At 49.7% G+C, this 144,179-nt stretch overlaps 1 protein-coding gene across 2 annotated transcripts; it reads left to right on the top strand.

Moving 5' to 3' along the window:
• Nucleotides 1-60,087: 60,087 nt before the first annotated feature.
• Nucleotides 60,088-139,577, top strand: LOC133350814 (protein CBFA2T1-like). Of its 2 annotated transcripts, XM_061565569.1 has the most exons (11): nucleotides 60,088-61,118; nucleotides 111,696-111,861; nucleotides 112,065-112,306; nucleotides 118,861-118,950; nucleotides 121,734-121,915; nucleotides 123,150-123,685; nucleotides 124,023-124,108; nucleotides 125,522-125,657; nucleotides 126,967-127,035; nucleotides 127,586-127,776; nucleotides 128,618-139,577. In XM_061565569.1, exons 2-11 carry the CDS (start codon nucleotides 111,723-111,725, stop codon nucleotides 129,113-129,115), a joined length of 2,169 nt encoding a protein of 722 aa, XP_061421553.1. In that variant the 5' UTR covers nucleotides 60,088-61,118; nucleotides 111,696-111,722; the 3' UTR covers nucleotides 129,116-139,577. The 2 variants fall into 2 exon arrangements, with proteins under 2 accessions (XP_061421553.1, XP_061421554.1); XM_061565570.1 differs by lacking the exon at nucleotides 126,967-127,035.
• Nucleotides 139,578-144,179: the final 4,602 nt, after the last annotated feature.

The following is a 144,179-nucleotide window of genomic DNA, read 5'->3' as shown; positions in this document are numbered from 1 at the left end:
TAATAAGGTTGGCTACAGATTTGCCGAGTCGCTGCGCCTTTAAGCGCGAGGCCTGCGGGTCGGTGACCCCCCCCGCCCCGCGCGTGACCCCGCCGGTGACCCGCCGCGTCATCGCTGCCAATTATAAAATAATGGGGACGCTCGCACGTCGTGGGGATGATGGGCCTCGGCCGAAGAGGCGCGGGCAGCAACAAAACAACCCCGGCGTGTTCCAGCGCCGCCCACCAAGAAAGGAAACCCACGGAAAATTAAATTTAGCGGTACAGCCCTTCTGGGAATTGAACACGGGGGTAGAAAAGAGGGGGGGGGGGAGGCGGGGATAGGCATGGTTGGTTGGGGGTGAGTGGGTCGGTGTGGCTAGGAGGGTTTGGATGAGTTCGGGGGTGGGGGTGTTCAGAGAGAGATGGGCTAAGACTGGGGGGGGGGGGGGGGGGGGGGGCATTTTGGGTGGTATGTGCTTAACAGATTGAAGGTCTGTTGGCACATCTGCGTCGGCCCTATGCACAATTCATCCCATATGTATACATGTAAGAGAAAGACTTATCAGCTTATCTTCAACGGAGCATTATATACTTGTTTTTATTGTCTTATGCACAATTGTACGAAATGTCATGAGTTGTCTCACGTGAACTCCCTTCCCATTGTGAACCACCTACCTTGCGTCTCAGTGGCTGTGCCACAATTTGTGCACGACCACCATTCCGACTAAATTAAATTCATCTATGTATGTATGTTCAACTGCTTTCGCGCCGTGCGGGAGAAGGACAACGAACACGATGTACAGAGTGAAAGTGTCTCTCTGCTCAACATTCGTATGGCAAGAGTCATTCTCTCCACGGGACAGCCACTTGATATTTCTTTGCACGAAATAAAATCGTCTCGGGACGACCCACATTTGAAATTTCAACCCTAAATATGCGGTGAAATATTTCAACATAAAAAAGTCAATTGGCAGCAGTGCACAAGGATGCACAATTAATCAGACAACCACCATCAACAACGCCGCTTTAAAATAGAACGGTGTTCATTCGGCTGATGCATTGGCCCATCTGAGTTCGATCCCTGGCCGAGGAAAACATCACTGGCCCTGGACCCTCCCCCCCACTTCACAACCTGCACTGACCACTCTGTGTGTGATCAAGAATGGTCGAACAACCTCTCCCCCCCCCCACCCCCCATGACCACCAATACGTGACGGCGAGACCATTTCATCCAGCAGTGGATTGCCAAAGGAGCTGTGCAGCGATGTGGGCAATGGTCCCCCCCCTCCCCCCCCCCGGAGCAGAGAGCACCCGACGCAGATTGACGCGTTCTGCCGAAAGCTCCGGACAATGCGGCGCTTTGAAAACAATGGGGCGACTCTGCAAGAGAGGCCGTTGACACGAGCAGTTGTTCAAGGCTCCACGTTGTTGAAGAGGGGGGGGATCTACAGCGGCAAGCCGGGCAGTCTGCCCTGCCTCGGTACTTTGCTCTCCAACATTTGCCGATGCAGTGTTACATTTTGCTGTTGTTCGGCATTGGAAGTTGACAACAGTGGTTGAGATTTTTGTTGTTGTTGTTGTTGTCGCTCCTGCCAAGAGATTTCATGTCTCGCATTGCCGTCGCAGTGGTCTGACAGCCGCATGGGGGTGGAGCATTGCGGGAAAATGCATCTCAAGAAACACCACGAGCCCTTGTGTCGTGTGGCTACACAGCGCGGCTGCTTTCCAACTATCCAACGTGAGTTTATTGACGATACAGCAACGCAAACACGCGTTCAAAGTGATGTTCGGACCCAAAGCCGTCGTAGCACTCGTGTCGTTACTGCGGTGCGCTGCTTCCGCGATACGACGTCTCTGCAGCGATATCACCGGCGCCCCCCCCCCCCCCCCCGTTTGCGTCCGCGTCTGCCCCTGCGAAGTCTTCACGGCGCGGCTGCGCGCCCGCGTTAACGCGATAAGAGCGCTGCGCCCCATTCTCGGATTGTGTCTCCACCTCCTCCAAGCAACGGCACCGCCGCCTGTCGAGATGTCGAACCCCAACCCCCAGACGCCATGTGCCCTGTGACAACAGGCAGCAGCAGTCAGTGTGCGCGTGTGTGTGCGGGGAGGGATGTGGGGAGGGAGAGGACAGAGGGAGCGGAGATGGAGAGAGGAGTGGTGTGGGTTGGGTGGTGGGGGAGGGGGGGAGGGAGCGAGAGAGGTAGGATAGCAGTGGGTCTTTGCTCCCAATTTTTGCAGCAATTATCCTCGCCTCGTCTGCTACGCCAGACACGTGTCAGCGAGACGAGACGCGCGCTCACGCGATCTGTTCGCGGGGGCGGGGGGGCGCCTGCTGCTTTTATTTATTTATTTCCGGAGGAAACCCCGGCGCGCAGCGCGAGCGACGCCGCTCCTCCTGCAACGTGGACGGAGTTCGCTGACGGGTCGAGTGGCTCTGCTGGGGGGGGGGGGGGGCGTAATGACCGTGTCTGAGGACATGCTCGTTACAGCGCCGTGGCGGAAGACCTGCGGCCAATTCTCCGCTCGTGGCAAAAGCGACGAGCGGGGCCCCTGCTGAAATCTTGGGTTCAAATCCGAGTTTTAGCCGCCGGTTCTTAATCGGGTTCTCGTGCGCGTCGAGTGGATGATCTCAGCTCGGTCGCCGAAGATTGAACAGACAATCGTTCTAAATTTTGTGTTTCACTTATATCAGGATTTGAAGGGTGCACTATTTCTGTTTTACATCTCCACGTGTGATGGACAGTCTTTTCGAGGGCATGGAAATAAAAATAAATAAATGCGTGCCCCGGCTGGCACAAATAAGAGGCCGCGTTCAGGTGAGTTCGTGAATAGTTCGGTGGCTTCTCCTTCCGGGGGCTGTCTTCTTGACGTGAGGTTCCACACTGCCCACCGTGAGAGATGTACGCAGAAATGCACTCTGTCTCGTGACGTGACCCCACATCGGAAGAACGACAGACAACCAAAGGTCAGAGGGTCTCCCTGCTCGTTTGTCACACGATCACGGAGCAGCACTCATCCCTATTGGCAGCCTTGATCGCGTGGAAATTCCACATTCTCGCGGCAAGGGCCATATTTTCCCTTTGGGCAGTTCATGTCACGTTAGCTTCCCACAGTGACGATCATTTTTTGTCCAACCCAGAAAAATAATGGGCCGAGTCAAGGCATGATAACCAGATGCAATGCTGTGTGGTTGACTCGGCCCCATCATGCCTACAGGGTCAATAAATTCGTAATAACGTTGTAGAAGCTCACGAGTGGTTGATCTATCTATATCCTTTGGGCCGGGCCACATAGTACAGTCAAGTTTTGTGCCAAAAAAAATGGCGGATCATCGAATTGGCAAAAAAACCCACATTTTAAAATATTTCGTGGTTATTTATTTACCGGTCCCCACCACGGGAATGTGGAGTGTTCACCCATGGCCCAGGGCTACCGACGGGGCTGAGCGAAGCCCCAGTGAATTCTGCGAGCAGGTTGGCACTGTGGATCATGTCTTTTTTTGCCGTACGAGTACGGTACTGTCCTTTGAATGCGCTTCTTTGAGTCCCTCTTTCATTCACGGTGTGGCCACGCATTGCTGCTGGATACGGGTCGATTACGTTGCGTTAACCAAGCGACGTAGGCGGCTTCTTAGAATAACACGGCGCAGGCATTGCCGACCGACCTGAGACCAAAGCCACTGGACTTGAGAACCTGGTTCAGTCTTTGGTTGGCCGTCACAATGATTAATTATTCTTTGACGAAACTTTGTTTCGATAAAATTAGTATTTCCATTCGTCCGCGATTTTTTGCTACTGCTGCCATGTCAAGTGATCACCCCCCCCCCCCCCCCCCCCCCATAAAAACACACACACACACTCTTCTGTACTTTCTACAGCTAACAGATCAGCCCGCGATGTCAGGGAACCTTCCTGGACATTGTCACCACCACAGAATCCGACAGACGTCAATGCAGCGGGATTCCCTTCGGCAGGTTCCTCTTCCTCAACGCCATTCCCCAACACCACGTCATATGGCCCACGCATCCCAAACCGTCGGCCACGTAGCTGAACCACTTCAGTGCGTTCAACTTCCTTCCCGCCGGACGTAGCCAACCGCGGCTAACCGGAGGAGGAATATCGCAGAGCCGCACGATCTCGGCACCCCCCCCCCCTCCCGGAGGCAACAACGGCGGCTCGTGGCGGGTGCTGGCGAAGCGTCTTCCCGAACGCCGTCGCCGTCTGTCCGTCCCTCCAGCGATCTTCTCCCGCCGCTCGTGGTGGCCGCGCGGACCCCGTGCGAGGCCCTCACTGCTGGCGGCTTCATTCAAAGCGGCAGCTTGCGGCGGCTTCATTCTAATTTCGGGTGAACGGGGGGGGGGGGGAATGCGTCGGTTTAAGCTTTCACGACCAAATATTCCGATTTAAAGCTTTCGTGACTGCAGGGATTCATCTTCTTGGTTCTTTCGGTAAAGTCACGTAGAAGGGAAATAATAAAATAATAAAATAATAATAATAAAATAATTATCTTTTATTATGTTTTTTATATTATTATTTATTATGTTTTATTTTTATTATTTTATTATTTCCCTTCTACGTGACTTCACCGAAAGAACCAAGAAGATGGACCAAATATTAATTATGACAAAAAAAAATTGTATTCTCTCTCTATCTGCCACGGTGCCCGCGGAAAATATCGAGGGAAATTAAAAGTGTTTGTGTGGATTTTTCGACGGCGGCGCAGACGTCCCTTCTTGACGCGCCGTTTCACGTCGCCCGCGGACGGGGCGACGTGAAACGCACGCAGGCGCCAAGGGCCTCTTGGGCCACGCGTTCGCTTCTGCGGAGACATTCGAGCAAAGCGATCGTCACGGGGTTGCCTCGCCGCACCTGGGCGGGCTCGACGGCGGTCACTGCCTGACGTTTACATAACCGGACCGCCGACTGTGCCGCTTGAAAGTGCACGCGCGATTGATCCCTCTGCTTTGCAAGGCTTTAAGTTGTTATTGTTGCGGTAAAGTCACGTAGGTATAAAATGAAATAAATCACGAAGTTTCGGGCGCAACACAAGCGTCCGTCATCGGGTGGGAAAGCTTGAAACGTCGTGATTTATTTTATTTTATACCCACGTGACTTAACCGAAAGAACCAAAGAGTATGGATTCCTGCAGTCACGAAAACTTCGAATCTAGATTGTTATTGTTGCTGTGTGTGTTTACGTGATGCGTTCGCGGAGCCTTGCAGGATTCTTAGTGCTCGTTGTACCACCTCGGTGCACGACCTTGCCACGAGAAGCGTCATCGTGTACGCGGTTGTTCTTGGATCGTTTTGTTCCTGTTTTTTTTGGGGTGCGCGGTTTTACCTCCGCGAAAATAAACCTAAACCTGTACGTGCGTGACGCACGCATTGGGGCCGAGCGTGAGACGGGCGTATTTTTGGGGTTAGAACGGAATGCGAGGACGTTGCTACTGGACATCTGTGTCAAACAAATAATAAAGATAACTTCACACCTCATTGGATTTCTCCAGGATAAATAAAGGCTTTGATTCTGATCGACATTCCGAGGACGGTGAGCTCGACCAGAGAAGAGTCTCAGAGTCGATGCATGTGGAGAAAGCAAATCCGAGTAGCCTCCGCGAGGTCAACTCGGCTCTAGTCGAGCACAGTCTGTTCCCCTAGAACGCCGCGCGTTGTTTTCGTGAAGCCAATTGGATACAACGCGGTCGAGTGAACGGAACTGCGTCGCGCGACTAGGAATCAGCGGTCGTACGGCCGCCTCGGCGTAGCATCATCGCACGAGGCGGCGGCAGCGGCGGGATGCTGCTGGATGCTTCAAGACGCTCGCCACGCGCCTCGGGACTTTGTTCGGCCTGCGTACGCATCTCACGCGTCATCGTGGACTGCGCTTTACCCTATGCTCTATGTTATTCATCATGACGGGGTGTTCCTCAGGAACGCAGCTACCGCGTTCTAGGAGAACACGGCTGTACCGGGTGCGGTGCGGGAGCATCAGCATGGGGGAGAAAACAGGCGACCGGACGTGATGTTGGCCACGCACCCCATCATGTGGCTGCGATGGCCTTCGTTGGTGCCCGCGAACAGCATTTTTCCCGGCAGTCTGTTGAATGCCGTACAGGGGATCTTTGTGGTTGTCTTGTGTGTTACCGCAAGGGGTGGGTGGCACGGTTGTAGCGGAATGCACTGCGATGCCAGCCATCGGGGTTAGATTCCCAGCCGTGCACATCAGTGGCGATATTCAGATCGCAATCTCTCTTGTCAATAGGAGCTAACGTTTTGTTGTCCTTTGTGCAGGAATTTGTTGAATTTAATGCGATGGCATTTCTGTCCACAGCCACCATCGTCGATTGTTCTTTCGCGGCATGGTTTTGTTAATTATCGTTTTGGTGTCCACCTCACACCGTGCCTTCACGTTCCAACCTGTGCCATCAGCATTCCATGACAAGATGAAGAAATGCCCATTCAGAATTGGACCATTGAGCGGTGTCGGCGCAGCTCAGTAATGAGGTTCCCTGGACGTTCTGAAGTATCTTCAATCGCCGCTTTGTCGGCACTAGGGGCGCACGTTGTCTGCGCACTGCACGGTGCGGGCTTTGTTGCCTTGCCACAAGGCAATCCCGACTGAGATTTGTGTTCGAGCTCATTGCTGAGATGCGCTGCATTTACGTAACCATGCGTGGCGTATCCATTGTAGCTGTGCAGTCATTGGTGAGTGGGCTGAGACCGCCACTTTCGCCACGCCTGGGAACGCGTGTGTCCGTACGTACGTTAAACTTCCTTCGCACCGTACGTAGCCAACCGTGCTCATCGAATGTACGGGGGAAGGACAACAAGCTAAACAAAAAACGGTTCTAAAGAAATGAGTGTTCATTCTAGATGTGAAAGTTCATAGCTCCGGTGGCTTCCTAATAGAGGAGCGTTCCAGACGGCCGCAGAAGCGCATCCGAAAGTGCGAGATGCGGCGACAACCATCCTTGTTCGATGGTTAGCAAAAATCCGCTGCTGCGAGGATTACCGGAGTTCACTTGATGGGTTAATGCTCCTTATCGAGATCAGCAAAGTATCGTGGTTCATTGCGGCAAGCACTTTGTGTGTGTGATGAGTGCGACCCTATAATGTATTTATTCGGCAACTGGAAGCCAATGCGAGCCCTGGATGGACAGTGAGTTTAACACGTAGGCTTTCGCGACCAATATCATCCATAATATAGTTTTTTTTGGGTTAGATCGCGAAAATATAATTTAGTGGTTAAACCCGCCACCACTCGACGCAGCCAATTAGTAAGGGTTGTCACGTAAACAGAACATGCCAATTTGTTACTAGTACAGTACACCGGTGTGTTGGAGAGCAAATGTAAATAGTGGATTTGGCATGTTCTGTTTACGTGACAACCCTTACTAATTGGCTGTGTCGGGTGGTGTTGGCGGGTTTAACGACACATTTATATTTACGTGATCTAACCCCCCCAAACCCCCCTCCTTTATGGACGGATGGACAGTGTCTTGCAGTTCTAGATTTGAAGCTTTCGTGACTGCAAGAATTCATACTCTTAAGTTTTTTCGGTAAAGTCACGTAGGTAAAAAATAAGTAATAAAAAATATATAAAAATAATAATAAATAGAACAAAATAATAGAAATAAAATAATAAATCACGACGTTTCGGAGGCAACACAAGCTTCTGTCTTCAGGTGGAACCGTCACAGCACAATTGCTGAATCACTATTTATTTATTATTTACCTACGTGACTTTACCGAAAAAACCTAAGAATACAGTGTCTTGCAGTACCCGTCACGACACTTGCCAAAAAAACAACAACGACGACGTTTTAACGGTGAGCGATTCGCCTGGATTTGCATCACGATGTCCCAGCGCAGTTGCTCTCTCACGGCAGACCTCGACTCGGTCGTCTCGCGATGACCCGACACCGCACCGAGGCGGAATGCGCTCACTTGATGGACCGGATTGGGCGGCTTGTAAACGGTGGAGTTTGATGTGGATCCGGAGTGAAAGCTTTTCAGGCGGGGATCCTCCGTGAGCTTGCTTGGAAAATGTCAGCTCACTCAAGAGGGCACATCCAACATCCTCGTGTCTCATTGCTACATTTCAAGGATGGGCCCTTTTTTTTGCCTCTCTCTCTCCATCTCGCAGCGAAGTCAATCGACAGAAGAAATTCAATTTTAGAAAGCGGCCGGAGACTGCGTGTGCCCTCTTTTAGTTGTTGTGCATTATTATTGTGACAGAAATTGTGCAAGAATAAACTAAACAAAGTTTATATATACGCGACGTCGCCTTTCTAATCGTGTGGTATCAATGACATCTGTGTCTCATTACAGATGGCTCGCAATACTTGCCGGGGTCCCGTCTCTATGCGTGTGCCGCATGAGATTTCGCAGATTTAAAATTCTAAATTACCATCCCATTTGTTTACTCTACACGGAGGTGCGCCGTTGACCTTTGTGTACTTTTCACTACCATCGTGTTTGTTTGTACTGTTCGTTGTTGTCACGTTCTTACGACGTTTGTGAAAAAAAGCTTCACAGCTAATCGGATGAGTCCAGTATAAATACATATTCTGATTCTGTATGAAGTATAAATGCATACTGTATTCTGATTCTGTATGAAAGACTTATTGCTCACATTTTAAACAAATCACGTACGCAATCGTTATCGGTAACGATATAATGCGTATCATCATCATCATCATCGTTGCTGTTGGGATTATTCATGTTAGTGTAGAAGATGTTTTATGACAGTATCTGGCGACTGCTTTAATAACGAATGCATTCCTCACTCGGGGGAGCGGTGGTGGCAGTAGTTCGCGCACTGCGTCATGAACCCGGTAACCTGAATTCAACTCTTAGACCAGGCTAACATCAGCGGCATGATGTGATATCTAAACCAGTGGATCACGCCTCCCTAACAAACCGGTACTACTACAGAATCAACAATCACGCTTGTTTCTGAATGTACATCGGCCCAAAAACACGTGCTGAAATGTGTTACATATATTCAGAACCACCGGATTGCATTCCGTTACCGCTAAACGTCGCACTTAATCAGCAAAGGGAGGCCAAAGACTTCGTGAAAGTCACCCTCCCTCCACGGTGACCATGGCACACCAACCCCCCAGTGCACTCTCCGGACCTTAATAGGCACTCTCTAACAACTTTTGTCCCAACTGTCTACCTAGGCTAAAAGTGGGGTCAGCCTGCACGCGCGTGCGCGCACACACACACACGCGCGTATGTGCGGCGTATTTATATATTTATTATTTTTAAATAAATTCCCCACATGCCTTGCTTTAATTACCACAAGCACAGCTGTTGTTCTGGGCAATCCCCAGGTGACATGTCTTCATTATAGCCTTACAATTGACTAAAAAGGGACACGCTAGGTTGGCATGGACCCTCGAGCAACGAAGGAGCGACCCCACTCGTCGCGAGCCCGCCCGGCCGCCCGCCCGCCCGCCGAGTCACATTGCGGCCCCCGCCTTGGGAATGTGGAATTCCCACCGGTGGATGCTTGGGGGGGCCACCAGCGGTGGTGAGCACGGCGGCAGGGCCGAACGTTCGAACGTTCGGCCGACGAGGGTCTCCGCAGAAGTGGCAGCGCATCCACGCACCCCGCCGTCCAGCTGGACGTCCATGACAAAGAAGGAGATTTTTTTTGAGACCTCATCGGATTTCTCCTCCAGTATAAAGACGTATCCTGATTCTGACTGGTTCATATCCAGTGTTGATGGTATGCTCTCATCTGTTCGTATTTGTGGGTTTTCTGACGTCCCGGTGTTCACCCACGTGCCCAAAAATGCCCCACAGCAAAATTTGGGGAAATCACCCCGAACGCGGGAGTCCATTGTGGAAGAGCCTTGAGATTCGGTGAAGTTTTTTTTTGGATTCATGAAGTGGAGGATGTCGTTATTAGCCGGGTAGCCAGCATGGGCACATGACTGGGGGGTGGGGGGGGGGGGGTTGATGCGGCAAGAGCCATGCCCGGCCACCTTTGTCTCTTCAGTGTTGACACACCGCACCGGCCGCCTCGTTATGGCTGAGTTGACTTAGGGGATGCCCGCGATTAGCAAGCTGCTCCGATTAGCACGGTTGACCACGTACGGTGCGAAAAAAGCTTCAACATACATAGATACGTTTGGCTCGGATATCCCTTGCTATATTCTTGGTTTGTTCGGTAAAGTCACGTAGAAGGGAAATAATAAAATAATAAAAATAAAACAATAAAATTCTCTCGACGTATCGATTCCAACACAAGCAATTGAAACGTGAGAATGTTTTTGTTTTATTTTTATTATTTTATTATCTCTCTTCTACGTGACTTTACCAAAAGAACCGAGAATGTGAATCCCTGCAGTCACAAAAGCTTTAAATCGAAATATCCCTTGCTAGTAATGGGGTGCATGGCCAGACGTCCATACGCACACACAAATATCATGTATCTACGTCATATGTTAAACATATTTTGCATCGTACGTGGCCAAACGTGCAAATCGGAGGTATTGACGTGAACACGAAAAAATTAACCCGTAAAAACAAAGTTTTTCACTATAAATCCTTTATATGCGTGGCATCGGTTTTATTTTATTATTCATTTCTGTTTTTCTTGAGTAAGAGTTTAATTTAATCACATTGGTATTTTAAATTAAATATGAAATTTTATTTTCCTAAAAAGTGTAAAATTTTGGAAAATTTTTTTCACGAAAATAAATTGTCACGCACAACGAGTCTGTGTGCAAAATGTCAGCTCGATTGGATCACGGGAAGTGGGTTAAAAACGACCGAAAGATTTGCATGGTCGTAAGTGCGCAAGCAAGAAAGCAAGTGAACTTAATATAAAGGATTTAAAAAGAGAAAGATCCCCTGAGCAGCCTTATAAACTATAGAGACAAGTGTTGTTAGCGAGTACATATTTAGGCCAACTTAGCACACGAGGAGGTAGTATAGGCCAGCATGCTTATGTCTCCCCAATTATAATGCTCACACTGTGCACCAGGTACTCATTTTATGGCTGAGTTGACCTAGGAGAGGCCCAGAACCGGTTAGGATGCCACATTTCCATTGATGGTCATCCACAAACAGCAACAGAATTGTGGTTTCTGGGTTCATAGCGCAGTTTGCTCGCCGCCGGATATCAGAACAAGACAAAGATGCCCTGTACATCCTCAAATAGATTGTTGGGACAAGTTATGTAAGTGATTCATCATTGATTTTTGGGTTAGGCCACGTAACGATCTGACCAATCACGTGGCCTCACCCTGAAGTCAATCGTGAATGTTGATTGGTTGCGACAACCTAAGTGAGTGTTATGTGAGTGACTACCTATTGAGACCAGGGTTGTTATTGTGTCCAGATCGACATTTTAGGCTGAGCTCACCTAGAGGAGGCCCATCACCAATTCAGATATCACTGCGAATCCAACTCATGCCACCGGGTCTGTAGCACCAAACCCGAGCCACTGCGTCACGGCTCTTCAATACGCCACAACAACAGTCGCCATTCGCCACTAAGTGGCGGTGACGTCACCACGGCGCCTGTACCAGACTAGGTGCACGTTGAGGCAACGTGAAGTGTCGAACGCCCGCCCGCCGGCAGGAGGTCACGGGGCAGACACATCATTTGGTGATACACCACACACACAAACACACACCACAAACACACATATGCACACTTACTTGCAGTACACTATCAAGACCAAGATCCCCCGTGTAGCCTTAACAGACTGTTGGGGCAAGTGCTGTTAGCGAGCACCTCTGAAGGCCGGCACGGCGCACTAAGGGGAGGGGTGGCCAGCACCACGCCCGACCGCCTTTGTCTCCCGGGTGGCGAGGTTTGCACACCCCACCGACTACTAATTTGAGGCTGAGTAGAACTAGGGGAGGCCAAGGACCGGTTCAGATCTTAGTCACTGGTGTTGGCCGTGAGCAGGAATTGAACTCGGGTCGCCAGATTCGTAGCTGACCGCTACACTCCCCACAGAACAGTATATACACACACACACACACACGAATTAATATAATCAATTAATCAATTTAAACAGTATATATTCAGCCTCACTAGTCAATTACCTTTATTTAACCAGGTGAGCACCCATTTGGGATTCCAGTCACTTGTTCGAGATTAAGTCAACAAGTGACGAGAAAACCTACAGCAGAGCAGGAGCGTCGAAGATTCAAACCGTCACGTGGCCCACAGATGCCTTCCGTAGTCATCAAGCGTGGTCGCGACAGGCACCCTGTTTCTCTAGTCCGCTCGCTCTCTCTCTCTCCCTCTCTGCGTTTCGAGCCCAATTCCCTTTTTCGGAAGACAGACACCAATTTGGGATTTGAGTCAAGGCTTCCTGAAGCACGTATCGGAAGGTCCCCATTATCCAGTACGGTCCGCTGGCAGGTGCCGTCATTCATAGGTGGAGATTGCGATCTGCAGGGCAGCCATCTGCCTATCGCTTTCCCATAATCGCCCTCCAACAGTCAGAGCAATTCCATGCCATTCACACACACATATAGCCACTGCTCAGTCATTTCAGATGGGTTTTTTAGTTGTTAAATGTAGGTACATTAATTTAATTTAGTTCATTTTTTAATTCGGCTAATTTGTGAACAGTGTATATACAAAGTAAATTGTCGCGCCATTGTGGCGAGATGTTAACTACCTCGCCTGGTGAGCAGGAGGTCGTGGGTTCGATCCCCGACCCTGACGCCTGCTGTATATTTGGAGTTCGCGTGTACTCTCCATACTCGCATGGATTTTTCTCCGGGTCCTCCGGTTTTCCCCTCCACATTTAGAAACCGGCGTTTAGAAGATATTTCCACGCGATAAGCCACTTCGTTGAGCTATCATTTGTGGCCAGGTCGCTTCTGAAAAAGAGGCGTATAGCTCAAGTAGGCCTTACCTGGTAAACAAAAAAAAACAGTTTCATACTTTTCAATTGGCCGTGAATTCGATGTCTTGTTTCACTTTAGCACGTGACCCACGTCCCCATCTCGCTGTCTCTCCCCGTGCGTTCCTTTGCCCGACGACGTTGGCTCCCGGGAGCAGCAAGGGGGCAGGATTCGGGGAGATCAGCTCAGGAATATTCATCCCATTTGTCTGTAGCTCCTTCACAACCAATTATATAGTTTCATAAGCCTCAATTCATTTCCACCGTCTTTGCCAATCAGAATCTCCCTAATGCCCCCCTCCCCCCCCCCCACGATTCAATGTATAATCATTGGTGTTCAGGCTGAGACCATCAAATATAAAACGCTGGGAATCAAACGCAGGGTCTCGGTGGGGCTGGTTCATTGCTCTGGCATAGTCATTATTCAGCATTACACACCCCCCCCCCCCCCCACCACGCTCACAACTAGTCCTTAACAAGCTCGCTCCTTTGTTCCTCTTTCTCTGCTCTTTGGCTCTGAGTCAAGCCTCTGGATTGTGCTGACACAGCACCTGACACATTTTATTAGCTCGCAGTGAATGATTTTCTTCTTAATTTCAAATAAAGAATGCCGTCGTTGCAGCCACGACACTGAACCAGAACTTTTACTTCGGCTGTGTCGTGCACTTTGAGACGTTATACAGTGCAGACAAAAAAGAACGATTTCTACTTCAATGTGCTGACATTATAAATAATATAATAAAAGAATGAAATCTATTTGAAACGGAATTCCTGTTTGCTCGCTGGTCATTAACGAGCTGTTGCCAGAGAGTTTGACTCGCGAGCGGAAGGTGGCAAAAGTTGGGATCCTGATTCGGGATCGACTCGCACCCAATATCTCACCCAGGGGCGCCTAAAATTGTGGACCACCTTGTGGGAAGTTGGACGTGGGGGTTTGCCTCTTGAGCCATTCTCCTTAAAGGGCCACAAGCGCTGGCAAATAAGGGGCCATCTATTTAGTACGTGCGCATGGAGGGGGGAGGGGGGTTAACCCAAATGCGCAGCTTGTGTATGGGCGGGGGGGGGGGTTACTGACAATGCACGCATAGGAAACGGGGGGGGGGTGAAGCCTCGATAATAATGTGTCCACATTGGCCTTCAAATGAGTTAAATAGTCCGGCGGTGGACTATCTGTTTGATTAAACACGTTAATATTATTAATCCTTTATCGTTTCTGCGTGGATTAAATATCGACCGTTCTATAGGATTCGAGGGGGGGTGCGTCAGGTGTACGTACGCAGGTGGAGGGGGGGGTGTAAAAAGTCCGCGTGCGTACAGGGAGGGGGGGAGGGGTCAAGTTTTGACAGATTTTTGTGTACCCACTCAATGGATGGCCCCCTATGTCTTCAGAGCGTGGAGCCACGTGTAATTTGTACCACGTATTCAATCAAGTTTCGCGTTTAAGTTGGTAATTTCCGTCAAAGTATCATCACATGACGCAGACAACAACATTTATAAGCTTAGTATATTTATATTTTTTCAAGCTCAATATTTTATTTAGGCGAGCCTCACCGATTCCCAAGACTTTTGCTAGGAGGCGGCTCCCCGCTTTGTGCGACGTTTGACCAATTCCTGTTGAGTGTTTCTGCGTGCAGGGGTGCGGGGGGCCCACAGGGGTGTGGGGGGCCCACGAGGGTCTGGAGAAAACTCCCCGCACGCGCACGGGGGGAGGGAGGGGGCACAACACTCAACACGACGCCGTCGCAACACCGATTGCGTCCAATCTAAGGAAGCCACTGGAGCTCGTCATTTATTTGGAGCTTTTGTGTGTGTTTATCCTCTTTGGTTCTATCGAGGACGACAGCTTGTGTTGCGATCGAAACGTCGTGATATATAATTTTCTTTATTTTATTTTATTTTTCTACCTACGTGACTTTACCGAAATAACCAAAGAGTATGGATTCCTGCAGTCACGAAAGCTTCAATTAAAAATTGTGTGTGTTTAGTTTGTTGTCCTTCCCTCGCACCACCGATTAGCACGGTTGGCTGCGTATGGTGTGAAAGAAGTTCAACATGCATACATATTAACCCCGATCGTAAGTCTTCCCATCGTTTTAACTTGTCCCATGTTTTTCCTGTGCCCATTTTACCCGTGCAATTTTTAGCCACCCGAACAAAGACGGTCACTGCACCGCACACTTTCAAATGCGCTTCTGCAGCCGTCTGGAACATTCTCCCTTCCGATATTAGGACGCCACTGGGACCTATGCACTTTGAATAATCTAGCTTGAACACTCATTTATTTATTACTTATTTTCGTGTGTTTAGTTTGCTGTCCTTCCCCCGCACCCCCATCCCCACGGTCGTCTAACGTGCGGTGCGAAAGTAGCTCACCGTACATCCATCAATAAAAACCACCAACTTGCTATCTTCCTACACGCACCAGCAGCTTGTTACCCCTGCACACAGACAGACCGATCTATCTTAGGGCTGCTACCATCGCACTATGATCAACCAACCCTGACTCCCAAGCAGGGCCGGATCGAGGCACGGGGCTTCAAGGGGCTGCAGCCCAGGAGCCTCTGCCAGCTGGATGGCCTCCAGAGATGAAGTGAAAAGTTACTTCACTTGTGAATGCTGAATTTTATTTGTTGTTAGCCTTGTAAAAATACATTTTTATTTTTCTTGAACTTCGTTTTCCTTTGGAAAATATTACTGTGGGGCGGGAGGGCGGGGGGCTCACAGTACCTGTAGCCCAGGGGCCTACAAAATCTCAATCCGGCCCTGCTCCCAAGTCGCTGCCGTTACAGGTGCCAGCAGCACCAATGCGACACGCGCGCACGCACGCGGAGTGCTGCACCTGCTGGCCCTTGCCGAGGCGGGGCACGTGCGGTGCAATGCAGCAGCCACACGCTGAATTATACAACACTCACTCTCGGGCACTGCTTATTAATGGGCAAGAACAGAGCTCAGGGCTTGACACGGCATTGTAAAGTAGGGGGAGAGAGGCCCTTGACTGAAGCACAGACACGTGTGTGGAAATGCATGCGCGCGCGCGTTTGTGTGTGCGTGGGTGTGTGTGTGTGTGCGTGGGTGTGTGTGTGGAAATGCATGCGCGCGCGCGTTTGTGTGTGTGTGTGGGTGTGTGTGTGTGGGTGTGTGTGCGTGTGTGTGTGTGTGCGTGGGTGTGTGTGTGTGGGTGTGTGTGTGTGGGTGTGTGTGTGTGCGTGGGTGTGTGTGTGTGCGTGGGTGTGTGTGTGGAAATGCATGTGCGCGCGCGTTTGTGTGTGTAGGTGCGTGGGTGTGTGTAGAGTGGGGGGGGGGGGGAGTGGTGGCGCGGCGGTTAGGGCACTGCGCTACGAATCCTGCGACCCAAGTTCGATTCCCGCTTCTCTCCTAGATCGACTCAGCCTCAAATGAGCACCTGGTGTGGTGTGTAAATATCGCCACTTGGGAAACAAAGGCGGTCGGGCGTGGTGCTGGCCACCCACCCCCTCGTCTACCATGCCTTCATAGGTGCTCGCTAACAGCACTTGCCCCAACAGTCTGGTAAGGCTATACGGGAGATCTTTGTCTTTGTGTGTAAAGTGGGGTTTGGAGGAGCGGTGGCGTAGTGGTTAGCGCGCTGCGCTATAAACGCGACGACCCGAGTCCGATTCACGCTTACGGACAAGATCAGTGACTAACTATCTGAACCTGTTCTGAGGCCTCTCCTAGGTCAGTTCAGCCTCAAATGAGTCCCTGGTGCAGTGTGCAAACACCAGCAGCACTGGCGAGACAAAGGTGGACCGCGGTGATATAGGCCACGTAATCCCTCGTGAAATCTGCTGGCCTTGATTGGCGCTCGTTGACAACAACTGGCCCATGGGTCTGTCCGCTTAAATTGTGCATCTTTGTGTTTGTGTACGCGCAGTGTATACAGGACATCGCAACTGCAGCGGTGTTATAGTGCTGTCACAGTGTCAACGGTGTTTGTCCTTCACAAAACAGGGCATGGCCCCTGCCATAGGAATGTGGAATTGCAACGACTGTCCCAGGGCCGCCAATGGGATATGAACATCGACCCAATTAAAACCCCACAGCGAGCGTGGAGGGAGACATTGATGGCCGGATCGTTCATGATGAAGATTGGATGGGAATCTTCATCAATTGATGATGGTGTGTTTGCGTTTCATCTCCGCTCACATTAACGCACACAGCTGTATTAGCCAGGGGGGATGCGTTTGGTGAAGATTAAAAATTCGACACAAATACATCTCATGCATGTTATTCCCTCTCGATCTCTTCCCCCCCCCCCCCCCATCAGTACTCTTCACGTCCTCCCTCCATCCCTGTCTGTCTCTCGCTCTCTCCCTCGCCGTGTCTCCCTCTCCCCCTGCACAATGTTCACTCCCTGACCCACACTGCGTGCATACAAATGGCCTCGCACACCCGCGCGAACGTAAAAAAACACTAAAGGAAAACCACGTTGGCATTCGCGCAGGCAGGCAGACAGACGTGCAGACACGCGGCACGGACGGACAGACGTACAGGCAAATCGGCAGGTGGATAGATGGACACTCAAGCACACAGATGGATGAGAGACACTCACTCCAAAAGACAGATATACAAACAGTGGAATGAGTAGAGATGAACAGAAACAAATTGATAAGACAAAGACACACACAGACAAAGATGTGGTGGCGAAATGTGTACCGGTTATGCCGTGGCAGATACATTTTATATAGATTCGGCATAGAGATATCTTTCTAGAGGCATGCCATTGCACAGGTACTAAATAATCACTGTCATAACACATTCAATATATGTATGTTGAACTTCTTTCGCACCGTACGTAGCCAACCGTGCTAATAGGTGGTGCGGGAAAAGGATAACAAACTAAACACAAAAAAGCAGTTCAAAAGAATGCGTTTTCAATTCAGCTTTAAAGGTGCATATCTGCAGTATATCGGAAGGAAGATAATTCCAGACGGCCGCAAAATGGCGTCGAATGAGAATAATAACGACTCACGGTTCCTTGTCACTCCACTGCTGGATGAAGGCCTCTGCCCCGTGCACTGTTGGCCATGTTGGTTTATTGGGCTATACTTCACCATGCTGGTCAGTGCGGGTCGGTGTCAGACGTCGATACGATCCACTGCTGATGGTCACTGTGACCGGGAATCAATATCAACTCGCCGGTTTCGTGAGGGCAGTGCACAAACCACTGCACCACCACTCCTCCCCCACCAACAACAATAATTACAACAACAACAACAACCATGGTGATGATGATGATTTTACTTGCATCCAAACATTTCTAGAGCATTTGTTTGGAGGAATAACGATTGAAACGATGGACGAGAGAGAGAGAGTGAGTGAGATGGTGTGTCCGGGATTCATTTAATTGATTTCCCATCGCAGATGATAATGTAAAGTTATAAATATACAACAACACACACCAGAGGAATGACACTTCACATGTGGAAAATGGGAGTGTACGTACAATGAGATGTAGGATAGAAATGTACAGAGCGAGAGGGCGGCATAGGAGGAAAGATAAGTATTTGGAGACAGATGAGACAGAATGACAGATGCCAGCATATTTGGAGTTTGCGGTGTCTCTCTCTCTCTCCCAGTGGTCGCGTGGATTTGTCTCCAGGTCCTCCGCTTTTTCCCTCCACGTTTAGAATCAACATCACGCGTTTAGAGTATGTTGCTGCTATAAATGTCCACGCGATAAGCAACTTCGTTGAGCTATAATGTGTGGCCAGGTCGCTTCTGAAAAATAGATAATAACTCAGCGGGCCTTACCTGGAACACTTTTAGTAAGTCGAAATAGACACAAAATATGTATTTATACCGGAAGAATCCGATGAACTGTAACGCTCTTTTGCACAGATTTCGCATATGTCCAGTAACGGACGAGGGCAGAGGCACGTGACGAGAAGCGTTGATGCTCGACGGTCAAGAGCAGCAACGGAGTCGCAGCCAAGGGATGGAATGAGTGGGAGGGCACGCAGATCGTGGAGAGATGGAGCCACAGCATGAGTTGGCGTGCGGGTGCCAGGTGGATGTTTACGTCACGAGATCGTGAGACGTGTCACTAGCCTGGAGAGGCCTTCATCCAGCAGTGGATCGATCATGGCTAACGACAATGATGATGGTATTGCACATCGCGATCATGTTATTTAAGTGTTTATTCTTCTTAATTGTGTATTTGTTTGAATTTGTATCGTGCGTTCTGAAAGATATGCATTTGTTGGTGTTACAGCGACAAGTCAATAAACGTGTAAGGGTGTGCTCTGTGGTCGGCTCGTGTGACTGTATCCTGGCCCAGCGTGGCTCACGAACTCAACATACAAACAATAAACACAAACCAGGAGTCGAACTCAACGGTCAGGCTCGTCAGGGCAGCGCCCACCCCCAACGCGACACCACTCCCGACAATAATTGAGTACAAAGATCACCCGTGTAGCCTCAATAGGCTTTTGGGGCAAGTGCTGTTAGCGAGCACCTCTAAAGGCCAGAACGGTACACGAGGGGGTTGGTGGCCAGCACCACGCGCGACCGCCTTTGTTTCCCCAGTGGCGATGTTTACACACCGCACCGTGTACTCATTTGAGTCCGTGTCGAACTAGGGGAAGCCTGGTACCGAATCAGATGATCGTCACTGGTGTTAGTGGCCGTGAGCGGGAATCGAACTCAGGAATCCTGGTTCGTAGCGCAGCGCGCTACCCACAACAATACCGCTCCCCGCTTATATATAAATGTACACACATAGTGCATACATTTACACTCATACACCTATGCAATGCAGGTCATGCCGTAATGAATACGCTGCAGATTGTGATCATCGTCGCTGGTGTTGGTGGCCGTGAGCGGGAATCGAACTCGGGTGGCCGGGTTCGTAGCTTAGCGCGCTAATCCAGCGCAACACCGCACGGAATTGCATAGAGAGGCACAGACAGACAGACACACAGACACACGGACAGACACACAGACAGACACACGGACACACAGACAGACACACGGACACACAGACAGACACTTGCTCCCAAGCGGGCACACAAAGCGCCCCCTCCGCCTTTGTCTGGGAGCCTCAAATCCCGTAACCGCTCCGCTCGGCGCATCGAGAGGCAGAGGCACTTCACTGCGCAGGTACCGCCGCCGCCTTAACGCGGCGCGCTCAGACGAGAGCCTCCTTCGTCCCTTTGTCGAGCACATCGCCGCCTACGTGACCCGCTTCTCAATGCCTCCCCACGCGCGCGCGTGCCTCCCCACGCGCGCGCACAATGGCGCGCGCGTGCGCGTGTACGCACCCCCCGCGGTGCGCGCGCGCGCGCCCGTGCGTGTGTGTGTGCGCGCGTGTGCGTGCTCTTGACACGGGCTATATCAGGATTATGTCTAACGGATGTAAATCAATCAATTGCATCCGAGCAGGTGAGACAGACAGAGAGAGAGAGAGCATCGTCGACGTTGCACGCGCGTCGTCTTGACAGGGAGACGCGGGATAATGCACTTGATTGGTTGTATGCGTACGGAGACAAGTTGAAATGTCAGTGACTCTCGTCTCAATTCAGCATCAGGGGTGGGGATAGGGGAGGGAGGGAGAGGGGGATGTGAGCACTTATTTATATTAGTAAACCTGAGCCAGTGGTGGAAATGGCACATTCTTATGGCGGGAGCTCGTCTAGGTATGTAATGACCACAGTTGATTACTCACTAAGCGGTATTCACATGCCGCATTCTTAATGAGCCCACTTTTCACGCACACAAATGACCTCGTTTGAATGAATTTAAACTCTGATTGAAAGCGTCAATCTACAAGCTTTATATGTCGGTGTTTCCGTCCGTCTCTACGTCTGACACGGCGTCCCAATAACGCTCACAAATTTGATCGAATATTTAATGAAATCATCGCTTGAAGTTGTGTCGCTCTAATGGACCTCACGCTTTACAACATCACACAAACCCATCCAAGTGCTGCCCAAAATTTGTAGCGACACTAACGAGCGCTCCACTGACTCCTGCACTATAAATATACCGAACGCCTATTGCCCTGACAGGTAGACACGGGCTTCCGTGCCGCTGATAAAGGCCACGCGAATGTTGAAGAGCATGTTACACTTCGTACAAATATCTCCCATTGAGTCCGCTGGGCCACACTTCATACAAATATCTCCTATTGAGTCCGCTGGACCACGTGGGTCGTTCACTGACGTTCCAACACCGCGCCAGGTATTCACTTAAGGCTGGGTTAACCTAGAGGAGGCACGCGCCACGTGCAGATACAGCTGGCGACGAATGTCGTGCGCGGAGGAGTGGGGCAGAGGTCGCTGTGATTGAGCGCAGTGCGCTAACCACTGCACCACGACTCTCTCCAGTATGCACACGCACATCGTCACTCAAAGCCCATCTTTTATAGATATATACACATAGAATATATATACATAGAATATATATATACCCCGCACACTGTGTGTGTGTGTGTGGTGTAGCGGTTTGCGCTACGCTGCGCTAGGAAGCTGGCGACCCGGGTTCGATTCCCGCTCACGGCCAAGACCGGTGACGATTATCTGAACCGGTCCCGGGCCTCGCCTAGGTCGACTCGGCCTCGAAATTAGTATCTGGTGCGATGTGTAAACATCGCCACTGGGGAGACAAAGGCGGCCGGGCGTGGTGTTGGCCACCCACCCTCTTCGTGTGCCGTGCCGGGCTTCATAGGTGCTCGCTAAGGGCACTTGCCCCCACAGTCCGTTTAAGCTATACGGGAGGATCTTTGTATTTGTTCTCTAAAAAAAGAGCAATTATTATAATACTAACGGGGCTAGACGCATTTGCGTGGTTGAGTCAGCCGGACGCTACGACTCGGGCCGCCACCGATGCGCCGGCGGTCCGGGCCACGCGGACACGGCGCAGTCGCGACACGCAGGTGGGGAGGGAGGGCGGCCTTCGCGGGGTGCCTGCCGTGGCACTGATGTGCGCATGTGTGCGTTGCGGTGTGTATGGTGTGAGTCGTGTGCGTGTTGTAGTGTGCATCATGTGTATGGTGCGTATGAGTGAAGGTGTGTGCGCGTGTGTACGTGCTGCACTGTGTACGGCGTTAGTGACTATGCGTGTGTGTATAGCGCCCAAATGGAGGAGCGGTAGTGCAGCGGTTAGCGCACCGCGCTACGAACTCGGCTACCGGAGTTTGATGTCCGCTCACTGCCACCATCGATGGCGACGAACATCGGAGCCAGTCCCTGGGGCTTGCCAAGCGTCGGGTCGGCCTTAAGTGAGTGGCGTGGCTGGTGCGGTGTTTAAACGTCAGCATTGGGGAGACAACGGTGGCCACCGCACCCCACCCCACCTCGCGTGCCGTGCCCGCCTTCATTGCCGCTCGCGAACAAACACTTTCCTCAACGGTCCGCTTCGGAATTCGATTAAATGCATCGGCACGTACAAAATAGCGTCTGCGTAAATGTGTCAATCTCGTGAAAAATAAGAATCGGTGTCGCCCTGTCTGGCAACAAAACAGGTGTTAGGATGCGCAAACACCAAATAGATAGCTTTTTGCAAGTCATCATGTCTGCATTAACCGCACATACTCGTGGTAAACCATGCAAACAAAGTGCTCTGATAATAACAACAAATGCATCGTCTTTGACACCGATTGGCCTACACGTGGCAATTTCGTCGGGTGCTGGACGGTTACGGACGACAATTTTTGCCGGCATAAATATTAAACATTAGCACGTGGCCCTCCGTGCCGATCGGAGGTGCCAAATCGGTGCTCGCTCGCAGCGCTGGCGCCCGACGGCCTCGTCTGGCCCGAGCAGCGCGGGGCGATCCGTTGTCATTGTGCGCGCGCGCGCGTGCGTTTGAGAGAAGAGAGAGAGAGCAGAGAAAGCACAGGGAGAGGGAGAGAGAGAAGCAGAGGAATGCAAAGCGGCGGTTATTGTAGTCGGGGGAGCAGAGAGGGCAGTGGCAGAGCGCGCTGCCGCTGAAAGCTCTCACGTCGGGGCCCCATTGTGTCGGCGAAATCGCGCACAATCGGATTTTCGGTGAGGATTTAATAACGACACGCGCGCGTGTTGGCGCGCAGGAGGCCTTGGCAGGTCCGCGTGTAACAATAGCGGCAATGGTGTGGTTATTTATTTATTTCGTGGCTTTTTGTTTTGTTTGGGCCGAATGCTTTCTCATATAGCGACGCCGAGCAGCAGCCATTGCTAGGAATGCGCGAGCGCTTTGCAATATCCGCACACTGGCATCGTTAAAAAGCCCCGCACCGACATGCTACATTTTCCCACGGCTCCATTTTTTTGCAGGTGTGCTGTTAGCGAGCGCCTATTCAGCAGCAATAGGGAAGGGAGGGGATTGTGGCCCATATTTGTCTCCCCAGTGCTAATAGTGACATCACGGTGACAGGTGATGGCCATCGTGGCCCCAGTGAATTCTAGGGGTTGGGCCCAGAACGAGATTCGGCTCTCAATCTCTCGTGGTCGGCACAACCAGGGGTCAGAATCAGAATATTTATTCATGCTGGAGGAATCCGATGAGCTATAAAGCTTTTTTGTTCAGATATTCGGTAGTTTCACAGATCAAACTCAGCTTGGCAATACAGTGCACTATACTGATCATGCAGTCAAATTCCAGCAATGCAACAGATGGCCCCACGACTGGGCAAAGCAACTTGGAAGTTCACAAGATAATGAAAAAGCAGAGTTGAGGATGAGGAGGTCGTGATGGGTGGGACACTTGTGCCGGCAGGAGGAGGCCACCGAGAGGGCCACTGGCGTGGCACCAAGGGGTGGGTGACCAAAGGGAGGCTATACGCCAGATGGTGGCGGTGGTGGTGGCGGTCGGGAGTGGTGCTGGCCACAGACCCCCTCGTGTGCCGTGCCGGCCTTCGTAGGTGCTGCTCACTAACAGCACTTGCCCTAACAGTATGTGGTGATGGTGAAGAGACTGTAAGGTTGGATGTCAACTTTGTAACTTGTGGGCAGAGCTGCCCATAGGGCAGGAGTCGGTAACCAAAACAACAAGAAGAGCCATTTTCTTTTTCCAATTCTGAAAAATAAAACTCCTCAATATTTCAAGAGCCACAATGGACTCCGGGGTGAATACGAGATGGTGGTCGTCCTGAAGAAATAATGTCACGAAAGCAGTCCTTCATGAGCCTGAGCCGGAGGTTGCCGACCCCTGCCTATGGTGAACTGGACTTCCATGGTAAAATGGATTTCCATGGTGAACTGGACTTCCATGGTAAAATGGACTTCCATGGTGAACTGGACTCTCATGGTGAACTGGACTTCCATGATGAACTGGACTTCCATGGTGAACTGTACTTCCATGGTAAAATGGACTTCCATAGTGAACTGGACTTCCATGGTAAAATGGACCTCCATGGTGAACTGGACTTCCATGGTGAACTGGACGTCCATGGTGAACTGGACTTCCATGGTAAACTGGACTTCCATGGTGAACTGGACTCTCATGGTGAACTGGACTTCCATGATGAACTGGACTTCCATGGTGAACTGTACTTCCATGGTAAAATGGACTTCCATAGTGAACTGGACTTCCATGGTAAAATGGACCTCCATGGTGAACTGGACTTCCATGGTGAACTGTACTTCCATGGTAAACTGGACTTCCATGGTGAACTGGACTCTCATGGTGAACTGGACTTCCATGGTGAACTGTACTTCCATGGTGAACTGGACTCTCATGGTGAACTGGACTCTCATGGTGAACTGGACTTCCATGGTGAACTGGACTTCCATGGTGAACTGGACTTCCATGGTGAACTGGACTTCCATGGTGAACTGGACTTCCATGGTGAACTGGACTCTCATGGTGAACTGGACTTCCATGGTGAACTGGACTTCCATGGTGAACTGGACTTCCATGGTGAACTGGACTTCCATGGTGAACTGGACTCTCATGGTGAACTGGACTTCCATGGTAAACTGGACTTCCATGGTAAACTGGACTTCCATGGTGAACTGGACTCTCATGGTGAACTGGACTTCCATGGTGAACTGGACTTCCATGGTGAACTGGACTCTCATGGTGAACTGGACTTCCATGGTGAACTGGACTTCCATGGTAAACTGGACTTCCATGGTGAACTGGACTTCCATGGTGAACTGGACTTCCATGGTAAAATGGACCTCCATGGTGAACTGGACGTCCATGGTGAACTGGACGTCCATGGTGAACTGGACTCTCATGGTGAACTGGACTTCCATGGTGAACTGGACTTCCATGGTAAAATGGACTTCCATGGTGAACTGGACGTCCATGGTGAACTGGACTTCCATGATGAACTGGACTTACATGGTGAACTGGACTTCCATGGTGAACTGGACTTCCATGGTGAACTGGACTTCCATGGTGAACTGGACTCTCATGGTGAACTGGACTTCCATGGTGAACTGGACTTCCATGGTGAACTGGACTTCCATGGTGAACTGGACTTCCATGGTGAACTGGACTTCCATGGTGAACTGGACTTCCATGGTGAACTGGACTCTCATGGTGAACTGGACTTCCATGGTGAACTGGACTTCCATGATGAACTGGACTTCCATGGTGAACTGGACTTCCATGGTGAACTGGACTTCCATGGTGAACTGGACTTCCATGATGAACTGGACTTCCATGGTGAACTGGACTTCCATGGTGAACTGGACTTCCATGGTGAACTGGACTTCCATGGTGAACTGGACTTCCATGGTGAACTGGACTCTCATGGTGAACTGGACTTCCATGGTGAACTGGACTTCCATGGTGAACTGGACTCTCATGGTGAACTGGACTTCCATGGTGAACTGGACTTCCATGGTGAACTGGACTTCCATGGTGAACTGGACTTCCATGGTGAACTGGACTTCCATGGTGAACTGGACTCTCATGGTGAACTGGACTTCCATGGTGAACTGGACTTCCATGATGAACTGGACTTCCATGGTGAACTGGACTTCCATGGTGAACTGGACTTCCATGGTGAACTGGACTTCCATGGTAAACTGGACTTCCATGGTGAACTGGACTTCCATGGTGAACTGGACTCTCATGGTGAACTGGACTTCCATGATGAACTGGACTTCCATGGTGAACTGGACTCTCATGGTGAACTGGACGTCCATGGTGAACTGGACTTCCATGATGAACTGGACTTCCATGGTGAACTGGACTCTCATGGTAAACTGGACTTCCATGGTGAACTGGTCCCTAATGAGCCAGCACACGCGGCTCTGGGGCTGCAGGTTGTCGATCCCTGCCACAGGGGATCGAGGGGGGGGGGAGAGTGACCCGTAAACTCGATATTAGCGCATATAGTTACCTGGCTTCCTAATACGTTTCATGAGGAATGCCAATTGGTTTGTAAGTAGGCAGGGGCGGTACAAATGTACGCATTTAAGGGCAGGCAGGGGATACCGTAAGAAAGGTACATTGTAAGGAACGTAAGCTGATATTTAAACCTGCGAGGGCCCATGTCGGCCATGGGTACAACGGAGACCCGGGGAGGAGCAGTAACAATAATAATAATAATCGCGATGTGATTATTTAAAACGTGACCCAATTTATTAAAACGTCCCATTAACAACACGGCGTACATACAATCCTCCCTCCCTCCCTCGCCTGCTGTCACAAACTCCCCCTGACCCCCCCCCCGCCCCCCTCCATTTAGAACCCCTTTGAGCACCCCTCCCTACCTCCTTTTTTACGATCAGAAGAAGCAGAAAGATGCTCGGGTTTTCGGCACTTTGCTTCGTTCATCATCGTCGTTGTTTTTTGGTTTGCTTTTGTGCCCCTTTTTTAATCAAAGATATCACGCGGTTTTCCGTGTAACATGAATCCCATTGTGTGTTAATGTGTTTATAGACACCACCAAGAAAATGTCACCCTCACAAACCCATTACCAGATCCTCTGCATTCGTCACATTACACAAAGCACCCTCGGTAGTCCATCGCGTCAAGAAATATGCGACACCCACCGTCAACTGAGCGTACCGAAATTCCAGCCAAATTCTGGCAAAAACCAGGGCCTTGACGATGCGACAGTGGCTGGATAAGCCGCTTCCTTCAATTGCGCATTTCTGGCCCAATAAAAAGCCAGTTTGGCATTGTTCATGCTGAAGTTTGTCAACCCCTTCATATCTTTGGTACCCTCGTTCCCCCTATATAAAAAAATAAGAATCTTAGGGGAGAAATGAAGATTGAATTTCAGTAGAATGTTTCGTAGCTGCTTATAGAGTGAGTCTAGGCTTTTGCAGTGTACGTATTGATGCGCCACTGTTTCGAGCTCACCACAGAATACGCATTCTGGATTTGTCTCTGTGAAAAGTGCCAGAAATGTATTCGTGGTCACATCCCATGGGCAATGCTCCAGCTTGTACGATGGATTGGAGTCAAACAGCTCCCAATGAGGCCTCACACGATCACTGCAGGGCATAATCTCCTTCCAAGCGGAGCCTTTGCGTGACGTTATTATTTGTTGATGGTGGAATTTGACCATTTGGGCATACAGCTTCTTCCGGTCTACATCTGAGAAGCACCCCTCCTGGTCATCCCCTGAGGTGTGCCCCCAGTGCTGCTGTGAAGAAGAGAGTTGAGTGTGCTTCCTTGCTAGGACGACATTCAGTTTTGGTGGCACTGGGCCACCGCTAGCTGACTCCTCACCATCGCTCACAGCAGGCGCGTCCCCACTGCTGTTGAAAAAGACCTTCGCACTTCATTCACAAGCTTTGCAGCGAGTCTAACCGAGTGCATTCCGGCCATTGCAGCTATCTCGGTAGGGAGAAGCCACTGCCCCTTCGTGCCCGGTTTCACCAAATCGCCCACCCTCGTGAGACATGCGTCTACCATGCGTTTCTCCATGGCAGGGCCCACAAGAGAGGCTAGTGTTATCTTGGGGTTCCATAACAGCGGCTCGTGAGCTAATTCTGATGCTGACCGGGGTTTATTCAGCCAGGCGGTGACAGGGAAACCCCAAGTATGTAGGATACTCCTGTAGAAGTGGGGAATCTGCGTGAGTGGAATACCCGCAATGTCCATAAAGAAGAGCTGTTTGCTGCACTGAAGGCCCCCCGAGGTTATTTAGAAAAAAAGATCCTGTGGAACACCACATGGGTGATGGGGCTGTGTAGAGAAACCTCTGTATGGCTTGTAGGCGCAAGGTAGAAAGTTGGCTCCATAGCCACACCAGACCTTGCCCGTCCTCCCGCAGTGGCAAGGCCAACATGCCAGCAGCCACACGGTGCTTCCTATGTGACCAGAAGAAGGCAGCTATCATTCTCTGAAGTTTGGCTATCAGGTATGCGGGTGGAGTGAGGGAAAAGAAGCGGTGCCACAAGGTGGATGCAATCAACTGGTTTACTACCAGGGTTTGTCCTCTGAATGTCAGAGATTTGCACAGGCGCCCCCAAGGCTACAGTCATTTCCTCACCTTCTCTTCCAAGAAATCCCAATTTTCCTGCAGTGGATTTTCTCCAGGTCCCAGAAGCACGCCGAAATGGTGAAGACACTCTTTGTTCCACGTTATTGTTTTGATCAACTCGGGGAACTGGGCTTCGTCCCACTTCCCAACAAGCAGCCCACTGCTCTTCTCCCAGTTCATCCTGGAGGAGGACGCACGGGAGTAAACTTCTTGGCACTCGTGCAGCCGTTCGATGTCGTCAAAGGTTAGTAAAAAGAGGGGAATGTCATCGGCATATGTTGTGAGAGTCACTCTCATACTGGGCTCTTTTAGAGTTCATCCGGTGAGTCGGCATCGAAGTAGATGCCGAAAAGGCTCCACGACGAGGGTGTACAGCTGTCCTGACGTAGGACAGCCTTGCCTGATACCTCTCCTGAAATCGATAGGAGCAATTAGTCCACCATAAACTTTAACTAGGCACTGGGACATGTTGCACAGCAACCTAATTAATCCTGTGAAACGAGTCCCAAAACCAAAAGCTTTGAGAGTGCCAAGTAGATGTTGGTGATCAACCCTGTCACAGGCTTCCTCTTGATCAAGGGAGAGAAAGGTAAGTGGAAAGAGCAATTGCCCCAACCGACTGATCAAATCTCTGACTAGGAAAATCCCATCATGGATGGTCCTCCCTGGAACAACGTATGCCTAGTCATTGACAATAACCGTAGCCAACACCCTCTTAAGATTTGCAGACGCAGCTTTCGCGAGAATCGTATAGTCTGTGGTCAGCACTGAGACTGGACGCCAATTTCTCAGGTGTCTGAGGTCACCCTTTTTTGGAATCAGTGTGAGCACGGCTCTCCTCCAGGACTGAAGCATCACGTTGATCTCCACTGCTTCATCTAGAACAGCTTTGTAATCCTTGCATATGGAGTGCCAAAACATGGTGATCAAACTCCCCCGTTAGCCCATCAATCCCTGGGGATTTGTGCCTGGCCAGGGCACTCACTGACATGTCCAGGTCGCTTTGTTTGACCTCTTCTTCTAGAAGGTCCCTGTCTTCTTCACTTAAAGTAGGCAGGTTCTTCCAGATTTCATTCTGGGCCACTATGGATATATGCTCTGGAAAAAAGAGATTTCTATAGTACTGTGCTACTGTTGTAGCTATTTTATTATTGTTTGAAACAAGGACCCTCTTGTCAAATAAATTCTCCATGGCATTGCGTCGACCATTCTGCTTCCCTAATGAGAAGAAACGTGTCGAGCTAGAGTTCATATCAAGGGTATCTTTAAAACGAGAGTGTATAAATGCCCCTTTTGCCTTTTCTTTCTGCAACCATTTTAGATATTCTAGGGTCTCCACATATTCCCGTAGGAGGCCTGGATCGTCCCCAGTCTTCCGCCTTTGCTCTAAATTATGGACCCTGTTCTCGAGCTCACAAATGTCTTGGTCAATGTTTTTTGTGTTTCCCCAGGCATACAACTGACACAGTTTTTTAATGTGTATTTTCCCTATGTCCCACCATTATGCTAGGGTATTAAACCGATCTTTCTTTCCCTGCCAATCTACCCAGAAGACCCCAAAAAGATCATTGAAGGTGGTTTCTTGCAAAATGGCATTAGTGAAATGCCAGTTTGCCAATCCCCTTGGGACTCTCCGTATTTTCAGGTGATGATCATTCAGTGGTGCCGCCTGAATACTGGATGACATTGCACTATTTTCAAGGTCTTTTGAGATGTAAAAACGGTCCATCCTTGACTGCGACAGTGTCCTGTTAGCTCGGGTTCTTGTAAAGGTGAAACCTTTCTGCTTTGAATGTTGCGTCCGTCACACATCTACGAGAACACATGCCGCAAGGTGTTCAGGACACCGCTTTGGCACTGCTCGGTACCAGTGTGGTCGAGGACATCCAGCTTACTGTTGAAATCTCCTCCCAAAATCAGACACTCGTCATTTGGGATGTTTTTAAGATAGTTCTGTAATGCATTGAAAAAATGTTGTTTTTCTGCATTATTGATGGGTGTATAGATGTTAATGAGGTGGGCATAAATGTCATAAAGTTTGATTGTTGCGTTGAGGGCTCTTCCAAGTACTACCTCAACTTGCTTAACTATGGTGGGTGTAAACCCCGGTGCAAATAGCATTGCCACCCCTGAAGAATAATGAGAAAGGTGACTGAAAAACAAATTCCCTTTCCATTCTGTTTCCCATTCATTTGCCTGGCTGGCTGTAAGATGTGTCTCCTGCACAAAGAGCCCCGAGGCTTTGTGTTTTTTTTGCGAGAGACAGCACAAAGTGTTTCTTGAGTGCACCTCTACACCCATTTATATGAAGTGCGGCTCTCTGCAGCATTACGTGTCAGTGGAGTTGTTGCCAGGTGTGTTTTCTTTCCATGTAGTTATTTGGCTCAGGAAGTACCTGCTCCTTTTCCTTTCCTTTCCAGATGATGACTTTCCTTGTCTCTTGAAGCCCTGCTCAATATGGAGTAGGGAGGCTATAATTGCCACATTCTGCCACTTTGATGACAGAGTTGCAGTCACTCTTTCTTCCGAGCGATGCACTTCATATAAAAAGTTCCATAGCTCAGACCGTGAGAATATTGGTGCCCCTTCTGTCAGCTCAGCAGATGTCGGACTCACCCCACTTCCTGTGCTGAGGGTTTCCTCCACCTCCTCTTCTTGGCTTCCCTCCTCAGCCACGATACTTTGAGGATTCTCAGTCATTGTGGTATCCTCGGTTGGTGCTTTATTGGGTGATGCCGCTTGCCCCTCCATAGACGTCCTTCCATTGTCCTCCTCTTGGTCACCCACCGCAGTTTGGTCAGTTGGGTCCTGTTGGGGCTCCTCTGTGCTCTCGGCTGCTCGCATTTTGTCAAGGTCTGAAGTGCGAACCTCTTCACTTGTTTTCGTTGCCACTTCATAGATTGCGTTTTCCTCCGCTGCTATTTCAAGCTCCAGATTTTCTGCAGGTGTCCTGCGCTTGGTCTTTGTTCCTGCACGGGGTTTCTTCCCTGTGGGCATCTGGGATGGTGAAGACCCAGTCTTTGCCACCAGTGCTCTAAGTATCTCCCCCAGGCGTGGGTGCGATGTCCGACTCCAACTCTGGGAGATCTTTAAAAGGACTGACCTCATCCCCACTTGACTCTGGAAATAATGAAACTGAATCCTCCATAAATGTCCTCTTCAGAGGTCCGGCTATCAATGATGGCTGGGTGGTTGGCTGACCCTCAGTCTCCATGGCAGTGGCTGGAGTTGGGTCTACTGCCATCTCGCGTGAGCTCCGAGGTGAGGGGCTCCCTTCTGAGTCATTCGTTGGGTGTATTTCTATATCACCCTTTCCCACAGTCCCCTCGCTGTTGGATTGGGCATTTGCCGTCCTCGGGCAGTGTTTTTTAATATGCTGCTCTGCTTTGCATAGGTTTAATTTTAGTATGTCCCTGCAGTAAAACAGCCTATGGGCCCTTCTTCCGTTAATGACCGTAAAGGAGCCCTCCTCAAGCTGCCCAATGGGCACCAGCATGTAGACCTGCCTTTTAAAAGACAAGACATGCCTCAAGGCGGGATTTTTGCCCAACTTAGCCAGGTTGTCTTGGGTGTCTTTATCAGGAATGTAGGGGGGGGGGGGGACGTTGGATACGATTACGCGAACCAATGGTGAAGACAGTGGCTCCAAGGTGAGGTGCCAATCGTTAACAGTCAGCCCCTTCTCCATGGCGGCGTTTGCCATATTTTCTGACAATGAAGAAAATCACCTTTCTGCTCATCTTGGAGGTGTACTTTATTGAGCCTTCAGGCACGATGGCGCCCAGCGCTTCCACGTAGACTTCGATCGGTGGAAGCCGGACAGCGGATTCCAGCCTCGCGTGGAGGTGCCAGCTGCCGCTGCTTTGGGTGCCTTGCAAGCTCCAGAGACAGGCCTTGCGCAGGCGCGGTAGCTTTTGCATACGTTGTTATGGGTCGGGTGGACATTTGTCACGTGTGTGGGATATGTCACACACACGGCTACTAAAGCAAGCCTCTATTTTTCAGGAGCTAGGAAAAAAAGTAACCAAAAAATAAGCAAAAATAATGATATATAGATAATCTATCCTTTGTTATTGACCACCTTCGCTTAATACTATTACTGATATTCACGCAAAGCTCACCTGGAGAGAAGGTAAAACACGTTATAGTCCTCAGCATTTTACAAGAGAAGAAAACAGAAAAATGTCGAAAAAGAGGCAGACCAACAAAATGATAATAACGTGAACACGCTCACAGCACAAAAAAGGGTCTAAAGGGGATGCACTGTACTCACACCAACTCGTGTGTTGCAGTGCTAACACGGGTGTGTTCACGTGGACCAGACAAAGGGACGAAAAAAAATATCACAAAAAATATCACAAAACTCAAAAATAGTTTGAGGAACAAAATAACTCATGATCGAAATGAAAATAGAGAAAAGCGTAATTATGAAATCAACTATCAAATTCAAGTGGTGGATGTGCGGAGAACAAAGCCACAAATACACTGCAGAAAGCGCAGCCGCACCCTGAACAGTGAAAGCAGAAAAATAAAAATAAGGTTTAAATAAACAAACAACTGATCACAAATGTGTATAAAGCAAGACACTTACTGTTGGTGAAAAGAAATCGCAAGAAAAAGGTGAAGAAAATAAAGTTGTAGAGGTAAGGCCAGGAGCTCTGCTTGAACACAGCTCCCTCCCTCCGCGCACATGCAGGCACCACGCTGTTCGGACATGTGCTGTCCTAACGAGCATCACGTCCTCTCATCACCGAGTGCAGCAACAACAACACAATCTCTTGTTAGTGAATAATGTGGCGAGTTGATAATTGTAGAAGCCTGACCGTAAAGCGCCGTTCTGTGCCACGGCTGTTGCCTCTCTCTCGCTGTGTGCCCCGTGGCTTCTTTGCTCACGCACTCCAGTGACCACTGCACTCGGAGGATCCTCCAGCTGGATGCCGATGTGGTCAGGGCGTTGGAAGGTTGCGAGTTCAAATTCTAGTTGCGGATCAACTCGGCTTATCATCATCATCATCATCATCTTCTTCACTCTAAGGCCAATAACATGAGCAGCATGTTGTGGGACGTTGACGGTGGACGTCTTGTGAACGGAGACTAAATAAAAAAACGTGTCTCAATGTTACAACGAAAATACGTCGTCTTGAAAAAGTGCTGGAAATTCCACAGTCGTATGGCATACGTCAGGGACCAGTCTCTCGATAAGGCAGCCGCCGTTCACTTCCCAAAGAGTGGGAGCTTATTTGGCAAAGCAGCCGACTGCATAAGCTCGTGCAGTCTATCTTCCCTGCGGAAATGACAAATATATTGTCATGCTGTACGGAATAGGTCACAGAGTATTATGCCGACAAATGTAGCGATTTGAACGTGGAATTTCCACAAACGGTCTCGAGTGCGAGCCGACAAGAGCTGAGCGCAGGGGGAGACCTCCTCTGACCCTTTTTGGTTTTTGTTGCAGTAGTTGGCTATGGATGACCGATTTAAACTTCGAAGGGTCAAGAGGTCATCATGGCCAATGTCGTCGAAGCTCTGCCACACCTCGCATCTCTTCCTCTTCTCTGCCAAATGCCACAGCTGTTGCAAAGTCGACACCTGACCCACGAGGGTGTTCCCTCTCACAGTGTCTGTCCCCCGCCATCTGGTCACGAGTTACGAGCTTCAAAACAGAACAGAACGCTCTCTCTCTCTGTCCCTCCGTAGCAAAAAAAAAACGACCGTGGTGATTTCCGAGAAAGTGGTTTCCTTGTCATCGGCATTTTCCGATCGCGAGTCTCATCATCATCATCCTCCAACAACAATAACAACAATAACAGTGCCACTCCGCCAGTGCTTACACTGGACTGAGTTTTTTTTCTTGGTTCTTTCGGTAAAGCCACGTAGAATGGAAATTAAAAAAAACATAATGAAATAATTCTCACGACGTTTCGGCCACAACGCAAGCAGCCGTCCTGCTTGCGTTGTGGCCGAAACGTCGTGAGAATTATTTTATTATGTTTTATTGTTATTATTTTATTGTTTCCATTCTACGTGACTTTACCGAAAGAACCAAGAAGATTAATCCCTGCAGTCACGAAAGCTTTAAATCGAAAATTGAGTTTTTTTTTTAAAGCCACGCTGCTGTGTGGGTAAACGGTGATCACTCTCCACAGAGCTCACAGGTTCGAGTGAAAACACGTCTCGTTGCGACAGCCGACAACGCTAGCGCAAGTTGTTGGGTGCAGCCAGAGTTGAGTCGGCGAGCAGATCGTGCGTGGTGGGGTCAAGTGTGGGTGCTCCCACCCTTTGGGACGCCACGTGGCTAGAAGATGTTGACTACCTCGCCTGGTATACAGGAGGACGTGGGTTTGACCCCGACCCTGACCATGCCTGTGTATTTGGAGTTTCCGTGTCTCTCTCTTCCCGTGGTCGCGTGGATTTTTCTCCGCGTCCTCCAGTTTTTCCCTCCACATTTAGAAACACGCGTTTAGAGTATTCGGCTGCTCTACATTTGCGCACGATAAGCTGCTTGATTGAGCTACCATTTGTGGCCAGGTCGTTTCTGAAAATGAGCTACATAGCTCAGTGGTCCTCGCCTGGTAAAGTACAAAGAGTTTAGCACTAAAAAATACTTTAAACTCCCGCCTCTTCCAAGATGTATCATTAATCTTGAACTTCTTTCGCACCGTACATAGCCAACCGTGCTAATCGGAGGCGTTTGAGCATTGTGGAAGAGTAGGTGAACAACCCTCTAAGATGTGTGTGTGTTTTAGATTTCCCTGCGGAGGAGCCCATTTGGCCATCAGTGGCGTGATGGGAAAGGCATTTGCAGGGCTGCGCCTTCACCCATTCACTGTATACGCAACGCATTCCAAACGGCTGCCAATTGACGGGGAGAATTCCACGCGCACACTTGAAGCGGTGCCACATCACTCGCACGCCCTCCAGCCACAGATAGCGCACCCGGATCAAACATCCCATCATCAAGCACTCCTACCTCCTGCCCCCCCCTCCCTTCTCCCGCTCTCGGCTGGCTTAAGTTCTGTTCTTTTTTTTTCGCGTGACAGTGCAGCACCCTTCTGGCCATCAGAGCATTGATCCGGGATGCGCTACTGAACCTGCAGATACTTGGTGGGAATTCATTGCCGGACATGACAACGATGATGACCTATGCCACCTGCCCGATGCCTCCGCCCTCCGTCGATGCAAGAAAAAACACATCAATAGTCAATTGTGTGTAGACTGCAGCGCCGCGATTATTATTATTACTGCTGCTGCCGCCTTCTGCCGCATCGCCCGGAATGTGACGCAGATGCAGTCAGATCTCTCAGGCTCGGCTGGGGGTGAGGCCGGATTGTGCTTCGGTGGGTGACCATCACCAGCACCACCACCACCGCCGCCATGCACAGGCAGGTTGCTACAGGTTGCTGCAGGTTGCTGCAGGTTGCTACAGGTTGCTGCGGACCTCCGTGAGGGCGGCAGAGGTCAGTCAGCATGCGGCAAAGTCCATCGTTGTACGACTGAAACTTCAACGAACGTAACCCGGTAAAATAAAAATAAAGTAATTTTTTTTTATTCATTTTACCAGGTTAAGGGCCACTGAGATGAATAGTAGCTCTTTTTTCAGAAGCGATCTGGCTAGCACAAACGATGGCTCGGCAAAGTGGCTTATCGCGTGGACAATTTACAGCAGCCAAATGCTCTAAACGCGTGGGTGATGTTGATTCTAAATGTGGAGGGGGAAAAAACCGGAGGACTCGGAGAAAAATCCACGCGGCCACGGGGAGAGAGAGACCGCAAACTCCAAATATACAGCAGCAGGCGTCAGGGTCGGGGATGGAACCCACGACGACATCCTGCATACCAGGGGAGTTAGTTAAGATCTGGTCACCATAGCGCCCACAGTACAATATACTGTGCAAGGATTCCACGTCTATGCTTGTCACCCTCACCAGCCCGCACCAACCAGTGTGCAAGTATGAGAACATCACCGCTCCCCCACGAACCACACGATGTGGGAAGCTCATCATCGTCCAGCAGTGGAGTAAAGAGAGGGGCTGTACATGTGCATGCGGTCGTTCTATTGGCATCTGGCTGGGTGGCGCTGCGGCTAGAGCATCCAACTCACAGTCGGTAGGACGGCAATTCCAATTCCAGTCGGGTAATTCGACTCATGCTGGAGTTCTTCCAGGGGCGATAACCAATATGGGAATGTGGAATTTCCACCACTGGCCCAGGACAGGCAGTGGAGATGACGCTGCCCGATGTACGTACGCTGAACTTCAGAGGTGCTGGGATGCTCGTTTCGTTGAGGAGGGAGACCCTTTGACTTTGCTCCGAGCGAGACGCCCTCTCTCCTCCGGAGATTGAAACGTCAGCTCGAACAGAAAGCCACGTGGTATTTGGGCCGTGGGGACGCGTTGTGGCCAGGGGGGTACGATGGCCTAGAGGTGAAGAACGGTGACGGGGCGCGGCCAAAGGATGAAACGCGTCCACGTGATGACGACGATGCTCATGATAAGCCACTTCGTTGAGCTATCATTTGTGGCCAGGTCGCTTCTGAAAAAGAGATATACAGCTCGGTGGGCTTTTACCTGGTAAAATAAAAAACATTGTTTACTTTCTTCTGGATATATATTTGTCGTGATTTGTTTACCTTTCCCATACTTCGCACTCCGGCCGTGTGTTTCTACCGTTTGTTGTTGTAACGTTCTGAACCCGCCCCTACTGGACATCTGTGAAGACAAAAAAAGAGCTTCATAGCTCATCCGATTCCTCCAATATGAATAAATATTCTGATTGTGATGAGTCCGCAGAGGAGGAGCGGCTACGGGATGGGCTCGTGCTGAGGCGCTGGGTGGATTGTTACATCGTGAGATAACGGGGGAGGTGATGGCTTCAGGAAGCCTTCAGCCAGAAGTGGATTGACCAAGGCTGTTGCTGCTGCTGCTGCTGATGATGGCAATGATGAGGAAGGAGCTCGTTAGTGGAGACAATACGGTAAGCTGCCAGTGAGAGAAGTGAATGTCACACAGGCATCGGTCCAATGGCAACGCCGAAGCCAGCGGTGAGGAATTCCACGTTCCAATGATGGGGGACGCTTTACCCATGCTATGGCCACCACTGACTTCTCCAAAAGTGGGGCTCATTTTATTGACGTCTTATTGAAGTGATGATGGGCAGGGTCGATAAAACAAGTACCACTTTGTGGGAAGTCAACAATGGCTGCTGTGTGCAAAGATTGGTTCCTGGGTAAGAAAGTGAGGTTTGCACCCCCCTCAGGACCATAAACATTCGTTTGCCAATGCAGACACTCTCACTCCTTCATTTAAACAAAAAATGTTTGCGCTGTAGGCTACCCCAGCCTCACTTCCGAACAAATGTATCTGTTTGCACCTCCGATTAGCACGGTTGGCTACGTACGGCGCGAAAGAAGTTCTACATGAATACGTATCCTGGCAATAAGTTATTCCCATGTTTTAGGAATTATATGTCTATAAAACCTATATAAACATCTCTATATATAGACATCTTTACATTTTTGCATCCATCCATTGTGCCATGCATCTATCGTTACAGTGTATCTCGATAGTCATCCATCTAGACAACTATTTACCCCATCGTTTATCTTCTCATTGCTCGATCTTTTCATCGATCCTTCTATCCACTTGCACATCCTATTATCTATAAATACATATATCTCTATATATCCATCTATCTATTCATGTATCTTTAGATCCATCATTACATTCATCCATCAATCCACCCTTCAATCCATGTATCAGCCAATCCTTCTATCTTCATAATAAAGGTTTTTGGGTTAGATCACGTAAGTATAAATGCGTCGCAACCCTCCACCACCCGACACGGCCAATCAGTAAAAAAAAGTGTCACGTTAACAAAACGCCAATTAGTGAAGCCATCCACCTACTTCTGGTCTTAAATAGCACAGGATGACGTCATCATTGTTGAACCCCATCTGGTTTCGAGATCAGAGGCGGAGGTGGGGGGGTATTGCAATTATATAGTAGATCAGTAATCAGCTAGTTAGCATGTGACTCTTCTATAAGGAATTGTAATATGTATTGTGTATTACTTAATAATACGCTTCCAGGCTGCGCTCAGCCTGTAGCTATCAGAGCGGTAGCAATTGTTTGTATTTTTCTTAATTTCGATGGATTTTGTAATTAGTCTTGGCCAGTAATAATTAGTTTTGCATAACACTTCAACGTTATCAAAATCAATTGAGTGTCCTTGTTGGCAAGCATGTTCTGCCACTGCCGACAGATGTGTTTGAGATAATTTAATGTTCCTTTGGTGTTATTTTAGTCTTACGCTAATGTTACGTCCCGTCTGTCCAATATAGCATTTACCGCATAAGCAATTGATCTGATATACACCTTTGTTGATAACGTTTATTATGAATAATAATAGCCCAGAAATGTGTGTAACGCGCGTGACGTCACTCCACATGCCACACCCCCCGTTATTAATAATAAAATAATCATGCGCGGGTGGATTTGTACACTCACGCGGAAGAGGGTCGAGTGTAAAGATTTATTTTTCGCAAAGTCGCTTCAAATATGACGACGTTTATTTACAGAAAGTGACGGTCAAAAATAAATCTACGCAGCACAGTGCGACATCCGTACGTGACGTCACTGCAAAACAGCCCCCTCCCCCTCATTGATAATCATGAGCGGGTGGATTTTTACACTCCCCTAGGTCGAGCGGAGAAACATTTTTTTACGCAAATTCGCTTAAAATTTGACGTTTCTTTATTGAAAGTTAATCAAAGAAATAATTATACGCAGCAACAAAGTGTATTTGGTGTCTTTATTCATTTATTCAGCACTTGAAACAAAAGGTAAGTCAAATTTGTATTCTCCATTATTATAAAATATACACATTTCTCCGTGATTTTCCAGACATTGTATCGAATTCAAATTTATTACAACCCCAACGAGCGAAAGCAGAAGAAAATAAAGTATCAGAGCAGTGATTTCGAACTGACTAAAGGTGAGTTAAATATAGTGCTACAGTGAAATGCAGTGTAGTGTTTGATGACATTCTTTTGTGCAAGATTCACTGCCATTAAATTTACACATGATACAATTATACTCCGCAATTTTTTTTCGTAAATATTACAGCTTCCATCCTAGGACGGGCAAAAGGCTAGTTTTGAATAATACTGGTCGCGAAAGCCTACGTGTTAAATCCTTCTATCTCCCTGTCAATCCATATATTAATCCATATAGCTGTTCATCCATGCATCAATCCACCTTATCTTTCCATTCGTCCATCCAAGTATCGAATGGACCCTTACTTCCTGCGTTGCCGATGCCAGCCAGTCTGTTTCATTATGTACTTTGCCTCGATCTGCTGCCTGTCCACTCGCATAACCACGGACGCTTTAGCTGTGATTGATTTTTTTTTCTACCCAACAGCGAGTTCTGGCCCCTTCCAAGTGTCACAATCGCTTTGGACGGCCAGAGCCGTGGGACTCCGCAATGCGCAGTGACATTGTCGAGGCTACAATTAGGGGCTCGACGATTTGTTTACGTTTCAAAACAGCCCAAATTTGTCTTCGAGCAGCCGCGCGTAGCGAAGACCAAAATCCCGTGTGGCCACCGCCGTCGCTGCGGCATATCAGAGGAGCGCGCATGAATGCAACTCGAGGCATCGGTCACCTGCTGCTCACCGTCATCTCCCTTCCCTTCTGCCACATCCCGCGGACATCGGCGCAGTCGTCACCGAACCTTCAGCTTCGTCCGTGCAGACTCGCCGACCCCCACCCGGCTTCAAGTGTTTACCGTGGCCGCTGGCTTCTTTGTGCCGCTCGGATGCCGCGGACTCGGTAACATTCCCCCCCTTACCACCACCACCACCACTCCATCCTGCACACGTGTGACAACCTTCCAGGTCAAGTCTACAATACGTTCCTGCCACATCCACACGTTCAGAACCCCCACCGTGCGTACCTTATTGTGCCAAATAAACCCGTAGGGTCCTCCACATGCACCGATGCCGACGGTCGAACGGCGAATCTTCTGGCCTCTTGTTGAAGGCTTAGCTCCGTGGCGTTTATCGCACACCCGGGCGTCGCTCTTGGACGGTAAGCTGAAAGGCACGCGGCGTGGGACAATGGCTGTTCTACAGAGTGGAGAGGGAGGGGAGGCAGAGGAGGACTGTGAGTTACACGGCGAATCTCGTTTACTCGTAAACGATGTTCCGCTAAATTGTCCCGTGCGCTGCAAAATCCATTGTAAACCTAATTTGTTCATTAATACGTAGTTATTGTAAAGATACATTCAAAATACAGCCGTATGAATTAAATAAGGATAACTTAAATTTCAATGCCACATACTTTATGTATTTTAAACAATGCTTGCCGAGTGGTATCATAGGAATGTGGAATTTCCGCCAATGGTTGTGGCTGCTGATGTTGGATTTGTATGTGTGTTGAACTTCTTTCGCACCATACGTAGCAATTCGTGCTAATCGAAGGCGCGAGAGAAGGACAGCACAAGTCTCGCATGCAAATGTACATCCAGATTTAGGGGAATGTATTTTTCTGTAGCAGACCCGTTGCTCCTCTATCTTGTTCGAGTCTCGCAGGCTGCAGCCGCGACTGGTTAAGTTGCACATTGGAGAGCAATACATGTGTAGTAAGTATATATGGAGGCTTGACGACAGGATCGGAGGCACACTTATTTATTACACCAACACAGTTATTACAGGTCACTTGGCTACAGGGATTTCTCGACAGCTAACCCCTCTAACCTATACCAACTCCTCCACTACGGGACTAGGGGAGGCTATCTGTCCCAGCTTGGTTAAGCTGGGATCCCGGCTCCCTGAGTCACCAGACCAGCTTCGTCTGGGCTCTCGGGGCCACGCCACCGGCTTGCCCTGGTCGGCCCTTAGAAGGACAGCGAGCCAGGGGAGCTCCGGGGCCTATACTAGCAGGTCTTCGTTTTTCTCTGGTTAAAGCTGAGTCCCGACTCCCGAGCCTTTCGGCTCATCACCTTTTATAGGACTTGCCCCCAAGGGGGGGCCCGTGGGGGATACACATGCGGACGTCGGTGCGAGCGCCACCCTTGTGTACGGCCGTAACCCCGCCCCTTGTGTTTGTTGGCCATCCGTGGCCATGCATAATCACACCTCAACATTCGTAGACATGCGCAATTACACCTCTACATCACCCCCCCCTGTACAGCTCGCAGCCGTCCCCGGCTGCAAAAAAAAAAAGCAGAATAAAGGTGCATCCCTCACAAAAACCCCGTGTGTGTGCCTCGCGTAATTTTTAACAAGAACAAGAAAACTTCAACAAGAACAACGAGAGGAAGAGAGAGAGAGAGAAAAAAAAATAACCCGACGCACCCTCCCCGGATAACACCCCAAAACCAACATATATATACACTCCGGACGCCACCTTTCCCATTGTCCGCAAGGCCCCCCAACGGCCGACCTCACAACACCCCTCCCCTTTTGTCTGCAAGGCCCCCCAACGGCCGACCTCACAAAAGTCTGCGCGTTTTGGCGCGCGTTCTCGCGGCGGGTCCGTCACAAGGGCCCGTCCCGGCACGCTCAGTGACGGTTGTTGACGGTCTGGGTGCAAGAGGGTCAGGCTTCGCTGCCGAGTGACCCCCGACCCCTCCGGGAGGGGTTGGTGGGCGTGGGCCCGTCACTCCTGTTTCACCTGGGGACGGAACAGTTGGCGTCAGGTTAGGCGAGTGCAGCGACGACGGGGAGTCGGCGACACCCTCACACGTTTGGCCATGCGTGTGTGTGTGTGAACCCCGGGGCGGCGTGACGAATGGTTTTAACCTTGAGGGGTGCACATACCACCGGCGCCTCCCCCATTTGACGCGAACACATTGCGGCCGCAAAACCTGCACGACCTCCACTGGCCCCCGCCACGGCCGTACCAATTTCGACGAGGTTGCCAGCGGCACCTGAGGACAGTGCAACCACGCCCTGTCCCCTGGTTCCCATTTGACCACCTGCACCCGCCCCAACCGAAGCCTCTCGTTCGCCTTCTGGCGGAGTTCAGAATTTTGCACGGCCGCTTCCCGCGCCTCAGACAATTGAGCGATGTTAAATTTAACGTGTTCGGACAAATTAGACTTCGCCTGGAGCGCCGAGAGCTTCAGCTGGGTCGCCACAGGGGGGTTAACTTCGCGCCCATACATTAAAAAGAAAGGGGAAAATCCGGTGGCCGCATGGGGAGCCATTCTGTAGGCCTGCAACACACCGGCTATGCGGAGGTCCCAATCCGTCTGGGATACCGACACCTGCTGGGACAGCATGGACGTGATGGTCCGATGCAGCCGTTCCACCATCCCGTCAGTTTGTGGGTGATACGGAGAGGTTCGAACCTTCTCCGTACCCAAGAGGTCGCACACCTCACGTAGGAGTTTACCAGAAAAATTCCTACCCTGGTCAGTAAGCAGCCGTTCCGGAGCACCCTTGTCGAGGACATAGCCCTGGACAAAGGCCTCCGCGATGGCTGCTGCCGACTGGTTCGCCAGGGGCCAGGCCATAGGCCATCTCGTGAAGTATTCAACCCCCGTTAGTAAATACCTATTGCCCCTGGGTGTAGCGGGAAATGGGCCAAGTATGTCCAGAGCGACGAGCTCGTTAACCCGGGAAACTTTTATGGACTGCAGTGGAGGGTTGGACCCCCTAGCAGGTGGCTTCCTCTGCGCGCATTGCGTGCATGACCCCAAGAGATCCCCCACGTCCTTTTCCATGCCCGGCCAGAAGAAATCTAGCTGGAGCGTGGCAAAGGTCTTATGAACCCCCAAGTGCAGAAGCCGCTCATGAACAGCCCATACCACCTTACCCCTTAAAGCAGCAGGCACCACGAGCCGCTGGCGCCGGGTTTTACCATCCCAGTGCATTAAAAGTCCCTGGAACAACCCCCACGAGTCAACGTTTTCCACCCCCTGGCCAACCCCCCCGGCGCGACGGCGCAGAGCGAGGAGGGAGGTGTCCTCCATTTGGAGGCGACCCCATTCCGCGACCGACAACCCCAGCAACGAATCCCTCCCTTCTTGCTCGATAGGACCCGAAACCGAAGGCGCATCGGCAGCGGCCACGAGGACCGAATCGGTGGTGACGTTCGGAGACCTACAACGCCCCGAACCCAAGAGGCACGCGCACTCCGAAGTGGGTGGCAATCGCGACAGGGCGTCAGCGTTCGTGTGGCGGAGACCCTTACGATATGTGGTGACAAAGTCATAGTCTTGGAGAATCTCCAACCATCGAGACAACTGGCCCGATGGTTGTTGAACCCGCAGGGCGTATTGTAGGGCCGCATGATCTGTACGGACGGTGAACCGCCGACCGTACAGATACGGGCGGTACTGCTGAATGAAATAAACAATCGCCAATAATTCCCGACGGGTAACGCAGTACCGCTGTTCGGCTGGAGACAGTACCCGACTACCGTAAGCCACCACATGCTCTACGCCCCCAATGAGCTGGGACAGCACGCCCCCGATGCCCGTGTTACTTGCATCTGTATCGAGCAAGAAGGGTTGTGAAAAATCCGGGTAATTCAACGGCGGAGCCCCCACCAAAGCATTCCGGAGGGCGCGAAAAGAAGCCTCCTCCTCCGGCCCCCAATGAAACCTGACTCCCTTGGACGTCAAGGCATGCAATGGTTTCGCAATCGTAGCGAAGTCAGCCACAAATCGCCGATAATACGACGCGAACCCAATGAAACTCCTGACCTCTCCCACAGAGGTGGGAGTCGGCCAGGAGCTGACGCATTCCGTTTTGGCGGGATCAGTGGATATCCCCGAGCGCCCAACAATGTGACCCAAATATCGCACCGATTCGCGGAGTAAATGGCACTTCTGTGGTTTAAATTTCAAATTGGCAGCCCGCATTTTGAGAAAAACAGCACGCAACCTCTGGAGGTGTTCCTCGAAGGATTTGCTAAAGACGATGACATCGTCTAAGTAAATCAAACACGAATCCCATTGCAAACCTGCCAAGACCAATTCCATTAACCGCTGAAAAGTTGCCGGCGCAGAATGTAAACCCATCGGCAAGCGGTTAAATTGGAAGAGACCTTGCGGTGTACGAAAAGCAGTCTTAGGTTTCGATTCGTCATCCAGAGGAAGCTGCCAGAATCCTGATAGCAAATCGAGGGTGGAAAAGAATCGCGCACCGGCCAAGGCGTCGAGCGACTCATCCATCCGAGGAAGCGGGTACGCATCTGCCACAGAGATTTTGTTGAGACGCCGAAAGTCGACACAAAATCTCAGTGAGCCGTCATGTTTTTTCACCAAAACGATCGGCGCGCCCCACGGGCTGTTGGAAGGGGAAATGATATCGGCGGCTAGCATGTCATCAACAGCCGATTTGACATGATCCTTTTCGGCGGGACTCAACCGAAAGGGATTTTGGCGGATTGGCGCGCTGTCACCGGTGTCAATATGGTGTCGCAGCAATTTAGTACAACCAATATCAAATTTGTGTTGACTAAAAACGTCAGCAAATTCGCTCAGGAGAACTCGCAGCTGCGCGCGCTGCGAGTCGGACAGGTCCACCGAACCCGCGCAAAGCGCATCCAGCCATCCGTCATCACAGTCCGAATGTGGTCGCGACGGAGGATCGGTGGATACCTGACCCACGAGTGGTTCCTCATAGGGCACCGGCGTTGCGTGTGCAAGCACGGTCCCTTGAGGAACCACGGCCGTTCGCGATCCCACATTAAGGACTGCAATGAAGGGGTCCCCATCCCCTCTCACCATGGTCTGAGCCGCGAGCAAATCGGGTCCATTGACCCCGGCCCGAGATGGACCCAACAAGACCCCCCGATCCGCAACCCCTTCATCAAACGGCCGACGCAACCTAAGAGGGACGAGCATCTGAGCCCCCGGAGGCACGCGCACCGTTTTAGTGACGAGCGCCTGCACGGTGGCAAACGCCCGACGCTCCGTGGTGGGGGAAAACAAAAATGTAACGCGTCGGCCCGATGGGAGCTCAATGCACCCCTGGTCAATAAGGATACGGATGGGCATTTTGGCCAGAAAATCCGTCCCCAACAGGCACGGGACCGCGAGTGAGGAGGAAACCAAAACAGGCCCGGATAATTTAACGTCCCCAATGCAGATAGTGGCGCGGATTTGGCCAATAATGCCCAGCGAGCCCCCGTTAGCGGCATAGCACGGCACGTCAACAGGGAGCAAGGGACGACTTTGAACGGGAAGGATGTTATAAATTAAATCAGATATAATGGTCGCCGATGCCCCTGTGTCAATTAAAATCCGCACCTCTACCCCATCAATGTGACCGACCACGACCGATGATCCCGCCGACGCAGCAACGACACGATGGGCGAGCTCCGACCACTGACCCGGTTGGAGCGCTCGCTGCATTACCGAACAATCGCGCGCGACGGATGGGGAATTTGGAGCCCTGTTTAGTTGAGCGCGTGAGTGTGTGTCGGATGTGTGCGTGGGCCAAACGTGTGAGGTGCCGCGACTCGCCGTATTTCTCTGCTGGAGCTTGGGAGGAGACGGCGTGGCGTCCTGACGAGGTGTCGCCCCGCGCTGACGGGGAGCCCGGCATCCTGACGCAACGTGGCCTTGCAGGCCACAGTTGTAGCAGCGTGTGAGCGCCCCCGATGTCCTGGGCTGCTCCTGGCGGCTCGGTCCATTCCGAGCCTGTGGTGCCGCCGCTCTCCATTCCGCTCGCCGCTCCACCCCGCAGACCTCCTCCGATGGGAGGGCGGTAGCCGCCATGGCATGGCTGGCCGCCCCCTTTGCCGCCTTTCGACGAAGGGACCGCAAGCCCCCGTGGATGTGGCGCACGACCAGCAGGGACGACATCTCTGCGTCGTCTTGAGCCAGGACGTTGATGTCCAGCTCATCAGCGAGTAGCAGCAGCTTCTCAGCCACCATGGCATCCACTCCTTCCTCGTCCATCCGTGGAAAAGCAGCCTTCGCCAGGGCCAGGAGAGCCGTCCGGAAGGCCAGGGGCGATTCGTTGGCGCCCCAATGCCGATCGTGGAACAGCTGCCTGCAGTCCGAAGGCGGCCCATAGACGGCTGACAGCAGCTGCAATGCCAGGTGTAGAGTGGCGCGCTTTTCCCTCGGCGCCGAGGTGAGGGTAGCCAGGGCGTCGTTGTCCAGCATCGCTGGCAGCGCGCGTAGAGCCTCGGCGTCCGACCAGTTCGCCATCTCTTGATGAGCGATGAACCGCCTCTTGAAGCCGCCCCAGTCTCCGTCAGCGCCGACGAATTCTTTAAGAGGCGGCAGACGCTGCTGTAAGGCGGCGTCCGTGGCTGCAGAACGCTCTCCGTCGCTCCCCGCCAATGATACAGTGTGGGCGGGCCGTGAGCATGGCATCGCCGGTCGCTCCGATGTTGACGCGCCAGCCGGCGTTGATGATGTCACGGCTTGTGCTTGGCGCTCAGCAGACACGTGACGCGGGCCGGCCCCGCCCACCGCTCGTACTGTAGAGATGGCGGGAAATTTGACCGCGAGCCGCGTCGGGGTGGCGGGAACCGTCGCCCCGCGCCGGCTGCCGTCGTCGACCTGCGCTGCTCCTCCAGCCCCCAGCCGCGTGATCTCCTCCAACGCGGCGGCCGCGGCGTAGAGCAGGTCCGCCAGGCGGGAGTGGGCCAGCCGGAGTCCTTCGGCCGACGCATCCCCCTCCTCCTGTCGTAGCGGCGCGGGCGTACTCGGCCCTGGCTGCTCCGATTCGACCCCGGCCATCTCTGGTGGTGATTCGGCCCCGGCGTCTTCCATCTCCGACTCCCTGGTACGTGTCGTCCCTCGTGTGTCCATCGTTGGACGTTTTACTTCTGACACCAGATGTAGTAAGTATATATGGAGGCTTGACGACAGGATCGGAGGCACACTTATTTATTACACCAACACAGTTATTACAGGTCACTTGGCTACAGGGATTTCTCGACAGCTAACCCCTCTAACCTATACCAACTCCTCCACTACGGGACTAGGGGAGGCTATCTGTCCCAGCTTGGTTAAGCTGGGATCCCGGCTCCCTGAGTCACCAGACCAGCTTCGTCTGGGCTCTCGGGGCCACGCCACCGGCTTGCCCTGGTCGGCCCTTAGAAGGACAGCGAGCCAGGGGAGCTCCGGGGCCTATACTAGCAGGTCTTCGTTCTTCTCTGGTTAAAGCTGAGTCCCGACTCCCGAGCCTTTCGGCTCATCACCTTTTATAGGACGTGCCCCCAAGGGGGGGCCCGTGGGGGATACACATGCGGACGTCGGTGCGAGCGCCACCCTTGTGTACGGCCGTAACCCCGCCCCTTGTGTTTGTTGGCCATCCGTGGCCATGCATAATCACACCTCAACATTCGTAGACATGCGCAATTACACCTCTACACATGGAGATGAGCACCAACCCATGATAAATCACTGCTTAACAAAAACATACGTTTGTCCCTGGGTAGTAAGTGTTATTTCCTAATTGCTTATGCCTCAAAAGTACAGAAAATTGCTATTATTCCCCACAAACTTTGTTTTTGTGACCAGGACAGTGATATTTTGAAATTTACCTATTTAATGTTCAATGAGAAAACGTGGTGAGCATTTGTGTCATTCCTTCACGTGAAGTCCTGGTCACAAAAGCAGAGTTTGTGGAGAATAATAGCCATTTTCCATACTTTTTAGGCATAAGCAATTAAAAAATAACACTTACTACCCAGGGACATAAAACGTGTTCCATAGTGTATAACCAGTTTATCTGGCTGGGTGGCACTTTGTGAATATACTTGACTCGCATTGGGGCGATGCTAAGTATCTAATCCCGGTCCACTTTGTGCTTCAATTACCTTGTCTCATGGAAACATTGCTTCCTGCAATAGGAATGTGGAATTTCCATCACAAAGAGATGTGTGCACTGTTCAATGTCTGTTTTGAGTGCTAGGACACACTTTGACATTGACTTGGCAGAAGACAAACCCACCAGTGTTCTGATTTCCAGATACAAATTCCACGCACGATCTTCGAGCGTCTGGTATAATAATAGAAGGCCCCATCTCCTGCAGAAAAGCTCGCCTTATCTTGACGTGTGTACTGGAGTAAGTCCCACTGAAACAGCCTGACTTTTTCACACCACAAAAGGACAAGGATGTTGAAAATAATTTTAACCTAGATAATGTCTGCACGATTTTCTTTTTTTACAATTGAACAATGATTTTTTTTAGAATGTTACTTTTTCAAAACGCTGTTTTTTTTTCTTCACAATCCTGCCGGGTGCTGTTGCCGGTAGAGTTCGTTACCTACAATCGCATTTATCCCGGTAATGCTTTGTGGAAAGTCAACAACATTGCTTGTCATGTGGTATAACGGACCCCTTCCCATGGGAATATGGAATTACCACCAATGCTCAATTGCTTATTGGGGCAGAGGGGTACTTGGCATTTGCTAGTTTTCATGAGCTGATCCTTCAGCTTATTATTTAGAAGAAAAAAAAAACGCGTTGATAATTCTGCCAGAATTAGTTTCTACTATTATTGAAATGATTATATTATTATTTGGATATTGTTTCACCTTTAACATACGAACGATTGGTGCCACTAATTAAGACTGAAAATAAATTGGTGTTTATGGTGGCAACATTTGAATATTTCTTAATTGACAGCAGTAGCTTGGGGACAGAGACAGGGCCCGAGACGGAGGTTTTAACTGAGACAGGAACATGGATAATTCCACAATTATTGCAATTCAAATCAAGATTAATTATTACAATTATTACACATTCCAACTACTGATGCCATCGAATGGATTACCACACTCAACATACGCCGGTAATATTGACAGTTGCGCTTTAGAGAGAATACAAATAACAAACTATTGCAAAATTGCCACAATTATATGCTCGGACTCAGAGGCGCAGACTGCAGTGGGAACAGAGAAAGGGGCAGAGAAATGAGACACGTGGCTGGGACAGTGAGAGAATACAAAAAGGGAAACGAAGAGACGTGTGAGACAGAGACGCAGAAGCAAAGGTGGCCACGCACGTGATACACAAGAGACAAAGATCCCCCGTATAGCCTCAACATACTGTTGGGGCAAGTGCCGTTAGCGAGCACCTATGAAGGCCGGAACGGCACAAAAGGCGGTGAGTGGCCAAGACAACGCCGAGCCGCCTTTGTCTCCACAGTGGCGATGTTTACATACCGAACCAGGTGCTCATTTGAGGCTGAGTCGACCTCGATGTTGGCCGTGAGCGTGAATCGGACCGCTGCGCCAGCACTCCCCTCCGAGTGACGCCCACGCGCACAGACACGCACGCCCGTCTGTGCATTAACTTTTCTCAGCTGCTCACCCATTGACTCAGCTGGACGTTAAGTGGGCTTTGAATGCTCTCTGCGGCAGTGCGTGGGCCAGCTGATGGGCCGAGTGTGTTTGCACAGCTTGTGCATAGGTAGTGGCAGAAGGGGTCAGGGTTGAGAGCGGGAGTCCATAAATATGAGCGTTACCCTGGAAATATAATGCCTCCTATATTTTCTGTTTAGTATTAAATGCTTGTCTGTGTGTGTGTGGTGTGGACAGAAACGTGTTGCCTATTGGAATGTTTAAAACTGTGCCGGTTCAGAAACCAGTAAATTGTCTCTATTTTTTAAAATGAGCATTGGGCTTTGCTCATCTCCATTGGTGGTTCTGAACTCATGGTGAGAATTCAACATTCATATGGCAGGGGCTAGAGTCTCCATAGGCGATCCACTACCCACCTTTCATGCAGTGGTACTTATTTCACCAGGCTATGCATGTGTGTATATTGAACTTCTTTCGCACCGTGCATAGTCAACCGTGCTCATCGGAGACTGGAGCGATGATGGGCCACGTTCGCTCCTGACTGGGACGAGGAATATTTGTTACATTCGTGCTATCGATTGCAATGGACGTGGTGGGGGGCACTGTAATTTTGTAAAGGTTCTGACCTTAGCACTGGACAGATGGGCAGTGGGAGGTAGGAGTCAGCTGGCCACAGTGAACGTGAGAGTTTTTCAGTTGGAGAGAGAGAAAAAAAGTTGTCTCTCTGTTGCAGTGTCTGTGCTAGTCGGGCATTTAAGCCACCCAGCCCTCCGAACCCCCCCCCCCCCCCCATCTCTTCCTTTCTTCTGCAGATGCACAGCTGACCCCTTGACCTTTGTCTTTGCACCCCTCCCCCACCCACCCACCCCCCTCCTCCTCCTCCGGTCTCTGTTCTCCCTCCACCCTTTCACCATCCGACGCACAGCGTCCCCGCCACCTCCCCATCCTCGCAAGCTCGCTCGCTCCCCACCCGCTAATCCAGCCACATGTTCAGTGACTGCACAGATGGTGCATTTCCCTATCCTGTCCACTACAGTGCCACCCGCGAACCCTACCCCCCACGCGCACACGCGCACACATCCAGCTTGCAACTTCAGTGTCTGGGTTCAATTACCTCGTTGCCATTACAGTGTATATGTTTAGTGTAGTCAGTAGTCAAAGTGTATCTATGCTCCAATTAGCTATGGGTCGGTAGGCGGCCTCACCTCTGTCGGTGGTTCCAAGTCGGTGGTGGAAACACCACATTCCTATGGCAGGGGCCGATCTCTCCGTAGGACGAGCGTCGTCGTCGATGTCACGCAGAGTGGCACGCGCATTATTTTCTTGTATCAACAATTTAAGAACGAAAGTCTGAGTCAACGCCCGACTGGGATGTCAATCTGCGTCCTTCCGTTTGTTAGTCGGGGCGCACGAACCGCAGCGCCTCCTGGTAAGATGATAATCCAACTCGGAGTCAGGAGGGCGCCGCTATGCGACTATGGGTGTTGTTCAATAGACAGGAATATCGCTGTGCGAACTGCTTGCCAGACCGGAGTAACATAGGTTGTTTGTCATTGTCTTCAATGTCCCTCCCTCCCCCCACCCTCCGTGCATTGGCAACGTATTTGCATCACGAGAGAACGTTCGTCGTTTGGGTTCTTCTGGCATGCGGATCAAGGAAGGGGCCACAATTCGTATTCTGACAAGGGGGCATTGTTTCAGCGTGGCACCCACAACAGAGCCCACAACAGGACCTCGTGCAATGTGACCTCTTCGTGCCCATTGGGCACACAAACAGACAACAAGGAAGCCCGCGCACACTTGGAGTGGTTTGTTTTTGCTCCTGGCGTTACCGGGACCCCGGGATGTGACAGTTGGGCAATAATCAACGGATTCCAGACGCCGATTTGGAGCCGAGAGCTTGGCACCTGGCCCGAACGTGGAGCTCTAATCTCTCATGTTTACACGCGGGCAACAACAGCGGGCAGGAGGGGGTCTAAAAGTTCTGCGGTATGAAATAAACAGTTACTCTCGAACATACCTTGAATGTTCAGTGACTGGTTTGTCTTTTGAAAGAAACAAGCATTGACAACATTTCACGGCAAAATATATCTATATAAAATGTTGAAATAGATAGTAAGTGTCATGCTCAAATGAGCATTGAGATGGTGCTCATGTTCTGCTGTAAGGCCAAATTCCACATTCATATGGCAAGGCAGGTCTATCCATGCGGACAAGCACTGTTGTCTTCTCCACGAAGTGCTACTCGTTTTATCGACCTCGGAAGAATTATGGGCTTGAGATAATCTTCAATTTTGTTTTATACTGCAGAAAATGTATATGAAAAATACAATGAAATCTGCAGGAACAGCTCAGAACATGTAGAGAAATACTGGCGAAAACCAACAGCTACCAAACTTGGCTCCCAAAGTGTACCGCAAACTCCATTAGCACGGTTGGCTACGTACGGTGTGTACTAACTTTAACTCACACATACATACAAGTTCAAGCGTCGCTTGTATGGAAACCAGTTTGCTAGTCGCAATGCAGTGCCTTGTGTTGTCAGGCAGAGTGTTTGCGGTGCAAGACAAAGAGTTTTTGTTTCCAGGCAGGAATTAATAGCCTAATGGGACGACGATGATGAACTAAGTGCAGAGCATTGCATGAGAAGTATGTGGAACAGAACAAATCCAACAGTTTCACACCTGAGACTGTCGTTGCTTTGTGCACGAGGCCCTCCGTCCTATTGATCCACATGGCAAGGGGCAGAGCTGGGATGGTGACTGTTGAACCACATTCAGCCTTTGTTTAGAACATAACGTAATCCCATATTCGGTCAAAGGAATGTAATACGTTTACCTGGTTACTTTGATGATTACTTTCTAGATTTGAAGTTTTCGTGACTGCAAGGATCCATACTCTTGGTTCTTTCGGTAAAGTCACGTAGGTAAAGAAAATGATAAATAATAAATAAAAATAAAATATATTTTATTTTTATTTATTATTTTCTTTATCTACATTACCTTATGATTACTGTCACGAACCTGTCACATATTGTACTTGTACTATGAGTTTAGGTTTTGCTATTAGCTCAATCGACGGTCAAACGTAATTTCACTCGTCGACATTTTTTTCAAATTTATTTTTGAAAGGAAAGTAATTGGCGAGTGCACACTAAGTAACTATTCTGATTACACACGCTGTCAACGGAGTAAACATACTGAATTACAGGCACCTGCCTTTGGTGATCGGATTCCCCCAGTACACTAATTGTAACACATTGATTCCCAGCGCTGCTGATCTTATTTCAAATGTCATTTCCCAAATGTTTGTTCTGTTGGGCGTGGTTTCCGCCATAATATATTTCCCGAGACAAGTTGGCCCAATAACCTTGCTCTTGTAACGCATTTGCTGTCGGTGAAGTAAACATCCATCCATTATTGTTTCCCTTGATCGTTAAAGAACACTGTCAAAAGCATTGCCAACACACAGATGTCAAATTCCCAGATAGCCTTCGAGGGTTCTGCACATGTTACTTCCGATCTGAGTCAATGTCTGGCCACCTTCTCAAGCTCTGAACTGACGTCAACATATTTATACGGTATATTTGCACAAAAAAAAGAAAATTGATTGGAAGGCGTATGTAGGACATGTGCAATCGAATGGTCGCGGTGTTGGCTAAAAAGGACTCCTACCGTCTTCTTGGTTCTTTCGGTAAAGTCACGTAGAAGGGAAGTAATAAAATAATAAAAATAAAACATAATAAAACAATTCTCACGACGTTTCGGCCACAACGCAAGCAGCCGTCCTCAGGTGAAAACCAGGTCCGTCGAGGCGACAGAGTCTGAATGAAACAGCACACGAGCTTGGAGCATATATATAAGCTGGGCGCATTGACAAAGGAATTTGCATATCAAAAGGAATTTAGCATATTTATGGGAAATGCAGGAATGTGATTCGTACTGCATATGCATGTGCATTATGCAGGATTAACAGCATCAAAGGGAGCTGCAGTTACTGCTGCTGCTGCAGGACTCCTACCGTGGACTGAGCGTAGGATAGTACAACAATACGAGTTCTCTATTTGACCCCTTTATAAGTAGCTTCTCAAAAAGCAAATACTATTAATTGCCCAGACGTTTCCCAGCAGATTCCTCTTTGAAGACAGTCTTGAGACTTCATTTCCGAGCCAGTGGTGGAGATTGTGTCACCAGTTCACGATTGGCAGGTTTTAAATTTCAAATCCTGATCCATGAATCGATGGAGCATATCGATCATCCAGGGTTGATAAAAATAAGTACAACTTTGGGGGGATGTCATCAGTGGTTGTCTAATTTTTATTATTTTTAAACTCATTTTTATTTTACCAGGTAAGGCCCATTGAGCTATGTAGCTCTGTTTGAGAAGCGACCTGGCTGAAAATTATATCTCAACGGAGTGGCTTATCATGTGGAAATGTATAGCAGTGAAATACTCTAATCCAGGGGTCGGGAACCTTTTTGACTGGGAGAGCCATAAAAGCCAAATATTTCTAAATATATTTCATTGAGAGCCATATAGTATTTTTAACGTATAATAAATTAAATATGTCTTACTTTTAATGCGACTTCTGGTCACGGGATCCGTGACCCGAGAAATTTTATCTTTAAAACTAATTTCTGTTTACTTTAAAATGACACAGTATTATTAAGCAATATCACAAGTATTTTAAAATCAGTTCCAAACTGATTTATTATTATTATTTTTTTCAACTCAAAATTGTCTGGGAGCCATATGCCGTCACCGGAAGAGCCATATATGGCTCGCGAGCCATAGGTTCCCGACCGCTGCTCTAAGCGCATGTTTCTAAATGTGAAGGGAAAAACCAGAGGACCCAGAGAAAAATCCACGCTCCAACGGAGAGAGAGAACATGCAAACTCCATATATAGAGGCGTTAGGCTCGGGATGGAATCCACGACCTCCTGCATACCAGGCGAGCAAGTTAACATCCCCCCACCATGGCACCCCTAAAGCAACGGCTGGCACCTGCGAAGAGAACGTGACATTTTCAAACGATGGAGATGAGTGCTGCTCCATCGCTCGTGTCTGCCGGGAGACGCTGCGACGTTTCACATTGTATTTGAGATAATTTTGACTGAAATTATGCTGAGCCTAAAGTGTGTAATTTTTATTCTAAGAAACACTATTGTTTTTTAAATGGACAGCGTTATAATGCATACGTAATTGGTGCAATTAAAGTGTATGAATATGTAACGACAATTTTAAATTATCAAATGGAAAAAAAAAAATCAACATTCATTGTGTGTGTGTGTGCAAATGTTTCAGCATGCGCTTATAAACAGATCCACTTGCTTGTGTGCAATTTCATTAATTTAGCTCCAGCTGAAGACCCATCATATCCATAATAAGGGTGCACGCATCTCAATGGAGGAACATTGACAGTATGCTATCATGTCAAGTGCATTCTCCTGCAAGTGGGTTCGGAGTGATTGCGTAGCCCATGTGGCGCACCACAGGGCTGGCCCGACTTCGCTGAGCCCTGAGAGGCACGAACCCAACATACGTACACACAAGACGCTGAGTCGGTTACTTGCGGTGGTCATGCAGCCGATGGGCTGTGGAGTTTTGAATTAATGTTCGACTGGAGCACCCCGCAAGTGCTTCTGTCCGGCTCTTCTGCCAAGAACGAAGTCCCCTGGGCCCCCGTGCACTTCGGCAGATATTCTCTTCTTCAGTTTAATTTTTAAAAGTTATACATGAGCTGCGTCTCCATCTCGCCGCACCAGAAGTGAGAGCAGCGGGTTGGACATCCCTGACACATGGGGCTAGATGTGAACTACCTCGCCTGGTATGAAGGATGTCGTGGGTTCGAACCCCACCGTTACATCTGTATATTTGGTGTTTCGTGTCTTTCTCCCTGTGGTCGCGTGGATTTTTCTCCGGATCCTCATTTTTTCCCCTCCACATTTAGAAACATGCGTTTAGAGTATTTAGCTGCTGTAAATTCCACACAATAAGCCACTTCGTTGAGCTATCATTTGTGGTCAGATCGCTTTTGAAAAAGAGCTGTGTAGCTCAGTGGGCCTTGCCTGGTAAAATAAAAATAGTTTAGTTTCGTCATTTTAGTTTATAGATCACAATGATGATGATGGTGGCTTGGGTCCGCACACACACACACAGTCTCTCCATTTTTCAGAAGTATAGTCAGTATATCATAACCATCAGCCATGGTCAATCCACTGCTGGATGGGGGCCTTTTAAGGCACCACCACCTCCCATTATCACGTGATGTCATAATCCTCCTAGCGCTTGCACACAAACTGATTTACCCCTGGCATATACTAAACTCTAATTAAAGCTCTGCTTTTCCTCCTAGCCTGTGTCTGTGTGGCTGTCAAGGCGGCGAAGGGTATAGGAAGGTCTAGAGATGGGGGGGAGGGGGTGGTTGGACGCACTGCGTTTGCTTAGGGGCCAGACACCGACGGCCTTCGCGCGGGGGCCCTGTTCCGTGTCACTCGTTGGTGCCTCCGCACACGCGCCTCGTCCAACGCAACAGCTGTCGCCGAAACGCCAGCGGATCTTACAAAGGAAGAAGACGAGGGCGGCCGCACTCGCGAATAAATAACCGCGGCCTCTGTTTTACCAGGTGGCGAGCCACTGGGATTCATTCGTTATCCCAAGTCTCCACTGTAAGAGACTCGTCTCAATGGGCTTCCACCTGGCTATGAATATGGGCCTCTCATTGATGGAAGCGCAATGGTAGTGGGTTCCCAACTGCCAACACAAACAGGCAGTCCGCTCTTTGCCATGATACATGACCCATCCCACTATAGGCGCACCTGTGCATCGTAGCGGTTAGCTCCGTGCCTAAGAGCAGGTAACACATGTTGAGCATTGCCGGTGTGATGCATCACCTTTTTTCTTCTTTAAATCGCTAGGGTGCTTTAGGTTTGAGACTTAAAGTTTTTTACATCCACAAATCATTCATTGAACCTCCTCCTCTTTTATATAAATACCGCACACACGTACACGTGCTTTTTATTGCACGATTCAGTGTCGTTATTTATTGCAAATATTGTGCCGAGCAAATAAATTAAACCTCCTTCCCGTGTCTATTCACCAGTGCCCCATCCTTAACCTCCTTCAGTCCCTCTCTTAAAACCTCACCACCTCTTATCCATCCTCTCCCCTCGTCCCTCCATCCCTTCTCGTCCCTCTCCTGTAGCCCTTGCGTGATCCCTCAGCACCCCCCTATCACTGCTGTCACTTATTCCTCAATCCTTGAAGCACGCCCCTGCCATCTAAATGAGTCTAGTGTCACCGTTGCGTAAGCTATGTCAAGCGCCTTGAGTGAAGGCGCTCTATACATATAAATGAGTTTATGCATGTTCAACTTCTTTTGCTCCGTACGGAGCCAAACGTGCTAATCGGAGATGGCATGTACACACAGAGATCTGTAGTGTTGAGATGGACGGTGTTCGCGAGCACCTACCAAGGCCAGCGAATTATAATTAAACCGAAGTTGACCTCGGCGAGGCCCAAGCCAGGTTGCACACGACCGGGAATTGAACTGGTGGCGCTCTGCGCGGTGCATGAACTGCGACGCTGCTGTGCTTCATACGTAAGAACCCAGTGAGCATAGAACGTTGGTCCAACGGTTACAACCACAGGCACACGTGGACACACAACAAAGACAAATGTCTCCCGTGTAGCCTACGCACGCTGTTGGAAGCAAGTGCTGTTAGCGAACACCGATTAAGGCCAACTCGACATACGAGGATCTTGCGCGGTCAGCATCACGCGCCGGCCGCCTTTGTCTCCCCAGTGCCGATGTTTACACCCCGTACCAGGTACTCACACACACACACAGCACGCGTGCTGGCTGTGCGTGGCGCTGTCCTTTGGTGGCGCTTCTCAATTCTCCAGCCGACAGCACCTGACGCAGCCACTGGGGTGGACATTCCACAGTGCTCTGTAGGGGAATCAAGTACATCTATAGGACGACAACCGCAGACTTCCCACGATGTGGTATCCACTTTATCGACCCTGGCAAGATGATGGGATGAGTCGACCCCACTGTCTGGATTAGTACATTATACATATGTACAGCATGTGAGTATCTGTATCCGTATTTATACTGTATCATTATACATTCATTATTTGGTGACTGCATTGGCAGTAGTGCAAAAGCACAGTTAAGAAAATCTACACATTCATCAATGACACTGCCTTAAAATATGTAACAGGCGACGTTTTTGGCAATAGCACATAAATGGTCCATCTATGTGTTGAGTATATATGAGAGTATTTATATTTTGTTGACCGAGTTCGATTCCCGCTCACGGTCAACAGCGGTGACGAATGTCTGAACCGGTCCTGGGCCTCCCTTGCGTCGACTCAGCCTCAAATGACGACTTGGTGCGGTGTGTAGATAACATCGCCACTGGGGAGACAAAGGCGGCCGGGCGTGGTGCTGGCCACCCACCCTCTCGTGTGCTCGGCTGGCCTTCATAGATGCTCACGAACAGCACTTGCCCCAAAGAGTATGTTAAGGCTATACAGGGGATCTTTGTCCTTCATGAATATATAGGATGATTAATTTATAGGCAACATTATTATAAAAAAATGTATACTTAATTTCAAAGCCTTACAATGCTGGACACCGATTGAATCGTTGACTCTCTCCTCTGTAACATACGGAGCCATTGCTTTCACAACATTCTGTTGAGAAGCGAGTCACTGGGGGTAGCTCTAAACGAATCGCCGTGAATGTCCATTTCAGTAAACAATTGCAAGTGTACCGTGAGCAAATCAGAATCCGAATATTTATTTATAGTGGAGGAATCCGATGAGCTAAAACGCGCTTGTTCACGGATGTCCAGCCGGGCCCCGGGTCAGAAATAAACAAGTAAACCCGTAAAAACAAAGTTTTTCACTCTAAATCCTTTATATGCGTGGCGGCTAGAGTTCTCTCGTCCTCTGGCTTGAGATGGCTGCAATCTATGGGTCAGATGATTGTCTGCCAGTATTAAGCAATTGGTAATTAAATATTTAATTAGTTTTCCCTAAACAGTGTAAAATTTTGGAAAAAAAAATTAACGAAAATTAATTGTCTGGCACAACGAGTCTGTGTGGAAAATGTCAGCTCGATTGGATCACGGGAAGTGGGTTAAAAAACGACCGAAAGATTTGCACGGTCCTAAGCAAGCAAGCAAGCACGCGAACTTAATATAAAGGATTTAAAAACGAGAGGAATGCAAATAATTAAACTATTTTTGTTTTTTAACCGAGTAAAGGCCACTGAGCTTTCTTACCTTATTTTTCAGAAGCAACCTGGCAATCACAGATGATAGCTCAACTGACTGGCTTATCACGTAGACATTTCTAGAAGCCAAATCATTCTAAATGATGCTACTGCTGTGTACGTTTGTAACAGTACGTTGGCCCGACAATGATCGCTGTACACGTGCGTGTGAGTGTGTGGTACAAATGCCCTCTTTGGGGCTGGGGCACAGACCGTGACACTTCACGTGCATGTTTCTATTCTAGAATTGTCCTTTTCTCCAGATTATAAGACGCAATGTTGCACCACCACCCCTCCACCCCCCCCCCCCCCTTGTTCACATAATTTAAAAAACAAGCTAGCGGGGGGGGGGGGTCTTGTAATTGCGGTGGGTGAATGCGTGTAAACATATTTGCATAACTTTGCATAGACCAACGTTTGTGCAACCAACCTAACTAAACTAGATATTACATTTTTCTTTTTACCAGGTATAAGGCTCACTGAGCTCTGCGACTCTTTTATGAGAAGCAACGCTGTCCAACCACATGGCCCAACGTTGGCTTAAAGTTGCCACGGCCCAAGCGTTAGCACTTGTTGTGTGTGTATGTGTGTGTATGTGTGTGTGTATGTATGTGTGTGTATGTGTGTGTGTATGTGTGTGTGTATGTGTGTATGTGTGTGTGTATGTGTGTATGTGTGTGTATGTGTGTGTATGTGTGTATGTGTGTGTGTATGTGTGTATGTGTGTGTATGTATGTGTGTATGTGTGTATGTGTGTGTGTATGCGTGTTCCACTTTACTGGGAGGGGAACTTTTTTGGGTGGCGTCTTACTTTCGGGAGCGTCTTTCAATCGGGAGAATACGGTGACAGCGCGTGCACGAGAGAGAAGTGGAGAGAGAGATGATGGGTGGCTTAGGGGTTGTGGAAGAGAACGAATTGATGAACGAAGCAAAGTGCCGACTACACCGAGCATCTTTTTGTTAGCTCTGATCGTAAAAAAAAGAGAGCGAGAGAGAGAGAGAGATGGGTGGCTTGGGGCTGTGGAAGAGAGCGAGAGAGAGCGAGAGGAGCGGTGTGGGAGGGCTCGGGGTAGAGAGCGAGAGACACACACAGAGAGAGAGAGGAGTGACACACACAGAGAGAGAGAGGAGTGGGAGGAGAGTTCCTATGCTAATGAGGGCTAGTGTGACGTGCCGTAGAGTGGTGGTGGTGGTGTTGGGGGGGAGGGTGCTGGTGGTGGTGTTGGGGGGGAGGGTGCTGGTGATGCTGTGAGCGCACACGCAGCAAAGCCGCTCCAGTCTGGTCCGCTCGCTCACACTCGGCCGAGCCTCTCTCCTCTCCCCTCCTCCTCTTCCTCCTCTTCCCTTCTCCCTGCCGCCAACTCCACCTCGGCACCGCGGACGTAGACGCGGCCACGCCGCAAGCGGCACCACACGCACCGCACACGCAGACGTCGTCGGTCGCTCTGGACCTCTCGCTCTCTCTCGCTCGCTCGCCACCTTATGCACCACCGTAGGACACACACACACAATTTACGCACAACTTACACACACACAACGTACACACACAACGTACACACACAACGCACACACACAACGTACACACACATGCACACAACTTGCGCACACAACTTACGCACACACACAACTTACGCACACACACAACTTACGCACACGAACGCAGCGCTGGCTAAGGGAGAGAGATAGACTTTGCGGGCAAGTGTTCAACACACGCACATAGGCGCGCAGCGTTCCGCCGGGCAAGGCACACAACCACCAACACCACCACCAACAACAACAACCACAACCACCACCGCCGATGGGAAATTCGCCAGCCGTGAAGCAATGGGCACGGAAGACGAAGCCGTGATTGCGGAAGAGGAGTAGAGAGAGCTGTTCCCCAGCTTGCCAATTCAGATCGCACTATTATTGTACGTTGTACACGTTACACACATATATACACATATACACACACATATACACACACACACTCGGCATCACCACCGTCTGGGCGCGCGTGTTGAGCTGAACCCGCGGCCACCACGACACGGGGTCGTGGTGCCAGTGAAGCAGTGGCAGCAGGCGGAGGCACCGGTGGCTTTGTGTCGCTCCCTCTGTGTAGGGGGGCTAGGGGCCAGCTACCCACCACCGGCTTGTGTGCACGTCAAGTGTGTGCGTGTGTGCCCGTAAGTGCCATCCTCTGAACTCATTTCTCTGGAATATATCAAGCCAAGAAGACACCACCATCATCATCATCACCAGCAGCAGCAGTAAGATCGTCTGCCTGCCCTGCACCCTGCAAGGCGGGGATACAGGTACATTGTGTGCCGGGGTATGTCGCCAATCTGTCGGCCGTGTGGTGTGTGTGGTGTGTGTGGTTTGTGTGTGTGGTGTGTGTGTGTGGTGTGTGTGTGTGGCGTGTGTGTGTGGTGTGTGTGGTGTGTGTGTGGTGTGTGTGTGTGTGTCGTGTGTGTGTGTGGTGTGTGTGTGTGGTGTGTGGTTTGTGTGTGTGGTGTGTGGTTTGTGTGTGTGTGTGTGGTGTGTGTGGTGTATGTGTGTGTGTGGTGTGTGTGTGGTGTGTGTGTGTGGTGTGTGTGGTGTGAGAGAAGTGAGCAGCAGGGCTGTTGGAAGGCAGCAACCACTTCAATTTAAAATTAGATTTGTTGTTCGACATCAATAAGCGGCCATACGAAGAGGGACTTAACAGTGTGCAGACACAAGACACGGCATTGCTGAAGGGCTCTTGTGTGATGGTGATTCCTAGTTGCACTTTGAAAATGATGTGTGGATGATGCACGAATTTTTAGACTATAACTACATTCACTCATCTGAATTGTATGCGCTTGCTGATTGTCTATTTTTAAATCTGTATATATATTTATCAATGAATGTATATGCCGAGGAGTAGTTGATAAGTCAAAGTGTGCGCAACTGAGCGAATACAAACACTCGATTCGACTTACGGCATTGCCGTGTTATTTGCGCCAATGCGTGCCGAATCGCATCGTCTCGCGTGTTCCACGTTGGGTCGCACCTGGCGAGGTGAGATCGTGTGCGTCTCTCACCTGCACGCTGGTTGTCTTGCTCTGTTGCGTGATGAAGCGTACACACAGCGTGCACTCTGATGTACTCATTGACAACATAGTTGCGTGTGTGTGTGTGTTGTGAGATACGCACTTGATGTAAAGACGCACTGTGGTGTAGTGGGTAAGGTTTATGCAATGTGTGTGTGTGTGTGCCAACTGATATATTGTACACGGCACACAGTGTATAGTAGTAGCACTATACATTGAATATGTCCGTAGCTAATATGCATACTTTTTAACGTTAATCGGGTGCACGGTTAAGGTACTGTGTATTCCAGTGTATATAACATTACTGTGTTAATTTATTTCACACATTGTAGTACATAGTACTGCAATGTGTGTAAGTATTGATTCCTTCTTGCATAGGCCTACATGGCAATATAGTCCTGCTGTCCATGCAGTATGCAGCACAATACACAATCGGCTATATGTACAATCTGTTGAGAATGTTTCATATCTTTGACGTCTAAATTACGGTATATATATACCAAATGTGATAACGACAACCACATGTACATATGTTGATCACTCTCTTCTTTGTGCATGTTATCACATGCACTAACAATGGGTACATTGATAACGTGGGCTTCTACTGATGTATAACAGCCAAGTCATGCACGCATTTACCAATGTTAGTGCCTCTAAAATACTTTAATATCCGTAGTGTATGCATGTATGTGTGCGTGTGTGTATATGTATGTGTGTATATATGCGTGTGTATATGTGTGTATATGTGTGCGTGTGTATATGTGTGCGCGTACAACATTATTGTCTACATGCAATGTTGTGCACTGTATTTCCACCACATGTCTTGTGCACACTTAAACAATAGCCGCTGCCTTCTCTATTACTAAGCGTATCGGTGGTGTCTTTGCCCAGTATCAACGTTTACGTTAATACACGAGCCAGCAGAGCACGACTTGTGAGATTTGACAATGCCTTGCAATCTGACAGCTATACTAGCCACGTCTGTTATACACAATGTCCAGTAATATTGTTGTTAATACGAGAAGAATACATAACACCGGTCACCATCATGACAGTAGCCTTACAATCCCATACTGACTATCAACGTCCAACGAGACCCTATCAATGTATTAGTCCTCCATGTGTATTTGATAACGTTACACTTACGCAGTATTTGTCTGTGTTTATTCTGTACGTGCTGCATGTATCTTACAAGGCTTACCATGAAAGCATTAGCCATGTCTGTCTTATGTGTTGTGCAAGCACACACACACATATACGTATTGTGCAGACCGGAGTATCACGATGCAATGTGTATTACATAGAGGAACAAGCACACACAATGTACACAATGCCCTCATGTTGTATACACGCCTGCTATTGTACATGCAGCACACGGACATTTAAAAATGCACCACATGCTGGAATGGTTCGAGAAATACAACTCGATTTGCACTGCATAACACAGTTATGATGTGTACACTATATACCGTTCACACACACACACTATATATTCATACAGATACTATTCATACAACACAAACTGCAGAATCATACAATCACACAATACAGTACAGAGCTGTGATGCGTTGTAAGGTCAGGGACCTTAATCGTCTAATGTGTGTAATACATTATGATTTCCCCCCCTCTGTGTGTTAACATGAACGTGTTTAATGTATCAGAATCGGCAACGATTCTTGTTGAAACACGGATGCTCGAGTAGGCGCACCGTGCCACATGGAGACCCCCATTGCATTATTATTGAAGACGCACTTCCACGCTCACGAGTCTCTGTCTTCTAAAGAGATTCGGTAACGATTACATAACCATTAGCACAAGCAGCTGCCGTGTTGAAATCAAGTTTATTTCATATCAACGGCCCTCCACGATGGATTCAATTTACAAAACCGGAGTATGAAACGTGGTTATGCAATACATTCATACTGTGGCGTAGTGTGGACATGACTGTGTGTAAGCCACATGTTGTCTTGATAAATTGCGTGTCAGAGGCTTAACATTGCGCCTACTGCCCCAGGAAAACCTGAGTTCTATCAACTCGACAATGTTCTCTTTTACCAGGTAAGGCCCACTGTGCTATATGGAGCGACCTGCCCATCACGAATGATTGCTCAACGAAGTGGCTTATCACGTGGAAATTGACAGCAGCCGAATACTCTAAACGCACGTTTATTCTTACTGTGGAGGGATAAACCGGATGGCTCGGATACAAATCCATGCGACCACAGAGAGAGAGAGACACCGCAAACCTCAAATACACAGCAGCAGCAGCAGGCGGGGACGTCCGGGTCGGGATCGACCCCACGACCTCCTGTACACCAGGCGAGGTAGTCAACATCTCATAGCCACCGTCGTCCCAATTCCTGGCCATGCACAGCATTTACCGGTGGCAAATCGGTGTCCTGTACCCAGCCTCATTCGTGCTCGTATCCCCTAGGTCGGCTCGGCCTAAAATTAGTACCTGGTGTATTCGGTTTCCGAGATGGGACACACACGTTTTTTTTACTCAGTGTGTAGACCTTAATATGTGCTCGCTAAAAGTTAGGTATGGTGTGTATTCTCCATCAGTACGTACTGTATAATGCAGACCTCTTGTGGTTTGGTAACAATCCTCCAATGCTTTAGAGTAAGGGGTAACCTACCCACCTGCAAACTGTCTCTACGCAGTAGTAACATGTCTCGTCTGTGCCGCAGTGTTAAGCACAATCTTGTTTAAATGCCACCATGTATGGAGCTATAGATTAGAAAGTTGATGTGCGCATGGCAAGCGGTGCTGCCCTCTATGGCAAAGAGTCAAGAATGCAGGCAAAGACCGAAAAAAAACCGATACACGAATGCTCCAACATGCACAGGCAGGACAGACACACACAAATTCACACTCACACACACGGACACAGATGGATGGTTACGCAGACAGAAATACAGACACTTGGACAAGCACACAGACAACACGTTGATGCTCGGGATACATTGTGACATGGATACACACACGTGCACAAGCTGCACTCAATTGACACACACAGATCGGCACACAACATTGATTCGACAAAAGCACAGACACATTGACAGGCATATGCAGAAAGAGACATTGACACGCATGCAACAGACGCGTAGAAATACACACATCGACAGAAATGTGCAGACAGACGACGCACAGACACACACACACGGCCATGCAGATACGCACAGACTGACAGGCAGCTGCTGTGGTCAGGGGCAAATAGGGGGTGTTGGCGTGGAGCTGTGTAACAGACGGCAGAGCTAAGTCAGGGTTCAAAAGAAGACACAGGGGTTGGGCATAATCTCTCCCCACGCTGTGTGAAAAGTGGCCATTCAGTGGGACAATGGTGCAGACGTGGTGCTGGTGTTGTACGAGCCACTTGCGAGTCTGTCTGTGTGTGTCTGTCTGTCTGTGTGTCTGTGTGTGTGTCTGTCTGTGTGTCTGTCTGTGTGTGTGTCTGTGTGTGTGTCTGTGTGTGTGTCTGTGTGTGTCTGTGTGTGTGTCTGTGTGTGTGTGTGTGTCTGTCTGTCTGCCTGTGTGTCTGTGTGTGTGTGCGTGACAAATATTGCGGTAGCGCAGCGGTTAGCGCGCTGCGCTACGAACCCGGCGACCCGAGTTCGATTCCAGCTCACGGCCACCGACGCAGGTGACGTTTATCTGAACCGGTCCTGGGGCCTCCCCAAGGTCTCCAATGAGTATCTGGTGCTATATGTAAACATGGCCACTAAGGAGACAAAGGCGGCCGTGCGTGGTGCTGGCCACCCACTGCCTCGTGTGCCGTGTCGGCTTTCATAGGTGCTCGCTGACAACAATTCCCCCAACAGTCTATTGAAGCTGTACGGGGGATCTTTGTCTTTTATGATAATTATTGCATCAATTTTATTTAAATTTGTACCTGTTCCTCGTGTTGCACTTGCAAAGACGTTACTGCATTCGTGCAGTCAGTCCTCAACAGTGTGCGGTGTCAGTCTGGGTGGCGATGTTGCACGAATTCCCAACCCACAGTTGGAAACTCGTGTGCGAGGAGTTCACATTCGAGTTGGTGGTCGACCCAAGACGATGTATGATCTCTCTGCGATCGATACATCATGTATCACTTTGTAGGATGGTGGTCGTCCTTTGGAGAGACTGGCCCCCACCATGCCAATGTGGAATTGTCACTGCTCGCTCAAGGCTACCCGTTGCCCGTTTTATCGGGGAGATGGATTCACGTTTTTAATGACTACACTGTTTACTCTCAGATTGTCATTTTTTTAATGTTGACGATGACACAAGGTCTTTAGCGTTCACTTTGCATTAGAGGAAATGCCTTTGTAATTCAGTAACAAATTGTAAAATTGACCATGTGGCTGTGATTGTTGAACTGTTCATTACGTGGAAAGCTGTCGTGCCACGTGTGTGTTTAATGATGACCAGGGCATCTAGGTGGCTTAATATTAGTGAAATATGTAGTGCAAAGCATTGCGTATCATCATCGACAGTGGTCATAGTTCGTAAATAACTAAAGTCCTCATTTGATTGAAGCAATTAGGTTGCGCTCACCTTTTTCAGTGGCCCTGAGTCTGGTATTTAAAATTCCACATTCCCATGGCAGGGGGCAATCTTCAACATAATAATTTCCCACAAAGCTGTACACATTCAATTACCCACGCAGGGGATTGTCTCCTTATTAATGATGTCAGATATTGCATATATTGTAATAGTACAATATAGTGCTTGCAGCTAGCTGGCTCGATATCATTGTCATCGTAAGAGCTTCCCTTTGCATTAAAACCCCCACTGCTCTGACAGCAACCGTCTTAACATTACCAGCTGCCTGTTGGTACGCTGCACGCCAATATATTTCTGTTGCCGTCTCACAACACAGCACCATGACCATTGTTGGAAGTGACTGTGGCAGCAAGTGCTGGAGGAGCGTAGGTGGGGAGTGCGACTTTGGCGCTGACAAAAAAAAATTCCTTGCGGAATTTTGGCAAAGAATTTGAAACTGGGGTTGTGCCATTGGGGGGGGGGGGGGGCACTGGGTGGAGAATTCGCGTTCTGAAAATTCCACTGCTGTGCGCGTTACTGGGAAAATAGTCCTGCACTGGGAGGGAGGGATGGAGAGAGAGAGACGCACACACACACGTGCAAAAAAAATATTCAATATGAGATTTGCCTTTCAAAATATCTGTGCTAAACAGAATTTTACATGTAAATAATAAAACATTTTGCAGACGAGCTGCGGAGAAAGTCCAACGAAAATAAAGCCTCTTTGGCAGATTAAATTACACGTACACTGCAGTGTGTACATACAGAAAACATCACTGGTCAGAGAATTTTGACTTGTATGGTGCTTTGGTTTAGAACGCTGGTCAGAAAGTGGAATGTTATAATCCACCTTGGGGAAAATAAACTCGGCTCATCACAAATCTTTGCAAATTTGTTTTATATGCAGTCACCTTTAAAAAAAAAAACTCGATACATTCATGATTTCTGATGGAGATCGTGATGGTTATGGAGCTTGGTTTTTTTGATCGTGGTTATGATGACAGTAATGTTGATGGTGCCTGTCACGTGATTGCTGACCACAGGTGATGATTGATGTCTGACGATGATCACAGTGGTAATGGTATTGACGATGGTGCTGGACATACATAGATTAAACAATAATGAGGACAATTATGATGAATACATAAATGCAATACTGTAACAACAAGACTATAAATATAATCATGACGGTGCCAGTGAAGGTAACAAAACAGGACTCGTGTGATAAACACGATGTCAATTGATGATAACGGAAGGATGGTCACATTGATGTCTGGATAGCGGCATTGGTATGAGAAGGGAAGGTGGCATTGCTAAGAACGATGAAGGGATTTGACGACGACGACGATGACGACGACGACGGTGGTGTACTCGTTAATGACGCCGCCACCACTGTAAACGGTAGGGAGCCCAAACGCTCCGCCGCTTCGCAGGAAATGGGATCCGCGCAATTATTTTAACGAGCTCGCCGAACAACTGACGCGGAACAATCATCGGAGGAGAGAGCGCGGATGAAATGTGCTGACGGATTGCCACTTGACGTGTGTGCGAGGGAGTCGTGTCTGCGTGTCCGTGTGTGTGTGTGTGCGCATGCCGTGCGGGGGAAGAGGCGAGAATAGGTGGTGGGTGTCGGGGAAGGAAAGAATAACAGAAAATGGAGACTGAGCCCCCCCCACCACCACCACCCACCAAAAAATGTGGTTGCTATTTATCTCATAGAAAATGAAAAAAATATATTTCAAATCGGCAGAGTAGAGGTCAAATATTTGCTTCTGTGAATTACAGCAGATCTGTGGTTTCACCTCGTGCCTCCCTTCATTCCGACCACAACAACAATGGTGGACCAACCGTGGTAGATTATGTTCACCGTTACGGTCGAGTACACCCCAAATATAAAGGGTTGGATGTAGTAGATCCTTGTTATATTATTCGAATCGTCAACGCGTGCGATTCCGGAGTTATGCATTTGTACGAGACGCACATTGCAGTACAGCGAGCGTGGAACTTTGGGCCAGTGTCGGGGGTCACTTGGGATCAAATGGCTCCAATCGCATGCCAACGTTGCCTGCTTGCTGGGTAATTCGTTCGTGCGATTCTTGCGGCCACTGGAGGTGCGTGCTGCAATGTTACAGAAAGAGAAATCACTTCACGAGCGCTACTGTGACCCTGGATTGCAGCAATGAGTGGAGTCGTGAAGGTAGCGAGCGCATCGTTTATGGGGCTATTAATCTAGAATACAATGTTTATCGTAAAAAAAGTGGGACTCGTCTTGATCAGGGTTCTTGAGACTCACCGAGGCATCTTTAGATGATTTAGATTGAGATAATTTGGCTGCTGTACATTTCCACGTGCTCAGCCACATCATTGAGATATCGATTGTGGGCCAGGTCGCTTCTCAAAAAGAAGCTAATAGCTCATTGGGCTTTACCTGGTCAAATATGTTTTTTTGTGATTTATTTACCTTTTCCAATATTTTGCACTCCGATCGTGGTTTTGTGGTCGTTTGTTGTTGTAACGTGCTGACCCGTCCCTACTGGACGTCTGCGAAAAAGAGCTTCATGGCTCATCGGATTGCCCCGGCAAAAAATACATATTCTGATTCTAGGTAAATGGAGAGGCTCTAATATCGTTCTCTGTTATCGTGTTGTGGAATCGTGATTGAGTGCCATGTAAGTGGAATCGAAAGAGAAAATTGCTTTACAAAGGAATCACTCAAAATGCCGTGCTCATCCCTTTGAGGAAATAATTGCTGTTTAAATCGAGCAATGCATGTTCACGGCTTTATTTGAGGCTGGGAGAATGACATTAAGTGTGTGTGTGTATTTGTGTGTGTTGTGTGTCTCACGATAATGCCATTTCTCACTCTCTGCAAGATGCTAGTTTTGCCATTGCTGATGTATGAATACATGGAAATACAGTGTCAACATACAACAGGCAAAGCTAACGTTAGAGGCAGGTTTTTATTTTTTGCAGTGACGGTACTGTCATTACAAATCTTAATTATAAATACACTACGTTTATTCAGCTAATTATGCTGCTTATTTTGCCGTTATGAAAGCCGTGTAGGGTACTGTGCCTATCTACGGCGTTGCTTAGCGACGCCATTGATTGCCAGAGTGATCCACCTTGGAGGCAGTAGGTCGGTGGATCACGTGTAGATCCGTGACATTCCCAGCCATACTCTTTGGTTCTTTCGGTAAAGTCACGTAGATGAAAAATAATCATAAAATGAAAATAACCAAATTAAATCACGACGTTTCGGAGGCAACACAAGCTTCCGTCATCAGGTGGAACAGCCACAGCAAAATAACCAAATTAAATCACGACGTTTCGGAGGCAACAGCCACAGCAAAATTACTGTAGTGAGTAATTTTGCTGTGGCTGTTCCACCTGATGACAGAAGCTTGTGTTGCCTCCGAAACGTCGTGATTTAATTTGGTTATTTTTATTTTGTTATTTTTATTATTATTTTTCATCTACGTGACTTTACCAAAAGAACCAAAGAGTATGGATCCTTGCAGTCGCGAAAAATCTAGAATTCCCACCCCTCTTAGGGCTGCGAGGTGGCTAGCGAGTGGGTGGTGAAGCAAGCTAGTGGTTTAATTAACCCATCTGTGTGGACATTAGAGGTTGTTATCCCCACCGTACGCGCGTGTGTATTTCTCCCAGGTGCTCATGCTTCCCTCCCACGTGAAACTACAACATTCCAAATGGCCATGGCCATAGCCAAACATCATCAGTGCAAGGCCAAACATCATCAGTGCAAGACCCTCCTGAAGAGAGTCACGGCACTCAGTGAGGCTTTCTTTGCCAGATTAGTGAATTGAAAATGACACGATTAATACTACCGTGCGATGAATGTGTAATAGCTATAGTAAAAAAAGAATCTCAATGATAATACTCTGCGATACTGTCCTTGTGACGTCAAAGCGTAATGAGCAGTGCTCATCTGCGTAGGTTTTTCTGAGTCACTGGTGTACTTTCCTCATTCTTCTGGCAGGGAGCAGTCCATCCATTGTTTCAAGTTTATTTTGTTTAAGCTGGTGAGCACTCAAGAGACCAAGATTAGCCTAATTTGTAAGAGTGATCCTGGTCTTCAAAATAACAAGATGAATACTGTTAAATGACCTTGCCTTTAACCAAACTCAAGAATACGTTTCTTCTAACAAGGCTTGAATGTTAGCGCCTCTAGTGGAGCTGTTGTACGCGCTGCCATGGATGTATCGTTAGTTTGAGTCGATATTTAAATTGATGCATCGTTCCACCCCTATGATTACTAACATTTTAAATACTCTCCTCTATAATACCATACGGTATTACTGTCATAATAACCCACCGGTTTATATCCCCAATCACTGTGCCGCATCTTTATCAGACACAGACAATGGTCCCGCATTTAGTCTCATAGAAAAAACATAGGGAGAGGCTTGCAAGTGTTGTGAGCGGAGCACCTCAAAGTAATTCGGGGGGCGGGGGCTGTAACGAGGGTCTGGTGATGCCAGGCAACACCCAACCAAACCAAAAACAAAACCAAACCCAAACCAACCCAACCCAACAAAACCAACCCAATCAAACCCTCCCAACCAAATCCACCCAACCAAACCAACCCAACCAAACCAACCCAACCAAACCAACCCAACCAAATCCACCCAACCAAATCCACCCAACCAAATCCACCCAACCAAACCCTCCCAACCAAATCCACCCAACCAAACCAACCCAACCAAACCAACCCAACCAAATCAACGCAACCCAAAGCCCCGGGGCCACGATTTCGTCTCACCGTTGCTGCCGTCGTTGTCGTCGTTGTTGTTTGTACACCACCACCACCACCACCAGAGCGCCAGTTCATTGCCGAGCGAGCCAAGTTTGGGTTCTCAGACGTTTGGTGACGGCGAGGCTCACAACGAAAGCAGCAGAGGCCCCCCCCCCCCCGCCCATTCTGTGACACTTGAAATGGTCAAGCCACCGTGAATTACCTCCACCCACCCGTCGTCAACAGCGGGATTTTTTTTTCCACCGCCGAATGTTTAAAATGTTAGAAGCCTCTAGAAACCAACTAACTGTACATTGTAACATCTGTTTTGAGTTGCTCTACATCTTCCCCTGGCCATGCGCGGTTATCCTAACAATACGTGGTGTCTCTCCCTGCAATGTCTTCCCCTTTATACGTTGCCAAGGTCATTGCATAAGCCTGCTTAGGATGGTTTCTACCAGTAGCATGCACATATGCAATACTGTGTGGTCATTACTATACGGTATTAAAGCGTATATAAACACTTAACATTTTTCAACCCTTAACCAATCCACTAGTGGTTGAAGGCCGCCTACACTGTGCTGAATATGGGGGTTGTTTGATATTCACCATTCTGGTGAGTGTGAGCTGGTGAATGGGCGATCAGGGCTACATTTAGCTATCATTCGGCGCTGATCTTGGCTGTGGCCATGAATGTAATTTGGGTCACTCGCTGGGCTCGTAAGCAAGGTGTGCTAACCATTGTCCCACCGCTGAATACGTGCACCGAATAAAAGTCACAAATTCGTCCAGTTGGTACTATGGTTTGAGTGCTCGGCTCGCGTTCGGAAGGATGGTCACCAATTGGCTTAGCGCGTGTCAGTTTTGATGTCGAGAAAATGAGTACACCTTTGTGGGAAGCCATAAGTGATTTCTAGGCATACATTGATTGCAACGATGCATCAATTCGTTAACATCCATACTTATGCTCACCACATGTGCTCTGAATCACGGGAGTGAGAATTGATTATTTACAGCCGTACAAATGTACGCGTGGGCGCCATGATGTCTTTACATTTAAGCTCTTTGAGCTGCCAAAACTGTTCAGGCGAAAAATGAAAAATCGAGAAACAATGCAAATTGGATGGTACCAACGAGACAAAAATCACGTGATTCTTTCATTGAATTGCGACCATAATTATGACAGTTTATGTAATCTCTGGGCGGTGGGGGTGTATATTTACATGTGGTTGTGGTTATCCTATGGACAGACTGCCCCCAGCCATGAAAATATGGAATTTTCACATTTGACTCAGGCATGCCAACAAAAGCAAGTGCCCTCCATTTGTTTGTATTGGGAGGCACTTTGACTTTAGCTTAATAAGTAAAACAAAACCCATTCAGTTGTGTTATTAAAACAATTGCAAGGTAGGTAAGCATTGCATTTAAAGCCGATTGGCCATCATTGTCATCAGCCAAATTCAATTCACTGCTGGATGAAGGGCTTCCTACCTCCGTGAAAATGGAACGTTGGATCCAACCACATACTCAGACGCGTTCCATACATCCACTCCTTGGCTGTGACTGCATCGTTATTCGTGACCATCGGTCATCATCCCTCCTGGCGATTCGTCCTGCCCAAACCCACTTTCCTTCGAAGTGTGGACCCGATGTCTTTAACCAATGCAGATTGGGTATTTTGTATAGAATTTTCTCAGTATTATGATTATTATTGTTGGAAGGAGATTGCACCCGGGCTTGTGTGTCAGTCTCGAAGCCCGGCTTGCAAAAGGCAGCGGTGAGCGTGCTTGTTCCTGATTTAGTGCTGCCAGGGAAAAAGCTGAGTTGGCGTAAACCTGGGTATGGAGCAGACAAAACAACCACTGGAATTCCACTCACTGCTGCTCTAGTTGTCGTTTTGTATTTGCGGGATGTGACAACAACAACAACAAAAACCCCTTTAAATTAATACATGGTGTACGTCACGATAAGAGTGCAAATGTTTCTTAAATATACTGTACAATTGTTCGTACAAAAAAATTATGAAAGAATGGAAAGATGTGTCAGGTAATGCCGTTCATGAGTTCCTAGGATATAAATAAAAAATGTCAAAACACGGTATTAATAATTTAATGTCCATTTTAATATAACTTTATTGCCGATACAGTCATATCAGCACCTGGTCTGGGATTTACCTAGGTGCACTCAGCCTAAAAGATGTACCTGTGATAATGAACATCAGCTTGGAGAGACATTATACGGAGTCAGCTGTGCGTGTTATTATGAACCCAATGCTGACCTGTTCAACTCGCTCGCCTTAATAGGTGCTCGCTAACAGAACTTCCTCCAAACGTCTGTTGACGCTATAGAGTGGGGGGATCTTTGTCTTTGCTGTATAAAAAAAAGTGCATAAAAAATGAATATTGCTTGCAGCTGCTAAAGTGCACGCAAGGTCTGAGCGTGCTTGCCAATCTAAGCAGGGTGCGCACGCCAAGAGCGCGGCTTGTGTTGCGAGGGCCCAGGAGAAAATGTGCTCGCTTAGCAGAGCCTCTCCCCCGCTCAGTCGAGCCACGGGGCGATGCTCATATCCGTCGGTGGCCCAGAGCCACCGGTGGAAATTCCACATTCGTACGCCAGAGGTTTTGATTGTGCAAAGGGCGACCGCGGGCGCAGTAGTGTGAATTCCTGATTGCCTTGTGAAGCGAGTGCAGGCACCTATGCTGTGGTTCATACCATTCGGTGCTTCGCTGGAAGAGTGGCGGATGTAAAAAATTATCGTCGGTCACGATTTACCCACTGGTGGATAAAGGCCTCCCCATCTCAGATTTACTGAGATGGGGAGGCCTTATTATGATAAACATTGGTTATCATGATAACCAATGTTACCATGTGCACAAATTTATATAGCTTATAAAGCTGGAAAGTAGGGCTTGAGATGAAAAAAACCACTCCACAGTAATCACACGACAAAAGTCACGCACAACAATTTCGCTGAACGAATGGAGATGTCTGTTGGAGGGACACGGCAACGCCGAACCCGTGGCTCACCACAGGGAGGGGGGAGCAGAGTCAATTACACAGTCATGCACGGGGACATTTTTACAGAACAGGGAAAGAGAGATGAGAAATAAATGGAAATAAGAGGAAAAGGATTAAAAAGGAATGTGAAAAATGGGAGCAAAGGGTCAGGAAAGATGAGGATAGGGAGGAGGAAGAGGCGATTACTGCAGGCCCTCGACTGCTGCTGCTGCTGCACGGAGCGGAGTCTGTTTTCACAGGGGGCGGCGGCAGCCACAGGGGAGTGATTCCGAGTGGGAAGTCACGTGACTTCCGGGAGGCTTGAGATGATTCGGAGATGTAGAAGAGATCTGTAAATAGGGTGTTTATACAAAGGGCAGTTATGTAGAAGGTAGAAAGGCATCAAAGTGATGAGAGCAGGTTGGGAGTCTTTTTGGAAACATTCGAAAACCGTTCCGTGAAGTCATCGAGCTGCCCCTGTATGCGTCGTTGTGTCTGAAGGCTGCTTTTTAATGGCCACCTCGTGGCAGTTAAAACAACAATAACGGCACTCACCCTTTTAAAGGAAGGCTTTCCCATCCCACATTGGTAAAAGGGAGTTGTTTGACCCTACTTCGCCACACTTGATTCAGTGCAGATTGGTAAAGGAGTGGGGTGGGGGGATTCAGGACCTGTTCATATTCACTCGCCACTGATTGTTAGCCGTTGCCAGGAATTGAACTCTAGTCTCTGGGTTCACAGTGCATTGCGCTTCCGCGATGCCGTTGCCTGACCCGCAAAGCAGTCGTGGTGTCCTGTAGTTGGAGAAAGAAGTGCTGCAGTAATTTCAGAACAGCTGTGAGCACTTGTTTAAAACCCACGTTTCAGACACCTGTGACGAAACCAAATCACGTCTGGGAATCTAGCAGAGTTGGTGTCACAAGCCCGACTGCTGATGAGACCCAGAATCTCACAACTAGTCCCAGAGTTTCCTTGTTTAAATACATGCTGCTTGATAATATCGGTCTACAACGCCAGCAGGCTGATGGGTTAACACTTATATATTTATAAAATACGCGGAGACACGGAACGCAGCTCTGCGCGTTCCGTTCACTTTTACCTATAATGCTCGGCAGTGGCTTAGCGCATTTGTGACCCATGTGTGGTGAGGAGGTGATGATCGCAGCCCAGCCACATGGAACCTGCACACACTGAATGTCGTACAGCATCCTGCTCTTTCACCTTATACACCCCAGCCTGGCTCCTAAAAGTAGATGTTTCCATCACAGTGACTGCCTTTCATCACGGGAGCCCTGGTGCAAGCAACTGTTGGCTTTTATAGAGATCTATTAAGTAACCGCCACTGGGTTCGCGATTGCACAACAGAACTGCAATGAATTAATAGACAGACCTCGGCAAAAGTGAGTGGGGTTCCTGTATTAGATCCCACGTCAAGTGAGTGCGGTAACAAACACGGCGATTTACAGACCCCGTTGATAGCCAGTTAACTGTGGTCACATCAACAAACCTCAAATTAACGCGAAAACAGCAGCCATCTGTGCGATTGACAGCTCTCGGTGGTAGTAAATGGTGGCTATTGGCGATCACTAAGTCGTCGAGAAATTTCGTGTGCGGAATATAAATATACGTTGAACTTCATTCGCGCCTTCCATAGCCGACTGTGCTCATCAGAGGTGTACGCTGTGAGTCTATGAACGTAAACAATGGTCGTTTTAATAGAATTTACTTTAACATACCTCTGTAGGAGTGAATGGTCGTGATATTAATTTTGTCGAGCGCGTTGAAAGAGAATTGCTCTGAGAAGTGGTACGGAGGTCACAAGGCTTGAGGTCGCACCAACTGAAATCCGAGATTCGAATATGGGCAGCCACCTGCGATGAAACCACCTTGTCAGGCGCAGTGAGTCGAGGCCGTCAACCGCTGCACCAACTATGGCAGCTACACAAACAGCATCTTGATAACAAAAAAAAAATGTGGGTTTCGCTTTATTTGGCTAAATTGGATCTCTGGCAATTTAAACTTAGTACAGTGTTCCCCGGTTATTCGCTCGCAATACTTTTTAATTAATTACCTTAACTATACGGCAGTTCTAATGATTAAAAAAATGTGTCATAATTAGCATAAATTAAATACAAATAAATATTGAAGTATGGAATATTGTAATGCAGTAAACGTCTCGCTGAAAAGGCAGCGGCAGTATTGTAAAGGTCTCTAAACGTGAATGTCAGATGCTTGAGTGGATATCTGTGAATGTGTAAATGGTGGAATCTATCAAATTAATCTCCAGTATATTTATGCAAGTTGAATTATTTCGATACAAGTTAAAGGTTTTCAATGGAACCGAAAATGGCAGTAAATTTGGTACAGAATCAGAATCTTTATTTATCCTGTGGAAATCCGATGAGCTATGCAGCTCTTTTTCACAGATGCCCAGTCGGGGTGGGTCAGAAAGTTACAACAACAAACAGTAGAAGAACACGTTAGGAGTGCATAGCCTATGAAAGGTAAGCAAATCACTACAAATAAATTAATATACTAAAATTAAACTGTTTTCATTTTACCAGGTAAAGCCCACTGAGCTATTAGTTATTTTTCAGAGTAGCGACCTGGCCACAAATGATAGCTGAACAGAAGTGTCTCATCATCATTTGGACATTTATACCGGCCAAATAATGTGAACGTTTCAAAGTGAAGAGCGGTAAATGAACCGTTCACTTAATCAGACCCCGCTGGCAACGGTCGCTCTAATTTACGGAACCATAATTTAACAAAGCACTTCGCACCCACCGCAAGCAATGACAACATACGTGGGGGCGGAGGGGCGGAGTGGCGGGGGCCTTTCATCCAGCAGTGCATTGATCACGCACATCGATGGCGACGATGGATTAAAATGAATGCAAACATCGTCGGAATCCTGAGACGTGTGTTGGGTTTATTTATTTTTGCACGAACGTCGCCGCCGCCGCCGCTGCTGCTGCCGCTGCTGCAGCAGCAGGAGAAACGATTTTCCCAAATGTTGGCCCTCGCGCCCACAGCGACGTCTCCAGCAACGCTCTCGCCGCCAGCGCGCGGGGTCTGTCTGCTTTCCGGAGTGCCGCTATTTCACATATTTCCCCCCCACCCTCCACCCACCCTCCATCCCCCCCTGCGCCCCTCCTCTCTCTCTCTCTGCTTTTGTGTTGGGGCCATCCAGCGCTGAAAAGAAAAGAAAAAAAACATCTGGCTGCCATCATCGCATGAATCTCGCCGCCGCCGCCGCTGACGCTGTTATTGCGCCCGCTGCGGCGTTGCGATGGGAAGGGAGGGGTCGGGATGCTGGATTGTGCCGCCGCGTCTGCTGCGTGCGTTAACCTGAGATTTACCGCGCGTTTGACCGTTATGCGTCTCCTTGGGAAGAGGGCCCCGAGACTGGTCTGAAATAGCAATTATGAAACTGTTGATAAGTCGCGCCGTCGAGATCAATGGGTCATCGCGGACGATGCTGTTTTGACCACCACGCCTGGTCCATGGCTTCCTTCCCTCTGCTAGATTCTTGCTATTGGTGAGCAGTTAAAACGAGGTCTGTTCTGACCGTGATTTAGCACCTGGCTCTTCCCCTTGTTAAGTTAACAGTTTTATTTATTTATACTTATTTTACCAGGTAAGGCCCACTTAGATATACAGCTCCAGAAGCATCCCGGCCACAAATGATAGCTCAACGAAGTGGCTTATCACATGGAAATTTATTGCAGCCAAATACTGTAAACGTATGTTTCTAAATGTGAAGAGGAAAACCAGAGGACCCGGAGAAAAATCCACACAAGCATGGGGAGAACATGCAGACTCCAAATATAGGATCGAGATTGCACGCACGACCTCCTGTATATCAGGTGAGGTAGTTGACATCTTGCCACCGTGGCACCCTCATCACTACCATCAAGCTTTAGGATCTCTTCTCAGTTGCTCACCACTGTCTGTTACTCCAATGCATGCATTGGTAACCTCAGAATCAGATCTTTATTTATCCTGGAGAAATCCAATGAGATATGAAGTTCTTTTTTTTCAGCTGTCCAGTAGCGGTGGGTCCCACATTTTACAACAACATAGAATACAAAAAACGCTAGGAGTGCAAAGCATAGGAAAGGTAATCAAGTGACAAGAAATAAATACGTGAAATAGATGAAGTATATAACCTGCCCTCCTGCTGCCTGCATACATCTTGCTCATCATAGCTCCGTCTTCCCGATGACATCTCCAACACACTTCTGCCACATTCTATTCCGAGCTTTCAACCCTCTTACCGCACACTGCCTTGACATGACTCGCATTTAAATGCCAGGGTGGTTTTAATTGTAAAAATACGCTTACAGACCTCTGCTTTGGGAGTGTCAGCTGTAATTCAAACGAGGTATATTTACTGAAAGTGGTCATCACGTGAACACAAACAACTGGCCCACACCATGTGCATGTGGAATTTCCCCAACGGTCTCAGGGCTGCCAATGGGAATGAGCAATGCCTCGTGCTCTCGCTCGCTCGCTCGCTCTCAAGCTGGGAGATGCCGATAAAAAAAAAACGCGTAACAATTTCGCAAGCTCAGATGGCACCGAATGCAATCTACGCAGTAAAATACTCGTGCACTGCAATCCTACCGAATATCAGTGTCTCTTCCTCCTGCTCAGTTGAGCAATGCGGTGGAGTTCGTCTCCATCAGCGGTCCTACATCAGTGGTGGAAATGACACATTCCTATGGGCGAGGCCAATTCTCTGATGTGAATTTATCGCTACGTGGCTTCCCGCAAGGTGCTACCGATTTTATTGACCCACAAATGGTGTGCGAGCCGAGTCGACCCCAAACTGGGGTTTGAACTCAAGTCCTTCCCCCCCACCGACAGCTGTGAAGTGCACGGACGAGTGGGCCTCCGTGCATTGGCGATGCGCGGATAACGGTGACGAAAGTTAATGTTGCTTCTATGCAGCTTTAATAATGCGTAACAATCGTGATACAAAGAGATTGTATATATATGGGAAGCACAGCCGCCCGCTGCCCGATGGTCAGGGGTCGAGCGCAATGACTTGTGACAGCTGCATCTCAATACAGCCCAGAGCCGACCCTGCCCCTGAATACACGGAGCGGCGGGCGCTGTGGAAACCAGTGAGGTCGCGGCAGTGCACGTGTGTGTGCGTCTGTGTGTCTGTGTGTCTGTGTGTCTGTGGTGCTGGCCACCCACCCCTTGTATGTCGTGCCACTGGATAGACGAAGGCGGTCGGGCGTGGTACTGGCCGCCCACTCGCTCGTGTGCCGTGCCGGCCTTCATGGGTGCTCACTAACAGCACTTACCCCAATAATCTGTGTCGTCTACACGGCGGATCTTTGTCTTTGTTTTCAGTGTTCACACGTGTATCCGCGTGTGCATATTCTATTCGCAGTGGCGCAGCAGTTCATGCACCACACAGTGCACTTCAACTTGGCCTTAAACGATCATCGACACTGCAGAGACAAAGGCGATAAGAAGTCCGTGGTTACTGGCCAAACTGCCTTAATAGATGCTCGCTAACGGCACTTGCTCCCTCATTCTCTACGGTGAAATGGGTCGCATTGTCTTGCAGATGGTGTTGCTAATGGTTACATTTGATGTGGATGTAAAGTGGCAAACCCGGCAATTAATTCGATTGTTCTCCTGCTCTCTGCATATTTATCACTTATCACACAATCGTGGTGTTTTTGGCAGCTAGGGCACGCGAGTTGAAAATCCTGGCTGGGGGGGGGGGGGTCAACTTAGCCCACCATCATCACCATTGGAATTGGTTAAAATGAGTACCGCTTTGGCGAGGAATTATTATCACTGGCGCGTTGTCTTCTGGAAAGGCTGGCACTTGCGGTGTAAACGTGGAATATTAACCAGTGGGTTTTAGACATCGTCATCATCATCGTCGTCGCCGTCGCCCCGTTGACCGTGGTTGCGGAGTGGCCGCTGACTTAATAACGCCGCGTGTATATTTACTGTGGCCGGGGGTGAACGGTGGTGGTGGGCATCCTATGGAGGGAATGGACAACCCCCCCCCCCCCCCCCCCCCACTGTTAAGGGTGGAAATTTCACCACTGGCTCCCGCATAGCTGCCAATTCAGAACTCATTTGCTTTGACCTTTTCTGACGCGGTTATTTATTTATTATAGGCTGCGTGCGTGCGCGCGCATCTCTCATCGTCGCCTGAAGGAGCTCGCGCGTGCGCGGGGGAGGAGTGGGGGCCTTATCGGAGTGCCGGGCAGACAGGCGGGCAGCCTCGCTCGCGGGACCCACCTCCAGCAAGGCTTCTATTAGACACCATCTGCTGTGGATCACACGCTGCAGGCTGGTGCCGTGCCGCAGCACACACGGCTGCCTTTGTGGCCGGGAGGCGGATTTCGCTTCTGCTCTCGTCGGAGGGCGGGGTGCAGGGGTGGGGGCGGCGGGGGGGGGGGGGGCTGGATGGGGTTGCAGCAAGCAAATGTGGGTGCCGCGGCCGCCACAGATTGATGAGTTCCAGCGGCGCTGCGCTCCGTCCGTGCATTCTGTTACACGGAAAACCTTTGAGAGTGTCACGAATTAGCGGTCGAAAAATGAACGTCGATTTGAGCGAAGCGTCGCACTCACGGCCGCCGCGCCCGCCGCACTTGACCCTCCGCTGCGTGGCGTCGGCGCCGTTGCGTGCTCCACGCTGCTCCCTCGGACATCGACTCTTGATGTCCGAATACACTGAAAGGTCCATAGACACCCACCCCCCCTCACCTCCCATACAATTCGTGCAGCAAAGCCATAGGGCCACGTGTATCGGCACCTGTGCATTAGCGCCTCCTCGCTGTTACCAACTACGTGTCCCGGTGCTCGCTCCACACCGCTGGGGGCCTGCTGCTCCATTGGTAACTCCTTGTAATCCAATGAGGATTAACTAATTAATCGTAAGTTATTATACAAGCCTATGATAAAGTCACCCGAAAATGTGACGCAGTCTCGTCAGGTCTGGGAAGCTAAGCAGTTTTCAGCCTGGATAGTGGCTTGGATGGATGACTGCCATGCCGAGAGGCTGTCACAAGGGATACGACTTTGCCAGCAGAGGAGGAAGTGCGGCAATACAAATTGTTGTACTGTATGTCTATGCTCCCGTGCCTGTGATTCTGTCTTCACCAACCCGCGCTGACCAGTGTGGTGACGTATGTTCAAATAAGCCCCACGACCCACACGGCGTGGGGAGGTTTGACAAAGCCCTGCAAAATAATAATAAATTAAAGCTCAGCCCTTTGTAAATCCACTGCTGGATGAAGGCCTACTCACACTGTGGTGGTCGGTGGGTTTAGCACCGCACTTGACCACGTGGGCTGGCGTGGATTGATGAAGGGGCAGCTCAGGATAGGTCCAGATGTCACCCAATGTTGGTGTTAGCTACGACTGAGAGTCAAACTCAGGTGGCCAGGTTCCTAATCACAGTGCGCCAACCACGTGGCATCTCTCCGCTGCTTGCCATTCATTACACGTGGGTGCATTTTTATTTAAATGTGGTTACATAGGGCCAATAAAAAAATATGTGGCAAATAAAATCAGTAACAGTATGTCGGATGTCGGACCGCGCTTGTTCTAATTTTGAGACACCGGTGCCCGCCATGGGAATGTGGAATTTTGCTCGGTGGCTCATGTCCCCCCAGTCGGAGATGAGCACCAACCTATGTAGTCGTTTTCAGGAGCCAGGGATACACTTTGAGTGGCCCCTTCATCAAGATCGCATTTTGCACCCGGGTGGGGTGGAGAGACCGAATGTCCCCCCTCGTTAAGCCCCTGGCGCGCCAATATCGGCTTTTTGCTCGCGGAGTTTCTGTTCCCCGCCCTCCCCCGCCTCCTACACTGTGACCGGCGCTTTGTTCCGGGCTTGTGTTGAGTCTCATAAACAAAACAAAAAAATCTAAATTTGCCCAAACTTTGTCGATGTCACCACCCCCTTGCCAACGCCCTCTACCCTCTGCTAGACGTGCCAGCTTGTGGGTTTTCTTGTACGTGGCAGTGTTGTACATTTTGCCCCCTTACAGCACTATTATTATTATTATTCCCCTTTGAAGAGTTTGTCACTAAATTACACGGGAAAGCATGCGCAGTGTTCACGCACGGGCAGCACCCCTTAAAGACGGAGGTCAAAGTTTGGCAAAGCCAGCCGACTTTTAAAATCACCGACAGGAAAGCACATTTGGAATCCATTTGAAATGTTTGCTCCTATTTCATGCAGAGGGCCTGTCATGTGTGTAAGTATTGTTATTATTTTCGGTCAAATTGAGGAAGTTGTCCCCTAATAGAGCTGCGGTTGAGAGGGAGGGAGTGTGGGGAGTGTGGGGAGGCCGGTGGGGAGCGTGGGGAGAAAGAGGCGTAGGGTTTAGGACAGACTGAGTGATGGCATCCTCTTTGCGTACTTGTAGAGGCAATTGCTGTTTGCGAACACCTATTTAGATAGATCAATGCAGTATATGGTGACGTGGTATGGTCGGCATCGTGTTTAGCTGGCTTGGTCTCCCCAGTGCTGTAAGTTTGACTGATACTAATTGGACATCATACTGGGTACTCATTTCAGGCTGGCACGACTTACGGGAGGCGTAGAGCAGGTTCAGATGCCACTTGTCACTGATGCCCTTCATCACACTGCCTGGAATTCGAATCCAGGCCACTGAGATTGTAGTGCAGTGCGCTAACCACCACAACGGTGCTTGACATTCACATGCACGTGCACACTCAAACAAAAAGAGGAATAGAAGCGCAGTCAGGTTTGAGTAAGACAAGAGAGCAAGGAAAGACTGATGGATGGGGAGAGAGGAAGGCAGAGAAAGATGGAGGCAGAGAAAGATGAAGGCAGAGAAAGATGGAGGCAGAGCGATTTTGATATTTTTGCCAATTCGTTCTTTGCTTTCATGAAATTTCATTCACTTTTTTTCCCCCCGCCCCTGTTTTTGTCAAATCTGGTTTTCATTTGGGCCAGCCTGTCGACCAGAGTTGGGTGCAGCGTTGCATGAATAGCGCAAATACTTTCTCAGCGGAGAAGTTAATCTGCGTAATTTGTAGCACATGTGGAGCTCGGCATGCCGCCGTGTTGCCATATCCGCCACTCGCCCAGTCCCCCTCCTCCCCGCTCGTGCCAAGTCCGCCCGGCACGGTCAATCTGAAGCCGCCCTCCCCCCCCCCCCCCCCAGTATATCTGTGCCACGTGAAGAATTACCACCGTAGCAGCCGTCGTAGTCGTCGTCACATTCACACCACGCCCTTCGATGAAAAGCCACCGCTGCGAGGCACCTTGCGGTAAGGGACTACAGAACGTCCCCCCCCCCCCCACCCGTGCCGCACTTGACCCGCCGGCCATGAACAAATTCGCTCAGGTGCTGCGGTCGACCGCGGTACCAGCGCTCCTCTCGTAAAAACAAAACCACCAGGCGCGGTGATGCACGCGCTGCGCTCTGCCGTCCAGCGCTTTGAAGGCGAAGGGTTGAGGGGAGGGACAACGACGTGGCTTCGTGATGATCTCAAAACCCGCCGGGCTGCGAGGTGGCCAGGAGATGACAGCACTTCAATGAGTTCTGGATCTCACCTGTTCTAGAGCTTTGAGTGTTATCACCCCTGTATGCCTCGGGTTTCTCCGTGCTCTCTGGTTTACTCCGACAAGTCAAACACTTACAAATGGATTTGAGAAATAAATCCATTACAGGACCCCCCTCTAGAGTGTCGTGAGCCTCACTGAAACTTACTTGGATGAAGGGCGTTAAATTTTATGAGCATGAACCATGTTGAGATTGGAATATGTTTTTACATAGAGCCATGTTTTTAGGCCTGGCTCGAAACTTAAACGTTCAGATGATTCTGTAATGTTTGAGCAAATGTGTAAGTTAAAAAAAAAGCAAAGTTATGTCACCAACGCAAACCAGATGGGTTGGTGGGACTGCCAGGAGATGAAAAGAGTCCGCTGTTCGGAGTGCCCAAGAATGGCTTGCAAGGCACGGAGAGTTCAGTAAGATGCGGAGGTGCGAGCCTATGGGTTGCTTCAAAACGTCAGCGTCAAGGTGCAGGCTTTCACCTGAGTACTGGTGCCGATCATTCTCGAGTTTAAGCAGTCGTGCCACATGCTGGGGGTCGTGCCCACAGTCGTTTTTTTTAGCTCCGATTTCCTCAATTACTTTCGCACGGTGCGGTGTTCCCGGGAAACTTTGCGCGCGTGGCAAAGGGGGCACCGGGTGGCGGGCGGGCGGGCGGGCGGACGTAACGTGGGCGACGATCGGAGTCGGTGTGTTGCCTGCGAGAACAGAATGCCTGCCTTTATTTAGCAGAGGTTAAACCCGGGGCTGTCTTCGGACCGATTCATTCCACACCCACGGAGCACGCGGGCACAGACTCCCTCCTCCCCCTCCACCACCAGCAACCACCACCACCACCACCACTAAACGCTGGGTTGGATTCATACGAGCCCTCGTGTTTTATTATTATTTCTACTATTCCTCCCTCTGGCATAGTGATGTATTTGTTGCGTTCGTATTTTGCGTTGGTTTGTTTGCTTTTCGCGTTCAATTTCAAAGCCCTGCTTTGAAGGCAATTGTTTCCACACACACTTAGGACTCTGTGCGACTTGGGCCGTTCTTAATGATCGGTGCGCAGACGTGATGCATCACTCTACCCCCAGTTCGACCGCCGTGTCAGGGTGTTCGTGTGCGTGCGTGCGTGTTTGTGTGCAGCAGGCATAGGTGGTAGGTACGTATGTGTGTGTGCCAAGAGCGGTAGCGTAACGGTTAGCGCCCTGCGCTACGAACCTGACGACCCGAGTTTGATTCCCGCTCATGGCCAACACGAGTGACGATTATCTGAACCAGACCTGGGCCTCCCCTAGCTCCACTCGGCGTCAAATGAGTCCCTGGTGCGTTGTGAAAACCTTGCCGTTAGGGAGACAAAGGCGGCCGGGCGTGGTGCTGGCCACCCCTCCCTCTCGTGTGCTGTGCCAGCCTTGATAGGTGCTCGCCGCCAATAGCACTTGCCCCAACATTCTGTTCAGACTCAACGGGGGATCATTGTCTTTGTTGTGCAGAATGCATACGTGTGCGCGCGCGCGCGCATGTGCCAATGTGTGCGTGCACAAGCGCGTGCGTGCGTTTCGTTTGTATTTGTGCGCAAGTGTGTGCATGTGTGCTTGTGAGTGCATACGTGCGTGAACGTGCCTGTGTGTTTACGCGTGTGTGTGTTGTGTGCGTGCGTGGCGTGCGAAAGGGAAGCGGTGCTGTGGAGTTTAGCACTCTGCTCTGAAATCCCCGTGACCCAGATTCAATCCGTGGCCATAATGCGCGACAGCAGTGGCCACTGCTGTCTCAGCCGGGCCTCTCCGTGACGACTACTCGGGGTCAAACTGAAGAGCTGGCGCGCTGTGGTCGTGAACGTGAGCACGGGGGGGGGGGGGGGGGGCGTGTGACCGGGCGTGTGTGCAGCAGCAGCTCCAGACAATGTGTATGCCATGCCAGCAGCCTTAATAGGTGCTCGCTAACAGCACCTAGTTATGGTGTTATGAGGCTCAATGGTGCATATTCGTTCCTACCGTCTAAGCAAGCGTATAGATTTACAGTCTTTGTCGTACCCCTTCATGGGTACTCGATATTTGGTTGCTCTATAGTTCTACACGGAGTTATCAGTTGTGGTCAGGTGGCTTCTGAAAAAAGCTGTCTAACTTAGTAGTCCTTACCTGGTAAAATAAAAATAGTGTGCAGAATTCCTCACGATGTATATTGAATATTTTTTGGGGTGCAAAATTGAGGACAATTTTATTCACAATTAGTTTCTTTTGGGTTAGATCGTCCGTTAGGTATGACGTAAAAATACTTTTAACGTAATCCCCTATCACGTGACAGAGCCAGTCAAACAAAAGTTGGGTACAATGTACCAATCGATGATGTTCATTCGACAAGAGCGTAACGATGTTGACAAGTCCAAGCGAGTTCTTTTGACCATCATGCGTGACGTTTGCACCCAGCGTCATCGGTTGTTAACAAACACTCAACTCTCCCGAGGTTAAAAACATTTCAGCATGCTGTTGAAGTATTGCGCTACGGGTAATGTAACGTGCTACATGAGCATATGTTTGTATATGTGTCTGTGCGCGCGTGTGTGCATCTGTGCATGAGTTTGTGTGGCGCCGTAACGGTTCGTGCAATGCGCTGCAAATTCGGGAGACCTGAAATCCATTTCCAGCCGCGGCCAAAATCTGCGGCGAGTGATTCACTGAACTGGTCCTGGGCCTCCCCTAGGCCGACTCAACCTTAAAAAGGAGTAGCTGGTGCGGTGAGTAGTAAACATCGTCGCTGGGGAGACAAAGGCGGCTGGGTGTGGGTGCCTAACCACCCACACCCTCGTGTGTCGTGCCGGCCTACATTAGGTGCCACTCGCTAACACCGCACTTGCCCCAACGGGCCGTTAAGGCTGTGGGGGTAATCTTTGCCTTTGTTTACACATTAGCGCGCACGTGCGCGCGCGTGCCCCAGCACGCACGCGCGCGCGCACGCACAGGCACGCACCGCGTGTGCGCGGACGCATGTACCGTAGGTGCCGAGTAACATGCGGTACCTATTTTTGTGGCACGGGGTGGGGGTCGGCCATGGCTGGGGGGCGGGGGGGGGGGGTTTGTGGGGCCAGGCTGGGGCTGTTGGCTGGGGCTTCGTGTCGGGATGGAGGCGAGGGCAGTTGGGGAGGGGGTGACGGGGCTGGGTTTGTGATGTGGGGGGGAGGGGGGAGCAGGGTTTCTGGGAGCACGGAGCGCGGGCGACGCGAGATATTTATTCCACACTGCCGTCTGGAAAGACTTTATTGTCATAACAAATCTGGAGAGAGAGGAGAAGCCCTGGAACGAAGGTTGGGGCGGGGGGGGGGGGAGACGGAAAGGTCCACTGGGGACTTGGCTGGCTATTTCAAATGAAGGAGGGCTTTATTTTGCGTGCGCTTGGAGGTACCATATACGGTTGGTGTTCAGACTGCCCCGGCACGAAAAAAAAACCCTCCCTCCCAATATTAATGAATCGCACATTTGCTGCAGTCGTGCAGCTTCTCTTGAAGTACATTAAACAATGCAGCGCAACCCTAAATACTACTCTGGAAGGTTTTATTTCTGTTTTTATTATTTTCAGTTTATTATTATTTTTCATTCGCTGTAAAAGTAACTTGATACCGGGGCCACAAATGTTGCAAAAAAAACCCCCAGTCCTTCATCGGGGAACGCTGCGAATGAGTCTCCAACTTCTTCTCGATTGGCTCGTGTGCGTGTGTGTATATAAACACACACACACACCGCAATGCACGCGTATGCCGCAGGTCACGAGGCGAAACTGCCTCTTTGTTCCGCGAGCGTTTGGCGGCACGTAGTCGTGTCAGTTGCCCCCCCCCCCCACTCAGATCAAGCCGTGTATACTCCACATTCCTGTGATGGGGCCCAGCCTCCGCAGAGGAACAGAGAACAACCACTTCCCATGAAATGGTCCTCATGTCATTGACCGTGGAGGGGACAATGGGCAAAGTCAACCCTTTTGATTTACGAGTTGAGTGTTCCGCCTCAGCGCTCTCTCGCTGGATTATTAAAGCGACGCGCAGGTAATTTTTACACGCGCGCGCAGTTTATGTTACACTCGAATGTATTTTGGCCGTCACCGTATTATCGCCAGCCGTGATTAAGCGACTGCTCGATGAAGGCCACCCCGAGCCGTCACCATCTCTCTCGCCGCCGTGACGGGACGATCCACCTCCACACGAGCTCATTTCACGTCTCCGTCTGCGTGGTGGAAGTCTTACCTTTTGGGCACGATCCCCTCCCTGGACCGCAGCTCCACCTTTTAGTCTCAGCCATCGGCCACTTGTCTCTGTATTGCATGACGTGTCCTCCCCATACGCACACTCGCCCTTCGTTAGCGATCAAGACAACACGACGTGAGTGGTCATTCATTTCAGCTTTTATCCATCGTCTTCGTCGTCGATGTCCACGTTTCCCCGATCCACATTTAGCATCAACGTGCGTTTAGAGTATTTTTATTTTGGCTCGCTAAATATTTCCACGTGATAAGCCACTTCGTTGAGCTATCATTTGTGGCCAGGTGACTTCTGAAAAAGAGCTACATAGCTCAGTGGGCCTTGCCTGGTAAAATTAAAAGTTTTTAATAGTGTATATGTCACAGCGGGTGATACACACAGATTAAAAACGTTATTTTTTACACACATCGCTTCCGTCGATTTTCATCGTAAGTTTAGTTTTCCCAAAAAGTTCTCCAACCTGCTGTCCCATCCGCAGTCTTACGTAATCATCTTCACCCTGATCCCCCATCGTATAACTGCCCTCGGAGTGCTGCACTGATGGGTTTTCCATTCGTGTTATTTCAAGAAATATTTTTCCAATTGTTTAGCGAACTCGTGGCGTGCGTGACTTTTGTTTTGCTCAACTATATCTTGAGCCCAACTTTGCAGCCCTCTCTGCCTAAGTTTCTCCCATCATCTCCCGTAGTTCGTTCCAATTGGATGTCATAATGACGGTCATCAGCGACATATCCGAGACCGTTAATAACTTCTCCAGATGTGATATTCTGGCAAAGTGACGCACCATTGCCTGACTCCCCTTCGAATTGTGTTCCTTTCTTCTTGCAATCTTAGCGTGGCTGTTCAATTTTTTGCCAAATGCTTCTCACTATTTCTAAACATGATTTATTTAGCCCTTCTATTGCGAGAGCTTGGAAACTGCATCGTGTTCTACTGAGTTTTGAATGCATTTTCACGGTCTAAGGAAGATATAGGCACAGTTGCATTTGATAGGAATCTGGATGTGGTCTCTGGTAGAGAAAACTTTCATCAATCCAGATTTCGCATATGTGGTTGTTTGACCCCTACATCTTCACGGTTATCCTGTTCATAAATGTCCTCGTTTACAGTTCATGCTTACCTTTCCTATGCTATGCACTCCTATCGTGGTGTTGTACTGTTTGTTGTTGTAACTTTCTGACCCGCCCCGACTGGACATCTATGAAGAACGAGCTTCATTGCTCATCGGATTTCTCCAGGACAAATACAGATTCTGATTCTGATATACGCGCAACATCAAGCTAACGGGTCTGTAATTTTTCAATTCAATCTCTCTCTCTCCCTTTCTGCGTAACATAACGATTGAGGTCTCATTCCGTCACTCAGGTAATCAATTTCAGTTTTAAGCTTTTAAGAAATGTCAGCTGTCCCCCCCCCCCCCACCGCATCAATTAGTCTCACCTCTTTGAAGAAATTCACCGTTCTTATGCCTCTCTTCATCTGAGAGGAGCAGCGTTTGCTTTTTCACATGTGACAACATGACAACATGCCAGCGGATTGTTTTTCCCAGCATGCAATGCCCCGTTTAAATCAATTGTTGCAACAAAATAGGTTTACAGAGATCTGTATTAATTTAAAATTGGTATTCAGTGCGTTTAAAATATAAAATTGGATTGCAATTTTATCAAAACAGAGTAAAGTAACCTTTTGACCGAATTATTTGGAAATTGACTTAAATGACTTTTTACGATGCAATACAGCTCGTATTTAAATAGCGCCTGATGGAACCAGATCTCAACACGCTGTTCCAAATATACTTGTGTGCCTGTTGAATTTCCTTCGCACCATATGTAGCCAAACCTGCCAATCAGAGGTGTGACATCTGCATCAACCGAATAGAGAGCTACCTCTTTAAACATAATGTACTACCCAGGAAATCCTCACTGAGTCTCAAGACTCTTTTTCAGGAGGGTCCTGCCACGTTTTTCGTGGTGGGAGACAATGCCGCTGCTGCTGCTGCTGCGTGTGTCATTCCAATTGTATATGGGAGTGAGATTGGAGAACCCGGAGGGAGCCCATGCACAAGAACAGGGGGAGAACGTACCACGTCCGCACAGAAAGACACCCGATTTGGGGAATCGAACTGAGGGCTATCTTTCCATGAGACACAAGTGTTACCTCCGTGCTGCTTTATCAAGTGTACTAGACTTTCAGTGCTGGGCGTGTGCTGTGGGTGGATACTGGGAATGCCAAGTCATTGGAATTTCAGTGTGAATTGTAACTGAAATGCTATCCTCCTTGGGCATGCAGTGCCACCGCGTGTGTGATGTCAGTAGGGATAGATGGGCAAGTGGATGCACGCACGCGCACGCACGCACGTGCACGCACACGCACGCACGTGCCCTCTTCCCCTGTGCGGCCTCTCAGGCACATGTGTTGTTAGCCAGCACCTATTTCGTGAAGCACACCAGGTATGGTTAGCACTTCCATACCTGGTAATTTGTTTGTTCTCCTCATTGCTGATGTTCACACGCCATCCTAGATCCTAATGTTGTCTGACGAGACCTAGGGCAGGCTCTGTCAGAGTTGTATACGTCCAGTATCTAGTGCTGTACATGGGCACGAGTTGTTGTAGATGATGCTAAAACTGCCCCTTCTACTCCACACACAACAACAACAGACGGTATTCACTACTAAGTGGCGGTGACATCACCACGCTGCTTGTGTCAGTCTAGGTGCACGTTGAGGCCTTCACGTGAAGTGTGAAAGGCTTATTGCTGGCACGGGGTCATGAAACAGACCCAGGTGCTGCGAGTTGACTGAGACGACTGGCAGATGGACCACCTGCGCTCCCCACTGTGCCACCTCGCTGTGTTTTAACCGCCCGCCACTGCTCGTTGTTATGAGCGTCACTTCTCCACGCTTCCATTGTTGCTGTACAGAGCCTCTTCCACACACACACACATACACACTCGCTCATACACAGTCACATGCACACACAATCGCATGCACGCGCACACAGCAATCGTACGCATACACACACGATCACTTCCACACGCAAGCACAAATAATCAAAAACGCATGCACACACGCACACACACGCACACACATGCACCTACACATGCAAAATCACTTGCACGCACGCGTGCACAATGTACATAGAATGCAAAATGCACGGTACATATGTGCGCGCGCACACACGCGTGCACGCATATGCAAACGCGCGGATACATATCTGCACGCACACGTGCTCTGTTTCTCTCTCCCTCTCTATCCTTTGCCTTTTATTGGAAAACCATCTGCGCTGCCCACAGCTGCAGGCTAGAAGTGAATTCACAGATGGGACTGCGAAAATAGCCTCGCCCAACGCTCCTATGTTCAGAGGGAGGAAAAAAAACTCATCTGAAAAATGGAGAGCGAGAGTGTGTGTGTGTGTGTGTGCAGGCCCAAGCCATCATCATCATCATCGTGATCTATAAACTAAAACTACTAAACTATTCAACAATTGTTTTTATTTTACCAGGTAAGGCCCACTGAGCTTTAGAGCTCTTATTCAGAAGCGACCTGGCCACAAATGATAGCTCAACAAAGTGGCTTATCACGTGGACATTTACAGCAGCCAAATATTTTAAACGCGCGTCGATTCTAAATGTGGAGGGAAAAACCAGAGGACCCAGAGAAAAATCCACGCGACCACGGGGAGAACATGAAAACTCAATATAGAGGCGTCAGGGTCGGGATCGAACCCACGGCCTCCTGTATACCAGGCGAGGTAGTTCACATCTCGGCACCACTGCGCCTTGGGTTGTGTGAAAAGTGTGAAGGCAATTGTGATTGTCAAATTTAATATAAAATGATTATCGTTATATTCATGATTGTAATCGTCATAATAGTCGTCGTTATTATCACCTTTCATCTTATCGGTATCAGTATCATCATCTTCATAATCAGCTTTCACAGTTATCGTCATCATCATCGCCATCAAAGATCACTGTTACCATTACTATCATCATCGGTTATGTTAATCATTGTCATTTACCTTAGAATCAACACCATCCTCAGTGTTCCGATCATCGTTGCCATCATCATCGTCATAACAGAGCATCGTTTCCACCACCACCGGGCGGACCTGGACAAGTGTTTAAACAAAAATTGCAATGCAGGACAATAGAGAGAGAGTGAAAGTTGATCGTAGCATGGGGGGTGGGGGGGGGACTATCCTGGCTTGCGGCCGCACAGACCCACGCTGAGCAGGAGCTGTCAGAGGGTGCTCGATTCGAAAATTCGAACGTTGTGAATTGTGCCATTGGGTTTCGTGAGGTCATCGTCAGCATCAACCGTGATGAGCCGTAATCTTACCCACCGCTGGATTGAGGCCTCCCCAAACCCATCGACATCCCTCGCGGGACGCGCGACCCGTTTCGCTGCTGCACGCGAGCTGATTCCATCGCTCCATTTCCCCAATCGACGTCCCTCCCGGGCGTGAGCTGCCCGTTTGCTCCATCACTCTTCCTGAGCCGACAGGCTCTTCCTCACGGTCAACCTGACGACGGTACCTTGCCCGTGTCCCGCGATCTTTGCGTTCCTCGTCCGTCACTGCCGTGACATTCCGCCGTAATTGTGGGGCGAGCGAGACAAACCAAAGTACCACTTCGTCAGACTGGTGCAGTGGGGGGGGGGGGGGGGGGGTTGTCCTTTGGCATGCCAGAGCCCCTCCCATAAGAATGTGGAATTTTGCTCGACCAGTGGCACCCCCCCTCCCCCCCCCCCCCGTGGCACCCCCCCACTTTGACTTATTTGACATTGACGTGATCTTTACGAAGGCAACAACAACAACAACCACTGCATGGGCTGTCCCGCATTGCGGCCTGCGCCACCGCCGTGCGAGGCGGCTCGTGGAAGCTCGCAGCAGGCCGCTGTTTATTTATGTTCTGTCTGCACTTGCCCGGTAATTTGCAGTACATGCTGCCGACTCGCCTTTGGACGTGAACCTGCGGATCATTAATGAGAAGATTCTTTTTGAGCTCGAGACTTTTTTGTCCCGCATTACCAATGTACCCACACCGTGTGTGAAACTCCTGTCCCCCCCCCCCTTAGCCGCACGTCTGTCGGAGGGGGGCTCCATTCGTGGATTTTCATTACCGACGAAAATAACTTTTTATTTAATTCGCTGGAGTCAGCGCACTCGTGTAGGTCCCTGCAATTCCAGCAGAATGTATTCCCTACAGCACCATCAGCTGCTCCAGCATTTCCTACAGCACCATCAACCCCTCCAGCATTCCCTACAGCACAATCAGCCACTGCAGAATTCCCTACAGCACCATCAGCCACTCGGAGAAGCGTCCATGAAACCAGAACACGCTGTTGTGGCCGAGTCACCTGACTACCCACGAAAGCCGCACTGCTTAATTGTTTTTTGTTGCATTTATTTCTCTTTCCTTTTGTTCCACCCCGCAAACGTGTGTGTTGCCAATTTCTAGTGGACGCCTCGTGTTATCCGCGACAACCCCCTCCTCCCCCGCCCCCCGCAAATGACTGAATAAGTTTCTGTGGCTCGATTTAAGATGCGGGTAACAGGAAGGGCGGATATTAGGACGACGATGCGAGCACACGACACTTTACTGCCTCCATTCCGTGTCCACTCGCAATTATAACTTGCGGGGTGGAGCTGCTGATCTCGTCCATGAGCATCATGCCATCTCCGGTCATACTCGCAGCAAAGACGGTCACTGCATTGCTCACTTTCAGATGTGCTTCTGCGGCCGTCTGGAATGCTCTTCCGATATTAGGAAACCGCTGGAACTATGCACTTATATATAATTTAGATTCAAAACTAATTTCTTTAGAACTGATTTTTGTATTTTTAGTTTGTCCTTCCCGCGCACCTCCAATTAGCACAGTTGACTACGTATGGTGCAAAAGAAGTTCAACGTACGTACACAGGATGCTTCGCTTGGTCCGAGCTCAACTCACACGGTCGGAGACCTCACTGAGCACATCAATAAAATGAGTATTCCCGAGTACCACACGTTCTGCGAATCCATCGGCGGTTGCCATCTGGTCAGACTGGCCCCCCACCATTGGAGTACCCACTACTGGCTTAGGGGTCAGACACTTCGACTCGACTGGCTTGGAGAGAGACACAGGCACACACCCACCTATCTCCCCCGTCTTGTTCGTGATACACGCTCATTTGGCTGCCGCCGCTGCTGCTGCTGCTGCTTTTGACTCCGCTCATTGCTCCGCGCTCCACTGCTCTAATTGCTGACCTTGGGGAGGAAGTGAGAAATAACGGTAGACATTTTCTCCCACCCCCCCTTCCTCCCCCTCCCCTGCCCCTTCCAGTAGCCCCATGCACCACAAGCCCCGCTCCCAACCCCCCCTCCTCCTCCTGAGGCTGCGAGCCTCGGGGTCAGAGTGCGTTGGTCGCCCGTTGCAAGGAGCCAGGGGCGGCGGGGGGGGGCCTGTGGTGTTCGGGGTTTGTTTGCTGTCGGAAAGGTGCCTTGATCAGGCGCGGCCACGAAGTGGCAAGCTCTCAAACAACATCTGCACCTCGTCAGAAATCAACTCGAAGCTCGGTTGTTACGGCTTCGCCCTTTCTCGCTCCTTGCCACCGTTGTTATTATGATCTCGCCCGCGTTACTTGCCGGCTGCCGCTACTGCCGCCACTGCCGCCGTTGTTCTCACGAGTGTGTAATTTGGCTCCGGTGAATTGTCACCATTATTGTCGGTGCAGCGTTACATTTTCTCGCTGTCGTGATATCGCCCGCACCCAGCCGGCTGGACGGTCCCGTGACCGTGCAACACAGAGCGATGTGTGGATTCACGTAGAGTCTTTAAGTGCGGCTGCATCTCAAAGCGGAGTATGAACATGGAGGCAGAATAAAACCAGAGCGCTTGAAAGCCCCTATACGTGAACAGGGGCAGGGAGTCGACAGCACTGATGTCTGGGGGAAGGTGGTGAGAGTACAAACTCAGTCGTAAGGTCGCGAGTTCAAATCATGGTCAAGGATTGCCGCAGCCCATAACCTCTCCAGGGTCAATAAAATCAGTATTGCTTTGTGTGGTCATCGGTAATATTTATTTGTGCATACAGCGCAAGTTATGCATCTGCATCACACGATGCTGCGCTATCCACAAACACGGACGCGCATAGATTATAATGATTTCAGCCAATCTATACGCATTGGAAGGAAACCGGAGCGCTCGGTAAAACAAAAAAAAACCCACGTACGAGGGAGCAACACTCGATTCCGTACAGATGGACCACATGGGGAGTAGTCCACACTTTACTGTACCGCCATCTCCCGGCGAGCCGGGCACCTCCTCGGTGCGCACGGGAAGGGAGTTTCGCAGAATTTGTGCGGCGATCCATCGACCCTCGCCTCCAGCGCTGGTTTGCAGGCCACGTGCGCAACCACCACTGCCCGGCTTCATCTGATTGCAGTGGTGGTTCTGTGGGTGGACCTCGCCTGGTATATGTCATGGGTTCGACCCCGACCCTGACGTCTGCTGTATATTTGGAGTTTGCGTGTCTCTCTCTCCGTGGTCGCGTGGATTTTTTTCAGGTCATCTGGGTTTTTGGTGGGGCCTTACCTGGTAAAATCTAAAATTGTTTAATTGTAGTTCAGTTTCCCATGGGAATGTGGAATTCATGCACTGGCTCAGGACCACCAATGGGGATGAGCCGACCCATTTATTGATTAAGTAAAAAAAATCCCTTAACTTATGACCACACTGCATTCCTATTTTTGTGCATTGATAACTTATAAAACAAATATATGCAACTACATATTATTTGAAAATTGTGTAATATGTTGAGACCGATATATTTTAATATATTGGTCTTGCTAATATTACTGAATTAGGACTGTAAGTATCTTCATAGTTATGCAGTATTCATTATATATCCTTATTGCAGTCATAATGCATAACATGATGACTGTAATCAGATTACTATTGGCAGCTACCAGTAATTATGTCGTACAGCATTACTCGCTATGTAATCTCATTATCATGACATTTGTATGATAATCACATTTTCTGATATATTTTTACTATTATTATCTCTACTCTGCTCGTTTACCCCAGCAAAGCCGCACTGAGTCTCAATGTGCTCGTATTCAGGAGGGTCCTGCCACCTATCCGCAGTAGGAGGCAGAGGTGGGACAAAGTCATTGTCATGCAAGTCCAAGTCGAGTCTCAAGTCATCAAATTCATGACTCGAGTCTGACTCGAGTCCAAGTCACATGACTCGAGTCCACACCTCAGAGGTGGGACAAAGTCATTGTTATGCAAGTCCAAGTCGAGTCTCAAGTCATCAAATTCATGACTCGAGTCTGACTCGAGTCCAAGTCACATGACTCGAGTCCACACCTCTGGTAGGAGGTGACGTGAATGCGTTAAATTCAAATTGGGTCATTTTCAGTGTGACATTTTTTCAGCATTGGGGTGTGTTGACCAATACCTGATATAGTGTTTTTTGGTTTAACAATGGGAGGAAATCCGAGAACCCGGAGGACATCCATGCAGAACAGGGGGAGAACGTACACATTCCACGCAGAAAGGTGCCTCATTTAAGAACAGGACGCAGTGAGGCATAGGTGTTACCACTGCACCACCCTGCCCCCAAAATGGTTTTCACGATGCAGCTTTGGTGCTTACGAGAACAGCAGCAGCAGCAGCAGTCCATGACAAAGACAAAGATCCCCCGTATAGCAAGTCCTGTGAACAAGCACAGGCCGGCACGGCACACGAGGGAGTGGGTTTGCCAGCACCACGCCCAGCTGCTTTTGTCTCCCTAGTGAAGAGACACACCAGGTACCCATTTGACGCTGAGTCGACTTAGGGGAGACCCAGGACCGGTTCAGATAATCGTCACTGGTGTTGGCCATGAGCGGAAATCGACATCGGGTCGCCGGCTTCATAGCGCAGTGCGCTAACCACTACACCACCGCTCACACCGAGACACAAGGCTCACGGCCGCAGCAGAGCACTATCATTCCCAAGGTTATATCAACCAAATGCCCTTTTTATATATTCAAAGCATATGAATGTAATCAAGGAATCGGATCACCTTACTTGCAAAATACCAAATACGGGGGCCATATAACATCCCTTCGCGAGTGAGTGGCGAGTGAGTGGAACAGAAGCCAGCAGCCCACCCGGGCCACCCCGGGCCACCCCGGGCCACCCCTGCCCCACCGCTGCCCCACCGCTGCAGCCTCCGCTGAGCTTCATCATGTGGGCCACCTTCGCCGCGCAGAAATAACATCTCCGCCGTTTGCTGGCAACGAGCCGCCGGATTTAATAAAGAAACTGGCATCGATTTTTTTTTCTTGTCCGTCGCCCGTCACCCCCCCCCCCACTCCCCACCCCCTTTCCGTGTGCTTCATCAAATATGGTCCAGATGGCTGCTCGCATTCAGCGCAAACAAGCACTTGACAAACACGCACAGTGCAAGCTCTTTAATTCCCGCGTGTGGCAACCTACCGTTCTCAAATAGCAATTACGGCTGGGGCTCCGTGGATCCTGGGTTGCAGGGTGGGGGAGGGGAGTTGTGGGGGAGAGGTGGGAGGGGGACAGAGCTCAGCTGTGGGCACTCAGGTAGCATTTGGCAGCAGATGAAAACCGTTCCCCACTTGCTTGCGTTAAAGCTAAAACCGTGGCCCCGTCTCGTCGTCTAAGTCGAGGGGTCATCCCAGTCGTGCATTGCTGTGGCCACACACAGGATGCGGAGTCGCCAAGCAGTGCGTTGTGATGGCCATCCGCCCGTGAGTGTGAGTGTGTGTGAGTCTGAGTGTGTGAATGTGTATGTGAATGTGTGTGTGAGTGTGAATGTGAGTGAGTGTGTGTGTGAGTGTGTGTGTGAGGGTGTGTCTGAGTGTGTGTGAGTGTGTATATGTGAGTGTGTGTATGTGAGTGTGTGTGTGTATGTGCTTTATTGACCTGGTCAAGGCCTATGATACCATCAGTAGGACTGGGCTCTGGGTTGTTCTTCGTGCTTTCGGAGTCCCTGACCCTCTGCTCACGATCATTAAGGACCTTCATGATGGTGAGCGGGCCCGGGTAAAACTACGTGGCCGGGAGTCGGAGCCTTTCCCTGTACACCTTGGGGTGCGACAGGGATGTCCTCTGGCTCCCACATTATTTAACATCTATTTTGACCGCGTAGTTCGTGAAGCCCTCAATAGCTGTACCGGGGGAATTTCCATTTGGTACAGATATAATGGGAGGCTGATCGACGCCCGGGTGCGATCAAGGGATGGCTCCCTATTGGTCAACCATGTTATGTATGCCGATGATTTGGTAATAGCTGCTCATTCAGAAGAGGAGTTGGAGATGCTGCTGCTGAGACTGGAGCGTGCCACTAAGAGGTGGGGCCTTACCATCAGCCCCACCAAAACTAAGCACCTGCCTGGGTATTTTGTACCATCGGACACTCCACCCCCACAACTCCCAATTGGTGATGGGGCAGTTGTGGAGAGAGTGGAGAGTTTCCCATACCTGGGCAGTGTGCTTATGACCGGCTCCAGTCTATCAGCAGAGGTCTCACTCCGAATCAGTCGAGCGGCAATATCTTTTCATCGGTTGCGTAACGCTGTGTGGAAGCTACCTGGTCTGTCGCTCCGCACGAAGCTTCAGGTCTTCTCGGCCACGGTCATTCCCTCCCTTCTCTACGCTTGCGAGACGTGGACCCCCCTGGTGGAGCATCTTCGCCGGTTGGAAACATTTAGGCTGGCCTGCCTACGATCCATCCTGGGTTTAACCAGGCTGGATTGTGTGAGGAGCTCACAAATCCTTGAAAGATCTGGGCAAAGTCCCATCAGTGAGCTCCTCCGGCAGGCAAGGCTGCGTTGGCTGGGTCATGTAGCCCGCATGCCCAGCCACCGAATGCCTAAACAGCTTTTGTTCGGCCGGATCGAGGGGGCTAGACGGGCGCGGCACGGGCTGGAGAAGAGATGGAGTGATGTGGTACAGGAGGACGTGGAGCTGAGTGGACTTGCCGATGACTGGTACCAGCGGTGTCAAGATCGGCCTCAGTGGAGGAGGCTCGTGAAGGACGCTACTGGGCAGTTGGAGGCAGTCGCCCTCCAACAACAACGGAGGGCGGAGGAGCGACGCTCACAACAACGAGCGGAGCGCCGGGTGGCTAAAGCACAGCAAGTCGGCACAGTAGGGGGCACAGGTGGTGCATCAGCCAGTCATCTCGGTCATCTCGGTCAGTCGACCCGTGGCACCTGGGTCTGCCCCGTGACCTCCTGTCAGCGGGCTTTCGACACTTTCACGTGGCCTCAAGGTGCACTTGGCCTGGCACAAGCATCGTGGTGACGTCACCGCCACTTAGTGGCGAATGGCGGTTGTTGTTGTTGTTGTTGTGTGTGTGAGTGAGTGAGTGTGTGAGTGAGTGTGAGTGTGTGTGTAAGTGTGTGTGTAAGTGTGTGAGTGTGTGTGTGAGTGAATGTGTGTGTGTGAGTGTGTGTGCGTGTGTGTGCGTGCGCCTCTCCGTTTCAGCCCGAGCGGTCCGGAACGCTGCTCCAGGAAATATTTGAGCTCTACGTTCTTGTCCCCGTTCTCATGGGATTGTGCGAATGTTGAGTACAACTGTTATAGGATTATTATAAATGCGTGCACTTTGTACTCGAGTGCGAGTGCTTTATGCCGATAATCTCAATTCCAAGCCAGCAGCTTTGCAAGCATTCTAGAAAATATTTAGGGGGAAACTTAGACCTGGCTCATATTCTTGGTTCTTTCGGTAAAGTCACGCAGAAGGGGCATAATAAAAATAAAATTATCACGACGTTTCGGCCACAACGCAAGCAGCCGTCCTCAAGTGAAGAACAGGTCTGTCGGAAAGACAGCGTTCTTCACCTGAGGATGGCTGCTTGCGTTGTGGACGAAACGTCGTGAGAATTTAATTTTATTATGTTTTTTTTTATTATTTTATTATTTCCCTTCTACGTGACTTTACCGAAAGAACCAAGAAGATGAATCCCTGCAGTCACGAAAGCTTTAAATCGAAATTTAGACCTGGCTGTGTGACTGTAGAGGTTGTTTGCGATAATCCGATTTTATCACGGTGCTTTTTTCTTTAAATGTGTATATAAATAACAAACATCTCTAAATGAAGTAATTCAATTTGAGCAAACCGTTTGGCGACAGTGTTTGGGGCTAACGCGAGGAGAGCAGAAGATGCACGGCATACACAGTTCGCGTTCGTGGCAGAGTGTCGCTGCTGTTTTCTCTATTAAATCAACCTCATCGCAGACAGACGCGGGCTGCCCCTAGCGGTCCTGCAATGCGGCGATCCGTCGGGCACCTGACAATTAAAGAAATCCCTCCCTGAGCAGGCACTGCTACGTCAGCCTCAGCTGCCCCTCATCAGAGGCGCTGCAGTGGCCAGAGCTCCCCTTGCCTGCTGTGCAGTAAGGGCTGAACGATGCATCGATTAAAAATCGAAATCGTAATTTGAAACAATTCGATTAGCAAATCGCAAAGGCTGGATTTTTTTAGCGATTTGAAAAGTCCGATTTACTTTCTTATTGGAATTGTTTTGTTTTTTCATTATTATAACTTTCTTTATTTAACTTAACAATTGTTCTATGCTTGATGTGTTCTATTTCAATTAAAACATTTTAATACATACATGTTGGAAGCAATTCATATATTTTAAGGTCTCATCCTTGCATTAGAATATATAGAGCAGTTCATATTTTTACGGTATCTTGTGGTAATGCTCCATCACATGTTTTAAATCTATTACACAGTGAATATTGAACTGAAGCTTAACTTAGAAAAATTTAATCGCAAATCAAATCGCAATCGCAATATCCGTCAGAAAAATCGCAATTAGATATTTTCCCTAAATCGTTCAGCCTTAGTATGCAGGAGGTCGTTGGTTAGATCCCGATCCTGACACCTGCTGTATATTTGGAGTCTGCATGTGTCTCTCTCCCCGTGGTCACGTGGGTTTTTTCTCCGGGTCCTCTGGGGGTTTCCCTCCACAGTTAGAAACACGCGTTTAGAGTATTTGGCTGCTATACATTTCCACATGACAGGCCACTTCGTTGAGCTATCATTTGTGGTAGCCAGGTCGCTTCTGAAAAAGAGCCTTACCTGCTAAAATAAAAACAGTTTACAGTTTAGTTTTTATCGTCCCCTATAGCCACGATGTTTCATGCCCTAGCCCACTTCACTCTTCAGTCGATATGCCTCCTCCAACTTCCGCGCATTCCCTGATCCACGTGTTCCTCTGTCCGTCTCTCAGTGTAATTCTAAAGCGTGGATCCCCCCCCATCAGCCCCCTCCACCCCTCCACCACGCTGCCTTGCCCACCATTGCCTTTGCTCTTGACAAATCAGCAGAAATGTGTGTACCAGTGCAATTTGTACTTGCATGCTTTATTGATACCTATTTTTTAGTTTTTCTTGCTTAACTTTACTCCATCTTACTCGTGTGTCCTTTATTTCACTTTTTGTTTATGTAACTTGCTCACCTGCCCCTACTGGAAATCTATGAAAAAGAGCTTCATAGATCATCGGATTCCTCCAGTCGAAATAAAGATTTTGATGCTAGTTTGTGAACTTTTCAGCTTTTTCCCGTTTTCTCTGTCAATGTCCCACGTTTCCAATCCGTACGTCATACCTGATCATATTTAATCACTTTGATCTCGCTGCAATTTTAGCAGTTGCCTTACAAGAGTGCCTGTTCACATAAACTAAATACAGTGGTGTCTTGATTTGTGTTCCAAGACTTTTGAACATCGCAAATAGACGTTCGAATTAGGCGACTTCTGCAGCCTCGGGTGTAAACTGGTAGACGCAGATTACTTTTCAAAATTAACCCTTCCCAAACTTCAAAATAAACCTTCCACTTTAATTTCAAGTGCAGTTTATGATGTACGCTGCGACCGTTTTAAGTATGTTATATTTTTTACAAATCGCCTCATCTCCACTCCACGTGTCTGCGGCTGGACCCAGTCTCTCCCTTAAAGCACCCACCTTTGACTTTTAACTGAACTATTATTTTTATTTTACCAGGCAATCAGGCCCACTGAGCTGCTATATAAGCTTTTTTTTCTAAACGCGTGATGTTGATTTCAAGTGTGGAGGGGAAAAACTGGAGGACCTGGAGAAAAATCCATTTGCCTACCGAGAGAACATGCAAACTCCAAATATGCAGACGTCAGGGTTGGGATCGAGCCCACGCCCTCCTGTATACCAGGCGAGGTAGTTGACATCTCGCCACCGTGGCACCCACTTTCATCCAGTCGGTGCTGTAATTGTCTTTTTCGATCTGCGCGTGTGTGTTTACGTCGCCGCTGGACTCAAATACAGCATAGAGCTCCGTGCGCTTGTACCGAACATTCATAACACGCTTGCGCCCTTTTTGATTTGCGTGCGTTTCGTTTATTGACGACCGTTGAACGCCTCGTTTGTTCATGTTTTTGTCTTTTGTTTTTGTCGTTCGTTGTCGACGTCGCTGTGCCCGCGCACCACGGATCTCCCTCGGTAAATTAGCCGGGCAAGCGGCTAAACGGGGGCCCGTCGCCCGTGCAACAAATTAAAATAAACTTTCAACGAGAATGGCGCTTTGGTTCATGCTGATATTGCGTATTGAGACCCCGCCACGTGAGGTCAGGTGAAGCCACGTGTGGTCTACACGTGCAGAGGTGGCGGAGCGTTTTGGAACGTTCGTGGAATTCTGTCGGATGTTTTGTTCGTAGCACCATCTACCGTGCGTTCAGGTTACGTGCCCCTGGGTTCAGCAGAGTAGGCAAAAGCAAAAACGGTTCCACGCCAAGTACGTCATCTCCTCCACGCTGCAGTCGCGTCAAAGTGTCTCCAAACTAGGGATGAGCTTCGAATTAAAATATTCAGAAGACAATTCGATTTTTTCTTCTTCAGATTTTCGTATCAATTTTCGAATCATGTAGCAATTAAACGTGGCTTCATGCCAGGTTGCATTACCCGATGCCACATTTCACCACATTTTGGGGGGGAAAAGCGCAGAAGTGACGTAAATATAAATTATGTAATTTTCCTTGACATACGGATCGATCCGAAACAACTTTTCTTTTTGGGATCAGAAATTCCTAATTTCTACGGCAAAGGGGCCAGTCTCTTCACAGTACGAACGCAGTTGCACAACCTGGGTTAGATCGGTGGTAACGGAAACCCAACGATTCAATTCCACATGTCAGCGCACTGAGCCAGGACAGCTCAAGCCTGGGTTCAAGTCCACGTTCTATTCACTTGCGATTGAACCGATTTCTCATTTCCACAAAAAAAAATTATTTGAACTGTAGACATATATTAATTTGTTCACTTAACTTGGCCTCGCAATGTGCAGTTCTATCCGATGGCTGAAACGCGGCGAGACCCTGGTCACTGCGGTGGCGAGATGTTACCGACCTCGCCTATTTATTTGGAGTTTGCGTGTCTCTCTCCCCGTGATCACGTGGATTTTTATCCGGGCCCTCCGGTTTTTCCCTCCACATTTAACGTCAACGTGCGTTTCGAGTATTTGGCTGCTATACATTTACACGTGATAAGCCACTTCGTTGGGCTATCATTTGTGGCCAGGTCACTTCTGAAAAAGAGCCATATAGCTCAGTGGGCCTTACCTGGTAAAATAATAATAGTTTAGTTTTAGTTTTATCATCCCTTCGAGCCATGACGTGTCCTGCCCAAGCCCACATCACTATATAGTCGATATGCCTCCTCCAACTCGTGCGCATTCCCTGATCCATGTGCTCCTCTGTCGGTCTCTCAGTGCGATTCCAAAGCGCGCACCCACCCACAACTCCACCAGGCTGCCTTGCCCACGATTGCCTTTGGTTAAAAGATTAACTTAGCGTTACGTGGGGGGAGCTCCTCCTCGATATCGGGATAGAAACGGGGGGGGGGGGGGGCCTCATCGACGCGGCTCCAGGAATAGCTGGGGTTGGGGTCACCCCCGCCGTGGCCGTGCGCTCGCTGCCGCTCACCAACACAAGCGGCCGCTCGTCCGCCAACTCCGTGCCGCTGCAAACATCGACACCGCCGGACGGTCCGGTAAATGAACCCGCGATTGGGCCTCCCCCCCCCCCTCTGCTACTCGGGGGGGTCAATGCAGCCTTGAAGGCGATGTGGTGCATGAACATCAGTGACGGTGCAAAAGGTTCTGGCCACAGCAGCCAACGTTTGAGAGCTCGAGTTGACATACACTCATAATAAAGGTTTAAATATAAATGTGTCGTTAACCCACCACCGCCAGCACCCGACACAGCCAATTAGTAAGGTTTGTCATGTAAACAGAACGTGCCAATTGGTTACTACTTTCAGCGCTCCGGTGTGTTGGAGAGTAAACCCACAACATTTACAATTCGAGTGACCGACCCTCGGAGAAGCACTCGTGTTTTTTTCATCACGCAAAGCGCCTCTCCACCAACCTTAATAGGCGCTTGCTAACAACACACGCCGTGCGGTCTGTGGCGCTGTAGGGAGGGGGGGGGGGGGTGTGTCTCTCTGTTCGTGCGGGGAGATGTAAACGGTCGCCACGCAGCGTTGCCATCCCAGGCGTGATGCCGCCACTGCGGGCAGCGGCTACGTGGTAGCTGCTTCGATTCGGCCCAGACGGCGCAGAGAGACCTTTCTAATACCTTGCGCCGCGAGTGTCACTGTGCTAAATTTGAATCGATTCCCAACATGGGTGGAGTGCAAGACAGTCGGGGTTGGGGGGCTGGGTGATGGTGGTGGTTGTGGTGGTGAGAGGTGTTTTAGTCGAGTTCGGCAGGGGAGAGAGAGAGAGAGAGACGTGGACAGCTGCCCTGAGCATTTGAGATGTCGCCATGTCCTGTCCCGTGACCGCCGTCAGCTGTTGTTTGCCGTGGCCCCCTTGAGAGGGGGGGCGAGGGGGGGCGAGGGGGGGGAGAGGTGGGGGGGGGGCTTTGGGATGACCGAGGCTGGCGGCGTGACCCCCCCCCCGCTCTCCGGGTGTGGCCGTCGCTCGCGACAGCTGCTCGTGCAGATGTTGGGCCCTCTCGGGCGTGCTCGCTCGCTCGCACTCTCCCGCTCCTCCTTCCTTCACCTCCTAGCCACAGTGGCGGTGCTGCCGCCGCTTCTCCCTGTCCTGTCCATCACCGAGTATTTTCAGATGGGACAGCTTCCATCCCGTCCAGCGATTGATGTCTAACTTCGAGTCGGATCGAGGTGTCCGCCGTCGTCTTCTTCCCCTCGCCCCGTGCAGAGTTCCCTCCTCCCCCTCCGCCACGATTCTCGGCATGCCGATTCACCATTCGTCACGGCCACGCATCTGAGACGTTGCAGCTTTCTGCACTTGACCTCACTCAGGAGCCTGGGTTCACTCAGGAAAGGCGCCCGTCCACTCCACACATACTTCGAGAGCGTCTCTGCTCCGTTCCAACGAGGCAGGGCATGCGCTCATCTGGACATCTGTGATAACGAGCTTGGTGGCTCATCGGCTTTCTCCAGTCTGAATAAATATTCTGATTCAGCGGTGGGAATTCAACATTCTCTCGCCGGAGGCGAGTCTCTTCGATAGGTTGAGCACTGGTTGATCTTGCGTGAAGTGCCTACTCATTTTTATTGACGATGGAGGATTGGTGTGGGCCGAGATTTGAAGTTGCCATGTTTCTGATTGTGCATGGCGTGCTCTGGCCATGGTGCCAGCGACCCAGGTGCCGTGTAGAATCAACACGAGTTTACTGTCCCCCAGCAGAGGGTCACAGTCTAAACTGTGTCCTGTGCTGCACTGTGCTCCATTATCTGCACTGACCAGTGTGGTGAAGTATGGTCAAACATTCCCCCCCACCCCCGTGAACTCGCCGGATTAGGGAGAGGCACTCAACCACCCATGCATTCACAAAGGGCTGAAATTTGTTATTAATTTTTATTGACAAAAAACATGAATATCGTTGCAAATGTGTACATGTAAACATAATATAAATAAAGCAAATATAAATCATCACGCTAGAGCAGTAAATAAATACTATAAATCTGACCCATATACATAAGATACACGTAAAATGATGATTTAATATCTATACAAACATTTGTATTGAAATATACATTTTAAATACTGTTTATGGAATATACCGCCACTGTAAAATATTTCCATATACACACACATATATATTCATAACCAAACGAGCTCGTTTGCCAGAGGGGCCCCTCTCCTTTGTAACCGATCTGATGTGTTTATGCGTGTGCGCATGTTTGTTCTTCATTCGCGCACCCTACGTCGCCTACCGTGCTGATCAGAGGTGCGGGGGGGGGGGACAACAAACTAAGCACAAAAAGCAGTTCTATGAGTTTTCAATCGAGATGACGATTTAAAAGTGCACAGCTCCCAATGGCTTCCTATCTCGGAAGGAAAGAGCGTTCCAGACGGCCGCAGAAGCGCATCTTGAACGCGCGTGACGCGGCGACCGCCTTTGTTCGCGCGGAGAGCTCTAGCCACGGCGCATCTGTCCTCGCAGTAATTCGCAAAAAATCCGCCGGCATTCGTGGTGAGCACATCGCCCGGTATACGCTATTTGTGTAACAAAAAAAATAATGTTAAAAAATTCCTCGTGAGCCGTGCGTCGTCCCCCGCACCTCCCCCCCTCTGCAATTGCAAATCGCACGATGTACCATTTTTTGGCAAAAACAAAAAAAGAATCTAAATTTGCAACGATGTGCACGTCACGAGTGCTGCGTAGGGTCCCGGCTTAATGGGCGTGCGTGTCCTCGACCTGCCGGGCGCGCATCTGCGTTGCGCACAGATGCGGTTTTGCAGCGGAAAACACAATAAACCTTCCACTCCAGTGTAATTGCAGAAAAAAAGGGGGCTCATCTTCCTACTATTTGCAAAGAGGCGACTAGGTGAGGTTTGTCTATTACAATACGGCATTTGGCTATTTAAATAAATGATTGAAACAGCAGTGCGGCAGCGCCGGTGCCGAATGAAAGCCCTTTTGTTTGCCGTTTCATAGACACAGCTGCCCTGTCCGCAAAAACCAAACATCAGCATCTGCCGTTTCCTTCAGCTGTAACCGAGGAAACGTTTCCCCCGTCCCTGCTGGGCAGCAACACCTGGCTCAGCCATTAGGCCAGGTAAGAGCCCCGGGGGGGGGGGGGGGGGGTGGGCACCTTGCGTTGTGCCCAATGCAGGTTTTGCCTTAATCCCCGGGCCAGAAGAGAATTCGGTATTGCCGCGCGTGGCAGATATTTAACGACGCCGGTTTCTGCGAGACGGTGTATGAAAGTGGAAGTGCGGGTTTGCCCCGCTCTGCGCGGGGTTCGGTTTGTACGATTTCGCGCTGTATATACGGCGGCTGACGTATTTACACCCAGAATTCGCTATATAATGCGCGTCGTATTCACTCTACACGCAGCTATTGCGGTCGGACGTGGGGCAACATTGTGTGTGTGTGTACTGTACGCGCGAGCCGGCAGGCAGACCGTCTTGTGCCGTTTCACTTTGTGTGCGCCCCTTTTTTCGGAACGCATCTACTACTACGCGTTAACGTACTCATGAAATACGATTATTATACAATTTTTAAAGCTCTTGGTGCAATTCGAGTTTTGACATCCGTGCATACACCTACAACTAAAGCTCATTGGGTGGCACCAGCAAGGGAAGTATTTGGTCAGGGTCCATGGAATCTCTCACGTGGATAGTGCGGCGCAGGTTCTGTCAGGTGCGCCGTGTAGCTCGGCGCCGTGCGCTGCTCGCGACGATGTCCGACGACGTTGCCGCATCCCGTAGAAGCTCCCCGGCACACGGAGCGAAGCGTCGGACATCGTGCCGATGACGACCCGCAAACGGGAGGGCCTGGCTGCGCAACTCGAGGATCTCTCCATTGCTTTGAATTATTGATGGCGATCATCCGATGCTTTTCTGCCCTTGCGCACGGTGGCAATGTGGTCAGGAGTTGAATGCCAATGTTGAGGTCTGCTAGCCAGGAGAGTGCTTCTCCTTAAGTAGTTTTCCTATTCCTCCTCCATTGAAGGAACGCAGACGACAACGGGTTACGATGCGGTCCGTAGCTCGCTTTGCATGGCCACAGTCGCACGACTGTGCCTTGTCTTTAATTTCCCATTCATGAAGGAGATGTGCGCAGCGGCCTGGTGTGTGACGATTTGACCATGTTGATATTCGTAACACAAAATAATCATGAGCGCTGTTGTGGAGAATATGAATCACAAAAGAAATGAGCAGATCATATATCTGTCCCTGTATATCTCCTTATATCTCGTGATGATGGTCAAACTACCATAATCCAGCCGAGTAGCGTGGTTGTTCAAGCACTCGCCTTGCAAACGGAAGGGCGTGAGTTTCAATCTCGGCAGGGGGTCAACACGTTTCTTCCTCTCTGCGGTCTCGATAACCGTGACAAGTCGGCAGTAGCTGTGCTATGGACAGACTGACCTCGTCATAGAAGCATTGAGTTGTAACCACGGGATTGTGGTTTTCAGTGGAGATGAGTGGCCACCCTTTGCTCATCTGCTTGGGGAGTTTTTGGTGGTCAGATTAAAGCCACAATAGGCCACGGGTAGAGAAATGCCTTTTCTTGCATAGCTATAGGAAATTCTGAAAAAAGAGCAGTTATTAATTCAACACGGTGAGAGTTTAAATTCCCTTAATTGATTTCTGTGAACCTGTTACAGTATTCCATCTGTTACAATTAACCTGTTTTTAATTAACCTCTGTTTAATTACGTTGTTTTTAATGAACACGGTATCCAACTGCTCATGGATGCACGGTCAAGTCGCGCATGCGAGTGGCTCTTCTTTAGACCACAGAACGGCAGGCCGGTCTCCAGTGACGTCTGACATCCACAGAGGCCGACAGGGCCGCGTCGGACAATAAACCAAACGAATCGGCCTTTGCTAGGATCGCTGGCGCAAAAGGCGAATGAGCAAGCCGGTCTCCGATGTGTCGTCGTCAAACCAGAAGGTGGACGTTCGCCTCGCTCCCCTGATTCTTTTTTTTTTACGTCAACAAAAATTGCAGTCATTTGGCTTGGCTCAATTGATTGCCTTGGACACTTTGCAGTTTTTATTTTTTGTTTTGGTCGTTGGTGATCGAGTTAGAGCGGTGTTTCTTAACCTTGGTTTGGCCCCGCAGACTACTCAGCCGATGCAAACATTTCCGTGGACCCACACAGACCCTAGCCCCCAACCTTGGTGACAAAACGCATTAAACGTATCTCTAAATAGCAGTAATACAAGATTATTCATATGACTGGGACAATTTTTCTTTTCAATGCAGTGATAAGGTTTCTTTTGAGTGGGGGGCATTTAGATCTTAGGGTAAGCGTGGTTTAATCAGTGTAGTTTACTTAACTTCATTTTTTATTAAATATCATGAGAAAAATATTAATGTCCGAAAAAAAGGTATAAACATTGGAATTATTGTCCAGATCAACCTGCATCACGGTCACGGCGGACCACCTGGAGGACCATTGCGGACCACCGGTGTAACCGGGACCACACACAGCAGGCCGTGGCTTTGGTCCCAACCCTGATCCCTGCTGTGGATATTTGGAGTTTGCTTGTCGCTCTCTCCCCGTGGTCGCATGGATTTTTTTCTCCGGGTCCTCCGATTTTTACCTCCATCTTTAGAAGCATGCATTGAGAGTATTTGGCCACTGCTATAAACTATCACACGTGATAAGCCACTTCGTTGCGTTATCGTTTTAGGCCAAGTCGCTATTGATAAAGAGCTTCATAGCTCAGTGGGCCTTACAAAAAATATATTTTTTTGAGAAGCACTGGATTAGACCATCCAGCTCACGACTTACGACACCTGCGGTAAGTCGCGGGTGGACCAATGGGGATTCCCAAACGCAGGATCTCAGGATGGTTCCGACATAAGTCTGACTCGCCTGGCCACCTTGTGCGATGCCATGCATATTCAATGGCATCATCTTCGTGGTTGGGGGTTTGTGTGCTTTCGGTAAATCTAGCAGCCTCGAAGCCACCACAGCTTTAAGAAGCCACTAAGAACTTCGCACTTTTAACTCGAGATTGAACACTCATTTCTTGAGAACTGCTTTTTGCGTTTAGTTTGTTGTCTTTCCCTCACACCTCCCGATGAGCACGGTTGGCTACGTATGGCGCAAAATAAGTTATATATACATACATGCAGTCTGCCGGAATGTGCTCACACACCCTAACCTTCGGAAGACGCCGCCAGCATTGCTGCACTCATTGACATGGGCAACAATTTTCATTCATGAATTCTCTCGTACCTTATTTTTATTTGCATCTAAAATTAAAAAAAATAGGAAAAGCTTGGTCCAATAGCCAGATTGCCTGACCCGTAATGAAATTATCGTGAATTTAAAATCCCTAGCCCCAGCCCATCATCTCTTTGGGGCTGTTAAAATAGCATACCACTCTGTGGTAAGTCAACAGTGGCCACCCGTTGGAGAGATTGGCCCCAAACACGGGAATGTGGAATTTCCACCGCTCGCTCAAGACCACCTGAAGTTAGCACTGCGCAATGCTTTGACCGTTTAAAAGTAAAACCCCTTATTGATTATTGACTACGGTGCGACATCAATTCACATTCATGGTCAACTGGCTTCATAATTAACTCTCATTCACTGTCATTGAAAAGCCACATTGGCGAGCCAGGCCCCACCCAGGAAGCAAAATTCCTTCTCTTGGCAGGGAATTGCCACTGCGCGTGCCTGTGCGCGATCGTCGTTCGCATTGTTTCGTGTCCCTTTTGCCAAATGGAGGCATACGGGGCGCGTGTGTTGCAAGTGCTGCGCCCAAGTGAATGCGTTTTCAAGTTAAATATTTAGACTTGTTGTGCCGACGATGCATTTTTACAGAAATGAATCGGGCTGTGCAGGTGTTGACTTCTGTTTTAAAAGCAAGGGTTTTGTTGCATTGCGCTTAATTGCATCTGTTGGGCAAACAAAAATATGAGCTTCACACAAACAGACCCGAAGATAAAGACCGAGATCCCCCATATAGCCTCAACGGACTATGGGGGCAAGTGCCGTTAGCGAGCATTTATAACGGCCAGCATGGCACACAAGGCAGTGGGTGGCCACAACCACGCCCAGCTCCCTTTGTCTCGATGTTTACACATCGCACCAGGCTTATTCATTTGAGGCTGAGTCGACCTTGGGGAGGCCCAGGACCGGTGGAGATGATCGTCACCAGTGTTGGTCGTGAGCAGGAATCGAACCCAGGTCGATGGGTACCGAGTGCGGTGTGCTTACCACTATACTACCACTTCCCATACGATGACACACGGACACGTGCACGTACACACGTGCACAGGTTGACACACAGACACACGCACACGCACACAGACACGTGCACACGCACACAGACACACGCTCGGACACAAAGACAGACGCACGTACACAGAGACAATCGTGCAGGAGACACGCTCAGATACCTCAATTAACTTTGATGTAGACTTGTTTGGGTGCTGTTAGTGAGCACATATTAAGGCCTACACAGGCTGTGGCAATAATGGCTTATTATAGCAGGACCACCATAAAAGATGCGCAACAACGTGGAAAATAGGAACCTGAACCTGGTCTGGGCCTCTCCTAGGCCAATTCAGCTAAAAAAATTCCAGTTGCTGTTTCGTTGTGGTGAAAGTAAATGCTTTTTTTGTTTTAACATCTCAAGGTGTGGTTGGATTTAGACGCTACTTAGACCCACAATGCATTGCATCTGACGCTCGCTAACCATGCGGTCCACGCTGCTGCCCGTGTGTTGTCGTTGCCCAGGTGCCCTGCCATCCCGCGCGCACCAGGATGCCCGACTCCCCCTCGGACGTGAAGGCCTCCTCCAGATCGACTCCTCCGATCCGCAGCGTTCCGCAAGCCGCCATGCCTCCCCCTCCCCCCGCCACGCAGAGCATCAACCGAGCCAGCTCCTTCACGCCCACGAGCAGTGAGCAGTCGCCCACACGGGCGCCCCGCCGCTCACCCACTCATCCACCCTGCTGTTCACCCACTCAACCACCTGGCTACTCACCCACTCGACCACCCCGCCGCTCACCCACTCAACCACCCCGCCGCTCACCCTCACCCACTCGTTCATCCCGCCTCACCTCCCTCTCGCCCCCCCCCACCCCACCTTCTCTCTCCTCGCAGTGCTGAACGGTGTGGGCCACTCTCCGCCGGGGATGAACGGCGCCCCTTCCCCGCCCAACGGCTTCGGCAACGGCCCCGCGTCCTCGTCCTCCTCCTCGCTGGCCAATCAGCAGCTGCCGCCGGCGTGCGGCGCCCGCCAGCTCAGCAAGCTCAAGCGCTTCCTCACGACGCTGCAGCAGTTCGGCTCCGACATCTCGCCCGAGATCGGCGAGCGCGTGCGGACGCTCGTGCTGGGCCTCGTGGTGAGTGGAAGAGCCGCGGGATAGGGGCGATGGCGGAGAGAGAGCGGCTGGGAGAGAGGCACGGGAGAGATGCAGAGACTGGGAAAGGCGGAGAGGCTCAGAGGCAGAAAGAGGGAGAGAGAAAGAAAGAGGGGCAGAGAGGCAGAAGGACATGGATACAGAAAAAGAGAGGCAGGGAGAGTCAAAATTCAGAGGTAGAGAGATGGAGGGAGAGGCAGAGAGAGAGGCAGAGAGCAGACTCATACTCAGACTGTATCAGCAAGTAAGGCCCCCATTGAGCTCAAGCAGCTCTTTGACAATGACGACCACAGCCCGAGATCGCCGGCAGTGGTTGCAGCTTCAGGATAGGTTGGGAATGTGCCAACTAACATGAAACCCACGTCAGAAGCACCTGCAAATCGAATAAACAATTAATAGGGCTTGAGATATAAATAACAAATACAATATCCCGTCATGGCCATATGTAAGTAAACCCTATGTACACCCTCAGGCATAATCGAGCTGAGCTGTAGCATTGGCGGAGGTAATGCTGCACCGTGGCCTTCAAACACACCATGTCTAGAGAAGGTGCATGAGGTCGGGGGTTCGATCCTGACCCTGATGCCTGCTGCATATTTGGAGTTTGCATGTTCTTGTCCTGGTCGTGTGGATTATTCTCCGGGTCCTCCGGTTTTTCCATCAACATTTAGATAGATAGATAGATCGTTTATTGTCATTGTCACCAGTACAACGAAATTTAAAATGCTCACCAGTCAGGGCATCATTCATAAATTTAAATTAAATAAAACTATAAAAATAAAAATAAAATTAAATGAAAGATAATCAATTTATACTATATATAAAAAACAGCCCAAGTATACCCACATACCCACATAAGGTTACATTTTGTCATTGCACATCTCTATTTCACAGTCAATTGTAAACACTATTATTTAATAATTAATTAGCATTATTGAGTGTGGTGATCGCTGTAGGGTAAAAGCTCGCGTTTCGACGATTTGGTTGCTATAAATATCCACGTAAAAAGCCACTTCATTGAGATATCACTTGTGGCCAGGTCGCTTCTGATAAAGAGCCATAGAGCTCAGTGGGCCTTGCCTGGTAAAAAAAAATGGTCATCAGTTAATCAGAGGTCCTATATAATTTTGGATTTCTTAATGGAGGGAGAGTGTCCATGAAACACTGAGCTGATTTGGATTAAACAAAGTTGTGGATGAAGATCGCCCAGTGTATATCTCCCGGAGAGGTCATACTAGCTTTAGAGTAAAGTTCTATAGAGCGATGAGCTCTGTCAGGAGCATCTTATGATAAAGAGGCTTTAGTTTATTAAGGAGAGTGTTTGGGCACCACAGCAGCTAGATGTTAACTCCCTTACCTGGTATACAGGAGGTTGTGGGTTCGATCCCAACACTGACGCCTGTATATTTGGGGTTTGCATGTTGTCGTCCTGGTCATGTGGATTATTCTCCGGGTCCTCCGGTTTTTCCATCAACATTTGGAAATTTGCGTTTAGAGTATTTGGCTGCTATAATTTCCACACGATAAGCCACTTCGTTGAGCAATCACTTTGTGGCCAGGTGACTTCTGAAATAGCTCAGTGGGCCTTACCTGGTAAAATAAAAAACGTTTTTAGGTTAATTTAACACGTAGGCTTTCGTGACCAATACCATCCATGATACAGGTTTTTTGGGTTAGTTCGCATAAATATCTAAATGTGTCGTTAAACCCGCCACCACCCGACACAGCCAATCAGTAAGGGTTGTCACGTAAACAGAACGTGCCAATTCGTCACTAGTACAGCACACCGGTGTGTTGGAGAGCCAAGCCACAACATTTACAAACTGAGTACGAAGTTTCACCAGTAATTACAACTAGCTTCATCAGGCGACAGCCAGATTTGTAGAGTAGTCCACCTGTTTCGTTCCTTAAATATTATGGACGATTTTGGTCGCGAAAGCCTTCGTGTATTAAACATTTCCTTTTTTTCTTTACGTATAGTCATTGTGTATGTGGAAAGTGAGCACTGAGTCGATAATGAGGCCGAGGAATTTGTCGCGGGGACGGAGAGAGAGAGAGAGTCTGGTCTGTCCGATTTCTAGAGATCCGATCACAGATCGGTCGAACTCTCTTGTTTAAACATCGTATCAGAAACTGATCCGGTTCGTCTTTTGTCGAGAAACTATCACAGGGCCAGTCTGTCACTTCGATGTTTAAAGAGCGGCGAACTTACATTTCGATTTAAAGCTTTCGTGACTGCAGGGATTCATATTCTTGGTTCTTTCGGTAAAGCAGCTGCTTGCGTTGTGGCCGAAACGTCGTGAGAATTGTATAATGTTTTATTGTTATTATTTTATTATTTCCCTTCTACGTGACTTAACCGAAAGAACCAAGAATATAGCAACGAACTTGTATGCACAACTAAACAGAGTAAAAAACAATGGTGCTAGGTGACAGAGCCTTGTCTGAATGTGTCTGACTGGTGCTGGGTGAACCGTGTTGGTCCTGAGCCAGCTCCAGAAGTGGCGCGTTTCCGAGTGAAAACACCTCCCAGCCAGCCAAGACGTTACACCCTTGAGAACGCAAACATAGCAGCAGTCATGCAGTGGGCACTGAGGTGTTGTGCTTTAGTAGGGCAGGTGCTTGATGGGCTACGGAAACCACTTTGTAAGGGAAGAGAGATCAGTGTAAAGAAAATGGACTTGATGCGAGAGTGCTGCCTGTTTCGGTGTGTGCTGATCAGAGAGCTGGGCCCCTAACTAAGCAGCTCATAAAAAGAGGTTGTTGAAAGTTAAGCCCAGATACCTGGGAAGTTCGTGGCAGCTATGCAATCATCTGTTAAAAGAACAGTTGAGCGTCGTAGATATGCTTCGGCAAAAATGGTTCCGCTGGGGTGGCGGACATCTTTAAACTCTGTGTATATTTGATATCCATTTTCCAGGTTATGGCCTCTCTCTCTATCTCTCTCTCTCTCTATCTGTCTTCAGTCTTGCTGTTACGTACGTAGCCAACCACACGAATCGGAGGTTGCGGGGGAAGGACCACAAACTAAACACAAAAAGGCCGTTCTAAAGAAATGAGTTCACCACGCATTTGTGGCGAGCTGGCCGAGCCGATCCGTAGAAGTAGGATAATGGGTGGTCAGCTGGGCCCAGTGGATGTGAGGAGTTGTCGAGGAGAGGACTTCTACTCTCACAGGGATCCGGTGCGGTAGTGGTGAAGACGATCGATATCCGAAGATCGTGAGGTCAAATCCCATTTGAGGGGGCCCCTGCCTTGGAAATGTGGAATTTCCACGATTGGCTCAGTTCCGTCAATGAAGTTGAGTGCCGCCACAAATGCTTCTTGGTGCAGGGAGATGCTGAGACTTGACTGTGATATCTCCTCTTGGCAATAGCTGTGCATGGTACATGCATCACATCATGTGCCTAAGAATACATTGTTTTATAATATATGGTAATCATACGCAAATCACATGCTAATGTGCCTGTAGATCCATCGTTTGCCTAACGTAGATCGCTATATATGTTTCAATGCGTGGATGCATTGAAATCTACGTCTAGAAATTAACAGCTGACACTCCAAAGCAGCGCTCGGTCCATCGGTAGAAGCGTAACGAGTGAACGCCACTTGTTTGCGTGGCTACAAACCCCGGGTCTCCCTTCCAATGCGCGCGTCGCAAATCTCGCCTGACCTTCGGTCGCTTAGAGAAGCGTCCGTGACCGAACCCGGTGGTCGATTGCGGCCGAGCGGCACAGCCACCGCCGGGTTGGCCGCGCGGGAGACGCCGCCGCTGGACCGTGACGTAACCGGGCCCTTTTGGCCGTGTCCGGGTTATTTGCGTCCGCAGTGTCCCGTTGCAAGCCGGCCGCCGCGTGCGTGCGCGAGCGCGGGCTCACGTGCCGTCCCATCTGCCTCCCGCTCCGAGGATGTGAAATCGTATATCTGTCCCTCCCTCCCTCGCCTGGCCCCCTCCCCTCCCATCCCTCCCCTCCCTCCCCCACCCTCCCACCGCAGCCACTCGCGGCGCCCACGCCGCCGATTCTTATTTCTTCGCCGCCTAATCGGCGATGCCAAAACAGTGGCGGCGTCGCGAGCCCCTCGCACGCCCAACATCGAAAGGACGAGGAGCAAGGCGTGCAAAAGAATGTCATAAAGCGGAGAGCGAAACCCCCAGACGGGATAGTGACCAACTGCGACAGAACGCGGGGGCAGCGGCGAGCAGCGGTAGACGGCGCCCTGCGAGACTGATGGCGCGTGCTGCCGTGGTGCGCGAGAACGCGTGCCGGACGCGCGCCCCGTGCGGACGCCATGTGCTCGAGCATCGGTGCGGTGTCACTGGGGGGCGAATGAAGTGGCGTTAGCGCCTATTAATACCGGCGGCTTGTTCGCACGCCTCGACAGGTCCTTTGGGTTAAGGCCAAGTAAACCTAGAGGAGGCCCAGAGACAGGTTTGTGGTACCCGCATGCATCGAACCCAAATGGCTGGGATAATGGGCCAGGGCGTGAAGTAGGTTGGTCCACAATCTTGATTTGAAGTTTTCGTGACTGCAGGAATCCATACTGTTTGGTTCTTTCGGTAAAGTCACGTAGGTATAAAATAAAATAAATCACGACGTTTCTGGCGCAACACAAGCGTCCGTCATGAGGTGGGAAAAAATGCTGAGGCAGAAGGTTTGCACCAAATTAGCGGTTCCAATTGGTGCTCTAAATTTCGAATGTCAACGTAAGAAGTGATGTGTATTAGTCATATACGTTGTATATTATGGGGTTAATGTGATATAACGTGATATATGCAGTCATAATATAACAACAAAAAATTATTGCTGGGGAGGAATTTGTGACCATGAATTGTGACAATTTGCGGAACCGCCAAGGGCGTGAATAGTGATTGCCCCAGCGTAAATCACTTCACATATAGTCTTAACAGACTGTTGGGGCAACTGCTGTTAGCGAGCACCTATGAAGGCCGGCACGGCATACAAGGGGGTGGCCGGCCAGCACCACGCTCGGTCGCCTTTGTTTCCCGAGTGGCAATGTTTACACATCACACCAGTTTGACTAATTTTAGGCTGAGTGGAACAAGGGGATGCCCAGGGCTGGTTCAGATAATCGTCACTGCTGTTGGCCGTGAGCGTGACTCGAACTCGGGTCGCCGGGTTCGTCGCGCAATGCGCTAAACGCTGACGCTACCGCTCCCCGCATCGCTTACACACGCGCACACAACAATAACAACCACTATTCGCCACTAAGTGGCGGTGATGTCACCACGTCGCTTGTGCCATGCTAGGTGCACGCACATTCGCACGTGCACGATCACACACAAAGACATGCATACATGCACGCACACACACACACGCGCGCTAATACAGCACCGTGCTCACATGTGCGATACAAAAACCAACATCTCCCGTCATAGCCAAATAGGATCATGTTGACCGCACCACCACACCAGGTATTCATTTTAAGCCGAGTCAAGCCGGGGGGCGGTCGTGCTAAATTTGGCTATCACTTGCCACTGATGAGCGTGATTCGCCAGGATCAGAGTGCAGCGGCGCTAAAATTAGTGCGTACATGAGCACGCGTTGTGTAACTTGGCGGAATACACTCGCTGTTACTTCTGTGTCTGGTCAAAGTCAACGTGTGCGAGCGCTGAATTGAGCGTCGCTCGTTCGGCGGAGGTGGAGAACGAACAGCAGAACGACACAAACTCTCCCTGCGGAAGCCCTCTCGTGGCTAGCAGACCGACATTGGCATTTAGCGCCTGGCCACATTGACATCGTGCGCAAGAGTAGAATAGAATGGGATGATAGTCATCAATAATTCAAAGCAATGGAGAGATCCTACAACAGATCTCGACGTTGGCACGGAGCTGCTGAAAGCATCCGATGCTGCCCATGATGCGCGAGCGGAGAGCACAACCGGGCATCGGGGCAGTGCGCTCTTCCTTCTCGGTCGCAGTGATTGGTGTAAATTCCGCATTGCCACGGCGGGAGCCGGTCCAAAGATGCTGGACGATCACGATTTAACCTCCAACAAAACGGTTCTTGTTTTGCTAACCCCGGGAGGGAGGAGTTGGGAAAAGCGACACTGGGATTTTGAACTCGATCTGAACTCGCCGGGCATGCGATGGCCCCCCTCCTCCTGCCCCTCTCGGCGCATCACCCCACTCGGCGGTGGCTGTGACGCCGCCGATTTGTGGAGCTCCCGATCCCGGCGGAGCGTGAATTTTTTCCAGCAGGCGGCAGTACAGCAAGCCGGTTCGGGAAGCCGTGTGCCAGCTGTGAGCTTTTGAGTGGGGTTTTTCTTCAGGGAAGAAAATAAATTGCCCTCGTGTGATAACCAGTTGGAACCAGCCAAACGTACTGAGGCAGGACCCTCTTGAAAATTGAGATTCGGTCGAAGCTTTCCTCTCTAGAGGACATTAATATTATTTATTATTATACGTTGTATGTTGAACTTATTTCACACCGTACGTAGCCAACCGTACGAATCGGAGGTGCCAACCGTGCTAACCTGCGTGCGTGTGCCTCTCTGTGCGTGTGTTGCATTTTCAGAATTCGACTCTGTCTATTGAAGAGTTCCATGCCAAACTTCAGGAGGCGACCAACTTCCCTCTGCGCCCGTTCGTGATTCCCTTTTTAAAGGTACTCGTCTCTCCCACACACCACGAAAACACAAGTAGATTTCTGTTTTTTTGTTATCTGTATAACAGTCCCCCCCCCCCCCACCTGGGCAGGCTTTCATGCGTAAACGAGACGAAATGACAACGACGATGGCCATCAATTTTGCCGCCTGCTCAGCGGTTTTTTCCCAGCACCTCGCGGTGATCACAGCGGCAACACTCCGATTCACCTCGGCCAGGGGTCGAGCGGCCCGTGGCTCGTATTCACATCGCATCGCCGCTCTTGCAATATTGAGTTTGTTTTTGTTATGCCGAATTCGTACGAAAAAAATCCCCTTGTTATTTTGGTTGCTGACCCCTGACCCGAACCAATTCGGCCGGTGGCGTTACGGGCGAGCGCTTTACACCTCCAGCCGCGAGCAGTGCAGTCGCTGCTCCCTGCTGCTGCTGCTGCTGAACCGCCGTTGTGACGGCACTTCTAACTCCACTGCCTGTTACCAAGTTGCCCGGTCTCGACGGAGCTCAGAAGCTAAGCAGGAATTTGAGCCTGGGCAGTGCTTGGATGGGTGACCACCATCACGAATAAAATGGCTTGAAATCGACGCGACGATGGGAGGAGGAAGTTTCAAAGTGCAGCAGTGTCAGGGCAGAAGCAGAGAGAGACGTGTTTTGGCCTGCAGCATGGTGACTGGGTGAGTGAGTGGGTGGGTGAGTGGGTGAGTGAGTCAGTGGTGAGTGAGTGAGTCGGTGAGTGAGTGAGTGAGTGAGTGGGTGAGTGGGTGAGTGGGTGGGTGAGTGGGTGGGTGAGTGGGTGGGTGAGTGGGTGGGTGAGTGAGTGGGTGAGTGGGTGGGTGAGTGAGTGGGTGAGTGAGTGGGTGAGTCAGTGGTGAGTGAATGAGTCAGTGAGTGAGTTTGTTGTTGTGACACAGGGGAGCGGTAGTGTAGTGGTTAGCACGCTGCGCTACAAACCCGGAGAGCCAAGTTCGATTCTTGCTCACGGCCAATACCACTGACGATTATCTGAGCTGGTCCTGGGCCTCCCCTAGGTCGACTCAGCCTTAAATGAGTACCCAGTGCGGTGTGAAAAACATTAGCGCCGGGGAGATTAACGCCGGTCATGGTTCTGGCCACCCACCCCCTCATGTGCCGTGCCGGCCTTCTTAGGTGCTCTCTAACAGCACTTGCCCCAACAGTCTGTTAAGGCTATACAGGTGGGCTTTGTCTTTGTTGCGACCTGCAATGTGGTGGATGAAACGAGTCCTTGAAAAGGGTGGAGGAATCAAAGAGTGACGTTCATGGCAACACTAACCAAGAAGGCAACTGTTTGAAGGAGTACTGCGACTCATGAAGGATTTCTTTGTGAGAATGGGGGACTGTGTATTTGTAAAGGGCATGACCTTCAGCCATGCAGGGTTTTACACTCTGCTCTACGACCCTCTTTATGGCTAGTATTTCCGATGGCTCCAGACTGGACAGAGTTTGCTGTGCTTGGCATTGATTGTAGATTGATGCTAACCCCCCAGTATCTTCTTAAATGACAGTAATTTGACCGCGGACCTCGGTATTGAGGCATTCCCTCGCCTGTTTGTCCTTCATCTCCCAGGCCAATGACTTAACACTGCGCACAGCAGCAGGGAGCAGTGCAGCGACGAACACTGTTGTACCGTACCCGTCGCTCCCCATGTTTTTCAGTTTCAGTTTCATTTATTTGGTATAGCCCTGTGAGCCATTCGGCTCTTGAATCGGGTGCAACCGCAAGAAACAAAAAACAAAAACATGAACAAGAAAACATCTTAAAGTGACTATGCGCAAACAGAAAAATCGAGGAAAAAACTGAAAAGTCTTTCAGAAAAAAAGCACCTGTACACCAACGCTGTGCAAAAATCCCAGTGGGATGCAAGTCAAACAACAACAACAAGACAACTTAGATTAAAGCCATCATTCTAACTCCGTACTACAACAAACAAACATGGCCAAACCAAAAAACTTTTCGAAATCACCAAAATAAGCCATAAAAACAATGTAACAGTGATCATAGGAACTGTGACCGAAATTTCACAATAAACGACATAAACAACATGTACCACCAAAACCCTGTAGCCATATCTGGCTGCATGAGTCACTCCACAACAACAGGTCTACACTGCCCTGCTTTACCAACCCCGCGCAGTCGCGACGTGCAGAGGAAGTGTGCTCAAACAGCACCTACGAACCCGCATGGTGCGGGGAGGCCCTCATCCAGCAGTAAATTGACTGGACTTGCGCATGCGTGGCGCGTGCACGCGTGCTTACCGGCTGGATGATTGCTGGCAAGGAGAAACACACATCATGTGGAAATGTGCGCCGTTGCGGCAACGGATCCGGGTGGCCGGCTGGCGTCGTAGTCCGAATGCTCGACTTGCAGTCGGCAGCGTCGCAAGCTCAAGGCCCCGCGTGGAAGTCGACTCGGCACAATCAAAGGTTTTTCTCTCTGACGAGGTCAATAGCATCGGTGCCACTTGGCGAGAAGCCATCCCGTGCTCGTTCTACTGACCCCCCCTCGCCCATAGGAACGTGGAGTTTCATTGTCTCCAGCTCACGGCTGGCAACGTAAACGAGCGGCCGTCGTCACCCTGTGCTCGCGGCGAGACGGGCACACTCGATTCCCCCAGCGGGTTGGGACTGGGAAGCGACCGGCCTCGCGGCCGCGGAGGGACGCGGATGGCCGAGTGGAACGCGACGGCCACGCGCTGCCGCTGTGTAGGCCCCCCCCCCCCATGTGCGATCCGATCAGATGCGTCTCTGCGTCTCTGCGTGCGTGCCCAGGCCAACTTGCCGCTGCTGCAGCGGGAGCTCCTGCACTGCGCACGGCTCGCCAAGCAGACGCCGGCTCAGTACCTGGCCCAGAACGAGCAGCTGCTGCTGGACGCCAACGCTACCTCTCCCGTCGACTCCTCCGACCTCATGCTCGAGGTGGCAGAGAACGGCAAGCGGCGGACACCGGACAGGTGCACGCCCCCACCCCGCACCGCCACATGACAGGGGGTGAAGGTAAAGGCGCAGCCCTGCGATTTGCTCGCTCTCGCCGCTGCTGCTGCTGGAAAGAACTCCACTAGAGGGAGCTCTAGAGAGCCCCCCCCCCCCCCCCCCCACTGCCACAGCTGGTATTTGGCCTGCTTTTCCACAATGGCCAGACCTCTTGCAAGATGTGGGATTACCTACACTTTGCCTTACTAACCGTGGTGGAATCCATTTATATCGCTGGGTGGACAGGCTGTGGGCGAGTGAGGGGTATTTAATAACCATTCACCATTGCTTCAACTGCCGCACCGGGAGATTTGGATCACAATTTCGATGACAGAAAGGGTGTCGCGCTGGCCCATGCCACAACTACCTGCAAATAGAATGAATAGCGTTAAGTGGCAGAGGTAATGCTGCAGCGTGGACTTAAAACGCACCGTGTCTAGAGAAGGTGAATATGGACTCTGGAGATTGGTTGTGGGGACATTCCCAGGTGTGTGGGTGCTGTGCAAGAGTTCTTGACATTGGGCTCCAAGGTGGCAAGATGTTAACTACCTCGCCTGGTATACAGGAGGTCGTGGGTTTGATCCCGACCGTGATGACTGTTGTATACTTAGAGTTTGCATGTTTCTCCGCTTGGTCACGTGGATTTTTTTTCAGGTCCTTCAGTTTTTTCCTCTACATTTAGAATCAACATGTGTTTAGAGTATTTGGCTGTTATACATTTCCACGTGATAAGCCACTTCATTGGGCCATCACTTGTGGCCAGGCCGATTCTGACAAAGAGTTACATAGCTTGGTGGGTCCTTCATTAAAATATAAAATAGTTTAGTTTAGATTTGCATCTGTGGAGAGCTTAAATGCTGCCGCCACATCTCAAAAGCACCTTCCATAAAAAAGTCGTAATTTTTCACTTGAGTGGGTGGGGGGTGAAGGAGACGGTCCCTCTGCTGTTGCAACTGAGTCACACGGCAGGCCCCCGGGTGTATTCTGATTACGCCATCACCCGGAGCTCTCGCAGCGGGCATTGTACCATCTTGCATTGGAGGACTGCCCTGGTAAAAACAGCACCGCTTCTGACATCCCTTAAAAAGACGAAAAGTTCTCTGTTGTCACAGTTCGGCAACCGTTATTATTTCCACCGCGGCGAGTGCGGTTGTCGACGAGCGTTCTTGACACCCGCGACCCCTCGTCCGCCCGCCCGCCCGCTCGTACCCGCAGAACCAAAGAGAACGGCTACGACCGGGAAGGACTCCACTGCGAGCCCCCCAGCAAACGCCTCTGCTCCCTGAGCCCCCCGACGCCGCGCGGCTTCAGCCCCAGCAACGGCCTGCCCCACCACCCGACCCCTCCGCCCCCTCTCCCCGGCGGCGCGGCGCCCTCCTCCCACGGCCACGGCCACGGCCACGGCCCCCCGGGGCCCCCGGCCCCCGGCCCCCAGCCTCAGCCCCCGCCACCGCCGCCGCCCCCTCCGCCTCCTTCCCAGGCTCCGTCGGGCCCCGTGTCGGTGCCGCCGGCGGGCGCGTTCCGCGTGGACGATAGCGGCCCCGCGGGCCTGCCCATGACCGCGGCCGCCGCCGCGGCCGCCGCCGCGGCCGCCGCTGCGGCGGCCCACCACACGCTGCCGGCGCACCACGCGTACCGGGAGGTGTACCGCGCGGCGGGCGGTGGTGGCGGAGGCGGTGGCGGCGGCGGTGGCGGTGGTGGTGGCGGCAACGCGGATGTACGGGAGACGAGGGAAAGGCATCGATCCATCGGTGAGGGTTGCGGCCTGCGTGAAAGATTTCTGTGTTGTCGCGGAGTCGAGGGGATAAGGATAACACTGTCCTGAAAAAGAAAATGTATTTCTCTGTAATTAATACGTGACATTGCAAGCAATGGCCCTTCTTCATAGGATAGAGTATCTAGGCCTCATTAATGAGGTCAATCAATGATCGTCACTCAACAGACGCTGGAAAATTAAACCAAGGGCCATTTTCAGAAAGTTTGTTGTGTGGGTATAAATATATATTTATTTTTAATTCCTTTTAGGGCAATGTTAGTGACGAATGGGTTCAGTTTTTTTGTCATGAACTCTTGACCTTGACCTTTCAGGACTGCACGGAGGACGAGTCGAGGAGGTCATTGATCACAGGCTGACCGATCGAGAGTGGGCAGAAGAGTGGAAGCATTTGGATCATGTGAGTAGTGAAATGCACCTGCATATTTGGAGTGTACTTGTCCTTCTCCCTGTGGTTGTGTTGATTTTTATCTGAGGCCTCCAGATTTTGCCTCCACGTTTAGAAACATGCCTTTAGAGTATTTGGCTGCAATACATTTCCACATGATAAAGCCTCTAAGTTGAGCTATCATTTGTGGTCAGGTCGCTTATGAAAAAGAGCTATACAGCTCAGTGAGCCTTATCTGGTAAAATAAAAATAGTTTAGTTTATAGATAAAAATGATGTCCTCCCATTGCATAACTAAGGTATTTTAACTCGACATTACCAAAGCACACTGCTGTAATGTGCACGTTAAATACCTCTTACAATTACATGTTTGCAGTAGTCGCCACTAAACGAACGCAAGCTTCGATACCAAGATCAGACCGCACATGCATGTGGCAATAATTATGATGAATAGACATGAGCCCAGCCATGATTTTAGTAGAAATCATGGCTGGTCATGCACTGACTACACCCAACTCTATCATAGTCTAAAAAACACACATTATCTATGTACGTATGTTGAACGTCTTTCGCACCATACGTAGCCAACCGTGCAAGTGCTAATTTTATCGTTACACAAATCTTACCCCAATTGTAAATAAAATGCGTTAGTTATGCTGGTTCAGTGCACTCGTGTGGTGAATTTCATGGTCATGGGCATCATCTCTCATCGCTGGAAACACTTTGGTTTCCCTATTCACCATTAAGTATGCTCTGACCGCAATGAGCAACGGCCTTCTCTTATTCGTCAGAACCGTTCCCTGCCACAATTCCTGGTACGGTACATTTATGATTTGTGAAAACCAATTTTTTTGTCGTTGCAATCTCACTGTCATCACACTTCGGCTATTTTTAAATATTCCCCACGGTCAACTTAATAGCTTTTTTGTTTCATTTTATAATTCAACGTGGGGGTCACCTTGAGTTCAAGTTATTTTATGCCACAAAGTCAGCACGAGATATGACTTGCACTGGATTGGCTTTGAGATCATTTGTTAAGTGCGACCAATCCCACTGCATCTTTGCATCAATACGCAATAAAGATTTGATTTATAACTGTTATGAATTGTGTTTTACTGTCACCCGACCGCGCACAAACATATACCCACTCAAATTCGCATGCATGCTCACACCTGCTGTTCCACACACGCTCACATGCACACACACCCATACACACACTATACACATACCCCAAATGCAAACTCACGCATACATACACTCACACATACACTCACACTCACTTGCACACGCCCACATACTTACACATGCACACGCGCACGCACGCACGCACAATCGCATGCACACAAACACATCCACACATGCACATGCTCACACATTCATGTGTACACACACACTTGCACGCACGCACGCACATGCACACACGTAGCTGCTGAACTGCATCATGGACATGGTGGAGAAGACGCGGCGCTCCCTCACCGTCCTGCGGCGTTGCCAGGAGTCGGACCGCGAGGAGCTCAACTACTGGATGCGGCGCTACAACGACGCCGAGGACCTGCGCAAAGGTGCGCCCCTCTAAGCCGGGCGTGCCCTGCCCGCGACCCTGCCGCAGCACGGCCCCCGCCCAGAGGGTGCAGGGCCGTCGCTCGACCACGAGCCCCCTGTCTGCCGCCAGAGGCCGTCGCAGGCGGCGCTCTCGATGGCCTCCTGTCACCCCTCGCTTCCTTCGGCTCTCTGCCCAATTACACGACTGTTGAGGGCCCCCCTCGACCCCCTCCCCCACCCCCCCCCGCCCCCCCCCCCACTGCAAATTCTCCACTTGCGATAGTAAACACACACGTCGTGTTCATGGTCTCGTGCATTGCTGCCGACCTCTGGCCCTTTTTCGTCAAGCACACTGCTGGGTGAAGACCTCCCCCACGCCGCGCCAGTTATGTCGGTAGGGTTGTTTGACCGTACTTCACCCTCGTCATAGCAGGTTGGCAAAGGCAGGGGCGGGGATCGGTTCAGATATAATAAACTAAAAAGTATTTGTTTTTTACCAGGAAAGGCCCACTGAGCTATGTAGCTCTTTTTCAGAAGCGACCTGGCCACAAATGATAACCTCAACACAGTGGCTTAGCACGTGGACGTTGATTGCAACCAAATGCTCCAAACGCATGTTCATACAGTTGGAGGGAAAAACTGGAGGACCCGCAGAAAAATCCACGCAACCACGGGGAGAGAGACATGCACACTCCAAATATAGAACAGGCGTCAGGGTCGGGATCGAACCCACGTCTTCGTGTATACCTGGCGAGGTTGTTAACATCTCGCCACCGTGGCGTGCTCGCGACCGATGCTCGCCGTGGCCTCGTATAGATGTTATCCGTATATATCCACGTGGGATCCATATGCTGCATGTGCCCATGTAATGGCTTGCCATGTTGCGGCGCTGTAGAAGTTGTCGCTTATTATTCATATTGTGGTGGAAGGAGCTCTGCGGAGCGTTCACAGCAACAGCAGAGGGCTTCCAAGTGCAGCTGAATGAGAGAGCAGCCATCCTATCAACTGGAGCTCCTTCTCAATCACTTCCCATTCACCAGCCTCAATTTGTACCCAACCCTGGCCAATCAGAAGGGATTTGGTCCACATGGAAAGTGATGGAATCACTTCCTATCCGTAGGTCAACGATAGTCACAAGGTCTGCGCTCAACCTTGGCACTAAATGACAAACCACCTTGCCAGCCATCTTAGAGTACACACGAGATGGCATGTAGGGAACTGTGCCGCGCTGCTGCATGTGCAGGGAAAGCATCCTTCTCAGGGCAAGCGTAGCCTGGTGTTCGGGGGCACTCAGAGACATTCCTCTGCTTGTTTTTGTTTGTGCCCCAGAATCCCAGAGGGAGTTCCCACACCGGCCCATCTCAGGCTACATGCCCGACGAGATCTGGAGGAAAGCAGGTGAGTGCACGGTCCCCCCTTATTCTAACGAGTGCACTCGCCTTAACTAACACCGCCCCACCGCTAGCCAATATCTCCCCTTCGCTCCCAATTTATTATAATTAAGAGGCCAACCTCCCCTCCACGACTTGCATCTGAATTCGTTCAACTTCCCGTTCGTTCCCGCCTGCGCCAAGCATCGGAACAGCTCCGCTGGTGATTCCAAATTAACCAAGAGCAGCATAGCCCCCGACTGATCGACCGATGCCCATTTACGTGCCGGTGCTGTGTTACCTTGTACAGCACGGGGACGGCTGCCATCAGGGCGATCCCTTCGGCCATAAAAGAAAACTACAGCTGGGCATTGATTGGAATTATTGAGTTAAGGGTCTTTGAGATTCTGGGGCAGTTAAGTGCCAAACAAATGGAAATTCGTCATCCCACCTGGGTTCGAATCCTGGTCACGTGGAGCAGTTACGCGCACAGCACCCGCGCGTACGCTGCATCACGACGTGGGCAATGAGCGAGCGCCACGCGCGTCCCCCCCCACCCCATCCCACTGTCCACGCAGAGGACGCGGTGAACGAGGTGAAGCGCCAGGCCGTGGCGGAGCTGCAGAAGGCCGTGGCGGAGGCGGAGCGCAAGGCACACGAGCTGATCACGAGCGAGCGCGGCAAGATGGAGCGCGCGCTGCTCGACGCGAAGCGGCAGGCGGCCGAGGACGCGGCGACGCTAATCAACTCGCAGGAGGACTCGAGCGAGGTGGGTGGTGGCGGTGGTGGTGGCGGGGACCCCGGCGCCCCCCCCTCTCTCCTGAGACCCTCTTGGAGGGTCAGGGGACGGCGTCGACAATTGTCGGCCGTTCTTGCCCCGGGGCTTCGTGACGCGACGCTCCGCGGACCCCCGACGGCGGGAGAGAGGCGGCAGCGCCAGCCGCGCCGGTCGCGCAGGTTCCCCCCCACCCTCCCGCGCCCGGTAGCACCAGTCGCTGGGTTTGGAGCACAGCGCGCTAACCACTGAGACAAAGATCCTCCGTATAGCCTTAACAGATTGTTGGGGCAAGTGCTGTTAGCGAGCACCTATGAAGGCCAGAACGGCACACGAGGGGGTGGGTGGCTAGCACTACACCCGACCCCCTTTGTCTCCCCAGTGGCGATGTTTACACACCGCACTAGGTACTCATTTGAGGCCGAGTCTACCTAGGAGAGGCCCAGGATAGGTTCGAATAATTGTCACTGGTGTTGGCCGTGGCCGGGAATTGAACTCGGGTCGCTGGGTTCATAGCGCTGCGCGCTAACCAAGACACTACCGCTCCCCAAATTAAGACATGTACACACACACACACAGCAACAACACTTGCATGCGTCGTGTTGAGACCACCACACTACCACACTTGAGCGCACCCCTCGAAAATGTCAGGTGACCGGAATCCCAGGTTCGTCATCGCGATCTCAGCGGCGATGGCTCAATAACCTAGCGCGGCCATTGCGAGTTCTCTGAATCACCCGCTGACTCCCGCAAGCTTTTGCAGGCCTCACGGGGTGCCTCGGGCACCCTTGAATTGGGGGACGCGCCTCTCACCACCATGCTCTCACCTCCGCAGAGCTGCTGGAACTGCGGCCGCAAGGCGAGCGAGACGTGCAGCGGATGCAACACGGCGCGGTACTGCGGCTCCTTCTGCCAGCACAAGGACTGGGAGCGGCACCACCACGTGTGCGGCCAGGGACTCCACCAGGGCACGACCGGCGGGCGGCGGTGGCGGTGGAGGAGGAGGAGCGCCGACCGGAGTTGGCGGAGTGCCGGGGATCGGCGGCGGCGGAGGCGGAGGTATCGGCGGCGGTTCCATAGTCGAATCTTCGGCGGTCGCCACGTCGACGGCGGCGGTTGGTGGAGGGGGGGCCGCGGCCGGATCCGGGTCGTCATCCGGCGCCGGCAGCCCCCCAAACAACGGAGCGTCGACGTCGCGGTCCGGCTCTCCCCTGGAGCCGTCGGCGACCGAGGTGGCCTCGCGCTAGCGCCGTGGAGAGCTGCGCCGAAGCTCGGGACTTCTTTGGCGCGACCGGAGGTTGCAGAGGCGCGGTCCCTCTTGTTGTCGCGTTGACGCAGCGTCTTTCTGGTTAAGGCATCGATCGGGACACCGTTGCTGCGTTTCCGTGAGGATGTGAGATTCACTGCTGCGCAAGCTGCGAAAGCTTGAGTCGGTTTCAGACGGCGCTCTGCAAAACGCATCGGGGGTTGCGTTTTATTGAGAGCACTTTGCCAGATCGGTGCTCAAAGTGAAAAAAAAGTGTTCTATTCAGGATTATGAAAGAAAGCACCGGGTCATATTCTCTTTGAACAATCGCGAGGCTGCAATCACCAGGCTGCAGATGAAGCCCGGATTCAAACACGAGGCCGCTTCCAGACCTTGACACGTGACTCACAGGCCTGAGAAAGGAAGCGGCACGTAGCGGAGGAAAACGGTTTTGAACACGAACGAAGCTCTGCGTCCCCAGACCTCCGCTAACGATAGTCTGGCGATGGAGCCGAAACTGGTGGCTGACTCTTGACAACACAACGGATGCGTTCAAATCTCTTAAGGAACGTCATCCTCCTCCTTGCTCTTCCTCCTGCTCCTCCTCCTGCCCGTCGTTGTCGTCGTCGTCGTCGTCTTGCTGTGTTGATCTGTGTTGCTGTGTGGACGTCACTGGGAGAAGGTTGGGCCACCTTTCCAGAGATTCCAAGCATGGTATGACCTCATTTTCCAAACTAGTGAAACTACCTTAAAGTAACGTTTTTTTTTGGATGTACGGATCGCTTTGCGGTGGCTCGGAGAGCAACCTTTTCGTGGCTCGATAAACGTTTCTATCGTTCGAGACAATAAAACACCCTCCTCGTGGAGAATGCCTCATGTAAAATCACCTCTCTGTACATTTTTTTGCGATTGCAAAAAGAAGACAAACTACGACGACAATAACAGCAACAGCGACGACGACGTCACTGCCGCGGACGTTCAAAAGGTTACTTGTCGTTGGGAAAAGGGAAACGCAGCGAAACAATTTTGACTGCCGCGTGGAAACGTGGCGGGGAGGGAAATGGGGGTTTATTGTGTGCCATCATCGTCAACAATCTGTGTGCTCTCACAGCCATGCAGGGAACATCCAAATGATAACAACGGAACAAAAAAAAACACAAAGCAAAATGTTAATACCGATGACCTCTTGATGACACCATAAAATGAATAAAAAATGCAAGAGCTTTTCTTACCAATAACCAAAACATGCATCGTTTAAAACATTACAGTCATAAAAAGAAAATCAGGTTTCTAAAACAAATACAGTACACAACATGCGCATTCGACGAGTTGGGATTCGGAAGTTGAAATGTAAATCTACGGACACGAAGTGAACTCTCTCTCTGCGCTGCGCGTCCGTGTCTCTGGTCTCGACGCATCGCGACTCCGGGGTCGGGGTGACTTCCGGGAGCCTCCGCGAAGCGAGCGTGCGGCTGCATTCCAATGCAATGCCAAAAAAAAACCTACAAAATAATCTATCAACGATGGTAGCACCCAACGGCAGCAGCATCGGTGCGAGCGGCTCGACTGCAAACGACTTCGTTGGCCGCATCTCTCCTGGCGACGCGCTGTTCTCCGGGAATTGATTCACCTCCTGCACACAATGTTTTTGTAAATACTAGGCACGGATCTGTCTTTTTTTCCCCACGGAATGTTTTTTTTCGCACAGTGGAGTACGATGAAAGCGTTCTGCTTGATTTTTTTTTTAAATATATGTTTATTTCAAAATTTAGTGTCTAGTGTTTTTTTTTTCTTCAGTTATTTTGTACCCAGTGATATACAATTGCAACCTGGAATGTTCTGTTTCTAATCTGAAGTCGTTTCAAAAAAATGGCAACAACAGTTTAGTTTTAGTTTCAGGCGGCAATTCTGTGACATGATGCGATGTTTCACTGCTCGCTGACGACACTGGAGATGCGATTGGAATACAAGTTAAGATGAAAAGACGCAAGTTGCAGGCCACTGCTCCGACAATACGAGAACGTTTAACCATCGTTTTCTGAGTCACCCAGTTTGTATGCTCATTTTCTAATTAACTTTTTTTTTTGCTTTTTTATCCCGAGTATATTCAATTTGTATTGCCAATCATGTCAAGAGATTCTCAGTGAGCAGTGTCCCTCCCTGTCAGGGAACAGTCCCTTCAGGATGACATAACAGGACTCATTCTGAAGTGACTTCATCACACCAGGGGCACACCTTTTATATGCCCCGCGCGAACCGTTTTTGTCACGTACAAATGAAAACGAAAATAAATCCCTGAATATGCCAAATTAAGTGACAGCCGGATTTTACGTCATAGCTTTGAACCAACCTACAGCTATGGTCAATCAAGCCATATGATCATTCTGATGTTAGGAGGCCTTCATCCAGTAGTTATTTGTTTTTATATATGATTTGGATTTAAAGTAAGGATGTCGGCTCAGTGCTTGAGCATTAGCTACCCAGGCCTCTCCTCATTGTACTGATAATTTAGTATCCTGACAATAGGCTGATCACTCAGCCTGCAAGAGACATCCTAAAATGAGTACCATGGAGTTGACTTACTTATTTGCCATTGTAGTGGACTACGATGGGAATTTTCTACGTTGCACTTTTAGTTAAAATTTAATTGGCATATTCTGATAACTGATTCAGTACAAGTTGCAGCATTTTGTTTTTACGGGTGAGCTCACTCATGCAAAAATGACAATCACTAGATTTTGCTAAGATTTTTCTCCCGTGCAACGCAGTCTCCCACGTTCCCTGAGAACATTTTCGTCCGATTCCGGATTCGCATTTCCAGGATTTGAACGATGAAAAAAGCGAACGGGACTTAACGCGCGATTTGGAGCGACTGTAATCATACTTCACTGTGCGAAAGTGATTCTCCGTTTCTCTTACATTTTACCTTCACGTCTTTGTGAACTGTTCCAGAGACTGTAAGGCCCTCACGTGTTGCGAATGAAACCTGCTGGAACACAACATCACGAAGGCTTTTTTTTTTGCTCAGGTTTTAAGTGGTTGACCCTCTACTCGCGAATGCATTCTGTTCATCCGGTTGGAAGTGACACGAAGCCCCCTTAAACAAAATAAGAAGCATAAAATGCAATCACCTCAAGTCTCGACGTCTACAGCCGACATCATCCCAAATAGAAAAAGTTGTGTTCATCCACACTATATATATTTACTAAAGACATGCACGCGCGCGTGTGCGTATATACCGTACGTTTATATTGTAAGGCCTATGCCACATGTCGCACTTGAAACCCGTTTGAAGGTTGTGACACTCATTGCTTCTGTGCCACGACAACGCGGGGCCCGTGGCACTTGCGGAGAAGTGAAATCACAGGCGAAGGGTGTTTTGTGCCCCCTTGTCCGTGTCATCACGGATAACAGGAACAACCTATTACAGGTTCTCCCCCTTTATATATATATAAAATGTACAATAACCCTTTGCCGATCCACTGCTGGATAAATGCCTCCCTCATGTGTCAGTCCTAGGGGGAGGTTGTTTGACCATACTTCACCATGCTGGTCATCGCAGGTTGGTGCGGTGAGGAGGCCCCATGTCCGGTTCTGATTTCACTCAACACGGATATTAGCCACGGCCTGGAATCGAACTCGGGTTGACAACCTGAATCTCATTTTTTCAGGTAAAAATGTTAATGGCGGGGTGAGTATTGTGCTTGCACCCCATCCGCCCGTGGCCTTCCCGTTATCCGTAGCTTTGCAGATAACCAATCGTTGGCTGTACCCTGCGGATAATGGGAGTTGTGGATAAGAAGATGCCACACAAGATGAGTGTCATTGTATCGTGTGTATGGGCATGTGGTATAGGATCATACAGTATATGAAGTGTTGAGTATATACACACACACAAGTCGTGCATTGTAATTCAAAGAAATAGAACTACGTCCACATGAAGAACTGAAAAAAAAACTTTACAAGAGCCAGGGCCACGCTACCTGTGATGTGGGTGAACCCTGTGGATTTTACACAAAAATGGAATGCCGGTGGGAAGATAGCTTTGGAACATCATTCCTTCCCATCCGAACTATAACGATGTTCGTTTTCATTCTGCAAGGACAACGCTGAGCAATCGTCGACGAAAGAGACCCAGTTAATTTATAACGGAGAAGGCACAACTGGGTTCCAAGACTCTTCCTGTTGGCGGGAGGGGATTAGGGGATTCATTCCGTCGGCAATGAAGCATCGAAATCGCAGGTCACGGGGGGAGCGAATGGGGTTTGCGATGATCTTTGCGACGACCTCTGAACACACGTTGGACTTTGCGGGGCTCGTTTTAATTTCATACCAAATAAAGGCGTGCCAATTATTCGGCGGAGTGGGTTTAAAAGTTACAACAACAACAACAAAAATGTGAAAAATGTTAACATGCGATGTTAGCACGAAATAAGCTGAACGTTGTTGCTGAAGTCATCCCGTGGTCGCCGCCGCTGCGATGTCCGACTCGACACGTCAAACACTTCAGCCGTCGGGCTGCAGTTACGTGTCTTCTCCAAGGATTGAAGATCTAAATATATATATAAATATACAACATAACCTCAAATTCTTGTCGATAACGGTTAACAGGTACATGGTTGTCGTCTGTGTTTGCTGTCGTTTTTTTCACATCTCTCATCTTTTCCAATCATTTGTGTGAACTATATTAATGGCACTCCTCATATAACCCCATCTCCACCACCCCCCCCCCCGACTACCCCTATCATTAAATGGTTGGTTCCAAGCCTCAAGTGCTGGCTTTAACACTTTGGAATCTGCCACTCACGAATCAGGGGGGGGCGGGGAGGTGAGTGAGAGGGTTTGGGCAATTATTCAGGGAGGGAACTCGTAAAATAAAAAAAATAAAAGATGTTGGAAGAGTCAGTCGCTGAACGGTGAAGACAATACTTTCCTCAAAAGGCTGCACGATCGATGGACAGGCGCTTTTTGATATTCGGTGTTCATGTACCCCTATTGGTTTTGTTTCTGTGAAGCATCGTGGTTCGTGTCCTATCGTGCTCGCTTCGCACAACCAATGTCTCGAGTGAATGATGGCGCCGTCACTTTCCACCCCGTCCCCCTTGACATCCTTACGAAACGCAAAGTATTATTCATTATTTGGCACGCCAAACGTTTGCCCCCCCCCCCCCTCTGTTCCGCTGAGCAGCAGTTGCCCAGTGAACGTGCCAACAACGTTGGGCACAACGTTTCTACGTTCTAACTGCGCGGGGGTGGCGGACGATTCGTTACAAAAAAAATATTTGTTTGCAACTTTTTACTTTTTTCAACACGGCAACAAATATCGAGATGGTTTGTGTCGCTGTAAAACCTCGCAAATATATATACACGCGCACACACACACACGAGTCACAAAGTTGTGTATAATGATAAAATAATATTTAAAAAATTCACCATCTCAAAGTCACGTCCTTACGAATGTGATTGGGGGAATCAATTTGCATTCGGCCACCGTACAGCGCTCGAGTTGATCTCGACAGGATCGTGAAACCAAAAACACGAAGCGCTCACGTTGGTCTATCGGCGCACCTCCTCGCCCCTTCTCAATGTCGTCGCATGCACGAATTTGATGGGTCGTTCATGGGGGAGTACAACAAAAATACTTTAAAGTCACGGCTATAGCGCCCTCTATTGGCTAGGCCGCTCGGGGTTACCCCCACCTCATGGTGGGGGGGAGGAATTTGAAAACCCATACGGCGGAACACGGTAGCTGGTCGGCAGGATTTCGAGAGGTTGAACGGGTGCAACACACGTGGACAAAACAAAATTTGACCCAGCATACATGGACAAAAATTTACCCAACCCACATGGACAAAAACAATTTGACCCAACCCACATGGACAAAAATTGACCCAACATACATGGACAAAAATGTACCCAACATACATGGACAAAAATTGACCCAACATACATGGACAAAAATGTACGCAACCCACATGGACCAAAATTTTTACAAACGCACTTGGGGGAATACAAAAAATTGGCAGTCTAACGGTGAAGGTTATTGACAGACGCAGATTTCGAATGCCACGTTTACCGTAGATCCACGTTTTTTATTAATACAATGGCACCTGACGACGGTCTAAATTCGCAATTATTTCAATCGCAGCAGCCAGCTGCCCTCACGTACACAAGCCGGCTTTAATCCAGGTCAAATAGACACAATCTGCCGTTGCTGAACCCACAAACCATCTTGGTATTTGTTTCCAAACTTGATATACAGGCTTCGATAAGTGCGGGGGACCTCGCTTCAGCACACAACTCGCGGACGATATCTGAAACTGAATTGTTGCATGCCTGCACATGTCCCTGTTAATTATCTTCAAACCGACAGTGTAAGGTATAAGAAAGACGTGTTAGATGATCTAAGTAATATCGTCAGCTCGCAACGTATGGGTTACATTTGCATGTGGGAAGGCGCCCCGCTGCTGCGTGCCAGTGATGTTGTGGATTTGTTGATGATCGGAAGGCGACTTTGGCAGTAGCCAGGAGCAGGCAGATGGCTTTTTTTCAGGATCTGTGGCTCGACGGTCCGTGCCACGAGTGGTGCAGCCGTCACGCGTGCTTCGCACGATGCAAATGCCGCCCAACCGTTTCGCAGCATCCATCCCGAACGTTCGAGTTAATTTCTCCAGCCCGTCATCAAAATGCACAGTCCTGTGGCATATTTCCTCATTTAATCTTTCGCCGACTACTAATTGTTCCGTGTTGTAGACCTGTGCTGGAATTTTTGTTTTATTGGATTTTAACCGTGGCGCTTCGGTGCCCTCTCTCCGTGACTCGGCCTCGTGACGGGTCTGCATTCAGGAGCACAGCCGGGTAGTCGCGTCCTCAGTGGATTCTGGCAACAACAAAAAACCCAGCACCACGTGCATAAAGCACTTAATCACACATACACACTCGTAACAAGCACGGCGATACTGAACAGGAAGTGGTGTGCTCAGCGCCACTCATACACTACCACCTTTGTCTCCCCAGAGCTGATGTTGACAGTGGCCAGCACTTGTATCGGGCTGAGTCAACCCAAGGGAGAGCCAGGTCTGGGTCGTCGAGGTTCTCATTGCTGCTGGTGTTACGTACGGTCTTGAAGGGTAGCAAAAGTGAGAGACGCTCTTTCACGTTGAGCCACACAGCCAGTCGTGGCCAAGTGCTGTTAGCGTGCAGCTATTGAGACTGAACTGGTGCCCTGTGGGGTGGAGTGGCCAGCGCAGTGCATGCCCAGCCACCTTTGTCTCCTCGAGTGCCGACGAAGATGATGTCACCACACTTGGCACTCACTTTACGGCTGTCAACCTACAGCAGACAGACACACACACACTTGCGCACGCTTTCCGTCTTGCTTGCTGCCCATAGTCGCGTGGCATGCTGTGAAGCGGTGGTTATGCTTTGTTTTGTCATAGACGTAGCACTCGCCTTTCATCTCGTTCTATACACTACATCCACCCACGCACACCGCAACACTTGCTATGTGCATAGCTGTAAAAGCTGCAAACAAAAAAAGTCAACAATTAGTCGAGTATTCGTGGATTGATTTTCTAGTGGAAATTTTGAACTTAAAATTCTACGACTTGGACGCGCCGTTGTATGCACGTTTAACTTCTTTCGCACCGTACGTAACCAACCGTGCTAATCGGAGGTTGTAACACGTGGACAGTGCGACTCGGATGCGTGCCACGCCCCAGTGCAGGAGGCTGCCGCACTTCATGCCTCGATGGAACGCGCAACTGTCACGCATCTCCCTGTCCACACGGGCACGGCAGTGACAACCCATCTCGATTGGCTGCCCTGGGCTAGCGGCATTAAAGTCCACATGCCCACGGCTTGGGACCAGTGCCTCCGTATGACGGACCCGCCCATGTGAAATATATTTGCGATGCTAACTCAATTGGATAAGCAGCAATTCTCCCAAACGGCAAGGGACGTGAGTTCGAATTTTGCTCAGGTTTGATTTTGGCATCATGATTATCATCATCGCTAGTACCATCAGTATCATCTCCAGGTTGGGTAAAATAAGCAGCACCCCCGTTAACTAGCGAGATACAGATGATCATGATGTTGTTGTTGGCTAATCAACGATACATGGGGCCCTGCCGTGGGCAGCAGATATGATTGCCACCGCTGCTAGAGGATGGACCCAATGATGGAAGTTGTGCACTGATGAATATCTGTTTGAGCTTGGGGATGGGCCAAGGTTACACGGTCATTAGCGGAAACATGTTCAATCTGCGCTGAATTATGATGCGGTTTAACCTGAGCTCTTGGCTGAACGGTTCATAGGGTTTTAGTGGTCTTTGTACGGTACAAATATGAGTAATAATTAAGGAACGCTATTGTAACTTCGTGGCAATGCACACAGCAACTTTGGCGTTTATAAAACTTCTAACAACTTATATTTAGTTTTACTTCCAAATCCCATCATCATCGATTGCATATGCATTCTTGAGTGTATAATAATAATCACATTGCAGCGTCACCTTTTTTGAAATGTCCTTTTTCAGCATCATAAGTGAACCATTGTGTACTCGAGTAGATACTTCAAATCTCTCTGTGCGTGAATGCATTATGCATAATATCTGGCAATGTTATTTTCTGAGCAAAAAAAATTACCGCCCCCCCCATCTACCCCTCCCCCGCGCCCAGAAAGCTGTACGTGTTGTGATGAAATAACGCGATAGACGGATGACGCAGCTTCATTGCGGTGGCTATGTTGCATGTTAAAGTGTGTACATACTCTTATGCAGGGTAACTCCCTTTTCTTTACCTAATGATGACATCGTTTTCGTTCCTTTGAATTGTCAGCTAAGCAGATGTTAAACATTACCGTCTACCTCCTAAACAGGACATTTCGCTCTTTGCCAGAGGAAGCTTATTTTAACCAAAATCGCTAGGAAGCTAACTCATGATATGATAATAACAAAATGTTAACAATAATAAATAATAACAATAACAATTAACCAAAACTATTCGTTTAGCTACAAACCTTTTTTTGACCTGTGTGTAGCAGGCAAAAACGTAAGTCTAACAAACCTCAACTTTTTTTTTAATGCAGTACTCAAAGGAGAGTAAAAAACACAAAGTACAAAACCCCCTCTGTTTTGTTATCTGTGATTCCCTTAAACCTCGCCCCTTATAGCGCTCGTTTACGAAGACACTTATTTGCAATTGTTGTACCTCTGTCGTTAAAGGCGCGTCGGAATGAAGGGGTCTTTTAAGCTGCATGCGGTTTCACCTTAAGCGTGAACTCACAATTTATAAAAGTACAAGAAATCTGAATTCGATAACGGGTAGCGCTGGGTGCGGAGAAGGAAAACAGTGCCCGTTTCTTTTGTTGTTTTTAAACCCGCTTTCGTTTTAAAAACAAAAGGCAAAAAAATCTTACCCAAAATGTCATGGCTCCGTGTCAAAATAAAAGCGCAGTGCATAATGTTGCACCCAACAATGTATGCAGGGGGGTGGCTTTTATTTTGATAAGTGTGTAGTCTTGGTGAGTTTTATTGAAATAAAATACCATACATTAATGATGATGATAATAATAATACAGTCTTGCTGGGATGTTTAATATTACATGTTGTGGAGAAAAGTAAAAAAAAATGGAAAAATGTGAAAAACTAAAAATATAAAAATGCATGTTACATGTTATGATAGTTAATGGATGCCAAAAATAAAGACTGCTTTAAACTTGGCATTATCAGTGTACCCTGGTGTAGTATTCCGTTGATATTTTCTGACAGTGCTCTCTCTTCACATGCTTATGTTGAAAATTGTGTCAACAATTTACGTGTGGATAGTGTATTTAAAAACGTAGCAAAAAATGCTTCTTTAAACACAAAGTGTCAGGAGAATTGGTTTTGCTGGTTTTGTATATTATTCCTTTGAGTCTCTTGTTCATTTTATTCGTGCTTTTATAAGCCAGAGCTGAATTTGGAACATTTCAGCACTGGTTTTAAATGCTAGATTGTATGTGCCGGTTACAAACATTGAGCTATCTCGTTTGATAAAACGTGGCTTAAGGCCACAATACACACACACTCACGAGATCTGGGTTCAACCCAAGATATTTAAAGACATTGTGCAATAACCTTATTTTACAAACCCTAAAAAATAATAGTAATAAAAAGCCACCCTAGGTTATTAAAGATGCATAACATGTGTTTGTTGTTGTTGCAGATTTGCAAAAAAAAGGGTTCATTTGTTTTGATTTTGGCCTAGCCGGTAAACACGTGTTGATAAATGGGTTTCTGGTTGTGCTTGAAATGAAAAGAAAAAAAAAATATTACGGTATTTTACGTGCGGCTTTAAAATTGATGTGTGCTTGAAGCTTCATTCTTCCCTGGTTAGATGTGTTTAGGTGAAATGCAAGTTGGATCTATTGACATGTACGTTTTGCTTTGTGTCATTTTGAGCTGTATTATACGTGGACTTGTGTGCCGTATTTCACCCTCTATATATGAATCAGGTATTGCTTGTATATTCATAAATGTGTTATAAAGCTTATTCATGATTCATCTAACACGACTGTGCCTCGTGCTTGTTGTTGTTGTTCAAGCGGTACCCCGAGAAGTTTCGCTCGCAATCGTTTTTGGTCTTCTGCCCCTTTGTGATTTGCCATCAAAGGTCGATATCCCAAATAACTATTCACTATTTTTTAGTTTACCAGGTAAGGCCCACTGAGTGATATAGCTCTTTTTCAGAAGCAACCAGGCCACAAGTAAGAGCCCAAATGAAGTGGCTTATCATGTGGACATTTATAGCAGCAAAATACTCTAAAAAAATCCACACGACCACGGGGCGAACACGCAAACCCCAAATATAGAGCAGCAGGCATCAAGGTCGGGATCGTACCCACGACCTCCTGTGTACCAGGCCAGGAGTTAACACCTCGCCACCGCAGCACCCAACTCAGTCACTTGAGGAGGTGGGCAGTAATGCGTCTCACTATAGCCTCTCGCTACCAAATGTGTGTACAGGCACCTTCTCATGATGCCCTCCCTCCTGTTCATTGCCTAGTCTGTACATGTGACCGAACCTCCGGCGGTATCGCTGGTCAGGGAGTAGATGCTGGCCCCCTCGCTGCAGTGTGCTGGGCCCGCCGGCGATGTGAATATATCCCGACGTTCAGCAACAACTCCCTCTGCTCTGATGCTAAAGGAATCAGCTGGGTAGCCGGCTCAAGGCAACGTGGCATCAAAGTATCCCAGCTACCTACCCTGGCCTCCCGGCAAGAGACCAGGGGAACACAACTGCCAAGGATTCCCCATGAGTAACGCGACCAAGTGCGTCTTTGTACCGCTCGCCGGGCGGGTTCACAAAGAACGCGCAGCCTGCGTTTTCACCAGTCAGCGGTGACAAGTGTGCTACGGTGGTCATCACCGAAAGCCTCAAACTACGCAAACCATCTCGCATCTGGAACACGAGGACCCTCTGCAAACCAGGTGCCATTGACACGTTAAATCACTTGAGAAGGCAAGAATCAGTAGCATTGGCCTCCAGGAGGTGCCTTGGTGTGGTGCTGGTTCAACCACTGCAGGAAACGACACCATCCTGTGGTCGGGGTCTCCTGATGGCTCCCCTCGGCTTGCTGAGGTGGATATTGCCCTTGATCGGACAGCCAAGTCAGCCCGATTAGAATGGAACCATGTGAACAGGCAACTGATGGCTAGATTTAGGCACACCCTAGACGGTGGCATATGCAACCAACGAACGAAACACCCGACAAGATCAAAGACCACTTCTACTAGTCTCTAGAACAGTCCCTAAGGGGCCGTCCATAAATGACGTGACGCGATTTTGGACGATTTTTGATGCCCCCCCCCCCCATCGTCACACGGCGTCACAAAAAGTCAGACCCCCCCTCAAATATGACGTCACAAAGCTCTGCCCCCCCCCCCAATATATATAAAACATGCTTCAAATCGCTTTAAACTATTGTCATTGTAGTGCGTATTTAATGTGGCGCTGCACTCTGATGTTGTAGGAGAAAACATTTATTAAAAAGTCTATTTAATTAAGTAGAACGTGCTGTCTATATTCATTTAAAGTTGCGCATTTTGATGCGACGTCACATTTCTGAACCCCCCCCCCCTCGTCACACATCGTCACAAATGTCTGACCCCCCCCCCCAGGTGCGTGACGTCATTTATGGACGGCTTCTAAATCTCACGAAACTTCTTCTTCCTAGCGTTGTTCCCGCTGTGGCGCAGGGTCCGCTTTTCGGCATTGTCTTCTCCATTTGGCTCGGTCCAGGGCATCTTCAGGGGATGCGTTGACCGTCTTCATGTCTTCCTTTATTCGGTCCATCCATCGCTTCTTCGGACGTCCGCGTGGACGGCGGCCCTCTGGCTCAATACGCACGGCAGTCTTGGCCACTGATGACTCTTCACTTCGCATCACATGGCCGTACCACCGAAGCCTTGCCTCAAGCATCTTGTCCGCAATGGGGGCTACACCAAGTCGCTTCCGAACGTCTTCGTTCATGACACGATCCCATCGAGTGAGCCCGAGGCTCCATCTGAGCATCCTCATCTCCATGGTGTGGAGAGCTTGTTCGTGTACAGTTGTGGCTGGCCAGCACTCGGATCCATAGAGTGCCACCGGCCGGACGATGGTCTTGTATATTTTTCCCTTCAGCCTATCCGGCATTTTCCGATCACAGAGGACTCCGGTGACTTGCCTCCATTTCATCCACGCCGCATTGACTCGTGACCTCACATCAGTCGTGATGCTACCATCTGAGCTGATGGTCTCACGAAACGACGGGACCTTATTATGTGCCTCGGAGATGTCAATGCAGTCTCTGGCACTTCCAGAGAAGGCCTCCGAACTGTGGTGGCCACGTGGCAGCGACACCCCCAACAATTACGCAAGAAATGGGCTCAGAATTGGTGGCTCCTGGTTCCAGCGCCGTGACATTCACAGACTTACCTTGTTTTTAAACGACGGCCATACACATAAATTGACCATATACTCATTAACTCCAGATGGAAAGCACTGCAAAATTGCAGAGTTTACCAGAGCTTGGAGTTCGACACAGATCATCACCCAGTTATTACAACTATCGGTATTAGACTCAAATGATTCCCTAGCAAGAAATCGCGACCGTCTCCCCGATATAACATCCAAAAACTCTCAGACCCAGCACACTGAGGGGGCGTGGCCTCACTGAGGGGGCGTGTCCTCACGGAGGAGGGCGTGTTAGACACGCCCCCCTCAGTGAGGCAGATGTGATAGCTGCCTCCCCTGGTGCTTTTTCATTGCAGTTTCATGACGAGACCAGCGAGCCAAAATATCTTTATACACATACGTGAAATAAGTTACATGGAGTATGGAAGGCGAGGACATGAAATGGAAGGGGTCTACAAACATCACATTGGTGACATACTGAGATAGTAACAGGCACGCGCTTATTGCCCGCGCTCCATCCAGTTACTGAGGGGTTGCGCAATCAGAGGGGAGGCTGAGCTCGTCGCTGCCTCACCTCTCGTCTCTCCCTGTATTTGCAGCGGAGCTCCGCAAATTTGGCGATTTTGACTATAAAAATGATTAGAATCGTACAGAAATGACATTTATAACACAGATCATTGGAAAAATCTTAATATTTATTTTATTTGATTATTCTTTTTTTTCTACTTTTCGTAACAGCTATTTTAATTGGAGTATGACAGGTGAAGCTCTGCCTCTCCTGCCTCCCCTGACCGCACGTCCCTGTTTCAGGCGTACGGCTCACCGTCTACTCGCTCCAATGAGTGTGGGAGGGGGGGGCACTGATCTCCTCCGAGCCAATAGTGGCAATCTCCACATTGCTCGTCTGTCAACAGCAGCGTCGTTATTGGCTTCCTCTTGCAGAGCGGTCGCTCATCATAACAACTCCAGAGCGATGATTTGTATTTCAATTATTATCGAGTGGATGCTGTTCCACGTGACTGCACCGTGAGAGCAACAGATACACGAGACATGTCCTGAGTGGGCGACATCATCACAGCCAGCATGGGTATTCGAGAAGTGGTTGGTTGATATCCCTGTGGGTCGGTCTGGACGAGAGCAATCTCACACCGACAGCAGGTTTTTATGATTTTGATGAAGAGTTCACTCACCCAAACTCCCAAACAATTTACAGAAATCCTCACCGATCAAATAACATGCCCGCAGTACTCCACTTGAATGGAACTCGGGCGAGACAGCAACACTCTTCGTGCAGGAGGAGGTGTCTCACACAGGCTTCCGTGGTGTAGGTTTTGCATCACCATAGCACATCCACAGAGGATACTTTTATGGTAACAAGGTTTTATCTTTTCCTCACCACAACCACCTCTGCTTTTTGTGTTTTAGTGGCCCCCCGCCCCCCAAACCTCCGATCAGCACGGTTGGCTAAGTATGGTGCATAAGAAGTCCAACGTACACACACACCTCATCAGTTGCACACACACACCGAGGTGCACATCGAGATGAGACTTCACGTCACGTGGGCACCGCCTCGCACTCGCTCCCGTCGGTTGCTCCACCCCACGCGGAGTCGACCTGCGGGTGGACTCCATCCTGGAGGCTCTCTCTGGGCGACTCTCTCTGGGCGACTCCATCAGGGCGACTCCATCAGGGCGACTCCATCAGGGCGACTCCATCAGGGCGACTCCATCAGGGCGACTCCATCAGGGCGACTCCATCAGGGCGACTCCATCAGGGCGACTCTCTCAGGGCGACTCCATCAGGGCGACTCCATCAGGGCGACTCCATCAGGGCGACTCTATCTGGGCGACTCTCTCAGGGCGACTCTATCTGGGCGACTCCATCTGGGCGACGCTCTCAGGGCGACTCCATCAGGGCGACTCTCTCTGAGCGACTCTATCCAGTGAACGTGGGCTCACCGTCGACAGTGCCCAGGTGATGGCTCCCGTGGCGGAATGATTGTCACGCTGATCGTGCAATCCGGAGGTCACGGGTTTGATTCGACCTCTCGACAAGAGCAGTTAAAATGGGCGAGTTTCTTCAAATCGACCCCACCGATATCCACCCAGCAGTATATAGACTACGATGAACATTTTTGTTATTTTACCAGGTAAGGCCAACTGAGCTGTATCACTCTTTTTCAGCAGCAACCTGGCCACAAATGACAGCTCAA

The sequence above is a fragment of the Lethenteron reissneri genome, chromosome 35, assembly GCF_015708825.2.
Source record: "Lethenteron reissneri isolate LAM-NWPU_2019-01 chromosome 35, ASM1570882v1, whole genome shotgun sequence".
In the NCBI taxonomy this organism is placed as follows: domain Eukaryota; kingdom Metazoa; phylum Chordata; class Hyperoartia; order Petromyzontiformes; family Petromyzontidae; genus Lethenteron; species Lethenteron reissneri.
Note: the sequence above shows the minus strand (reverse complement) of the source record. Positions and strands in the feature narration are given on the sequence as shown.

Excerpts from the sequence above, each read along its gene's own strand:
- LOC133350814 (XM_061565569.1), top strand. The coding sequence starts at position 111,723 with ATGCCCGACTCCCCCTCGGACGTGAAGGCCTCCTCCAGATCGACTCCT. Across the intron at positions 112,307-118,860 it reads CGCTCGTGCTGGGCCTCGTG|AATTCGACTCTGTCTATTGA; the intron begins GTGAGTGGAAGA and ends TTGCATTTTCAG. Across the intron at positions 127,777-128,617 it reads CGCAGGAGGACTCGAGCGAG|AGCTGCTGGAACTGCGGCCG; the intron begins GTGGGTGGTGGC and ends TCACCTCCGCAG.